This window comes from Panicum virgatum, chromosome 9N, assembly GCF_016808335.1.
Source record: "Panicum virgatum strain AP13 chromosome 9N, P.virgatum_v5, whole genome shotgun sequence".
Lineage (NCBI taxonomy): Eukaryota > Viridiplantae > Streptophyta > Magnoliopsida > Poales > Poaceae > Panicum > Panicum virgatum.
This window is the reverse complement of record NC_053153.1, coordinates 54,840,323-54,959,097: the sequence shown is the minus strand read 5'-3', so window position 1 is coordinate 54,959,097 and position 118,775 is coordinate 54,840,323. Positions and strand designations below refer to the sequence as shown.

Sequence of the window (118,775 nt, the reverse complement as noted above, 5' to 3'; positions counted from 1 at the left end):
TCTTTAAGCACCTGTGGCCTGTGGGAGACAAGCCAGCGCATACCACGAGTTGTGCAGAAAGGATTTGCTTTCATACACCTTTCTCTGCCCAGCAACGAGACAGCAGTACAGCACGTCTCGTTGTATTATGATAACCAGTCCGCATCTGCCCCATTCAAAAAAAGATAACCAGTCCGCATCTGGGCTGGACAGCTCAAACAAGAGACAAGAGCATGTCAGTGGCGGATTTAGAACTTCACGAGTGGCAATGACAGACCTACTCCAAACAATATATTTGAACAAACAAGAAACAAGTAGAATTTTACCGGTAGGTATATGCCACCATAATATAAGATTTACCGAGGAATCCAATAATAACATACAAAGTCTTAAACTTAACAATATTTTACAATAGTTTAAAAATATTGTTAAGTTTATGACTTTGTATGTTATTATTGAATTCTTCGATAAATTTTATATCGTGGGGGCAAACCCACTGGTAAAATTCTAGACCCGCCGTTGTGCATCGCCGGATAATCAAGATTCAAGAAGATTAACCAAGACCGGCAGTAGGACACTCGTGACTTCAAGAAGAACAAAACCGGTCAGACTCTGATCAGATGCTTTTATTTGGTATCAGCACTCACCCTGAAACTACTCCCTCCGTCCCAAAAAATATATATATATCTCATTTCCCGATGAGTCAAACAATTTCAACTTTGACCGAATTTATATAAAATAATACTATTATATATATTACAATATAAATATTTTTAGATTAATCATATAATATATTTCTATACTACATCGATTCGGAGACACAAATGTTATAAATTTTTTGTATAAATATAGTCAAAATTAAAAGTGTTTGACTTCTCGGGAAGCGAGATTTACATTCTTTTTGGGACGGAGGGAGTATGTGCGAGTGGAATCAACGGCACCGCAGTTCAGTAGTGGTTCAGAGAGTCGTTACGTTCCGTGCTTTTTGCTCTACACCTCAGGCGGAGCTACGCTTGCACGTTGGGGTCCGCCGACCCCTATGACTTTCTAAAAACTCAATGAGAATCACTGTACATCACTGTTCTCTAAGGGCGAAGACCCCAATGTGAGATAGTTAATACCCCGTCGCCATTTTCGGCTGGCTTCGCCCCTGCTACACCTAGCTGTTCTTTCTCACCCGACGTGCCCCGCATGAAAACTAAACAATGGTACCTGTCTCAATAGTCTCCGCCATTTTTTAGAATGGAGGGAGTAGCGGGTGCGGTACCCATTCTTTTTTTCCAGCTCCAAATAGCTATTTGCTAGAGTGGGTAACGTGCTCGTCTCTGTAAATGAAATTTCTAGGGCGGGTCACCCCATGACCCACCCCTAAAAATGCTATTTTCATTTCTACCTAGCATTCCAAAAAATGAAAAATTAGAAAAAAATCAAAACAACAAAATAAAAGAATAAAAATATTCATCCAATCGGCCACCACCAGAACCCTAGGTACAATGTTTTCAACGAAATATGCACAGTTGTATTAGCCAGGTTCGAACCGCTTACCTCAAACCTCGCATGTACTCTACTCTCCACCATACAATATAATCACTTATGACTCTATGAAGTATGACATTCTTATGTATGAAATCTGAAATCGATTTCGGAGGGCAGGTCATACCATTACCTGCCCTATAAATACCTTTTCAGGGACAAGTTACACCTCCACCCGCCCTAAAAATATATTTTAGTTTATTCTATTTTTTAAAATATTTAGAATATAGCAAAATAAATAAAAATGTGAAACTTCTACACTACGATTATTGTAAATTATAGATATAAAAAAATATGCCAAGCATATTTATTATATATATAAAGGTTAAAATTACGTAAACCTTAAAGTATGATTTGAGTTGTATGAGATACTAGTGTGGGGGAGTTGATGAGGTTATGGAAAATGTACATCCAACTCTATGCATAATGTTTTGAATCTTATATGATGACGAAAATTCATTTAAAGAATGATGTCATGCCAATTTACGGAAGATTTGGACCTCTTTTATACAATTGCACTATCCATATCCATAATAGTTCTAGATTTCAAAATTAGAGAACTTATAATAATTTTTTTGAACTATAGATGACCTTAAATGAAAAGTTAACAACTACAAAATTTTAGTTCTCATTAATCTCTACAATTTTGGTATGAAGTTTGACTTCATCCGAGGTTATATGAAAAAGTTATAAATTTACTTATGTAGGATCATTTGTAGAGACCAGTGATGCTATCACTCGTCTCCTAAAAATGCATTTCCAGAGACGGTTCGAAAGCTAAAGTAACTCTGCTCATTTTGTAGAAACTGATTACCTTTTGGGCTGCCTCTAAAAAAAGGGAGACTTTCCTAAAAATCATTTTTAGTAGTACACGATCCACCCCATCATAATGTAACATGTTTTAATACTCGTAGAACAAAATTTTATCATTGTGGAATATTATCCTTTTCACATGTAAACACATGGTTTGTCCCGCGTTAATTTAGAAAGTTCCTCCCCCACTTCTTTGATCGTCCTCTTCCTCAACTAATTTAATTATTTTTACTCGTGAAACATTGTTTTATATGTTGGTAAGAAAAATAAAGTTCCACAGGTAAAAATGTTACAGGTAGCAGGATTGCCAATTCTCGAAGTGAACGTAATCTTCTTTCTTTCCATGACCATGAGTCCATGATCACATTTTTTTCCGAACAATATCGCCGGGGGGGTATCCCCACCTACCATTAATTGAAAGGTTCAGTTTACACAAATAAACCCCGGCTTTCCAGGGTGAAATACATGGGAGGATGTAGAGAAACTGGATGTGATAGGAAGACTAAGAGGAGGTACATAGTTGAAGCCACAATCGCCAATCCTGCAGCGCAGACGAGTGTTTCTTGTATCTGCTAGACCATGCATCGAGGTCCCTGATGGCGCGGAGAATAGTGTCGAGTGGGGTCGAGTCAGCTTGATCAAAGATCATGGTGTTCCTGGATTTCCACAAGTGCCAGAGGATCAGGAGGACGATGTCAATACGAATAGCTCCTGGGTGGGGGATGGCGACCCCAATGTCCCAAGGCCGTTGCACCAAATCATCGTGAACTGAGACTCCAAGGCAAGACCAGACGGCGCGCACCCTATGGCAATCAGAGAAGATGTGAGCGTCCGTTTCTAGCGCACTAGTGCAATGCACGCACCACGATTCCTCCAGCGACCTGATGTTCCTATGGTAAAGGTATGCGCGGGTGTTCAGGCGCCCCCTAGTGAGCAGCCATGCAAAAAACTTGATCTTGGTAGGGAGCAGGGTTCCCCAGATTTTCATCTCGTCAGGCGCCAGGATGTCTCCCTGGATGCATCGGTAAGCTCCGTGAGCGCTAAAAGGTTCTTGTTCGGAAGAGTGGAGAAGGTGAGCGTCTGGCTGGTGTGCAAGCTCGACTTGAGACAGGCAGTCACGAAGAATGGTGAGTTCCGCGCTAGCGGCGCTGGTGAGCCAAGGCCTCAGAAGTTGACGAAAGTCAGAGGCCATCGCATCGTGGACAGTGAGGCGAGTTTGGAGGCAGGCGGAGAACAAGGCAGGGAAAGCATCCTGCGGGGGGATGTTAAGGAGCCAACAGTCGTGCCAGAAGGAAGTGTGCGTTCACATGCTCACTCGCACAATCGTTAAACTCCGGTAACGCTGCAGCTCCTTGGAGATTAACTGGCCAAGATAGGAATCGTTAGCCGAGTCTAGGTTCGGATCAGAATGGGAGAGGAACCATTAATTGCTTCCAGGGGAGCAAGCCGGGTTCATGTAGCTTGTGAACAAACTTCAGAAGAAGGCAATGGTTCATATCCTCCATGTTTTTGACACCGAGACCTCCCTGCTCTTTGGTTTTGCACACATCCGCCCACGCCACCAGACATCTGGAACCATGATAGAGTTCTTCGCCAGTCCAGAGGAAGGCTCGTCGTTTGGCCTCGAGACATTCTCGAACATTGTTGGGGAGTAAGATGGAGGCCATATAGTAGATGGGTAGACTGCCAAGCACTGAGTTCACCAGAACAAGGCGGCCGCCTGTGCTCAGCAGCCGTGCTTTCCACCCAGAGAGGTAGCGGTCGAAAGAGTCTAGAAGGGGCTGGTAATCTGCGAATTTGAGTTTGTGTGGCGACAGTGGGAGGCCCAAGTAGGTCTGTGGGAAGGTGGAGATTGCACAACCAAGCACAGATGCCATCTCTATAGCAGTGGCGTCGTCAATGTGCATTGGGACAAAAGTAGATTTGTGGAAGTTGATTGCCAGGCCAGTGGCAGCAGAGAAGTCGTCCAGGATCCGTTTGAGGGCGACCATGGATGGCACATCTCCCTTAGTGAGGATCAGTGTGTCGTCGGCATATTGGAGGACCGGACAAGGCAGCGTGGGGTCGATGGGATGCAGGAGCTCACCATGACTAGCAGCACGTTTGATGAGACGTTGGAGAACATCTGCAACTATGATGAAAAGGTATGGGGAGAGGGGATCTCCCTGACGGAGCCCGCGTCGGCAGTTGATCCAATGCCCCGGTACGCCGTTTAACATGACAGCAGTTTTCCCACTAGAAAGGATTTTGGCGACCCATCCTCTCCAGTGATCATCGAAGCCGCGGGCAGCAAGGATCGCGTCCAAATTGATCCATTCAACAGAGTCAAAGGCCTTCTTGAAATCCAACTTAAGCACGGCGGTGGAAACCTTGCATTTGTGGCAGCAGCTTAGGAGATCGGCCGCATAAACAAAATTCTCTGCATTATTTCGCCCATGAATGAATCCAGTTTGGTCGGCATCGATGAGAACCGGAATGGCTGGCTTTAACCTTTAACCTGTTTACCGTCACCTTGGTAAACAGCTTCATAGGACAGTTCTACAATGAGATTGGACGGAAGGCATCTGCCATGTGGACGCCCTCCTTTTTGGGGAGTAGAACGAGCAAAGCGCGGTTCAGCCCATCGAGATCGAGAGCCCCGGCATGAAAATCGTTGAACAACAAGAGAACGTCGTCGCGGAGCACGTTCTAGAAGTGTTTGTAGAAGGACGGCCCGAACCCATCAGGGCCAGGACTCTAGTGCATGTCCATTGCAAAAAGGGCGGTGGTGAGTTGTCATAGTCCAAGAAAAAAAAAGAAGAGAAATAAATTTTTCCTCGCCGGGCCCACCCGTCAGCCTCTTCTTCTCCTCCTCCTCTATGTTCTGCTCGGCGCGCCGCACGCGTCGCCGCCGCCGGCCATCCTCGCGCTACGCGCCAGCGATCCTCGCTCCGTGTGCGTCCTTATCCGCGGCCTCGCCCTCGGCCTTATCCCCTCCGCCGCGTTCCCCTCCTCTTCTTCCTCCCGTGCAAGAGCTCGAGCAGAGCAGACCCGCCACCACCCTCGAGCTCCGCCGGCCGCCGCGATTCGCCTTCTCCGGTGAGCCGTGGCTCGATTCCTCGCCCTTCCTCTCCCCTACAGGGCCGCCGGCGAGCCCCTTCGCCCGCCGCCCCTCTTCGCCGTTGCGCCGCTGCCTCGCCGCCGTTCCCCGCCGTCCAAGCCCCCGGTGAGGCTCGCCGCCACCTCCTTCACCCCGTGCGCCCTCGCCCCGAGCCCCTCCAGCCTTGCGTCGTCGCGCCGCCGTCCGCCAGTGCCGCCGCGTCGCGAGCGTCGCGCCGCGCACGCACGGGCTGCGCGGTGGCCGCGCGCACCACGCTCCCGGCGTGCCTTGGCCGCGCCCACGCCGGGGTCAAGGCATCCTCCTTGCCTTGACCCGGCCTAGGGTGGGCCGCTGGCCCTGGGCCCCACCTGTCAGCGCCTGCGGGTGTGGGATCCGGGTGGATCTAGCAATTAGCTAGGGTTTTGTGATGCTTATTTTGTCTGCAATCTGGCAAAATCTATAGAAATTCGTGTATAATTCCGAAAAATGTGAAACTTACTTTGTTGGATTCCTCTAGCTTAGATTTACTCAAAAAAATATTTTTTTACATGTTACTTTTCTGTAGATTTATCTATAGTTTTATCTTGCAAAAGTGAGTTTAAAGCTTATTTATTTGTGTATTGCTTTAAAAATTTCAAACTAAATTTTGTTAGACTCCTTGTGAGGTGTAGTTTTCAGTGGTACAACTTGTTCACATGCTTCCTTGCTGTTTATCAAAGTTTTAGCTTGTTTTCTTATGATTTATCTAAAAATGGTTTAATATAGAACTTGTTTCTGGAAAGTGATAAAATAGTAAAACCAGTTTTTTTAGCTTTGTTTTCATTCCTAGTATCTTATATAATTTTCTTGGATTTTTTAGTTAAGTTTGTATGCATTTTCTGATTTACTTTGTTTAGAGTGGCTGAAAACTAATATATTTATGATTAATTATAGGACAATTATTTTGCTGCAAAACCAATTTTCATGAGTTTCTTGCAATGTTCTCGGCATCCTCAAATTATTTCATGATTTATGCTTGTTGTTTAGTTCATTTCTTAATTCTTGCATCGTATTCATGCATTATAGTGACCGAACCGTCGAAGGTCGAACCCGTGGAGCCCACCGAGTTTGTGGAGCCTGAACCCGGAATCCCGTTCGTGGTCGAGTCCGAAGTTAACCAAGACAAGCAGCTAAGCATAATCCCTTGCACCTATTTAATTTGATTAGTTTAGTTATCTCACTTGGGTATTGTTGGGTTATATATATACTATGTACGTATTACATTCTTGTACCTATTTTCATGCATGCTCCTTCCTTGATTCGTTTATTCATATCCTTGGCACCAGTTAGACAGTTAATAACTTAATCTTACTAGATGCTTAGCCCTGCTTAGAATACTCATATTGCTTGCTAGAAAGGAATGGTTTGGAGTATCACACTTATCTGATTATCCTTGATCGTACTTGAGCATCTGGGGCAAGTGGAGTGTAGTATTGAGATTCGAGCGGAATGTTAGGGCCTAGAGAATGAAGTCACATGGGCATAGTCCGCTTGGATCGATTAAGGACCGAGTGGACGACGTTGGTTTTGAGCACCTTTCCGTGCTACCACATATCCAATATAATGGTACAGATAAGCCAATTACCTTCTTTGACTTGATCATTGATGTGCAGTCCTAGATACGTGGCTACGGGCTATGCAGAGAGGCTTAGAGTGTCCCCAGGTGGACCTATGTGTAGGAAAGTTTAGAGATGTCCCTGGTGGAACTAAGTCTCTACTCGTAAGCTAGGTGTGAGGTTCAATGATCGAGCCTTGTTGGGAACGGCTGACGCGAGTATGGTCCTCGCGTCGTGTGGGTAAAGTAGTACACCCTTGCAAGGTTTTAATCAATTCGAATTGCCGCGCTCTCGGTTATGAGCAAGCTCATTATCCCATGAACTCCTCGTAGAAATTCGGTTTTGGTGGAAATGGTTCATGGCACCTCTGTGTCACTTTATATGTTATACTCGTAACTAACTAAAATTTAATGGGGGTTTGGGCAATATTAATCAATTCTGATAGGTGATAGTGTAGAGAGCTAATGCTTATGCAATAATTACTTAACCTTAAAGCTTTTATTTGAGCCAATGCATGATCCTTGCTTATTTAATCGCGTAAGTCTTGCGAGTACCTTTTGTACTCAGGTTGCTTTCTAAACCTAGTTGCAGGTGAACCGGAAGTGGTGTTCGGCCACTTCTACCCCGCGGATCCTAATGCAGGGGAGGAGTAGGTCGTTGTGGCTATGATGATGTCCTTGATCAAGGCATCATTATCTTAGTATGTCTTTATCGTAATCGAGCTTCGTGAGAGCATGTAAATGCAATAAACTTTATGTTTTTGTTTATTATGACTTTCGTGAGCCCAAGGCTTGTAATGGAAGTTAGTTGAACCCTCCTATATCGAACTTGTAATATTAAGTGTGTAAAATTGCTCTTTGTGGATCATCGGCAACGTACGTGCTTATATAACGGTACGTGTGCTTAATCCTGGGCATGTGGCAAACACGTACCGGGACTACCGGGTTTGCTCTCGTTCTAGATGAATTGTGTTGATTAAGTGCCTCTAAGGTGTGGATTAGCACGTGGCGTGTCGAGAGACGGACACGTGCTAGCCCTCATCTTAAAGGATTAATCAATAGTTTCACCTAAACCAAGTGCAAATTGGGCAGTTCTCACAATCTCGCTCATGGTGAAAGAACCCGAGATGATCACATCTTCTAGGAACAAATATGCATGGCATGGTCGGTCATGCATGCACACGATAAAAATGGCATAGATTTGCTTGTAATGCATGCCTTGTGTTATAAGTATACATACAGTACTAACAATCCACCTAGCCAGGCCAGTCCCCTATCATGAAAATGAAAATAACGCTTTTTCAGAAAACAGAGGTCGAAAATGACATGAACTTTAACTTTTTCTTTATTTTTTGAGAAGGAAAAGAAAAGGAGAGGCATGGCAGCTCAGAGCTAGCGTGTGGTATGTCGTGTGTGGCAGTACTGTGGTCGTCCCCCCGGAACCCCCCCCCCCCCCCCCCCCCCCCCAACCGAAAATTTGCACTCCGATCCAACGTTGAAGAGGGTCCACCAATAACACAATATCTTATCATAAAGTTTCCTCCACTTTATGAAGTAAATTTTATTGGTTGCCTTTAAGCTTGAGAACACACACACACAAAAAAACCTTTTTTATTGCCTTTAAGCTTGAGTAACGCGTATGTGCGTCGCGAGGCTTTCCATGCGGTCCTTGTGTACAGTACAGTGTACTCCAAACGTTGACGCGCGAGTAAATGCATGTCATGACGAACACGAATCCCACCCCGAGAATGCATGCACTCTGCCCATTTCCGAATTTAGCCAGATACATCTTTTTTTAAAAAAAAATGCATGCCAAATACATCTTCCACACCTGCAAAACCAGTGATATTTTAAAATTACGAGGTCGAAGATAAATTCGTGTGAAATCGTTCATAACATTCTTTTTTTTCCTCGCAAATATTCTTGAAAACCCACCAGTCGCGCAACCGAATCCAAACACCGATACCTTTCTTTTATTTTCTTGCGGAAAGTAGAGATATCACGCACGTACTCTGATATGGTCACATTTGATCCACTCATGCACACCAAGAGGCGGTTTAGCTTTATCTTTTCCTCGGTTGATCCTAAAGTTTCGCAGCATTAGATGACTAAACTCCTCGGCAAACTGAAACTCTCATGCATCCACAGATTACACTCTCTCATCTCATGTCACCTCAGGACCAAAAATCATCTCACCCCCAGTACAAACGCCGATCCAAAGCCGAGAGGCATCACACGTGCCCAGCCGAATCCATCCAACGGTTCGTGCCACACGACGCCAAGGCGGCACAGCGGACGCCGGGCAGCCCCCACCCGGCCCTACATGGCAGCGACTGGAGCCGGGTTGGCATAAAAGCGGGGGCAGCTCGTTCTCTCCGCCGGCCCACCACTCACTCTCCTCGTCTCCTCCATAGCAGGGGGGGAGGAAGGCGCCGGCGAACGGAAGCGGGGGCTGCTCGGCAGCGCGAACCCCGGGAATTGCGGACAGGTGGTGCGAAAGGGTTGGGGGGCATCTTTCGAGTCTCTCCCATCGGCTCGCCGGAGATGCTGCCCTACGCGACGGCGGCGGAGGCGGAGGCGGCGCTGGGCCGGGCCATGACGCCCGCCGAGGCGCTGTGGTTCCGGTACACCGCGGGGGTATCCGACTACCACCTCTACTGCTTGAACATCCTCTTCCTCTTCGTCGTTTTCACGCTGGCCCCGCTCCCCGTCGCGCTCCTAGAGCTCCGGTCCCCCGCCGCCGTCGCGCCGTACAAGCTGCAGCCCCGGGTGCGGCTCTCCAGGGCGGAGTTTGTCCGCTGCTACAAGGACGTCCTCCGCATCTTCTTCGTCGTCATCGGCCCGCTTCAGCTCGTCTCCTACCCGGCCGTCAAGGTCCGTCATCCTGTCGCTCTCGTCCGGTGAATCTGCGCAATGTGTCTGATTTCTTCATGAGATTTGGGGGCCTGGGGGCGGATTCTGTACATGAGATCGCGTTTCCTTACTGTTCTTGCGCTTAGATTCCCACTCCCCTGTGCCCGCTTGATCGATCTGTTGTTCTGAGATGCAAGAATTTTGATTACATTTGTCTACATGTTTTCTTCTCCTTTGAGGAATTCCTGATCTGGGTTTTGCTCCAAGAACCCTTCTTAGCTGTGTCCTATTTAGAAGATTCCCATGAGCTCACCTACTTTTGGCAAGCAGAAGAAAAATTTCCAACGGTGCTCGTTCCATTTCTTCCATTGTGCTAAAATCATGTATATTCATATAAAAAATGCACTTTAATATCAATGCAGATGGTGGGAATTCACACGCAGCTTCCATTGCCGTCCCTGGGAGAGATGGCTGCGCAGCTGCTGGTATACTTCCTTGTTGAGGACTACCTCAATTACTGGATCCACAGGCTCCTCCACGGGGAGTGGGGGTACCAGAAAATCCACTGCGTCCACCATGAGTTCACGGCGCCCATCGGCTTCGCAGCTCCATACGCACACTGGGCTGAGGTTCTGATACTTGGTATCCCCTCCTTTGTCGGGCCAGCAATCGCTCCAGGCCACATGATCACGTTCTGGCTCTGGATTGTACTCCGCCAGGTGGAGGCTATCGATACACACAGCGGGTACGAAGTTTATATTTTCCCCCCTTCTTTGGAACGGGCATACAACTATTGATTTGGTGAGGCATGCTTTTGTAATGATACTGTAGAGTGATATTGCAATGTTTTGGGTTTTGTTTGGGTGGACATACATGCCACTAACATTGATCTGCTGGTAGGCAACAGCGAACAGAGTTTGTCACTAATTGGAAGCTGAATTGGACTTGTGTTGATGTCTGCATAACCGTCTGAGTTGCCTGAGAGTTCTTAGCCACCTGTTTACCGTTTAAGGTTTTCCTAGCAGTGATTTTTTTCTAGTCATATACTTCTTTGGGATGACCTGGTAATGAAGAAACTATATAGCATGGATAGCATTGGCTGCTACTCTTTTGAGTCTTTGGTGGTTAATAAAAAAATCAAACTTACAGTTACAGAATTTGAAGATGTAGGTTAAAATTTCATAAATGTAATGGCTTGAGAATTAGAATAAAATGTTCAATTTAATATTTGTTACATACTCACTAACAAAAAGGATACGACCTGTGAATCCTTAGCAGAATGTTTTAAATGATCCTTTTTTTCACTACGAAGCTTAGCAGAAAAATCATTTTATATGATGATACACAGCTCTCCTGCATATTCGAGAAAAAAACTACAAGCTTAGCAAAAAGTCTGACTAGTAATGTTTATGCTCGCTTTCTACATATGAAAGGGAACAACACCTAGGCACCTAGGAACAGAAAATTTTAATATGTTGTGGCTTGGCAAATTCAGGATTTGCTGATTCATTGGTGCAGCTTCACTCGAATGACTCGTAGGTCTATCAGTGGGTCATGTAGAAACAATCACGTTGCTTGATTTGTATCTTAGTGGATGGAAATTACTTTTTCTTAGTATTGTGATGTTGCAGTACATTGCATCTAGGTTTTCTTTTTGACAATAAGCGGACACAATTAAGTCATCATGTTTCCTCATATTGCACTGGAGGGTACATTTCTTGTCCGTCATTTTAGGTGGAGACAATGAAAAATTCTAGCTTCTCTATATATGATAGAAATTAACTACCATGTCACCAATTCTAGAGTAATTCCTTGGATCGAGATCTACTAATATCAAACATATCACATGGGTTCTTTTTGTTTGCTCCATCTTTGTATACAATCCATTTGTAACTACAAAATTGTTTTCCCCCCTGTATGAGATCATCTCAGCTAGGATGTACCTCAGTTTGTACCATTTTGCAGCAGGTATTGTTTGTTATATTTTTGCTGCAGGCCTGCGGCCAATAAAACCATCCATGACACTATGGCAGCTACTTTGTATTTGTGACCCTTCCATGAGGAGAAACATAATTAGTTTTATAATTTTGCAGCTTTGATTTCCCATTCACTCTGACGAAGTATATTCCATTCTATGGCGGAGCAGAATACCATGACTATCATCATTATGTAGGAGGCCAGAGCCAAAGCAATTTTGCTTCTGTTTTCACATACTGTGATTATCTGTATGGGACTGATAGAGTAAGTTTCTCTTTTACACAAAGGCCAAAAGGAAGTACTAAGAAGTGATGGAAGTGTCAGAGTTCTGATGTTGAGCACTTTGTTCTTTCAGGGTTACAGATTCCACAAGGCGTACCTAGCAAAGGTATTTTTCTACATTGACAGCTCTGCCAAACATTTTTCTATGGTACCTTAGAAATAACAAGGGATTTTCAAATGTAAGATTACTATATGCTAAATAACTTATTGAGTTGACTAAGTAGCTAACTTTTTCTTTTTTTTTATGTGACCTCCCGGATGTAGCTGAAGGATCTTGGGCAAAATGATGGTGAGAAAGGAGATGGCAATGGATTCAGCTATACAAAATCGGACTAGATTGCTTGATACAGTGCCTCCTTAGTGTCTCCATGATCGATTGAGTTCACTATGGCATCACGAAATGGGAGATCAGCCTGAGTTGGGCATCGAGTTCACTTGGTTTCACGAAATGGGAGATCAGCCTGAATTGGGCTGTGCATGTGTGGTGTGGTGTTCTGATTTCTGAAACTGGCATGCAGCTTTCAGCTGCGTTGCCCTGTGTTTCCCAGTGTTTGTGAACTTATATGGAACTTGTATGCTGACCAATAAACAATGCAACTCTCAGATAGTCTTCTCATCGACGCATGCTTTGATTGTTTTGAATCAGTTGCTGTATAGTTTCCGAGAAACTTTGCCTGGGTGCCCCAGTGTTTCGAGTTGCAACTAGGTATTCAGTCCAGTTCTGAATAATTAACTTCTGATGTACCATGGCAAATTAAAATATTCTAAGTCTGGTTAACATTATCAACACTTCAGAATTTATTCGACAGCCCCTTGTCTCAGATATGTGTTGACAATAGCAAGAAACCATCAGCAGCATAAGATATGTGTTGACAATAGCAAGAAACCATCAGCAGCATACTGACTCGCGTCCGTGTACTGTCGATTTCTGTTCTGATGGACAAAATTTTTCACTCGGGGAGCTCCAGTTACAACTTACAACACTGAAAGGCTAAACGTGCACTGATGTTTCAAGTTCAAATATGATCAAAATCTCACATGATGAATTCGGAATTCATAAGTATTCCCATCTACTAATATTCAGCCCGTTCGGTTGGCTGTTTCCCAGCCCCAGCCATGTGCTGCTGGAGTAACCCTCCTCACATAGCACTGTAGCAACAGTGGGAAAAAGCCAGCCCCAGCCGGCTGATTAGCAATCGAACAGGCGGATTATCCTCAACAGAACATCACAGTTAAATAGCATATCCCAGAATTACAACTAAAGATTGCATCTGACGTAGCTAGAATTCGTTACAGTTTAGAAAGCAAATTAAAAATAAAATGCTTCTTGACGCAGAGGGCCACAAGTAAAGGCATCTGAATTGCCCTTGGACGTCCTTCAGAAACGGCGCTGGGGGAAGCGGTCCATGAGATTCACAGAGGGGCACTCATAAGCCATGTGGCCACGGCCACCACAGTTGTGGCAGATCATGAAGGCACCAGCCATGCAGTCACGGCTCATATGGCCAACCTGGTTGCAGGCCCGACAGATGACGTCACTGAAGCTGCCACGGAAGGGAGCGCCAGCTCCACGGAAGGGAGGTGGCACACCCCGCTCACCCAATGTATCAGACTTGGGGCACTGACGGGCCAAATGACCAGCAACATTGCACAGGTTGCAAACAGGATCATTGGTGCAGTTGCGGGCAAGATGGCCACTCTGCCGACAGTTGTTGCAGGCCTTCTCATTGGTGCATTCCTCACGAAAATGACCTGGTTTGTAGCAGTTGCTGCAAAGGATCACTTCTCCAGGTGGCAATGGCGGAGCAGTGCAGTCTCTTGCAATGTGGCCAGACTTGCCGCAGTTACGGCATAACCCTTCATTTGGGCAGCTGTTAGCCATGTGGCCAGGTTCTTTGCAGTTCCAGCAGATACCTTTGGAAGAACACTCAGCTGCAATGTGCCTGCAACATTAAAAAAATTTAGTCTGAAAAAGCTATATCAGCTCAAAAGATGAAGGTGCATGGCCATAGGGAATGCATTATGTATCACTTAAGCTTCAAGGTTGCCGCAATTAATCATCTCACAAATATAAAAATCAAATAGAATCCGAGATCAGGTCTCATGGAATAAGAGCCAAAGACAACAATGAATTGCTTACAGATGCATTTAACTTCACTAAACAAATGATACTAGAAGTATCTTCCAGGATGACAAGAACATAAAAGATAACATAAGGTAGAACACGGACTTATGCCCCTAGGGGAACACATGCACACCTTGTCCACACTACAGAGCCCGCACAAAATGCCCCTGAATAGTTAAACTTAACCAAACAATACTAACCATAAATCATTAAATTAATTGATAGAGCACCTGTTGAGATGTTATTCTTATAACAGCAGTGCTACTATAACAGACTAGAGGTTCTTAAACATTTTCTGGATTTTCACCAGTAGGCCTATAAACTCTCAACAGTAGGCATTTGAGTCCAGGAAAAGTTTAAGGACCTCAGGTGCACTTTAATTTAAAGCACATAGTATGTACTAGTACTACAAGTAAAATGCACATGCTAGTAAATGAATGATGGAAAAACTCAATACTAGCAACATATAAGAGCATCAATGTAAGCAGAATAACAGAGTTCTTACCCAGGAAGCCCACAGGTATGGCAGACAGCCACGCTAGGACACTCTCTAGCAAAATGCCCAGGACGCTTACAGTTGTTGCACAAATCATTCTGAAACCTGCACAACAGACAGAGAAATAACCATAGGGATACATAAACTTCCAATCTTCCGAATAATTTTATATTACAGCTTCACATAAATTGATTTGTAATTACACCATTCTTGTCATGACTCATGTCCAATTACAACCCTTGCATAGAGGTTGTTTCCTCAAACCATGCAAAAACACGAACTCATTCTTAAACCACTGTTACCATATTGTGTCACACTTCCCTTTACTAGACTTGCAGATAAATTAGAGTATTATCATGACCCAATATCAAGTGCCCTTTACTTATGCTGCACAAAGTGATTATAGTGGGATAACTCAAACCATTTACATGAAATCAAACAAATAATTATGGTTATTCTACCACAAGCACAAACTTAAACTTCGTGTAAAACCTGATCACCTAGCGTTTGGGCCAATATATACATAATAACGAGAGGAAGCAGTAATGCTTGGATGAATAATGTCAAACACTCGTCCTGTTTGACTAGGTAATCTCAAACCTGTTTGGACCACGGCGGCTGTCCCTCCGATACGGCGCATCACGGTATGAAGTGCGTTCGGTACGCATCCTGCGGTCCTTCGGCGGCGGGCTGCGGCTGCTCATCACGAAATCTTTCCTCTAAACTCCAAGCTCCAACCGAACAGCAACTCCACGCCAATCAGCACCTTCAACACTCCAACAAACACCACAACCTCTGCTCTTCTTCCTTCCCTGTCCACAGCAAAACGCCAAAACCAGACTGAGATCCAACCCTATGAGTCCCACAATCACCACCACCTTCACTACAGGATGCTCAAGTTCCAACAGTAGGTCGCACGACTCGCTGGATACCCTACTCCCACGGTCCCACCACCCTCTCTCAAGTCATAGCATCGGGCAAGTGCGTTCTAGTCTTGAGCCTCCTCCAACACACTACAACAAGCCGTCAGATTTTATTATGTTTCTTTCAAAATTCCTCCCAATCCACCATCACCTTAACATGAAGACTCCTTGCCGAACAGTGCTTGATCAATTTCACACCGCTCCCGTCGCAAAAGGATCCCCACTCCAATCCTGTACGCTACAGGCACAAGCGTCCGGGAAAAAAACCTAGGGCCGCGAAGCTACATAGGTAACAAGCGCCAAAGAAGATGCAGCTTGGCATCTAATCCGACAAAGAAAGAGAAAAACAACGGAAACAGATCTAGCAGCAGGATTCAATTCTTGCCGCGCATACCGGAGACGCAATCGAAATCGACCTAGGCTAGGGCTTACCAAAAAGAGGGCTCAGCAGGGCACGACGCAGGAGTTCCAGACGCAACGCAGCGATGTCGCCGTGCAGCTCCGAGGGAGCTCCGGTGCAGGTCGCCGGAGGAGCGCTGCGGCGGCGTCGGAGACGTGTCCGGATTTGGGGAGTGGTCCGAACGGAGCGTGCGACCAGGTCGAGAAGAAGCCGCAGATCCAGGCTATCCAGAGAGCGCACGTGCTTCCCGACCGTCCGATCGGCAATTAACGGTGCAGGAAAAGCGGCCGCTTGTGCGGAGAGCTAACGGGCCCCGAAACATCTAAAAAAAGGGCCCCCGTAAGCAGCAGGATAGCTCTTGGGCTTTGGGCTTGGGCCGAACGGAACAGGGCGTCAGAGATGATGCCTCTCGCCGCGTGCACCGCCGGCGGCGAGGCGGCGACTTGGGCGCCGCCGTTCTGCACCATCGTGGCGCCGACACGTCAGACTTCTCCTATCTCTCCTGCCCGCGCTGCGAGCTCGCGCTTCCGGACGGCGCCGTCTCCTGCTTCGCCTGCGGCGGCGGCGGAGGCGGAGCCGGCCAGTCCGCCCCGGGCCGCGTCTACCGCCTGCTCCTCTCCGTCGCCACGCACGACCGCGTCGTCCCTGTCGTCCTCTTCAACCGCGCCGCGCGCACCCTGATGGGCTGCCCAGCCGAAGACCTCGCGCGCTTCTTCGCCGCGCACCCGGGCTCGGCCCGCGCCGCCGCGGAGGCTCTGCGCGGGGAGATGTGCCGGGTGGTGCTGCGGGCGCCTGCCAGGAACAGAAGGAGCGCCGGCGCCGCAGACGAGCGACTACGCGCCGTCTCCGTCGTCCCGCTTCGCGACGGTTTCCGCCCGGTCGTCGACGCCATCAGGACGCTGTACCCGCGCAGCAGCTGATGCTCCTCGACTTCTCGTTGCCTGGGATATTATGGATATAGAGGTTGGTGCCCCCATTCTGTTCGACGAAATGCTTGGTTTGTAATGGCAATGCAGGAACAGTTGCACAAGGGCACAAGCATTTCAAGTGTGACTGATTATAAGTTGTTGCTTTCAAGTGCATTCTTCTTTCCCTTGTCTGATTAAATCGCCTAGTTTCGCGCCCCTAACTTTGTCCCGGCAATTACCATGTCTTCTTTGGATTTGAGCAAATGTTATATAAGATTATGCGAGCACCTAGACAAGAACGTTTGGAAATCATCGTCGCAAGCATCCTGAACTGTGGAAGTAGTTCAGGTTTGGCCAGGTTTGCACTAAAACTTTGATTCTCCGCAATGACTTTAGTCCATCTCATATATTATATGTATCTGAAGTTGCATTTGCATCCACGACTCGCAATGCTAAGTTCTGCTGTCTTAGCTCGCTGCTGCTCTGTTTTCTTGTCTGTCATTTGCCATTTCGATTAACACCATGAATCCACAAATGGTACAGTTGCGTGAAGTGGCTCTGATAAGATTATCGTGAGATCAAATCATACTTCCATATTGTTCCCTTGTTGCTCTGATAAGATTATCGTCGAAGATCAAATCAAAGTCCCTATTGTCCCAGACATGTAACACCAGAACCGAAATCCAGAACTGACATTACTTTGTTGACTATTCTATGCTCGAGCAGTGTTTACATTACTTTCTTCCCAGGAAGACATCATGTGCTATTTTTCAACATGTGGATGGTTTTTTTTTTTCTCTGCTTCACATTTCTTCATTTGTGTCGGCAAGTGAAGCCAAACTAGGAGGTGGCCGGGTGGGGTGGGGGGCGGCGTCTGGCCCAAGTATTAAAGATGCATATGCCATATAACTAATTGTTGCTCAAGATTATGAATAAGCATGGGTCCACAAAATTTTCATTGGGTTGGTCGTTCATAGGTGCATCTAATTCCGTTCGAGTGTCCACATGGATGCATCTGCAGGAAGCTAGATTCTCAATATCTAGTCCTCGATCATACTGATGATGCAGTTTAACACATTCCAGAAAACTTTCTTCATGTTTTTCAAAAAAAAAGAAAACTTTCTTCACCAGTTACTATCTGCACAAGGGATGATGTTTGACAGTAGAATATAGTAGTGAACCTAAAAAAAAAAAGAGGCTACCAAAAAGCATAATATTTGTTCATCAGTTATCTTGTTAGAGCACTGCAGATTGCAGAATCAAGTGTGATCAGTCCAATTCAATCCAGTTCTACGGACAACTGAACACCAGTGAGAAACTGAAGCTGATCATTCGCCTTTTCAGAATTCAGAAAGGCATTCTGTGCACTTGTGAGTTTGTGACGATGAGCCCTGAATCTCATGATTGGCCCTCCTGTGCTGCCTGTGACGATGAGGACGACACTAAGGACTAGCAGCAGCTGTGCAGATGCATGCTTCGTCAACAGTTGAGCTTCAAGAGTTTGTCCTCGACTTTAAGCTCTGCCGCTTTCAGTACAATCTAACTCAGCATCAGTCCAAGTGCTACACTAGCGAAGATCTAGTTGGTGCGAATCATATCTTTGAAATTTTGCAGTGCTACTGGTGAGCGTACTGATTAGCCAAATGATCCAAGTTATGAGCTAGCACAAAAAGAAAGACCATCATTGAAGCTGAGGCGATCAGTGGTGGATCATTTTTCAGTATCTCTAAAAGACGAAACCTGACCCTGGATCGCGCATATCATTGGGCCACGTCGCCTGCAAACTTCAGCTGTCGGATCATCCATGGATATTATGATTTTTCGCGCATATCATTTTGCACAGTCATCAGCACCCAATGTTCGGTAGTTCTTTAATATCTTAATCTCCATTCAATATTTGCTCAACTTCCAATCCTGTGGATATTATTTGTGATATGCTGCAACTTCACACAAAATAAGCTCGCCAAAGATGTCTCTATAACTCTTTATCCTTGCTGATCCACCATTCTTCAAAGTTTCTACCTCATCACTGCAGTGACAAAGTTACCATTCATTATTGTCATTAATTTGATTGTCATGTCGTTCTTTTATTGTTTCTGCTTCGTTGTGTCAGCAGCAATGGTACCTATTTTTTAGGTCACCAGTCTAGACTTTAGTTGGGTACAATGTTGGGTTAAAATTTCTGTGCACATTGCATTTAAAAATAAAATTTCTCCATTGGCCAAAATATAACTGAAAAAATGTAACGTTTATATATTTTCCTTCCTGTATGTGCTTCTACTGGAAAACAATAGCGTGTTATCAGTAATATTCCTCATGCGTGTACACATTAATGTGGCAGAAATTGGCGCGTGGGAGCATGTTCAACAGCAAAGACATGCTTTCTTTGGTAAAATGCAGGTAAGCAGATAACATGCTTTGACCTATAAACAATTTACATCATAATTTATGCCCATTATTTTCACCTCTGCCTCTTTTGATCAAACACATTTTTGTTGCATTTGCACTTTTGAGCTTTGCTAATAAGATGCCAAGTTGTACTAGGTCAACTAAACAATTGAATCATCTACTGTGTGATTTGCATTATGCTAGCAATACAAATGAGTCAAGCCTAAGGTATCCAAAATGTTGTCCAGCTCAGTTTCCAATTTGAACGTAAAGACATTACTATAACTCTATTATGCTTCTGCTTACTAGCCTATATCAGTTCTGATTACAGATAAAACTGAAGCTTAGGTATTTTTGGAAGATAGCTGGTCTAAAATAGATGGATAGCTGGCCTAAAATAGATGTTCATATTTTCTAGCATGCCAGACTGTTAGTGTATGGTGTATTTTGCAGAAGTACAACTATCACCTAACCATACGAGCATGCATGAGTACTTGCCTTCTTTTTATTTTTTATTTTCCTCTGTTATTTGCTTACAAACACACATTGGCATCATTGCTTCTCTTTAGTAATAACTATGATACTGGATATTTACTTACGAGTTACGGCTGGCAGGTGTGGGATTACACTGGACTTGGATACACGAGGTATAATGCAAGAGATGTGGGTAAAGAATACCTTGGGTATGCTTTAACGAAAGCTGCTGTAATTTGTTAGATACACTTTTTTCAGTGGTGAATCTTTCAGTTTGTTTGCGTTGTTTAGATGCGTGGTGGAGAACAAGGTGCTTTGCAATTCTCTGCTCTTACGTTTACAGGTTTGTCTTTCAGAACCATTTAGCGTCAACACTGGTTTGTATTGCACGTTGCTATTTGTGTTGTACGTTATAGTTATCTTTACACAATACCAATAGAACATCCTTTTCAATGTGTCGTTCTTACAGCTTTGTATTATAATATGATAATCTCAAATATTCAAGAACACAAAGAAGTTGTAATTTGGTGTCGTGCAGCCCAGATTCTGTTAAGATGCCTTTCTTCTTCTTTTGTGAAAACAGTCAACTTAGTCTGATGCTTAGAAATGTTTACCTGGTCAGGAAGAATTGAATGACATGGAAAGTGTGATATATCTTACCAGATTGGTGTCTCTTACTTTCCCGTCGAAGAGCAGACAAGCAAGGATGAAGCCAACATCAAGTGAACCATTATCTGCTGGTCATTCTACCGAGGAGTTATATTGCAGCAATTTAGTTAAACTTGACCTGAGTGATGGAAGGAGTTTATATTCCAAATTGGTGGTAATTGCTTGTTTATATTCTTTTGCATTATTTTGAGTTTTTTTTACTTCATTTTCTTAATATCATGTTTAAACTTTGTTGCAGATAGGAGCTGATGGTTCCAAGTCCAATGTTAGATAGATTGCAGGCATAGAAACAACTGGGTGGAATTATCTGCCAAGTGCAATTATCTGTACAGTGGAGCATGTTATGGAAAATGATTAAATACACTAGTCTTCTCAGTTCTCAGGTAGGCGCGGCAACGGCTGCGCCAGAGTTTCTAGTGTCAAGGAACCGTGTGTCGGTAGTGATGGTGAACACAGTCGTGTGTATGGCTTAAAATTGCACTGAACATGGATTTGATTTTTTTTTCTTTTTCAGATAATTAAGAATTTTTTTTGGGTCTTCGTGCAGATTTGCAGTAACGTACATGAAAGCAAGTCATTTTAATCGAATTTGTGCAATTTGCCGATAATTTGGACCGTCTGGACCCAAATGCCAAGCCTGATTAAGGCAGGAAAGAACTTTTTAACTTGGATCAAAAGGAAGGGGTGACAAAAATTACTAGATAACCAAATCTCAACCCTTTATTCTTTGCTGCTGGCGGGTAATAAACCCAAAGCGCGGTGGCATAGCATACTTGGCTGCCAGTGGGAAGAATAAATCGCAAACCAAATGCTAGTGTTCCAGGTTCAGTTACTCAGTATTCACACGATCAGAGTTTACGAATAACTGAAACCAAAAGTGTAGGATTCACGTAGGAAAGTGCGCAACGCATTTCTTGTGTGGGGGGTGCCAGTATCCGGGTCCTTTGCATTTTCTTTTGGGGCCAAGATCTTGTTCACTCGTTGTACACTTCACTTGTTCATCCTGGGCCCCAATCAATAATCTCCCAAATCTGTCCCCACTCTCTTCTTAAAAATGAATTCTTAACAACATTTTCCAACTCCGTGGGACCGTTATCATACATGCCTGATGTCGCCTATAAAAAAGGCCTCTTGCAAACCGAAAAATTTATCGATTTATCACGCGCAACACACACTAGATCACTAGGCAGCACGTCTCGCAGTATCACCAGATGGCAAGGCCGGTGCAGCAGGCAGCTGCCCTTCTCCTGGCAATGGCATGCACGGTCGCTCTGCTGATGCTGCAGCTGCGGCCCTGCGCCGGCCAGCAGCAGCAGCCGCCTCCCTCCCCCGGCTACTACCCCAGCGCCACGCTCCGGCCGCTGGCCTTCTCCGAGGGCTACCGGACCCTGTGGGGCCCGGAGCACCAGACGGTCTCGCCGGACGGCAGGTCCCTGACGCTGTGGATGGACCGCAGCTCCGGCAGCGGGTTCAAGTCGGCGCGGGCGTACCGGAACGGCTACTTCGGCGCGTCGGTCAGGGTGCAACCGGGCTACACCGCCGGCGTCAACACCGCCTTCTACGTGAGCCCTCTCTCTCTCTCTCCAAATGCAATGGTGAACTCTGCTGGGATTTGGTGCTGATGCCTGAATGCCTGATGAGGAAATGCAATGCGTGGCCGCTGCTGCAGCTGTCGAACAGCGAGGAGTACCCGGGGCACCACGACGAGATCGACATGGAGCTGCTGGGGACGGTCCCCGGGGAGCCGTACACGCTGCAGACCAACGTGTACGTGCGCGGCAGCGGCGACGGCACCATCGTCGGCCGGGAGATGAGGTTCCACCTCTGGTTCGACCCCACCGCCGACTTCCACCACTATACCATCATCTGGAACCCCGACCAGATCCTGTAATCCTCTCTCTCTCTCTCTCTCTCTCTCTGCTCTTTTGTACGGCCCCATGAGCTGCAATGCAAGCCGGACGATTCACGGTTGGTTCGCCTGCAGGTTCCTGGTGGACGACGTGCCGATCCGGCGGTACGAGAGGAAGACGGAGGCCACGTTCCCGGACCGGGAGATGTGGGCGTACGGCTCCATCTGGGACGCCTCCGACTGGGCCACCGACGGCGGCCGCTACCGCGCCGACTACCGGTACCAGCCGTTCGTGTCGCCGTTCGCGGACCTCAAGATCAGCGGGTGCGCCGCGGACGCGCCCGGGGGCTGCCGGCCCGTGCCGGCGTCGCCGTCGGGGTCGTCGGCGGCGATCAGCCCGCAGCAGGAGGCCGCCATGTGGTGGGCGCAGCGGAACTCCATGGTGTACTACTGCCTCGACTCATCCAGGGACCACGCGCTCTACCCCGAGTGCTGACCCCAACGTGAAGTCCTGAACCACCGCACGCGACACACTGCAGAGCTGAGCGTCGCTGCAACTTGCAGCTGCAGCTCCCAACCATATCCAAATCAAACGCGTGTCTAAGCGCGACTTATGCAAATTGCTTCAATCCGAAAGAAGGGTACGAAAAAAATGAATCCTGAACTTGGTCGAAAGAATATCAAGAACAAGTAAATGCCTGACGTTACGTCTTATAAAGATGTGCAATGATGATACTGGTACGATACAGACTGAAAATATCGGCGAGTGAGCATAGCAAGAAGCATATCTAAAGTCGACAAATTGCCACCCATTTGTTCCCTCGATTCATGGCACAATGCCACACCAGTAGAACTCCAGAACATGTAATCCCTGCACTTGCCAGTGATATACTGGACCCTCTGACGAAATTGTACATCTTGGTTTTACACACCTTTTAGCAAAAACTGTACAGAGCAATAGTGGTCTGTTTTTAAAGCGGTAAGGCAAGGCGATCCACCACCGCCTTATCGCCTAGGCGACGCCTAGGCGGGCTAAGGCGAGACCTTAAGCAAGGCGAGCCGCCACCGCCTTGTCGCCTAGGCAACGCCTTGAAAACAGAGATAGTGGTTTGTACTTTTACAACAAAAAGCTAGTCACCAATGTTCATTTGTTAGCATCATGCAAAGCAAAGCCAAAGAATGAAGTCAATGGGTTTTCTCTGTTGGGCTACCTAACTGTGAAAACCTGCAGCTTCTCTACGCTTAAGCACCCAAGGTACCTCCCCCCAGCTGAACTTTCAGCAAACCTTAGATCAAGGATCGGTTGTCTGTGGGGCCTGAGATTGGTGTGTGTCTGAAACGAAGGCAGACGCCATGTCCGGACTCCATACAGCGACTCATCACCATAGGCAAAGAGAAGCTGATTGCCTCCACATGGTATGATTGCAGACTTTGACATTCGCAAGTCGCTTACATTACCGCTGCAGGTTTGGTCCTTGGCAAAGGATGTTGTGGCGGTCCTCCTCAAGAGTGTATGGCGCCCTAGCTTTCCTGAACCAGTGGGTGCCTGTGATTGTGGTGTAATCGCTTGGGGTGTGGCGTTATCATCTGGCTGCTCAACTTTCGGGCGGTAGGAAGCCACCAGGAGATCACTTGATAGAGGGGCGCATGCAAGAGAAATGCAGACCCCTTGGTTTTCCATCCCACTTAGCAAATTTGGCCTGAAAAAAGAGCCCAAAACTTGATCATGGGGGCTACAAATAACCAAATCCGACATTTCACAGACCATGAGAAGCACATCAATTGGGACTGTGTATGAACTTTTCAAACTAAGCATACCTGTCTTCACCACCATCAACATCCCAAATGCAGGGTCCTATAGAAGAAGCAGAGAAAACCTTTCTGGAACCACTGCCATCTACAGCAGAGTGGATTGTATGGACTGGATGTGTCGATAAACCCATCATACAATGCAATGGTGCCGAAGTTTGACGAATATCAAAGACCAATAGCATCCCATTCTGAATTTTTTTATAGAAGAATTTCTATTCAACCATCCAAAAGTGCACAAAAAAGACTTAATAAAACCACAACAGCATACTGAAAAGTCAACCTGTAATCCAGTATAAAGATAAGTCGAACTAGTATGATCCCCTGAACAGGACCAACTAGGAGCCTGAAAGATATTGAAACATAGAATATTAACAGGTCATCATAAACAATTTCACATTTTCGCTGATTCTCTTACTTAGTAAATGCAACACATATTCACTAATTCACTTACTTAAGCAATTCCACATTTTCCATAGTTTTAATTTAAAGAAAAAGTATACATGTCTCTGTCGAAAACAAGTGTTTTGACTGTCAACCACCCTTTTAGTCTTCTGAAGGTTAAATTGTTTGCCGCAAGTGATTTTCTGATATCCAAGACCTAGAGCTACAACAACATGACAAATGGAAACAGAATAGACTTGCAGATACCTAGCCTTAAATAACAGAAAGGACCATCTATTGTATTTAAATATTTTAGGAAGAAATATATGCAGGAACAAACTTTTGGCAGCAGTTTTTGAAACAGCATAAGAGCATAAAAATACTTGCAAGTTTTATGAAATTGCAAAGGTTAAAGAATCACCGGTAGATTGTATTGAAGGACAACATTATTGGTTGCCATGCTGAGATATATAAAACATAAGCACAAAGGTCAGATATCAGAGTAAATGTTAGCAAGACAATAGTGAGATAAAACTGACACTTTCTTTACAGACCTGAAAAGAGACAACTTCCTGCCTAGTGATGCAAAAACAGCATGGCCCCTAGGCAGTATACAGATGTCCCTAATAGCTTTAGTATCAGGAGGGAGGTCGATTTTCTGCATTCCCTGTCTAGCAAACATGCTGATCTGTTGAAATAAAGAATTGAATTGCAAAAGGTCAATAAGCAACCAAAAATTGCAATAAAAAGCAGAACTCATCAGGAGTCGTTAAGCAAAAGCATCTGTTTAGACATGTACCTTTGTAAGGATGTGTTCAGCACCAACTCCAGGACCCCTTCCAGAAGTGAGTATAATCTGACTTGATGCATCTATGCCCATGACCCGAGCTCCATCAACCAAAATCTCATTCTACAAAACATAGCTGTTGATTGTGAGTCAGTGAATGATAAGATCCCTTCATAATCTACTGTTATAGGCTGCAATTGAAGTTGGCATGAAAGTGACTGGCATATGCTTCACAAGTAATAGTACACTGTACACACTACACAGTTATTGGCTGCATAACCAAATGGAACCGGAAAATAAATCTCAACATAGCGAGACCGAGTAAAATAGAAAGTGGTAATCGGATAGCACTAAAGCAGACCTGGAGAACAAAACTGCAGTGATTTCTATGGTCAATGTCTTCCATTGAGGCAATTGGCTCAGCATCTGCCACTCCATCTGATATCCGCTCAGTCATTTTCTTCAAAATCAATCGCAGAAAATGTTAACATGGAAGCTTTTATCACTATGACTAATTATTAAACTTTGAGCATTACTAGTGCTCTACCTGTCTCTTCGAGCTTGTATCAAATATTACATTTTGTTGCAACATAATCTGCCTCTGCAGGTAATATAAGGAAACATAAAAGGATTAATTGGTACTCTACTGCGCGTGTAAAAGGTTTGTGCACAGAAATATTGCCCAATTTAATTTATGAAATACATCAGTAAGGTAACCCTCGGCATTGAGCCTTTATTTATTTGCATTGGTGATGGATGAGGTCACAAGGGACATACAAGGTGATATCTCTTGGTGTATGCTCTTTGCTGATGATGTGGTGCTAGTTGACGAGAGTAGAGCAGGGGTTAATAGGAAGTTAGAGCTGTGGAGACGCATGTTAGAGTCAAAAGGGTTCAGACTTAGTAGGACCAAGACCGAGTACATGATGTGCGATTTCAGCGCATCTAGGCATGAGGGAGGTGACGTTAGTCTCGATGGGCAAGTGGTGGCCCATAAGGACACTTTTCGGTATTTAAGTTCGATGCTACAAAAGGATGGCGACATTGATGAAGATGTTAGGCATAGAATCTCAACTGGCTGGTTGAAATGGCGTCAAGCTTCTAGTGTCCTCTGTGACAGGAGGATACCACAAAAGCTAAAAGGTAAGTTCTATAGGACAGCGATTCGCCCGGCGATGTTATACGGTGCTGAATGTTGGCCTACAAAAAGGCGACATGTCCAGCAACTGAGTGTAGCAGAGATGCGGATGTTGCGGTGGTTTTGCGGGTACACAAGGAGGGATAGAGTCAGGAACGAAGTTATTCGGGAAAGAGTAGGGGTGGCACCAATTGAGGAGAAACTTACCCAACATCGGTTGGGATGGTTTGGACATGTCCAGCGGAGGCCTCCGGAGGCGCCGGTGCGTAGTGGGGTGCTAAAGCGTGTTGATAAGGTAAAGAGGGGTAGAGGTAGAACTAAACTGACTTGGGACGAGTCGGTTAAGAGAGACCTTAAAGATTGGAATATCTTTGAGGAGTTAGCTTTGGATAGGAGCGCTTGGATACTAGCTATCAACATGCCTGAACCATGACCTTTGTGTCTTTTAGGTTTCATCTCTAATCTACCCCAACTCGCTTGGGACAAAAGGCTATGTTGTTGTATCAGTAAGGTAACCCTACTTTTTTCATCAGAAAATCAACTTGGTTAATCAACAAAAATATTTCATCTGTGCACGTACCTTATGCTCTTTTATCTCTTCAAGTAACTTTGCTTGCTGTGTGGAAACATAAAGAACGTATAAGCTTTGGCAAAAGAATATGCAACTTGTGGTAATTGCTATGGGACAGGATACTAATATCAAATTCAAGTAAAAATGAAGATTGCACAAAGAAAAGGGACCTTACTTGCTTCTCAAGAGATTCATTTTTCTCTCTCAATAACAATACTTGCTGCATAAATCAAATAAGCATTACTAGATGATCACATATACCTTCAACGAAAAGTAAAGCATAACTAACCGTTTCAAGATCATTATTGGGAACAGCAATCTCTGGTACATAGAGGTTGATAATGTTGTTTTCTTTGTATCTCTTGCCACATTGGGGACACTGAGTAAGTATAAAAATAACAGATCTAAATCAGTCAGAAGGATTCACCCAAATAACATTATTATTCTGATACAATTAAATGCATACCGGTGCTTTTTTCTTGCCGTACTGTAGCAACCACCTCTCTAGGCAATATCTGCCATAGACATGCCCACAGGGAATGCAACTAGATGTGGGATATAACACAGTTAGCAATTTAAGACCCTCTATTAGTAATGATTTGAAAATATAAGCAGGTACGCACCACCAAATCAGCAGAAGTCAGAAACCTAGCACATAATAAGCGTACTATAGGATCCTTAGCAATTTTCTAAATGCCCAAATGATAAGAAAATAGTAATAAAACCCATGGTCCTTGACATGCTCAATGCCTTTATCAACCATAATTCCCATGCTGGTGGACTAATGGACATAAACTTAAACTTAATGTCCATTAGTCCACCAGCATGGGAATTATGGACTAATGGTATGATTAGTACAGTTACCATTTTCGCATAACAGTTACTAGTACTGAACATAAACTTAATGTTCTTTCTCTTGTCATAATTCCTAGCGTTCAGTTAATTTGCCTATCAGGCAGAGTGATATGCTCAAGTAATCTCCTGAGAGTCAATACACTTATATTCAGAAACAGAGATCTCTAGAACACATAGCAGCTGTACACTCATAGAAATGCACTCATAGTACGCCCAATTACAAAGCTCATGATTCCGAAAATTATGGCTTCGATTTGAGATCTGAAGCATAAATTACAACTGGTCAGAACTCAGAAGCTATAGCAAGCCGATTCCGAAAACTATGGTTTCAGTTAATTCACGGTGAGATGAATTCAGCAAATTACGAGAAGTTCAGGGCCACGCCAGACGCCAAGTTTGTTCACAAATCAACGAAATCAATGTAGCGTTACAATTCGTCCTCACCTCACGCGATGCGCGCCGTCGGCGGTCCACGCGAGCATACAAATGGGGCAGCTGGGAAGGTTCGTCCCATCCGGCTCGCCTCCGCTCGCCGATGCCTTACCCTCCCTCGCCGAAACCCTAGCTTCCCCACCGCCAAGCCTCCTCGGCCCCTCGCTGGATCCCTCGCTCTCCTCCTCCTCGTCCTCGTCCTCCTCCCAACCCCCTTCCTCACCCGAGGCGGACGAGATCACTTGTACCACAGGAGGAGCAGCCTCCACCCCCGCCCGCCGCGGCCGCCTCCTTCGGGAGCCCGACCCCGACGGCATTGGGTAGCGGCAGAGTGAATTTTGGAAGAATGGCGCCGTTCGGTGGTGAGAGAGACCGAAAAGGGAGGTTGGCGGGCGCGCACGAGTCCGAAAATCTTATGGGCTCTCCACATGGGCCGACGAAATAGCCCACGGAGAGAACGAATCGCTCCACCGGTCCACCCCACCTCCCGCGGCAGCAGCAGCGCGGTCAGGGTGAGGCAGGCGCGTCTCGTTTAGTACCACCTCGCTGCCCCTGGAAGGGTGGGACGAGGGAGGGGGCTACATAACCATCGCCCCTGCCATCGTTACAACATACTTACCTGGACGGGGTCGACGGGCAATCAAGAAGGCCCGTGGCCTAGGTCAATGACTCACATGGCACTTGGTGGGTGCGTTGGCTTACCATCTCCCCAAGTGGGAGAGTGGACGTCATAATTTGTGATAAGAGGGGGTACGCGTACGCGCGGCCCCTGCCAATTCCGAAAATTAAATTCTGGTCCCTGGGTTTTTATTTATTATTATTAATTGTGGATCTGTATTGTCGCTGGGTTCAATGTTGTACGCAGGTGAGCCCATGAACAGCTGGAAGAAGTTGTTGGGCCTGGGCCGTCCGAGTTGAGGCGGTACATACCAACGCGGCCTCCTGACTTACCAAGTATACCCCTCAAAAAAAAAACCAAAGTATTCGAGGGCCAGTCTTTTCTGATCCTTCGCCTGAAAAGAACAGCCGCCGCAAACGACGCACGGTGAGGGGAGGCGAGCGGGGATGGCGCGGAGCGTGTCGTACGTGTCGGCGGCGAAGCTGGTGTCTATGGCGCGCGGCAATCCCCGCGTTGCCATCATCGACGTCAGGTACGCCCGCGGCTCGTCCCCTGTGATGTGCTGCCCTACCTTACGCTGCGCCGATTTGGAAATCGGAGCCTGAATTTTGTTTTTTGCCCTCGCCGTGTGATGTTGGGGAACGGATCGGGAACGGAAGGGACGATGAGAGGAGCCACCAGGCGCACATCGCGGGGTCGCACCACTACGCCAGCGGCAGCTTCGCGGCGCGGATGCCGGAGCTGGTGCGGGCCGTTAGCGGCAAGGACACCCTCGTCTTCCACTGCGCCCTCAGCCAGGTACTAGATCCGCCGCCTTCGTTTCTCTATACATTCAGGGGAATCTGATTCACTCGACAATGCTGCTCAAGGAACGTTAGGTTGATTTACTTTTGCAAATGGAGACTTAGAGCAACTCCAACATATTGATTTTTTTCTTTCCCCTTTCTCATCTTATAAGAAAATCTCTCATCACAATTTTAGCTTATTGGGGAAATGTGCTCCAACAGATTGATTTTTCTCTTTCCCCTTTAATTCATAAGTGGCCAGGATTTTTTCATGCATGTGGATCTTGTGGCTAGGAAAGAATGGATAGAAAGGGAGAAGGAAAGGGAGAAGGTGGAATTCCCCTTTAAATAGGGGAGAGGAGGGAAATATAGGGGAAAGGAGAAAGAGGAAAGGGGAAAATCAATCTGTTGGAGCTAAATTTTTTCCCCTAAATTCCCTTTATGGCTAAAAAGTGGAAAGGGAAAAGGAAAAAATCAATCTGTTGGAGTTGCTCTTAGTATATGTGTTGGTTTGAGGCAGAAATGATTATCTGAAGCACAGTAGAGGCGTGGATCTTCCTTGGGAAACTGTTAATTTGCGTATCGTACTACCATTTTACCTTATGTTTAGATGTCCACCAGAGACCAGACTACAGAATTGTTAAGAAGCAACAACTTTTTTTATGCCAAATTGTTGTTGTGCTTGTTCTCCACATATTCCTTCCTCTGATTGAATTAATTGCCCTACTTTTGTAATTTCGTTATCTTGATCAATTAGCCTGCATGGTAGACCTATGTATGCACCGCTCTGGGCTGCTAGTAGACCTCTATATGCACTGCTTTGTTCAGGTTTTCATGTTTGGGTAGTTTGCAACACAAAAGTTTGTGCCCAGCTAGGAATAATAACAATACAAATTCAGCTAAGGGCTTTTCATGATTGACTTGGATTAGGATTGGGAATCTTACATGTGAGAGGTATCTATGAAAATTTGCTATTCAGAGGCATTTCTTCTCTCTCTTTTTTTCATTTGATGGTTGTGCTAAATGCCCTAGTAAATCTTTTCTCTTGAGGAAAAAACTACGTTGCACGGATACGGATACGCGTATCGGTATCGGAAGGATACGGATACGCGGATATGCCAATTTCCCAAAAAAACCCGATACACGGATACATTTAATATTTAAAAAAAATAAAATAAAAAGAAATAATGCAGGTCTAAACTTAAAACTGATAGCAATAAAACCTCACAATTAACTACTTAAGTGTACTATTATTACAGAACAGCAGGTCTGAAGGTCTCAAATATAGTAGTCTCAAATTTAGGAAAAGCAATAAAAGGCATTCAGCCTATTCAGGTTTGCAATTCATGCAGCAGCAAGTTCCTATTCCTCATTTGTCTCATTGTCTTCCACAACATCAACCTCCTGAGCATCCACACCAAAAATCACAGCTTGTAATTCAGGTTCATCAAGGGACAAGTCAGCCACTTCAAGAATGCCAATACCACCAAGTGAATCAAAAGAATCCCCTCCTACATCCCACATCCTTATCTCCTCTGTCCCTAAAATGGTGACATGATCCCAAAGTGGAGCCTTGATGTTTGTTGCCTCTGTGGCTGCAGATCCTACGCTACCAGTTGCACTAGCACCGCTCAAATTGGGAGATGCCATCTACTGCATACAAGCAATCAAGCAACAAAACTCACTAACTCCACTGCTGAAACAGAACAGATCGAGATTGGGGAGAGGGAACAGATCGAGATTGGGGAGAGGAAGACGAAGTGGGTAGCAAGGAAATCAAGCAGCAACTGGCTACGAACTCAAGAAGAAGAGGAGATCGAGATTGGGGAAGGCCGGAAGGGGATAGGATAACTCACCGGAGCTGGATCCACGTTGCAGGGGCGGTACTCGTCGCCGGCGAGCAGGGACGGGTGCTCGTCGCCGGCGGGCGGCGGGCGGCGAGCAGGGACGGCGCGATGCGGGAGTGCGGGAGTGCGGCGCGCTGCTGGCTAGGGCGACGGGGGATATGCGACATGTTATTGGGCTGGGCCGTATCCACAAAATGGTGATACGCCGTATCCATGAACTTGATACGTATCAGGATGCGTATCCATTTTTTTTAATTAATAAAAATCAGATACTTATTGGATACGTATCGGACGCTTATCGGATACGTATCCATATCCGATACACGATACGCGTGTTCAGCCAAGTATCCGTGCAACGTAGGGAAAAAACATAGCGAGTTTTTTCTTTCACAAGGCACACAGGAAGTTAGGATTAACATGAGATATTAAAACAAATTCTTTTTTCCTTGTCAAGAAATGTTTGTGAAATTGAAGATTCATGGCTTGCTTTTGCTTTTAGGATAGACATGCATTCTGTTTTAACACAGAAAAAAACAGTATATAGCTAGAATATAAGGCCTTAGATGTTTTGCTTGCCCTGAATTGCTGATTATTATATACATGGCTTTGCTAAACATCCATTAATGGCCAGAAATTATCTGATGAAATAGGCCTATCTAACTCACTAATCTCATCTTCTAGCTATACTACTGCCTTTAGCAGTTCATACTAGTGCCCATTCTATATTCTCCCTGATTGAGTTAGTTCTGCAGCAGCCGCTATTATCCCACGGCAAGCAAATTCTGTTTTCACTATTTTATCTGTGTACCTTTATCTCAGGCCGTGTTTAGTTCGCCAAAAAAATTGGGTTTTGGTACTGTATCACTTTCGTTGTTATTTGATAATTAATGTCCAATCATGAACTAACTAGGCTTAAAAGATTTATCTCCTATAAAACAATTAAACTGTGTAATTAGTTATTTTTTTAACTGCATTTAATGATCCATGCATGTGTCCGAAGATTCGATGTGACGGGTGCGGTAGGAAATTTTTTGGAAACTAAGCATGGCCTCAGTGTCCATTTCATATCCAAGGCTTATTATGTTTCAGTCCAGTGTATCTGTAAATAACATTTTCCCTTGCTAACACTTGTGTCACTGCACTCTAGGTGCGAGGTCCAACATGTGCTCGGATGTTCTCAGACTATCTATCGGAGACCAAGGAGGATTCAGGGATAAAGAACATCATGGTACTGGAGCGCGGGTTTAACGGATGGGAGGTTTCAGGGCAGCCTGTCTGCCGCTGCACCGACGCTGCTTGCAAAGGGACGTGCCTTTGACCACACGAGTTCCAATCTCTCAGGCCTTCAACGATCGGCATGGCTGTCTCTGTTTCTGCTGTCGCTTACATCGCCTCATTGAAATTGTAAAACACGACACAGCTCGTTGGGTTAGCTGGCAATGCCAATTTGTGGGAACTTCGTTGCATAACTACCACCGTGCTGTCAGATACGACGCAATACAATACAAAAGACTCCACGGTACTGATTCATTTCAGATTGGCTGCATAGTGGAAACTGTTTTTGTTTCTGCCTGTCTGTAGTTCTGTTCTCTCCTATATTACTTCGCTTCGGCTCATTCGGTTTGCTGCGGCTCTAGCCGTTCGGCTGCAGGCCCAAACTCTGCTGCAACAGCCAGCCAGAGCCAGCCGAACGGCAAGTCACATCGTAACTCTCGCTGCATCCTCTGGTCGATTGTCCATTTGTTTTAGGATCCGAAATTCAACACTTTTTTTTTGAAAACCGAAATTCAACACTTCACCAAAGAAATGTTACAAGAATCCTTGCTCCCAAAGGGAATTTAACAAGTGTTTCTGCCAAAGCTCCTCCAGGCCCTCAACCGAACGGAATGCCGAACAAACTTTGACATAAAACTAAACTTTTGGCGTGCAGTACCAAAAGGCACAAAAAAACTATTTGTCCCCCCTGATTACTGAAACAACTGTTTAGTTCCCAAAAATTTTCATCTCGAAATTTGTGACTTTCCCTTTGAACACATGTATGGAGCACTAAATGTAATTAAATAACAAAATTAATTACACAGTTTGGATGTACACGACGAGACGAATCTTTTGAGCCTAATTAGTGCATGATTAGCCATAAGTGCTACAGTAACCCGCATGTGCTAATGATGCGGTCCAAGGCCTCAAAAGATTCGACTCGCGGTTTCCAAGTGAGTTCTAAAATTAGTTTTTTAATTAGTGTTCGAAAAACTCTCCCGACATCTGGTTAAACCATTGACGTGACACCCAAAAATTATTTGTTTGGGAACTAAACGGCCCTTATCTCCAAAAGAAAAAACTGGAATCCAGCACCCTCGTCTCCCCGGAGCGCAGGGAGCGCGTGCTGGGCTCGCTCGAGCCGCTGACCACCACCACACGCCTGCGAGACCGAGCCCCAGCCCGGCGCGGCCCACGCCGGCGTGCGCCGTGCCGTGCGCAACAAGCTGATCGGCAGCCGCCGACCAGCCACCCACGCGGCCGCGCCTTTCCCCTTCCGCTTCCGCCTCCGCACGCTCCAGAATCCAGATCCCACCAGACCCCGACCCGACCCCATGGCCTTCTCGCGCCTCCTCCCCTCCCGCAGCCGCCTCCTCTCCGCCCTCCTCCACAACCCAGGCCCCATCCCCATCCCAACCCCAAGCGGCGGCGCCGCCGCCGGCACCCCCGCCTCGCCCCCGCGCGCGCCCTTCCTCCGCTCCATCGCCTCCGCCACGCGGCGGGCGGGGCCCTCCTCCCGCCCCCGCGCCGTGGACATCGGAGCGCGCGCGCGGCAGCTCCAGACCCGCCGCCTCTGGTCCTACGGGCTCGCCTTCGCCTGCGCCGGCGGGTTCGTGGTCGCCGTGCTCGCCACGTTCCAGGACCAGCTCGTCTTCTACGTCACGCCCACCGACGCGCTCGCCAAGTTCACCGCCGACCCCTCCAAATCCCGGGTCCGCCTCGGCGGGCTCGTCCTCGAGGGCTCCGTCGCGCACCCCTCGCCGTCCTCCCCCGAGATCGAGTTCGTCGTCACGGACCTCATCACCGACGTGCTTGTCCGGTACGACGGCGCCCTGCCGGACCTCTTCCGCGAGGGCCACTCCGTCGTCGTCGAGGGGTTCCTCAAGCCCTTCACCGACGACCTCCGCCGCGACGACGGGAGGAAGGTGGCCCAGAAGGCGCGGGAGTGCGCGTGCTTCTTGCGAGGCACCGAGGTGCTCGCCAAGCACGACGAGAAGTACATGCCCAAGGAGGTCGGCGAGGCGCTCGAGCGAAACAAGAAGCAGCTCGAGGCCGATGCGGCGGCGGCGGCCGCCGCAGCTCATGGGACGAGTGTAGCGGCTGCGGCGGAGGGAGCAAAGGCAAGCTCGTAAGATTTTGTCTGCCTTCCGGTTTGAGATTTACTGGATCTTGAGTTGAATTTTGTCTGCGGCATCAGGCATAGGTAGATTTGAATTCGATTTTACACTGGAGCTGCAGGATATCTGCAGCGCGATTCAATTTGATTCTAAGCTGATGTGATTGTAGTATTGTGAGCCGAGGATCAGGCAAATTTTGTTAGGGGAATAATGACAAATGATGATTGAACACAGCTATACGGATTCGTTTTTGAATTGATGCTTACTCGTTCCACTGAGCAATACTATTGGTTTACTAGAATCTTATGTGTGAGGAACAAGTAGATTTGGATTCAATTTCTTACTGGAACTGGGAGATATCTGCAGCACAATTCAGTTGAAGCTATTGTAATTGTAGTGTTTTTGGCCTGGGCATAAAGCAGTTTTTGTTAGGGAAAGAATGAACTGATGATTGAACATATCTAGATTGATTCCTTTTAAAACAATATTACCAGTATACTCCTTCCATTGAGTAATATATGAATTTTGTTGTGTAATTCCTGAGGTTTTTATAGTGGGAACCAAGTACCCAATTTGTTTGTGTCAATAGGCATGGTTTGGTTTCGATTGAATTCATATTGGCTATATCTCGTTCCATCTCTGGTGTGTTCCTGTTTCACTTAATTAGAGTCAGTTGCTCTCTTGATTTGACTCTATGCAACTATATTTTGATGCCATTTTAGCGCTTGAACAGAAAAGAAAACTAATTTTAGCTCAAACCCCTCATCCAATATATGCGTTGGTAATTTAAGTTGTGACCATGTGATTGATGGAAGTGATGACATCTCTTGGATTTAGTGTATGGTAGCCGAGTTATCTGGGTTAATAGTTTTAGTCAGGGACACACTATGAATGCAGAAAAACTAGTAAAAATTATCAGGTGATAGTTATATACATTTATGGTGACATATTACTCTGTTCCTCACTAAGCATGCTAATTATGTTTCTGAAATTAAATTTTTGGGAAGTAACTGATTAACCTCCAATTTTCAAACAGTTTTTAGTTAAATGTCTTGTATTTGCTTTCCCAGAGCACTATTGCTGCCCAAAGAGGACAATGGATTTGGTTTGCAAAAACAAGTTAAGTTGAAAATTTCAACATCATGAGCTACTGTGAACCTAGTAATTTAAATTATACATCGGCAGTCAAGTTGAGAAAAAAATGGGATCAGTACCTTTTTCACTTGAAATATCGTTTGGATTTAAAGACTTGTGCAGATTCAATTTTAATGATGTGGCAAGATTTTAACTGCCGATCTAGTTGCTAAGGAACAGCAGATGTTTGTGGATATATGGATCAATACTGATTAGAATATACAGGTATCTTTATCTCGGAAAGGCAGTTCAAAAGTTGGCGGACAGTAATATATTTTCAATAATCATGCTTGTGAAGTTTCTCAGTTAAGTTCGTGATTATTACTTTTGGATGTCAATGCCATTTGTTTTGTTTCTGCGCTCAGCATTGCTATGATAGTATCACTGTCCATCACTAGACTGCACTGCTGCCACTGCACATAGTGAAACTATTTGAGGAATTTTCTCTAAAAAAAACTATTTGATGAATGGTTAAAGGAGGATTTGACTTGTATAAAGAAATATTTATGTTATCTTATAGGAAGTGCTACTGAGGACCCAGCTGGGAACGCAACTGCAGAGATCTTGGCAGGTAGTTTCAGAGAAAATGTCTAGTACGTAGTACCCATATGGCGTTGAATTGTGGTTACTGCTACTTATATATACGTTGGTTTTTAGCAGCACCATGCATTGAGTTTCATATTGTTTTCTCACGATATTTCTTAAATTTCATTTTCAGTAGAAAATAGAGCACAATACAGATGGCATAGTGACTGATCTCTCAGGAGAATTAGCTAGCTTCGTAGCGGCGTCCTGTGTTGCTTGCGGTGATGGTCGGTCGCTCATATTGAATCTGTCAAAAACATGCTGATTGAATCGTTTGGTCGTTCCTTGGCTTGCAAAGGAATCAGCAGCCTCCATCTGTAGATCCGCCCTTTGCTATGAACAAAACGGCCCTGGGCAGAGCGTGGCATGACAGTATTACTGGCTTAACCCAACCGGCGGCGATCACCAAACAATTGGAGCGCTTTGCCCGACCCAAAAAGATGGTCCTCCGCGCTCATAAGCTTACAGTACTGCTTTCGAAATTCGCCTGTGGACTGAAGCGGGCCTGAATTCTTTTGCTTCCATCAGTTTTCGCAGTCAAGAGTATGTCACGGTGACTTGTGTAAGCTGCGCTGACATATACTACCATCCACCGTTTCCTGGGACTGGAGCGTATATTTGGACTCTTGCTGGCCTGTTGAGCAATTGATATGCCGACTTTTCTTCACTTTAACGATAATTTTCACGGTTGCTTCCACGACCACATTGTACTGGCATTCCTTTGTTTTTTTGGAAGGTATAATAAAAACGCCCCCGGCATTCATGCAGCCAGGAAAAGGGGTTCTGCCTTTCGTTTTCCTGTGATGCTGCCTCAGGAGAAGCACATGCATGCCTTTCGTTTGTCATTATGAATGGAAAAAACCTAAAATGACTAAGAGTATCTCCAGCAGTCCCCTATTCTCCAATAATATTTTATTGAAAAAAATATGCTTAAGAAGTTTCCCAATACAGTTCTCTTTCCCCAAAAAAACTATTGGGATGTCTTAATATTTCACCCCATCTCCCCTCAAATAAAAGGAGGATTTATGCTCTCCCAATATGTTGTTGTATTGGGACAAAAGTATTGGGAGACTGCAAAAGCAACTTCCTCAATAATTTTAAATCTGCTATTGAGACATCTCCCAATACCAATTATTGGAAAAGGATTATTGGGGAACTACTCGAGATGCTCTAATGCTAATGCTAAGTTATCAACACATGCCATCGTGAAACCAGAACTAAAACACTCTACCGCAACGGAAGAGGAACAAATTTTGTGCCAAGGATGGCCGCACGTATAAAATGAATATCATGAATTTGAGGAAAGCCCAAAAGAAAAAAGATCATCCAAATTTTGGCTCTGTATTAGGACAAACGAGTCTATTAACCCGTGCTCCTGCATGGGCAAATTAGAATTAATATAAGAATGAGGTTAATAATTATAATTATCTATCTTATGTCTTTTTCATCTATTAAATATTCTAATGTATACTCTAAAATATATATTTATCATTACCTAATTAGAGCAACTCCAACCCACCTCCTATTTTTGGCCCTTTATTCCATCTATATGAGAGTCTCTCATCATATTTCTCTCTCCTATTTAACAATGGTCTCCAACAGCTTTCTCTCAAAGAATGAGAGACTCTCATTCTGTTCCTAGAAGTAGGAGGGGAGGCCAACAGATTTGAGAGACTCTCAAAGTTAGAAATGAGATAGGAGTTTGGTTGGAGATGTTTTCCCCCTTTCTCTCTCCTAAATGTAGAGTAGGAGATCAAATAGGATGTGGGTTGGAGTTGCTCTTACAAAAGATTTCATTTTGCATCGCACCTCCATACGTACTCGATATAAATTTAGTTGAACTATTTATTTGTGAATAGATATTCTTTATCTCTTCCATTATACATGAATACATGGTGACATATATCTTGGATAGTGTTTTTCATAAACCATAATATAAATAATATTAACAATGATAGAAATAGTAATTTAGAATTTTATAATGGTGCACTTTAATATTTTATTATCATTATATAATGTAGATTCAGATTAGGAGTAATTTAACTTGTAATAACATAATTGGATAATTTATATGCAAATTTAGGGGTGTCCACCTAGGATTCTAGGTGGCCTCATGTCGAGGCTTTAAAAGAACCTCCAATTAGTAATAGTAAGAAGTAGCTGGGTCGCCAAAGGATGCTAGCACAGTTGGTTAGTCACTCCGGTGACACCCCTCAGGTCATGAGTTCGACTACCCGTGGGAGCGAATTTCAGGCTGAGGGTAAAAAAATCCCCTCGCTGCCCCGTGTGCCAAAGTACTGGTTGTGAGACGGCCCAGATCGGCCTGAGGACCCTTACATGGCCCAGGCACAGTTTCCAGGGGTTACGTCTCCCAGTGTCAGGGCGAAGCCAGGGTTCGGGGATTTTCTCGGTCGGGGAAGCCGATGCTTCTTCTTAAGTTAGTACCGGTGGGGTGGTCTTTCCCCACCCGGCCGAGTAAGAAGTAGCTGGGTCGCAGGTATATGTTCTCCAAATGTTGGTCTACTATTTCCTTATTTGTAACTTTATCAGTACATATACACGAATTTGAGTTCATACAGGAATCTCAACTAAGAGAAAAAAGAACTAGAATTTTTTATCAACGGTGTAAGAAACAAATCTCTTTTTCCCTTAATCTAAAAGGTCTCTAGAAATTTTTGAAGACAATATTTAGGCCTTTAAGTGTTAAGTGGTAGGCACAACAGATTCAACAAAAGCCATCGAATTGTTAATCAGTGCAATGGGTATGTTACTCGATTCCTTAGAAGTATGTACTCAAAAGCTTCATCAAAACCCTCACCAACCCTGCAAAAGAGGGAAGCACATGTTAATTCATCCGCGAGATCTTTATTGCGTATCCTTTTTTTAATGAAGATCACCAACCCTTTTTTAATTGCGCGTACTCCAGGCACCATCCAAATAAAGGTCACATTTAATTTGTGTTGCAGCTACTAGTACTATGTTAAGTACTTGTATCAGAGTACTTCCTCCATATCTGAATTAGTTATCGTTTAGGATATGGTTGTGCTTACCAAGATGTGATTAATTAAGAAATATTTTTCTTCCTTTGCCCTTATTAAATAGGGCTGCGGGTGCCACATTTACAACAATCTTGCGAAGATCAAACGGACCTCTGGGGTTCAAGTCTTGGAAGATTAATCGCTCAAGCTACGCAAGATTGTTGTATACGATTATGCAGAGATAACCTAAAATGTCTCTAAAAGCTAAAAATAATGTCTCTACATGCATGTTTTGTTGTAGTGTCTTCCATGGCCAGAGGCTGGGGTTCTAAGTCTTGGAAGATTAACCGCTCAAGCTACGCAAGATTGTGGTAAAGGTGACACCCGTAGCGCTATTTAATAAGAACAAAGGAGAACACTCCCTAATTAATCATTCATTGGTAAGCACAGTCATATTCTAAACGATAACTAATTCAAGTACAGAGTAAGTATCCGAATAATAAACTGTCACCCAACAAGCTGTGGAGTTACAAGTTGTCTTAGAGTAATTAACAAAGTGTCTTTTTTTAAATAGACACTGAATGTAGTGGCACCTCTACGATATAGTAAAAAATGACTCTACAATTATGTAGAGAAAACCTAAAATGTCTCTAAAAGTTAAAAATAATGTCTCTACATGCATGTTTTGTTGTAGTGAGTCTTTCATAGCCAGAGGCTGGGATAAGTGTTAGGAAGATTAACCGCTCAAGCTACGCAAGATTGTTGTAAAGGTGACACCCGTAGCGCTATTTAATAAGAACAAAGGATGAAATACACTCCCTAATTAATCTTTCATTGGTAAGCACAGTTATGTTCTAAACGATAACTAATTCAGGTACGGAGGGAGTATCCGAATAATAAACTGCCACCCAACAAGCTGTGGAGTGTTTTACTCGCTCTAAAGTTTTTCAATTGTATTGATAATCTGATGACAACCTAAGATAATCCTGGAGTAGTAGAATCCTGGAGTGCTATCCTAGTATATATATATAGAGGGTGTTTGGGAGAGCTCTGTTCCACTAAATTTGGCTCTACTCTATTTTTTTATCCAAACACATCACTTAGCTTCACTCCACTCCACCAAATATCAGCTCCACTCCACCAAAAACCTGGAGCTCCTCAAGAGGTACTCCACCAAAATATGAAATTGGTGGAGTTGATAAATATTACCCACCTGCCACTGATTACACACTCTCCGTACCCTTTCACATCAAGAAATTAGAAAAAGTCAACACCCCACGCCGAGCAGTGCTCCCTGCCGGCCACCGCTACTCGGAGCTCGCCACCGCGGTCCGCCTGCCCCCACCGGGGCTCACCACCGCCACCAACGGGGCTCGCCGCCGCCTCCCCGAGGCTCGCCGCCGCCGCCACCAGTGCTCGCCGCCGCCCCCAGGCCTCGCCGCCCCCGGGGCTCGCCGACCCCGGGCCTCGCCGCCATCCTAGGGCTCGCCGCCGCCACCGCCGGTGCTCGCCGCCGCCTCCCCGAGCTCGCCGCCTCCGCCCCCCGGCTGCTCGGGCTCGCAGCCCCCCATCACGTGGCCGCCCGCCATGGCCCCGCCGGCGGCACCCGCAATGGCCCCGCCGCGCCGCCACCCATGGCCCGGGCATGCTGCTGCCGCCCTGCATTGTCGAGGGCGAGGCAGGGCTGCCAGTTGTGGGTAGAAGAACTAGTGGACCCCGCGTGGAAGTGAGAGGAGGGAAGATGGTCGAGGTGGGCTGTTGCTTGTGTGCTGGGCCAGTGGGGTGAAAAGAACTGGGCTTATGAGATTTATGGGGTGGAGTTCTCCCAAACATAATGAGAAAAAATTGATGGAGTGGTACTGAATGGTGGAGTGGAGCAGATTTTTTTGAAGTGGAGTGCTCTCAAACAAACCCATAGTCAAATAATCTACTAATGGTTTCTCGATCTTTCAGGCTTCGTTTGTTGAGAGAGCCAGGCAACCAATGCAAAGCACATGACCGAGCCAGGCAACCAACGCAATGCAATAGGCAAATGCTACTCGTACTAATCCATGACAGACCACTGATGATTTCACCAATGCGGATATTCTTGAAGTCACTTATCCTGCTGTGGCAAAGAGGCTAAATGGAGATTGGATGGATGGCCCTGCCATTCCCATAGTCACTGGTTTTCTTGGGAAGGTTTTTATTTCCACATGATTTGTGTTGAGGGTTACAAATTTGCTCTGCTTGCTCCTGCGTATTCAGGAGAGAAAAAAGGTTGCTCTGTTTGGATTCATAATCATCTTCATAAATTTCAGGGATGTAAATCATGTGCTGTCACCACATTAGGCAGGGGTGGTTGTGACTTGACTGCTACATCTATTGGCAAAGCTTTGGGATTAAGAGAAGTCCAGGTTTGTTTTCAATGTCACAGATCCTTACATTAATGCATATGGAATGCCTGTGTTTGGTTCGGGTTCATTAAGTTTTTACGATCAATAAGTTGTTCAGGGCTTTAGATCCTCTAATAATATTACTATTAATGTACTTTCATTACCCTAGCTTACTTGGGTCTAACAGGCTCTGTTGTTGTTGCAAGCTGTTCATATGCTTAATAAAAACTACAAGTCCCCTGTAACTGATTTGCTAATTCTTTCTTTTTTATAGGTTTGGAAGGATGTAGATGGTGTGCTGACATGTGATCCTAATATTTATGCAAATGCGATACCCGTCCCCTACTTGACTTATCTTGATCAGAAGTTTTAGTTTACATGATCATTCTGCTTTGCCTTTCTTTTTTTTTTGTTGGTTTAGGAGGTTAGATGTGCAGGCAGAAAATTTTATTAACTGGTAACCTTGTTGTTTAATTTATTTCTGCTATAACTTGTTATACATACCTATCGTTAGGTTTTGCATCCTCAATCAATGCGGCCTGCTAGGGATGGTGATATACCAGTTAGAGTTAAGAACTCATACAATCGTCATTCGCCTGGTACAGTCATCACTAAAGACAGATATGAGCAAGGTCTGTTGTGTTCTCGTGTACTGATATACCAGTTAGCGATGTTGCTGCATGCCAGGCATTCAGTGTTCTGCGAAGAAATGGTGTTAACGTGCAGATGATCTCACAAGGGGCATACAAGGTATTCATCCCTCTTCACCTTAAAACAAAAATCAAGTTTTTATGCACATTCCAAAGAGTGCATAATGCTGAGTTTGCACTCATGCAGGTGAACATTTCCTTGGTAGTCAATGACATTGAGGCAAAACAGTGTGTGCAAGCCCTCCATTCGGCATTCTTTGAGAACGGCTTCATGTCAGAAGTCGAGGGAGCTGATGTTCCCCAGAACGGCGCCTCTCTGAACTCAAACGGTGCTACCTATGGAAACTAGTCGACTCTGCAATTGCATTCTCCCCAATTGTTGTGCCATTAATAGGTTGAGTGGTGATTCGTAGCAATTTATTTAGGTCACCCAAACGAAATCCTTGCTGTTGTAAGAGCTTACCAGGAACAGTTTGCATTGTATGCCATTGTTTACCATGTGATCGGGTGCTACCAAGTAGTAACCAATGTCCAATGGTCTTGGGGATCTGCCCGTTGTTCAAAGCATCCTCATTTCCGAACGGAGGGGTTACCACTTACCACCTGCACCGAGGAATTGGATCAGGAGCAAACATTTAGCTTTTTTCTGTTAGAAGAAGTATCTTTTGACAGCAGCATGCTTTCTTGTTTAGGCTATTTTTGTGTGAGAGCTGATATCTATGATACTCATGTTCCCATCTTTTCTTTTCAGAATCTTCATACTGACGATCAATTATACGTTTCAGGGGTATGTTCAGTGCACATGCAATCTTTATCACAGTTGTCATTATTGCTTCGACAGATCTTTTCTTTGACCGGATCAAGGGACCTAACTATTACATTCCGTAATTCAATCATATCCACTTCTACATTGGGGGTTGCTGAATACCATTTTATCTTCAGTTGAAATAGTTGTGTCTTGAATCTATGCTTTACAGGTTCCTGTCCGTTACTTCACCACAGATCTTGCAATGATCTTTGGGTTGTGATTTGTGAATGGCTGCACAGGAGTGATTTGTGAATGGCTGCACTCATACTATCACATTTTTAAAAATGCCTTCCTTTTCTGTTGATTTTGAAGTCTCAGCAGCGGGTTGCCATACTGGGATGTTTTTCCTTTCACAACATCATTTGCATGCCTAACCATTTCATTCCCTGATATTGAGCTGATGACTCGTGATGATAGCATTTTTTCATATTTCTTTCAGGTGGCAAGGATGTTTTTGTTCATATATGTATTTTATAACATCTAGTTGCACTACAGTCAGGTACAAAGATCTTAACGGGTGTGAAGAAAACAGTGGCAAAATGGCTATGATGGATGACACTAAGCGGGATCCTGGAGTTGCTAACAAGATTTAGCGTTTCTGGCAGCACCGGGTGACCTTGATTTGTAAAGTTATGAATATCAGGTTAACTAGAGAAAGTTAATGTGTAGAGTATTAACAAACAAGTTAGGTTAGATGAAATCACTCTGTTTTCAGCAAAGCTGGAATTTCATAACCAGTTTGGTTTGTACCCAAGTTCTAGCATGATGTTATACTTACATCATCCGTGCCATGTGTATATCCGAAGAGCATTTGAATAGATTGTTTATTCACCAAATACAATCCGAGCTCTATGTACTTTAAATTTGTGATTCAACGGTTCAAGACAAAAGAGCCGACAACACAATTTACCCTTAAATTTAAGGGTTCAATGCAAGAAATTTGGAGATTAACTTACTCTTTAAATGTAACTGTTGTGTGTCCGGAAATTTAATTCCACCGAAGTGTCATATAAACAGGAAACATCAAACATAACAGGGCATGGTAGTATTTTATTCTTGGTTTCTGCAGCAATTATAACTGCGACTGGGTTTACCATATCAAAGACACAGCAGATATAGCATAAGTTAGACCCAACAATTGTGATATATGCAAATCTGATAGGGGTGGGCGCAGTCAAATGATAAGAGCACAATCAACACTTCAGTAACACCGTCCGTGCAGTGATATTCTAGTATTGACATTTACATGACAAACACATGAGAAGAAAAGAAGAGGGAAGCTGGAGCATTATCAGGCTGGAATGCAGCCACACACAGAAAGTCTGGGATACTTTGTTTAACTTCCTCTGGTACATTTCACAATGGCAGTATGAGGTTGAAACTTGAAACACAGATTCAAGAGCAGCATGAAGAACTGCTGACCATTCTCTCATTTGATCTCTGGTTCAGAACCATTCCAGCCTGTGGGCTTTGATCCCATCACCCTTGGAGCAGTCTCTTTGCTGCAAAGGGAGTAGAAGACAATTACTATGTACAATGTTAGAATGTAACGGTATCAGCAATAAAAAAAATGCTAAGCAACTATTTGTACTACATCCATCATTCCAATTAATAAAAAGGGCGGCCTGGTGCAAGTGGTAGTACTTGCCGCCTGTGAACCGAGAGGTCACAGGTTCCAGCGGTGGCCTCTACACATTGCACGGTGTGTGGGAAAGACCTCCCGCTAATAACCTCCTCCAGACCCCGCACAGTGCGGGAGCCTACGGCACTGGATACATCCATCATTCCAATTAATAGTTTATAAAAAATGTAGCCACTCTAGAAAAAAAAACATGCATCATGACCATGTTCCTACTGAGGGAGTTGTGATCCACGAAAGCAATTCAACATGTTGTTGTGCGGTAAGCACCTGTCAGCGCATCTCCATGCGAACAGAAATCAGATTTAATAAAAAGATTTAAATTATATCATTTTGCACAAAATTAATTTCAAACAATAGATAACGAAAAGATGAATATTGTGATCTAACCATTATCTTGTACCCATTAATCAACCATTCCACAGTACCAAATCCATCATAATATATTTGCATTCATTGGATGTATCATGTATGCAATACTTAATAAACTTGAGCAATTTGCAACGTCAAGAGCACAATCACCTGATGAATGCAAGACGCAACAAGGAAGATCGTGCTCACGTCGCCAAACGAGAAGAACCAGTGCTATTGGTCGGGATGATGTCGCCGCCTCCAATGCACAGAAGAACCGCCGGATGGTGGCTGGCCACCGTCGACGACAAATGAAGCAAGGACTGGCGGCGCCCACGATCCCGCGCTCAGTAAGGACTGGCGGCGCCTATACAGGGCCAGGAACCCGATCTTTCAGGCCGGTGCCGAAGAACCCCTGTTCGGTTGGCTGGGCTGGCCAGCTCCAGCCAGCCCCAGCCGCTGGCACTGGAAGCTTTCCCGAGACCTTTTACTGTAGCTACAGGAAACCAGCCGTGGCTGATAAGCCCAGCCGACGGTCGACGCAGGCAGGCACGAGGAGGCAAGCGGCGCCTACCTGCGTGAAGGGCGGATGGGCACGAGGAGGAAGCATGACGGCAGCCGGCGGAGGCACGATGGCAGATGGCGGCCCGGATGGAAGTCTCGCGAGCGCGAGACCAACGAGGGGGCGGCGGACTGGAACAGAGAGGGCCGCACAGAGGGGATGGAGGGCTAAGATGCAAAAAAATCTAAAATTTCTTTTCAGTATATATTCAATTATTAATGACAATTTTACTCTTTCTAATGGATGGTTAGATCTTTCTATACTACATATTACCAAGTGGTAGTATTGTGCACCATAAAAGAACTCGAAATATATACAGTGATGTTACCAACAACAAACATGCAGACCATATACATACATGTCAGTTACAATGTTCTCATCTTCATCTATGCATTGATGTATGTCGTGATATTCGGAACTATCATATACATCCACCGCGTTCGGCAGGCTGGAGCTGGAATGGTGTGAGAGAAAAATACTGTTGGGCTGGCTGGAGCTGGAGCTGGTGGCTGGAGTGTTGTGAGAGGAAATTACTGTAGCACTGGAGGCTACAAGACCAGCCGAACGCAGCAGTTCGATGGACAAAATACTGGTTCTTCCGGAACTGCCTACAATGTCTACAGTCTACTCAAACTTCTGTTGAGTTTGCCTCTCGAGCTTCTGGATTAAAGCATTCTTTTCCTCTTCAGGGAGTGCATTGAACATGAAAATAGATTTGTCGCTAATGTCATCCTTGACGATGAGGAACAGAATGAAACTGTCAGATTTGATTGAGGAAGCAAAGCAGTAGCTCAAAATGATCCTAATACAAATCATTGGAAGATATTTTACCTTGATGGGCTGCTGGAATTTTCTTGCAGCAAAAATGGTGAAAAGAACCATCCACACTCCTAAAAGGCCTGACTTTGTGCTGTTATCCATTAAACCAGACTGCACATGCGAGTATGCGACCACAAATAGTGTAGCATGAGTGCCACATTTTGAGGTGGTGTTCCTTCTCTAAGAAGAAGCAAGACAAGAGCAGCTGCCAACATCGGCACTGCGACGTGAGTGTCCTTCTGAAGCTCCACTGGAATAGGGGGATCGACGATCGTGTGTGTGCGGCTTGAGGGGGATAGTCCCATGGTGGAGGAGTTTGGGCTGCCGCTCAGGCCTGCAGCGGGCCACGACATTTGGCGTGGCACAGCGTTGGTGACGACGACGCAGTTCGCGGGTGGCTTCTTTTGGCTCCTCTCCCAGGTTGTGGCGGTGTAGTGTTTTGTTGTGTGCGTTGTTTGCGTGTGTTGTTTGTGTGGTGGTGGTGTTCGCTTCGACGCATTATGTACGAATGCTTCTTCTTCTTATATGATGTGGCAGTGTTGCTGCCTTTTATTTCAAAAAAAAAAAGAGCTGCTGCCAACAGTTTGATGTGGTGTTCTGATTTACCAGATGTCCGAGAAGAAGCCCGGGGATAACAAAAGTTAGGATTCCAGCTTCCAATTTCCCATAGCAGAGACCTGTTGGTGCATTACCGTCAATATAAATTGGACTAGTCATGACTCATTGGCATGGCAATGGCGGGATCAAGATCAACTGTAAGCTGTAGGCCATGTACTGTACTGACTACCAAAATCAAGAACACCTAGGTCTACATTTCCACCATTGATACACACACCACAACAACACGATTGCGTACCAGTGATACATGCCCGGTTTTCTGAACCATCAGAATAACATCTAAAGGTCATACAGACACATCAGTATTGTACTACACAATTCAAGTTGCAAATGGCAATGCACGGAAATTTAGAGTAAAATAGACATGTTAAAGGGCACAGCAGTATTGCACATATTATATTTCAGAAATAGCTGCCATAGTAGTTTCAGCAACATATATGCAGTTCATATAGAACAATACAGTTATTGGTGCTATAAATTTAGCTCAGGCAAAATATATAGCATCCTCCATCAAAGGAAGCCCTCCGTTTTACTCCTCAGATGAGCTCAGACCCTGGCATGTATCCCGTGGCTTGATCAAATGGCACGAGGCGAACCTTCTTAACATACACAAACGGCGGCTTGTCTTCCCCAGCTAGTCATTTTTATGTATGATCAAATTGGTGAATAGACCATCACCTGCAGAACGTTTTTGAAGGTATCTGACATTTCAGCAATAGATAGTAACCAAGCAAAAACAGCTAAAGTAAAGGAAAATATATGAAATGTTCATGTGTATAAAAAAAAAATACAAGAGGCACATTCATGATGACAGGCATAGCACAAGCGATGAGCATTCATCCTTCCAATCCAAAATAACCGTAGTTGAAAGCTTGTTACACATGATAACATGTGAGAACTTCAAAAATACATGAATTGCTGTTGTCCCAATCAAAGATACTATCCATTGCCATCTAGAAGTAAGATCTGATATGACTGTACTATTGCACAACAATTAACATGATAAAAGAGGAATAGATATAAAGGAGCAATTACACAACAATTAGGTAATGAGAGTTATCCCACACATAAATTACACCAAATATTTCACTGTCAAATTAAATTAACTATTATCTACTATAATTGAGACTAGGAATTGAAATATCAAGCAAAACGTAATGATAAAAGAGGAATAGATATATCTAAATAGATGCCTCAAAGGAAAAAAAGGATATAGTAGAAAGCACTTTAGGAAAATTGAGGTTTGCGCAAAACATTGCAGTCACAAAATAATGCACGGATCTACTTTAAGTTTCATATATATCGAACTTCTCCATAGACTCATAATTCCATGCCAAAGAAAACTAATTATTCTCTAATAATGGGCTTGCATACTGTATTATAATAAATTGAAAAGGTTAATACACATTCATTCTTAAATATTCAGACCAGGGGAAAAAACTTATATGTCATCAGCTACAGTTCAGTAACACACTAACACTTAAATGACAGTGGAATTAACAGTGTCAAATCAATATGAATATATTGTACATCCCATGTTTCATCTATGTGTAGAGTAGTAGAAATCATAGAACTTCAAATCCATGCTGATTGGCATTACAAATTAAGTCAGGAGCAAGTGATCAAAACAAAATACAGTTGAACGAGACTTAAATGACAGTGGTATTATGACTGTCATATAAAGACACATATACTGGACAAATCATGTTTCGTAAAATACATGAAGTAAGAACTGCAGTTCCCAGAATTCACTGCCTTGTAGGGTCAGGTCGTCAGCGATACAAAAAAAAAAAGAAAGACACATGCCAGACGGGTCAGGCGGACAGCGGTATCAGACGGACGAAAACCATCGATCGGCAGTCAGAATTGGGCGTGCTGAGATGCCGAGTCAGAGCTGAGTTCGATCACACGGACACAGATGGCAGACAGAAGCGATCAGACGGACAGAACGAGGATGGAAGAAACACTCGGGTGCTGACGTGACGTGCTGTTTCGCTTTGTTTAGATACCATTCCGTAAACGCAAAAAAACCGTAAACACATTAAAGTGAAAAGGAATCTTACTAATTTAAAGTACTAAATGAAGTCTATATACAAAACTTTTTGCATGGTTGGGCTGTAAATCGCGAGACGCATCTAATGAGCATACTTAATCCATGATTTGCAATAGTGAAACTACAGTAACCATCCGCTAATTATTGATTAATCATGAATTAATTAGCATCATTAGATTCGTCTCGCAATTTACAACCCATCTGTGCAAAAAGTTTTATAAATAGACTTCATTTAGTACTTCAAATTGGGAAAATTCCCACGCAAAATTTTTTTGCGTTTACACCTCCCCTGATCTAAACACGGCCAGAACAGGTCGGCCAGCGCTCCGGAAACTGGTTCTACGGTCGACCGCGCGGTCGACGCAGCTGCTGCCCGTGCACGTGGGGGGCCGGTGGGCCACGCGCGGCAGCTCCCTTCACGCCTCCCAGTTTCACTTTTTTTTTTCCATCTTTCCTTTTCAATTCCGCCTTTTCTATTTCTTTTTTTTTCTTTTTAAATTTTGCTGAATTTTCTTTTGCTAACTTTTGTGTGTTACATTTTTTCTTGAAAAAATTTTTGTTCCAGTTTTTTTGTTTCCTGGATTTTTTTGTCTTGAAATTTTGTGTTCAATCTTTTATCTCCAAGTTTTTCCAAAAAAAACTTTTATCTCCAAGTTCTCTGCTTGAGATTCTTTTGCTCGGATTTTTTAGCTACAGAATTTTTTCATATAGAAAAAATTACAGACGTTTCTTTCAAAAATTTGTCGCAAAATATTCTCATTCAACTTTTTATGGAATTTTTCTCTATCATATTTTTATACAAAACTAATCAATAAAATTTTCATTACATAAAATTGTTATATATTTGTTTGATATATGCTGATATATTGTTTGAGTGGAGTAGGGGAACGAGACGACTAGGCTTAGACTATGTGAGAGGTGACGTGAGGGGCAGTGACATGTCAGCCTGGGCTCTGTGTGCGCTCTTGTGACGTCAATGATTAGGCGGATGGTACGAGCTGGAAAAAGAATGGCTGAGTGGCACGTGGCCTGAAAATCGACTGTGGCACATGGCTTGAAAATCGACTGTACGGAAGTCAAGTTACGGGCGACCGTAAACTAGTCTGGCCCGCCAGCGCTCGGGGCCGTATCTGTTCGCTGGTGGTCAACACGTCGGTTGAGGCCGTGCTCCCGGCCGCGCTGCCTGTGCTCCCGCGCGGCGGCCGTCGGCGTCGCGTGCTCGCGACTAACGGGCGCGGTGCCTGAGACCGCACCACCGGAGCCGACGTGGGTGGCCACCTCCACGTCGGGCGGACGGACGGGTGGCGCCCGAGGCTATCTACCGACCGACCACGACAGAAACTGGTGCGCACGTCGCCGGCCGGCCACATCCATCGTAGAGATTTTTTTTTTGAACTTGGGCTCACGTCGAGCGCCAGGGGTAGCAACTCCTACCGGATAAAGAGCCACGGCCTCAGCTACCGTCCCGGCTCAATCTCGACAACCAAAACGCCCGTCCCATCTTCCACCGCACACGCGAACAACGGTTCGAGGCGAGCGCGGCAGGGATGGCGCGGATCATCAGGAGCACTCGCGCCCTCGCGCTGGTGGCGGCCGCCGCCGTGGTCATCGCGGCGGCGGCGGCGGCGGCGCGGGTGCCGGACTACCACCCCTCGACCTTCACGGTGACGGGCACGGTGCAGTGCCAGGACTGCACCAAGAACTGGAACGCCTACGCCTACAACGCCAGGCCAATCCCAGGTTCGTTCGCCCACCCGCACGGCCACACTGCCTTCCCCGTGTCCAGCAGGACGCGCGCACGCGCCGCCGTTGAGGCGCTGACACGATCCGTTCCCGGCCCGGCTAACCCGTGTGTATTATGCGCAGGCAGCGTGGTGGGCATCACGTGCGTGGACGGCAGGGGCGCGGGTGGTGTACCACGGCTCGGACGCGACGGACGGCCAGGGGGTGTTCAACATCGAGGTGCCCAGCAAGGCGAACGGCGCCGACCTCGCCCCGTCCCTGTGCCTCGTCCGCCTCGCCTCCTCGGGCGACGCCGGCTGCGCCGTCTTCAACGGCGGCAGGACCGGACAGAAGCCGTCGCGCCTCACGCACTTCAGCCCCGACAAGGCCACCTACGCCGTCGGGCCCTACTACTGCACCCTGGCGCGGTGCGACGTCAAGGGGACGACGACGCGTGAGCTACTGATGTCACCCGCCGGCCGCCGGTCGATCGCCGCCGAGCGTGTGTGTACGCGGTGGTTTGTAAAAGCATTTTGCGTTTCAAGACCTTCTTCTTTTCCTTTTTGAGTGGAAGCCACCCCCCTTTGCTACTGTGGAAAAGTGTCTGTAACATGCTCTGTCATCTGCTGATGCAACAACTACTACTACTGCCCACTGGTTGGTTCCTTCTTTATTTTGACTCCGACCCCGCTTTTGTTTTGCCTCAACTTTGTGAGTCCAATCTCTACCTCTTGCAACATGATACTTCGTAAGAATTTGCAGTGTGAAATATCACAATGACATTGAATTTCAATAATTTGGAAGAAAGCAATTAATTGACTATTATATACACGCGCACATAACTTAGCACACAAAAAAATCGACATATTATGAATCTATAATAATGAAACACATCAATTTTGATTTTAGAGTAATGCTATGCTAAGAAGTCATTGGTTTCACCCAACCAAGAAGCTAAGAAGAAAAAGTCATAAATGAAAAATAAATACTATGCACGACAAAAAAACCTTTGAGCTAAGTTATAAAGTATTTTAATTGTCGTCACTATTCATTTGTATAGTGTGTAGTTTGACTACAACTGTCAATTTCTTTAAATACAGTACAGACACAATATACACACATACACATATGCAAAATAGCATCAGTTAAATCTTGGAATGAAATCAGGAAAATGCGAGCATCCCAATCCCGGGTGGGTAGGTTCCACCACAAGGATCAATAGCATTGTCACAATTATTCCTATAGTATTTATTGACACTGGTAAAGTCATAACACACTAAGTCCATCTAAATACGATTTATGTTGTATCCATTTCATTTTAAATAACACACGTAATATTGATCAGAGGGTGAAGTTGGAGAGCTATTATAATAATGATTGGGGGTAGTATATACAAATCTTCACATATAGTAGAGGTCACGATGAAAAGCTGCTCGCTTTGCCGCGTAACCAAGTTTGGCATCTCTCCAATACCGTCACCGTCTCCTATGTAAAGCGATACCATAGACCAAGGCCATTTGTCACGGTACAAAGATATACACCGATACGTATCCACGTCCTGAGGACCTTATACGCTTATACAGTACACTACATTGAGAGGTACTATACAGCATAGGTGTACGGCTGTACGCCTCCGGCTTGAGCTCCGGTATACACCGGTACTCTCGCAGTCTCGCCGCGTCGGATCCCAACCCGACCGACTCGACCGCAGCGCGCCCGCGGCTCGCATCGGGACGCGACCCATGTAACAGCAGCAGCAACGAGCAGCTCCCCACCTCCTCACCCTTTGCCACTCCGATCGCGGCCGCCCCCGCCGCCGGCGGTGTTCCACTCCAATGTGGCGTCGCGGGGCGCACGCCGACGCCGACGCCGCGCACCACCTCCCCACCGCGGGCCCGGGCGCGTCCTCCTCCTCCTCTGCCGCCGCCGCGGGCGCGGCGCGGAGGCGGCGGCGCCCCGGGCTGTCGTGCCGGCCGAGCCACCTCTTCTTCGCGCTCCTCGTCGCGCTATTCACGGCCTCCCTGCTCGTCGTGTGGCAGCTTCTCCCCATCGGCGACGGCGACGGCGACGCGGCGGCGGAGGGGGGCGGGGAGCCGCCGCCGCCGCCGCCGGAGGGAGGCGACGGCGGGGTGATGCGGTTCTCGGCCTCGCGCGTGGCGCTGCGCGCGTTCGACGGCGAGAGCCGGCTCGCGGCCGCGAGATCCGAGCGGCGGCGGTGGGCCGGCCTCGCGCCCGTCAGGGTGGCCCTCGTGAGTGCTCCACTACTTACCTGCGCAGTTTCCAATACTCTGATAAAATCGCTCGGCACCTACCATCTCGCTGCTGTAGTTGTGAATTTCGGTTCCACCAAGAAATGCCTACCTTTTTTTTAATGGTCTGGTAGAGCTCTCCTTGGATTCACTAGTGAAATGTGTACTGGTTATGGTCAGAGTTTAGTACTGGTTATGGTCAGAGTTTAGTATTAGATGGAGGAACAGACATGCTTACCTAGATACGCACGTCATGTATGGTATTGTTTTGCGTGTTTTTCTGTTTCTCTATTAGTCAGGTCTAAAGCTTATTCGTTTTTTATGCTGAACTGCATGTCATGGTCTCATGGAGATTTGACTTGGCTCCGGCTATTTCAGGCTGTTGGAAATTTGAACGTAGATGCACAATCCCTGATGCTTGCAACTGTTGCAAAAGGTCTTGTGGGTCTGGGTTATGAGGTCGAGGTGAGCTTCCATACAACACCATTTCATGTACTCCCTCCGTCCTGAAATATAAGACATTCCAACATTCTTGGAGAGTAAAAGTTTTTCAAGTTTGACCAAGTTTATACAATAAAGTAATAATATTTATGATATCAAATATGTACCATTAGATTCTCCATTAAATATATTTTTTATAATATATATGTTTGGTGCCATAAATTTTTATGATTCTCTCTAAAAATTTAGTCAAACTTGAAAAACTTTGACTCTCCAATAATGTTGGAATGTCTTATATTTTAGGACAGAGGGAGTAGTTCGCAAAAAATCTAGTAGTTTGGTGCAAGGTTCTAAAAAACGCTAGACGCCAGGCGAATGTTTGCCTATGGTTTAGAGTTTTTTGTGATTAAACGTAGATTGAACATGATTAAACGTGTGTTGTGATTAAACGACACTGTGATTAAACGCAACGCTTGGCCACCGTTCAACGTTTAATCAAGATTAAACGACGTTTAAAAACGTTTTTTAGAACACTGGTTTGGTGATTATGCCATTGGGTTGCGCACTTGAACTGCAGCATGTAACTGTTTAGTAATCACTCTTGATTCTTCAATGTTGAGAATACTTCATAACTCATGCTACTCACTGTGTTCCTATGATTTAGGTTTTAGCATTAACGGATGGGAAAGCACGTGATATTTGGGAAATTTTTTGCCTTGTAAATATTGCGAACATCGGGACTTTGAAATATGTTGACTGGTCAAAGTGAGTCACTAATACTTTAAAAGTGGAGTACTTCCACTGCTATTCTTGTGCCATGTCTTATTAATCTATTAAACTTATATTCTCGATTCCTAATTTTGTAGGTACAATGCTGTGTTATTAAGCTCTCTTGAAGGCAAAAGGGTTGTTTCAATGTGAGTATTCTACTACTGCATGTCTTATGTTTCAGGGTTGGCATATAATAAAAACGCACTTTGCTAATAAAAAAAATAGTTAGCTATTATCATTCCAATTGGAGAAAAAAGCAGATGTACTCCTGTCTATTGAGTTGTATGCACCGACCAGTTCAACCCAAAAGCTTAAGCTGATGGGGAGAGGTGGGCAATTCACTTATATTCCAACACTCCCCCTCACGTGGAGGCTCCCTCAGACCTCAGACGTGGAATAGGAGCGAGCATCAATTATTTTATTTAATCGCGCTAACTAGGATTCGAACTCGAGACCTCTGGCTCTGATACCATATTGAGTTGCATGCACCGACAAGTTCAACCCAAAAGGTTAAGCTGATGGGGAGAGGTGGGCAATTCACTTATATTCCAACACTGTCATTTTGAAATTATTTATTCCATTGAATGATCTGTCATTTTGTACATGTAATTTCCGATTCATGGAATTTATTTCACTTTTTCTGTAGCACTTATTTGTTTGGCACTTAGCAAATTCATATTGTATTCAGTCTTATGCAGGAACCTTTTCGACTTATACCAGTTGTATGGCTTATACACGAAGACACTCTTGGACAACATCTTAGAAGTTATGCAGAGTCAAATGAGTCAATTTCAAATGTCGTTGAGGATTGGAGGGCTCATTTTCATGCATGCACTTATGTTGTGTTTCCAGATAGCTACCTTCCTGTATGTACTACCCACAACTTAAGACTTTAGAATAATTGATGAAATGAAGTTTCTGTCTGACCCTTAGATATCTGATTTCAGTTCTTATACTCGCCCCTTGATTCTGGGAACTTTTTAGTGATTTCTGGTTCTCCAGTTGATATCTGGGCTGCTAAAAGATTTGGCTCATCACATTCTGAAGAGACTATAAGAAAGCAGCATGGGATTAAAGAAGATGATGTTGTTATTTTGGTCATTGGAAGCTACTTGTTTTTTGACCACTTACCATCGGATTATGCTACAGTCATGCGTTCATCAGCTCCACATATTTTGGATATAGCAAAATCTAAAAATCTGAGGGTGCAGTTTGTTTTTTTCTGTGGAAATGGCTCTGATGCCTACAACTCTGCTTTCCAGGTAATGAATATTCCACAAGATATACAGTAACCTTTGAGTTGCCTTGCAATCAAAATATTCCTAGAATACCATCCCTATCTCAATGGTGGGTTGTCTTTATTTCGTCTGCTTTGGCTGGTTTGTCCAGCCAATATATGTACCATATTGTGTCCATGGCAACGTCTAAGTCAAAAGAACTGGCAGTTGAGTCAACCAAACCTTCTTATTTTTCCTTTTCTGTTTCACACTTTCTTGGAATTTAGAGTAATTATGCATTGCATTTGTGAACTTCACTAAAGGAAGATCTCAGAATTTCTCAGCCAGTCAGCCTTCAAGCTTGTATGTTTAATTGGACATGCTTTTGATTAGCTATTTATTGCTAATGAGTATCCATCTTCTAGCTAATTACTTTGGTAATTTACTCTCTATTAACCTTGTTAGATGTATGTGTACCTATCTGTACTTTCCCCATTGTCTAAGTGTTTGTGTATATTTCTCGCACCTTTACATGTATATGTTGGGGCCTAGAGCTCTCATATTGAATACAATTGCTATTCATAAGAAACCTTTCATGCTCTTTCTCTCACTCTATCTACTGTTCCTTTCCCTCAAAACATGTTAGAACGGGAACTGGTGTGTCTGTTGAGTAATTCATTGTTCTTGTATTTACAAAGTTATGTGCTGATATCATCCTATTTTTGTTTGTACAGGAACTTGCCTCACACATGGGTTTACCTGATGGCTCCATAAAGCAATTTTCCATGACTCACGATATTAGGAACCTGTTAATGTTCGTGGATGTTGTTGTCTATGGATCTTTAAGACAAGAACCTGGTTTCCCTCCTCTGTTATTGCGGTCCATGTCCTCTGAGATTCCAATTGTTGCACCAAATCTTACTGCTATAACAAAATATGTATGCTACTTCATCCAGTTCATGATATGTTATTCACCTGTAAATCTTTAACACTACTTTTAAAAATGTGTTGTTGTTTCAGGTCACTGATGGTGTCCATGGCTTCCTTTTCGATTCTGCCGACCCAAGCACAGTTTCTTCAGCTTTTGTACAAATTTTAGGAGAAAAAAGACTTTTGGATACTGCCTATTCTGTTGCTTTGGAAGGGAAGCTACTTTCCAAGAACATGTTAGCACATGACTGTATTACAGCTCATATTAAGCTTCTTGAAAGTGTCATTCATTTTCCTTCATACGCAAAATTACCATCTTCTGTTTCTAAAGTTCAAGAAAGAACATGGTTATGGGATCCTTTTGAGATGAAAGCTGCACTAGAAAATAATTTGTTGGAAGGTGAAAGCCATACTAGCACAAAGGCTGTTGATATTCTTAGAGAATTCCCTCAGAGTAACCAAACAACTTATTCTGATACCAATGGTACTTCTTCATATGATTACCCTAGATTATCTGATTGGAATGAGTTAAGTGAAATTGAAATCTTTGAAGACATTGAAAGGAGAGAAATGGAGGAGGCAAGTTTTTCCCCTTGTTTTGGCATGACCTCTCCTATCTTCTTTATATCAAGATTAATTTTCTAAATTGGGAAAAGAAATCAAATATGTTCTTTTTTGCAATGTAGATTGATGAAAGGGTGGAAAGGCCTTTGTTATCATGGGATGAAGTCTACAGAAATGCTCGAAAATCAGAAAGGCTAAAGCCGGAAGGAAATGAACGTGATGAAGGTGAACTCGAAAGGACTGGGCAACCTGTGTGTATATATGAGATTTACAATGGAGAGGGTGCATGGCCATTTTTACACCATGGATCTTTATACCGCGGTGTTACACTTGTAAGTCTTGTTAGATTTACTTAACTGCTCGTGTTATCTGGAGGTTCATATCAGTTTCAACTTTCCATGTGGTGGTCTATAATATTATCCATCAGTTATTTATCATCTCTACCACTATCTATAAAGTTTGGGATATTCAGACTTTGTACTGGGGAAGCATTGGAGTACCTAGTTCAGTCTGTCTGCATTGTTATAAGAATTTTATTTCCAGTAAATTGCCATCACCCTGATCCGGCATGAATTTTATTTGAACTGATATATTAAATGATTGTTATAGTTAGTATCAGATGGAATGCTTTTGCATTTATTAATACATATATAGGAAAGATGGTTTATTACAATTGTTACCTCCCACAGCATATAAATTCTCTGTTTTCATGTATGTTGGTAAACATGTTTTGTCTCAAGTCGAAAGGAGGCAGGCGACCGAGGTCAGATGATGTTGATGCTGTTACCAGGCTTTCAGTTCTAGACAACCCATACTACCGTGATCTTCTTTGTGAATTGGGTGCTATGTTTGCCATTGCAAACAGAGTTGATACTGTACATAAGTTACCATGGATAGGTTTCCAGTCATGGCGGGCTGCTGGAAGAAAGGTACAATTTTCTCATAGATGTCAGATTTGGTCATATTGGTTATGTCAGCTTTCTAAGAATTATACTCCTTGAGTTGAGATAAAGAATATGGTAGATATAACACCGTCGAACTCTTCAAGCTAAGCTCACACTGACTTACCAAACCATCTCTTGACATACCTGAACAATCAAAACCAGAGAGTAACCCCTATGCTGAGCCCACCTCACTTCCAATCTGGTGTTGAATTCTTATAAAAAAAAAAAATCTGGTTTTGAAGTGGTTCGACCACAAGCATTGAGTCACCTTCCGAATTGTCTCTTAGGTGCATTTAACTAGTTGTGATAGCATGCAAATCAGCACCATCTGTCAGCAGTGGCGGAGCTAGGAATTTGCGGCTGGGTATGCCAAGTTTCAAAGCAAATACACAATATAATGGAAGATAAGTTATAATGATCATAACAAATCCATAATAGTAACCAAAATTTAAGTTCTAAACATGAATAATTAAACAATATTACAGAACAGTGGTCCGAGAGGGCCACCGGTCAGAGGAGGGCCTTGGACGTCGTTGTCTTGGCCGCCGGTGCCCGGTGGGCTGGTGGTAGGCACCTTCTATTCTTCGCAACTCGCGCTAGCAGGAGAGGACGCAAGCCACGACCCATGTGGGCGAGGACATGAGGTCGCGAGGCCGTCAGGTCTCCGGTTGCCGATCACCCGAGTGGGGGAGCATCCGAGCGGAGAGCCACCGTCCCGTCGAGCACCGAGCACCGACTGGACGCGACTCGCATAGCAGGACACGAGCGGTACTCCACAGCGTTGAGATCACATGAGGGACATAAGTTTCTGCATTTCTAGGATTGGTTCGTGAGCTTTGGTGTATTGAGCCAATGAACCATATTTGACAGTATAAGAGCAACTCCAAGAGACTCTATATCTTTCCTCTCATTGCTAGGAATAGAAATTTTGATGGAAAAATACCCTACAACAGTTTCTCTAAGTGGTTATCCAAATGTAGCCATCCCCTGTTCTGTATTTCTTGCTAACTAAAGATAGATAACGAAAATGGCTTTCTAGAGTGTACACAAGATATATAAAAGCTGTTGGAGAGTGAAAACATATAGAAAACAACTTTGATGTAGAAGGCTCTTCAAATGATAATTTAGATAGTGTGTTTTAGAAAGACTCTTGGAGATGCATCTATATATCTTTACTAGTATTTCCTTCCAAATCTTGGGTATGCCAAGGAATACAGGGGCATACCCCTAGCTCCGCCCATGTCTGTCAGCTCCCATCTCTTGCTTCCTTTGCTATGTGTTGCTCCCTCTAATAACATCAACAGAGAATTTGCAATGAGGCCCTCCCGTGGTGAAGCTTGTCATCAGCAAGTTGACTGTCTCTAGGACTACCTCTACTCACCTCCCTTTACCATGTTTATGAACTCAGCATCATGTTGACATGAATCCAGCTCCACAAGGCAAGCTCATGGTGCTCTCTCTCCTCCCCAAACTGCTCTGACATTGAGGTGCTTCCTCCAAATCTGGTCAAGCTGGTTATCCGTTGAGTGTTCCCTACTTTGACAGTGTCCTCCACAGTGTTTGGACTGATGCATATCCCAGGTTCAGTGTGTTACGCACCAATGATGACAACCTAACCCAATTGTTCTTGGTGCTGTTGAAGCTCCATCTCATGTGTTGACTTCGGTGATCTTGCCATGCATCCTTGACAGTTCCTAGATCTTTGTCAAGTTTAACTGAAACAATCTATCTAGAGTCCTGATGCTCATCTGGTCATATCAACTATTCGTCCCGCAACCAAGTTAGTAGAATGGTTTCAAAGGCACATATGTTGGCTAAAACCTGTCCACATCACAAAACCAGAACATATAGCAAAACTACCCTCAAAACAGCAATAAGATGTTATTTTCACCTTAATTTTTGATGTGTGAAGGAAGATTTGGATGATCAGACTCGAGATTGTTTTTAAGAATCTAGATTGGGAATATACATCTTTTGAAACTAATTCTTGAATTTGGATTCTGGTTAAATGTGTATGGCAATAATGGTCAGATCTAGATTACTTTGTGCTCAAACATATTGCTACACATGCTCAAATCTCAATATATATGGTATTTCAGTTTACCTCTATTTGGATTATCGATACGAAAAGTTGATCTGTAGATCTATAATTAATTTGACCAGTCAGCCATTTCTTAGGCTAGCACTTAATACAACAATGAGCATAAGAAATGGGATATATTAGCAGTACCACTCATCCTGTAGTCAAATGGCGCATTACCTGAATGTCTGATACTATTGATAGTAAATATGTTGAAAACATCTCACATTTCCCCAAGTGTATTGGATCTGCTAATCCTGGCATGAACAATCAAGTACTTTTTGGTTGAGAAGGATATAGATAAATGCCTTTTTAATATCCTCTTGTCAGGTATCCTTGTCTGAAAGTGCTGAAGAAACCTTAGAGGAAACTACGACTGGAGAGAATAATGGGGATGTCATATACTACTGGTCACCAATGGATATTGACCAGACTTCTGACTTTTGGTCGATGTGCGATTCCCTAAATGCGGGCAATTGCAGGTGCCTTTTAAGTGCTAAGCATGTTCCTTTTTATTTTCTTACTTTGCAATCTTCCTTAAACTATGTGTTTAGGGACTAGCTTAAGGACGACTCAACCACTGTCAAACTCATGTTCTGGACTTTATCAACCACTCTCTGTTGTACTTGCGTAACTCATATGGTGCACTGCGCTAGGCCATTATTCCATCTTGATCTCTTGGAGCATTATCTTAGTATTTTCTTGTCACAGATCTCTTTTTGAAGATGCATTTAGGACAATGTATGGACTGCCCGAGAATGTATCTGCCCTTCCACCAATGCCCAATGATGGCGACCGTTGGTCTACTCTACATAGCTGGTTGATGCCCACCCCATCATTTTTGAAATTCGTCATGTTCTCAAGGTCTTATTAGTTCTCTCACTTTGCTTATCATTTTTATGAGGCAATTCACTTTGTGTTCATTATTTTGATTTAGGTTGCGTTTTGCAGAATATTTGTCGATTCACTTCATAGTTTGAATGTGTACCGTACTGAGCCAGCCTCATGTTTGCTTGGAGCATCAGAACCTGAGGTGACCTTATCTTTTTCGCATTACTATCGATATACTTTGAGATTTTAGCTGAATTTGATACTCCTTTTTTACCTCAGAAAAGGCATTGCTATTGTCGAATCTTGGAAGTCCTTGTAAATGTTTGGGCGTATCACAGTGGAAGGAAGATGGTCTACCTTGACCCTTTTACTGGGGATATCAGAGAGCAGCATCCACTTGATGAAAGAACTGAGATGTGGGTTAAGTTCTTCGATTTCACCCTTCTGAAGAGCATGGATGAGGATCTAGCAGAAGAAGCTGATGACGGCATGCATCCCGGAAATGATCAATGGCTGTGGCCATTAACTGGCCAGGTGTTCTGGTCTGGCATTGCTGACCGGGAAAGGGAGGAAAAATATATAAAAAAGCTGGACAAAAAGCTCAAGAACAAGGTGAAATTGCTCGAAAGGCAGAAGTCTGGGTACAAGCAGAAGCCGCTGGGACAATGACCGTGACTGAAGCTATAACAACCCGATATTTCATTTGATCCACATCGGGTGCACCTTCAATCAGACGGGCTCTTGCTTCCAGTTTTCTGAGGCAGCAATCCGAGATGATCTCGTGAAAGAAGAGGTGCATCACAAAAGGCAAAGTTGTTGTGAATATGCATTGTTTTTACCCCTCCTTGATCTCCCTCTCCGAAGGAGCTTGGTGAAGTTGGAGGATATTGGTAGGATGGGGAATCCGAATCACTGATCAGTTTTTTGTTCCTGTTCGCAGAAATTGTGCCATATGCTTATAATCATTCTTTATTTGTCTTCCCCATCTGCCTTGAAAGGGTAGCCAGATCAGAAGCGAAATTTTGGTAGGATTCAAACTGACCATCGTTGTATATGTACATTCCCAGGAGAGGGAGGCATCACCACGGAAGTAATAATAATCATGTTTCTTGAGAGAGCATGCTGTTCTGCACTGCTGCTGCTGTCGTAAGGTTTCTCTCCTTCGTGGCTTGGTGGCTTTGCTGCTTGCGATGACCCATGACCGTTGGCGTGTGCGAGCGGAGCCGCGTGAGTTGGACAGCGATGTGGGAGTTGTCGAGGTGTAAAAAATATTTGATAAAAACAATCGTGTAACAAAATTTGTTAACCAAAGCTCGATGGGAGGTTGCCTGATGATGAGACGTATGCTTACAAAAGTATGGTTCTTTCATATAAGATACTAGGTGATTTTCCGCGCGTTGCTGTGGGATTCAAGAGAATTTTTCAATAAACTATGAAGAGTTTTTTTTTACAATAATTGTAAAGTATCAATGGGTACTTTCAAGTACTTTTATCTTGTACCTTTTTCTAGCCATTGATATATGAAATGTATTTATAAAAATTAAATTAAATTAGTATTCGGTCCCATTTTTTGATACTTGGTCCCACATTTTGGAAGTATCAGATACTTTATCCTAGGTATTTTCTACCTTCACCACCTTATGATTTTATCAAATGGACGACTTCTATTTTTTCAATCATTGTAAAAATTTCTCAACTATGAATAAAAGATGAAATATTTTTTAGATAAAACACTATGGAGAGCATGTAGTATTACGGGAAAAAAACACTTGGATCAAGTTTATTGAAAAACATGAAATGGTAGATTCTTCGAATAAAGAAAACATATCATGGGGCTAATGAACACATGGAGAAAATTAATACAAAATATGGTATTCACATAAAATAGATAAAGATAGACGCATAGTGGTAGTTTTGGCTTAGAGATATAATCATAATAATGGTAGCTGACACACATGCACTAACATTTATATTATGGAATAAACCATTTAATAATTAAATCAAATAAAAAAATCAATGCGGTTGTATAGTTGCTCGTATAAACAATGCACTTGTGAACAATCTCTTGGGTGAAAATAATAGAATTTTTAGTTACTCTTTGGTTAATTAATGAATAGAGAACCCATCTAATGGATAGAAGATGTGCGCGAAGTTAATGGTACTGTTAGGATAATCAAGGTGATGTGGCTGATTGAGAGAAGAGAGAAATAAAAATAAATGTTTTTTAGTGGGTGTCATCTATATATAATATATAGATCTATATATAATATATAGATAGACTGTGCTGATTGCTTTATCACATGACATCGGCACTAGGAGTTGGCCACTAAACCGGGAGTTAGGAGATACTCTGTTCAGTAAAACAGTAAAAATTACTTAAGACAATTTCATGGTCTCCAAGTTTTAACTTCAACCACTGTTCTTTTTTCTCATTGGAATATAGATATAATCTAGTAAGTGTAAGTAGTGAAAGTACAGTTGAAGAAAAAAGTATGCACATGGATTTTTTGTGTTTCCAAACTAAACTTTTTAAAAGCTACAGATATCAAAGCTTTAAAAGTTCGGCCACATTTTGACTGATATCCAAGGCTTTAAAGTCCAACTATATTTTAATCGAAGTATCAAGTATTTGTGATCGGAGGGGTAATATGATCAAAGTGTTAGTATAAATCACCTAGTCAATAATAACAATATTAAAGTTACACATGAAGTTTGACCAAAGTGTTAGTATAAAGCACCTAGTCAATAATAATAATATTAAAATACACGACATATGAAGATTTCTCTCAAAATAAAGATTTTCGTATGGGCCCAGCCCAACTCCACTTTCAGCCGAGCGGGCACAGCCACCCTTTTCTTTTTCCCTTGACCGGACTGACCCGTGGCCCCCATTCATCAGCCTTCGAAGGCGACTGACACACGGGTCCCACTGGCCGTGGCCCCCCGGCTCGGATCGTTGGACTGGTCAGCGTTGACCTGGTCAATGCTGACGTCAGTAGGGCCCACTGTTGATGTCAGCAGTCATGATCCACCTAGTGACATCATGCTGACGTCAGCATGAAGCCAGCATGCCACGTGGCACGCTCTAGTGCTGCCAGATGTCACCTCGGTATGTTTCTTTTCTGATAATCATGTATCAATTTTAGAAAATGACTTAAACTTAGAAAATTCAAAATATTTTAACCGGACCTTCGAAAACTTCGAAACCAGTTTCATACTTCTAAAATCATGATCTACCCGTTAGAGTAGGTTTTGTCGTGACTTCGGTCTTATTTGAGCAATTTTTGTGCACTTTTGCACTTTGGTCCTTATGTTTATACATAATTATGACTAGGTCCTTATGTGAAGGAGTTGACCGATGTCCTGGATGACCTGAAGACCCGGGAGGACTTCCCCGACGCCCAGGAGATCAAGAAGGACGTCCCGAACTTCCAGAAGCCCTCAAAGACTCAGGAAGTCTACGAAGAACCGCTAGGTTAACGCCCATATCTGATCTTGGATTCCCATAGACATCACATGCTAGTTATGCTACCACTTTACTTACTATTATAATGGAATGAACCTGCATGGCCTACTTTACAGCCTATTCCTTGGTTACCTACTCTACCATTTATGAATGGTTGAGATATCTTGCCTTGCTTTGCATGTGTATTTTTAGGACAACGTGATATATTCTTGGCGTGACTTGAGGTATTTTCTGAGGAGTTGGTGATTAGGGCATTGGCGGGAGCGAGCAACTTAACCCGATTGTTCGATTGGGGGCTTGGGGCATGTGCTGGGCACGTCTTGCGAATACCTATTGCGGGTACTAGACTTTCCTTTGGGGAATGTCGATCCTTCGAGATCTTTAAGGGACTGGAGGAGGTTTCGGAGGGGCGATACCTGTGATGGGTGCCAACTGCAGACTGTTGGGGCGGAGACGCACAAGAGACGATGACGCTTGCTTTAGCAAGTAAGGACCGAGTTAGCTTGACCTGGTGAATGAACTATGTCAAACATGCACACCACTTATCCTATATGCGAAAGGACCCAGTCCAAGCTAGCTACGCGCGGCACCAAGCCTGAAGGAGGATGGGATATTAGTGCAGGGGGAGGGTCCAGTATTGGAGTGAAGGGGTACTGGCCTTCTCGAGCCCTGACACAACAGGGAGAGGCTTCACAGTCCCAAGAGTGACCTCTCACAGTAGGACGCGCGCACACCCGGGAAAGAAGGACGGTGGCCGTAGCCGTTAGTTTCGTGACAGTAGACTAGTGCCTCAGAGTTAGTCGGAGTGGCCCCCAGCTGACCTCAGGGCGAGTGGGTACAGGTGTACAACCCCTGCAGGGTGAAAACTATATGTATAGCCGCGTACTCGGTCATATACAACTCTTGATCTGGCTTCACTAACTGGAGTAGTGTTACTTGATTTCTACCTTCCCCTTCCAGATGTTTTCCCTGCTGGTGCGTAGTTGAGGTGCGAGGAGTGGGAGTCCTCACACCGACTTGGTGGTTTATGGACTTGTAAGGTGTGTGTAGACCGGGAGTCTTGGATGCCGGAATAGCCCGAGTATGGAGGATTGGATGATATACTTATGTTGCTGCATGCACATAGGAAACGACTGCCTTTCCTTGGAATTATTTTTATATCCATAGTACCATCCATTCAAAGCTGCATACGGATGGTGACGTGAACCTATCCCATCCTTGGGGGTAGCTTGGTGTTGGTGTTTAGCCGCTAAGCCTGCTCAGGGATACCCTTAGCAGTAGGATTGTAGGCAAGGGATCGACTAGCTCTGGAACTCGATGGTGAAAGGAACATAAGGATTTAGACAGATTTGGGCCGCGAGGTGCGTAATATCCTACGTCCTGTGTAGTTGCTTGTATTGCCTTAGGTGTTGTTATGGTTGTCTCTGTTTTGAGGGGGTCCCTGCCCACCCTTATATACTCTGGGGGGACAGGGTTACATGGAAAGTCCTAGCTGAATACTGTTGGAGTCCAATTACAACCCGGTCGGGTAGTTTTCTTGTGCTACAACTAGTTCTACGCCTATTCGGGTAGTTTACAAAAGAGGTAAGGTACAACTATGTGCTATCCCTTATTGCCCGGATCTAACAAGCCCCCGAGCTCTTCGTAGCCGAGTCCTGCAGGCATCGAGTACTTGTAGAGGCATCTTCGAGTACTTCAAGTGATCTGAACATTCGTCTGGTGCTTCTAGGCCTTCCTTTGAATGCTTCGAGTAGCCTTCCAAGTACTTCTTGGTTGCTCCGAGGCTATGAGGTGCTCAAGCCTCGAAATCTTGATCATATATGGTGCGTCAAGTACTCACGCTCCATATGGAGTAGCCCCCGAGCCTTAGGTTGAATCGCAGAACTAGACTGAGGGTCACTTCAGTCTTTTTCTTCTTTATTTTCCAAAAAATTTGAAAAAGAAGCCATTGATGCCACATATCCTGCTACCCCCGAGCCTTGAATGTAAATCCAACATTTAGATTTGAGGATCTAGGACTCGTGGCAAAAACCCTTATTCTGATGGTAACAGTGAACCGCTCAGAATTAGTTTTAAATAGAGGATGTCTTTCTGTCTTCCAAAAATTTATCACATTGCCACCCGCAAGGTTATTTAACCATTTGGTGACTCCGTAGGGTTTTTACCCCTTTCACTCCTGGCCGCCGTCATTTTCAGATCTGAAACTTCCACCTTCTCATTCCCTTGTCTTCCGCTCTGCTAAGCCTCTCCTGTAGCCCCCGAGCATCAACCAGAGGGCTAACTCATGACATCAAGGATGGATCCCAAAAAGTCCAAGGCGAAGGCCCAAGTCGAAGAGGTTGCTGATCTTGCAAAGGGCTGGAAGTGATCAAGGATGACAGAATATGAAGTGCTTGAACTAGAGAATAACAAAATCCTGCAGAGCCGAGCTGTTATCCAGCGGCGTGCTGTAGAGGGAGAGGATCGCTCGTATGAAGGTACCCACGAAGTCGTCCTTTTTCGCGATTTTGTGGAGCGCGGTCTTGCTGTTCTCGTTTCCGATTTCTTTCAATCTCTTCTGTGATTTTAGGGGATCCAATTGCATCATCTGACCCCTCAATCCATCATTCATCTTGCTATCTTCACACATTTGTGCGAAGCTTTCGTTGGCGTCGAGCCACATTTCCATCTTTTCCAATATTTCTTCTTCCTTCGTCCTATTCCTAGCGCCAGCAACCCTGCTGAAGTAGGTAGTGCTGAGCTAGTCCTCCATCTTGAGAGCGAGGACGAGTACCTTTTCTATTGACCCTCTGACAAAGGAGTTGAGTGGAAGAGTTACTGGTTCTATGTTGGAAAGTTTGAGTCCCCTCTACCAGAACGTACACCAGGGGCTCCAAAGGCAAAGGGGTGTTGGATGAGCCCCAGTCCTGGCGAAGATCAAGTCCAGAAACTCCGTGTTGCAATCGCCAAGCTGAAGAAGGCAGAAGTTACTGGAGGAACTATGGTGTACTCCTTCAACGGTCATCGAGTACAACCTCTGCAGAAGAGGGCGCATCCTGGATTCAGATATGAAGGCTCGGACGATCCCTCAAGGTTTTCTCCGGAGAAGATAAATGCCTCCGATCTTTTCAAGAGATGTTGCAAAGTACTCGATGACTTTGAAAAGGTCCCAGTCCTCCCCACTTTATTCAGCATTAGGAATCCGCCTGAAGATACTTGGGTAAGTAGTCGACTATGTTGTTCGAGTACTCTTCTTGTTGTTTTCTGTAGACATAGTCATCTGATATGAATTTTGCAGATAAATGTCAAGGCGTGACATTGTCTGCCTCCACCTCCTCTTGAAGTTTCTGCTTCTCCAGATGCTGGATCTGATCAGGATGATCAGACTCTTGCCATTGTTCTTAGCAAGAAACGGAAGGAGAATCCAGGACCCCTTCTTCTGAGGAGAAAAGCCATACGCTCCGATAGTGTCGAGTAAGTGCCTTGTATTTTTCTCAGATTCCCAGATCTGTTTTTGTCCTCTATCTTGGTTTTGCTTCTTCAGAATCCAAAACCTGCCCAAACTTGAAAATGCCCAGATCCAAGATTTCCACAACTGGCACCATACTAGGTCAGAATCATCAAACCAAGCTACTCCTGATTCTCCAATAGTGGGAGTAGTTGAGGATTCATCGAGTGCTGGCATGCAGGGAGCGGGTACTTCTGCGGAAGCAGAGAAATCCGCTCTAGCGTCATCTTATGGTGGAGGGACTGGAGGGTCGGCTAGTACTGGCGGTCCCTTTAGACCCTTTCAGTCTCTTCCTATTTCCGTTCAAGAGAAGTTGGGAGCAAAATTATTGATGATCCTCTGCTTACTCCGAAAAACATAAAGGAGTTGCAGGACATGATGAAGTGGAGCTATAACTTCATGCGAGTAAGTTCTGTATCTTCTTGAGTACTTTCTTGATATCAAGTAGCCTTATTGCTGAGATATATACTTCTTCATGCAGGATGTTGCCAACCATTCATTTTTGAAATCCCATGCTTTGTACCAGATGGTGGACAACCGAAAACTTCTCGCTGAGAAGGATGCTCTTGTTGCCAAATGTTGGGATGAGTTTCTCGATATGCGGAACAAGTTTAATGAAGAAAACCATAAGCATAATCGAGAAGCTTATCTCCTCAAGCAGCAAATCATGACCCTAGAAGAGGAGAAGAAGAAACTCCAAGAACAGCTGCAATCTTCTCAAACCAGCAAGTACTTGAACTTGCCTGATTGTTTTTGCGGGTTGTCCCTAGAGTTGACAGAGTTCTTGCTGTTGTCCAGATCCATCAAGTGAACATGAACGACTGGTGGCTACTGCTCAGCGAGTTGTGGATATGGTAGATCCAGAGGAGGAAGGGACATCGAGTACTAGATCCTTGGTCGAACGCTTGGAAGAAGCTCCCAAGAAGATCCTCGACTACCTTTCATCCACCACCAAGTCTTATGTTGCTCATTTACTTGGCCTGGTAAAATCATGCTGGCCTTATGCTACTTTGGCTCCTTTGGCTTCTGGAATTGACATCGACTGCTCGGAGGAAGACTTCCTCCGATATCAGACCGAGGCGGAGCCATTGGCTGAGGAAATCATCAAGAGCCTTGAAAATTAAATTATTGTAACGCCCTTGGATCTGTGTATAAGAACACATGTTATTAATGTATAAATCAAACTTTGTCCTATTGATGTATTAACAGAAGCTTGTTCTGATATCGTAGGACGTAAAGAACTCAAGAATTAGTAGTCAAATCTGCGTAGGACGTAAAGAATCCTGTAGAGCAGATGATTTGAGGTGTATCAGTGTAAAACTAATGTACCTACACTTGGTCTACGCCTTGTAAAGGGAGAGTAAGTTGTTGATAGGGTGAAAACCCACTAGGTATAGAAACTCACAGCTACTCGGTTCTTCTATGTCCTGTAGAGGAATGAGCTTGCGAGTAGTTTAAGAGAAGTAATTCTCGATTTGGTGCAGAACCATAGTTCTTAGCTAATTGTGTATCCTGTATCTTTGCGGTACAAAGTAGGAATAAGCTTATGACAAGTAGATAGTCCATGAGTGGACAAAGGTGAACCCCAGGGGTTACCAGTAGTAGGCGAGGAGCCTTGAAAACTATTCGGCTCGTCTAGGTCCTACACATAGAGGAATGAGCTGGCGAGTAGGGTGTCCTGTAGGGTTATCCGGTTAGGATGAACCTGTAGGGTTACCCAAGTGGGAAAAATTTTGTGAAGTTTTCTGAGTTAGGCTATAGCCTAATGGCTACTTGAGCTAGCGAGTAGTATAGTTATCCAGTTAGGATGAACCTCGCGAGGTTACCCAAGTGGGAAAAATTGTGTCCTGCTCTAAGGACAAGGATGTGGCCCATATAGTTATCTAGTTAGGATGAACCTCATGAAGTCGCCCCAGTGGGAAAAACTGTGTGGGATTATCCATGTTGGGTTATCCAGGTCGGAGTGAATCTCTTAGGATTACCCTGGTTAGAAAAACCCTTTTGTATTACTCAATGTATCAATGGTTGACACCTGTGGACGGTACTGATTGGCTTTGAAGGAGTTGCAAAAAATCTGGGACCTTAAAGTAGTTGATGTATGCTGGGAAACAAGATTTTATTAAGGAAAACCACTGACACTTTTTTTGATACAATCTGAAATTAGGGATAAAACTTGTGCAAGTGCTCGATATTCCAGGAATTGGGTACTTTATTGCTGTCGGCATCAGTAATTCTGTATGATCCTGGTCTTGTAACCTTGGAAACAATGAAAGACCATTCCCATCCTGATTTGAGCTTGTGCAATCCTGTCTCATCCTGGATATGGCGTAATACCATATCTCCCACATTAAAAGATCGTTGCTGGACTTTGCGATCATGATAGCATCTGACTCCTTGAAGATATCTAGCCGATTGGGTCAAAGCATTGATCCTGGCTTCCTCAACTGAATCCAGTTCAAGTTGCCGAGCTTCATCTGCTTCTCCTTCCTGATAGGCCTCGACTCTTGGGGATTTCGACATTATATCAGCAGGAAATATGGCTTCTGAGGTAGCTCTTGGATCCACTTGCCACCCTTCTTAGAATTAGCATTGTAGATCCTCTTTTTTAAGCCATCGAGTATCAACCCGTTGATGCGTTCCACCTGACCATTGCCCCTTGGATGAGCCACAAAGGCATACTTAACCTTGATGCAAGCATTGTCGCAAAAATCCCAGAAAGATTGCGAGGTGAAATTTGAACCCAAGTCTGTGATGATCGTGTGAGGGAAACCAAACCGGTGTATGATGTAGGAGATGAAGTCCATTGCTCTATCTGATGAGATCTTGATGATTGTTTTGTACTCGAGCCACTTGATAAACTTGTCGACTGCCACCAGTATGTGATTAAATCCTCCTGGCGCTGTAGTTAGAGGTCCGATCATATCCAGACTCCAACATGCAAATGGCCAAGATGGAGGGATTGTGATCAAATTATGGGCTGGATCGGAACATGAGCTTGCTTGCTGAAGAACTAACATCTAGGACACCTCTTAACGAGGTCTTCAGCATCTGATACAGCTGTTGGCCAGAAGAAACCTGATCTGTAGGCTTTTCCAACCAATGTTCTTGATGCGGTGTGGTTGCCACAGACTCCTTCATGGATTTCCCTTAGGATATCCTTGCCTTCCTATAGAGTGACGCACTTCATGAGGATTCCTAAAGCGGAGTGTTTGTACAGGTTGTCACCGACCAAGATGAATCCTTTGCTTCTCCAAATGATGCGGGCAGCTTGAATGCTTTTTGCGTCGACGCCTGGTGGAAGCTTGAACTCCTTGATGAAGTCGATGAAGGGAATCCTCCAGTCTTCCTCAATCATCAGAACCTCACTGACCGTAGCCGTAGCCTCCATGTTGGTGGTTGGGTGATTTTGGATTTTGACTGAAGGATGATGTAATTCTTGTACAAAGACTCCAGGTGGTACATTGGCTCGAGTAGATCCATGTTTGGAAAGGGCTTCATCTCCCACTTTGTCATCGCGATCAACATGGTGGATCTCCAGTCTAGAAAACTTGTTCTCAAGTTTCCTGATTTCCGCAATTTATGCATTCATTGTTTCCTTGTTGATATCCCACTCTTTGTTTACTTGCTGGACGACGAGTAGAGAGTCGCCGAACACAAGTAGTCGCTTGATACCGAGGGAAACCGCTAGGTGACGTCCATGCAAGAGTGCCTCGTATTCTGCTTCGTTGTTGGAGACTTCAAATAGGATCTGGAGTACATATTTGAGCTGTTCTCCCTTGGGGAGATGAATAATACTCTGGCACCACCCCCTTCAAGCTTGAGTGAATGGTCGAAGTACATCACCCAATGCTTGAGAATGTTGGGAGGTGCTGGAACTTGGTTTTCCCGCCATTCGGCTAAACAATTGACTAGAGCATGCGACTTGATAGCTGTTCTGAGCTTGAACTTGATTTTGAGTGCTCCCAGTTCTACTGCCCACTTTGAAATTCTTCTAGTGGCATTCTGATTGTGGAGTATATTCGCCAATGGGAAGTCAGTGACAACTGAGATCTTGTACTCGTCGAAGTAGTGGCGGAGCTTTCTGGAAGTGATGAGGATTCCATAGAGAATTTTCGGAATTGAAGGGTATCTGACCTTTGATTCGGAAAGTACTTCGCTGATGAAGTAGACTGGCCTCTGGATGCCGTAAGAGTGACCTTCGTCCGGCCGTTCAACCAAGTTTGTTGTGCTGACTACGTGAGTAGTCGCTGCTATGTAGAGGAGTAGTCCTCTCCGGGTAGTGGAGCTGTGAGTATTGGCGGTGACTGAAGGTTCTGCTTGAGGTTCTTGAGTGCTTCCACCGCCTCTGGGGTCCACTGAAATTTATCTTGTCGTTTTAGAAGCTTGAAGAAGGGTAAGCCCCATTCACCAAGTCTGTTCAAGAATCTGTTTAAGGCTGCCATGCAGCCTGTATGCTTCTAGACATCCTTGATTGTTGCTGGAGCATCCATAGGCATGATGATCTTCTCAGGGATAGCCTCGATTCCTCGGTGGCTGACGATGAATCCGAGTAGTTTTCCAGAGGGTACGCTAAAGACACACTTGGTTGGGTTGAGTTTCTAGCGGAACTTGCGGAGGCTGTTGAAGGTTTCTTCCAAGTCTGTAATGAACTGACCTTGGGTCTTGTCTTGATGATGACATCATCAAGATAGGCTTCAACATTGCAATGTAGCTAGTCAGCAAAACACAGTTGTATCGCCCGCTGGTAGGTAGCTCCCGCGTTCTTCAACCCAAAGGGCATGGTCTTGTAGGCGTAAGCCCCGTAAGGGGTGATGAATGCCGTCTTGATCTGACCTTCTTCTTTGAGGGTGATCTGGTGGTAATCAGAGTAGCAGTCGAGGAAGAATAGCAGAACGCATCTTGCTGTGGAGTCGATTACTTGATCTATGCGTAGTAGGCCGAAAGGCTCCTATGGACAATGCTTGTTCAGATCTGTGTAGTCGACGCACATCCTCCACTCGTTATTGTTCTTATTTTGGACAAGTACAAGGTTGGCCAGCCACTTAGGGTGATAAACATCCTTGATGAACCTTGCTGCAAGTAGTTTTCCCAGCTCTTTCTTGATGGCTTCTCGCTTGTCTGGGGAGAACCGTCGTAGTCGCTGCTTCTTTGGCGTGGCTTTAGGGTCGACTTTTAGTGCATGCTCGATCAACTCTTTGGGCACCCCTGGCATGTCCGCTGGTTTCCACACGAATACGTCTCGGTTAGCCCTAAGAAAGTTGACGAGCTCGAGTTCCTATTTGTCACCCAGCCTTGTGCCGATGATGGCATTTTTGGACTCATCTGCCTCTTGTAGTTGTATGGTCTTGATGCCCACGTCACCGGCTGGTTTGACCGAAGACTAGATTGGCCTCTTCGAGGGCATCGAGTCCTTGTTGAGGGATAACTCCTTAGCAGCTGTGAGTATCTCGCTTACAGAGCTTGGTACTCGAATGCTGGAGGCATGGGCAATTTCCTCCTTGTCGCATTCAAAGGATTTAAGGAGGTCCCCGCGTAAGGGGAGGACGCCTGTGTTGCCTGGCATCTTGAGGAGTAGGTAGACATAATGAGGCACGTCCATGAACTTGGATAGCGCTGGTCTTCCCAAGATGGCATGGTATGACAATTCGAAGTCGGCTACTTCGAATTTGATATGCTCCATCCGGAAGTTTTGCTCTGTACCGAAAGTGACAGGGTGGGTAACGGAGCCAATTGGTGTAGAGGAGTTTCCTAGGACGATGCCGTAGAAGGGAGCTTTGCTTGGAGTGAGCAAACTCATGTAGTTGAGGCCCATCTTCCTTAGAGTGCTTGTGAAGATCAAGTTGAGCCCGCTTCCACCGTCGATGAGTACTCGAGTGAGCTTGGATCCTTGGACGACCGGTTCGAGTACTAGTGGAAATTTTCCTTGTTCAGAGAAGCTGGTCCATTGATCCTCCCTGGACAAGGTGATGGAGACCTTGCTGTATTTCAAGGTTCTCTGAATTGCAGTCTCAGTTGAAAAATCTCCCGGAATACCAGCTTCTGAGCACGCTTGGAGAAACTTGGATCTCCTCCGAAGATAACATTGACCACATTTTCGGGTTGCCAGAACCCGTCAGGATCTTTCTTGTCATCATCATCGTCCTCCTTGTTCGTCTACTTCCTGGGCGCTTCTGGCAGTGGGGCTTGGAGAGACTTGCGCATGAGTGTACACTCGAACATGGAGTGGTTACTCTTTGGATGGATTGGGCACTTCTTGTTATGCAGGATCTTGTCAAACTAATCTTGAGGCTTTCTTGCCTTTTTGCCACGCAGGTCTAGGATCAAGAACACCGACTAGAGGGGGGGTGAATAGGCGGTTTAAAACTAAAAACACCAACACTAGAGAAATTTAATTAGTAACAAAATACGGCCCTATGTCAAGCTACAACAATCTCTAGTTTGGGTTTGCAACCTACGGTGACAAGATACAATTCAAGCTCTAGTAAAGTAAATTGCTCAAAGTAAATACAAGAATTGAAGTGAGCAAGAGAATTAACCGAGATTGACACAAAAATTTATCCCGTGGTGTCGATGACTTGCCGGTCACCCCTAATCCACGTTAAGGTGGATTCCAAGAATCAACCGCTCCCCTATTAAGAACTCTCTTGATCTTGAGTCGGCTTGAATCAAGGAACCGCTCCACACCTCGATTCCACTAGAGTTGCTCTTCACCACTCCGGTGAGGTGAGCACAAGACCTCTCACAACCGAAATCGGGGCTCCTCAACAATCTCCTTGGAGGTGCTCCATGAAATCCACTTCTTAAAGCCGTTTAGGGAGCGGCAACTCCCAAGAGTAACAAGTCGATGACGCTTGCTTGAAGTTTCCCTAGTGCCACAAAGCTCAAACACTAGATGCAAAACACTAGAATGCTCTCACACTCGCAAAAATGCAATCACTAAGCAAGAATGTGTGAGACAGGGATGGCTCAGCTCTAATGTGTCAAGAAAGTAGTCCAAATGGCCAAGAGATCCTCCCAATGGCCGGGCATTGGGTATATATAGACATCCCCTCAAAAACTAGCCGTTATACTCTTTTCTGCGAAATCGCGGACCATCCGCGGTTCAAAAACCGGACTGTCCGCCCTTATAAACCAGTGAGTCAGAGTGCAATGATTGTGTCAGAACTAGCCGTTGGAGCCCTGGCGGACTATCCGCGCCTTAGGGGCGGTCCGTCTATGGTTCAAAGTTCCACACCACCAGAGACGAAAAACATCTCTGGTACAAATGTTGTGACCGGCGGACCGTCTGCACCCCAGGGGCGGACCGTCCGCCATTCAGACCCTCAGCGCAACCAGAGATGCAACGTCTATGATACAAGACTTAAAATGACCGGCGGACCGTCCGCGCCCCCGGGGCGGACCGTCCGCCGTTTAACCCTCTTTTCCACCAGAGACGAAACATGTCTCTGGTACAATTTTAATTAGTGTGGCGGACCGTCCGCCCGCCTGGGCCGGATTGTCTGCCAGCAAATTTTAACTCCCACCAGAGCCAAACAGCCTCTCTGGTACATTTTCAAAGTGTGTAGTGGACCGTCCGTGCCCTAGGGGCAGACTGTCCGCACTTAGTCAGTCAGTACAAGTTTTGAATCCATATTCAAATCTTTTTGAAGCGTCGTTAGCCCTCATGCATGCATCTAGACATTTTGAGCAAAATGGCACTAAAGACCTGTCAAGCACGAGTACACGACCCCTCTAGATAGTACGGCTGTCTATCCAACAAATCCGGTCATTTCTCATCCACTAATCGCCTTATGACCGGTAAAATACAAAAGTCCTATTTGATACCTTTGCCTTGAGCCTGAGCTTTGCACATCATCTCCAAAACTTCATATGATCACAATCAAATCCTTTTCATCTGTGGATCAACCTATACTCATTATCTCAAATGAAATTGTTAATCCACAAACCGTTGTCATTAATTACCAAAACTCGAATTAGGGGCCTAGATGCTTTCAATCTCCCCCTTTTTGATAATCGATGACAACACTAACTTTGGAGTGATAAAAAGAGTTCAAGTCAACTTTATACACAAGGCATAAGGTAGATTTGGAATTGAACTTTGGAAGAACTTACTCAGTTTTCTTGAAAATTTCAGAATATGATATGAATAAATTCACCTAAGTTCGATGAGTAGAGAGAACTCCCCCTTGATATATGCATTATAATTTTGAATGAATACCAAGAGCACATATATATGAAATTTGAAAATTTTGACAGAGTTTCCCCTACAAGTGGAAATCGAAGCAATACAACATACAAGATATATATGATATGAACTTTAATAAGATTAGCAAGACCTCAACAAGCCACAATGATGAACATAAACCATAAGAGTATTACAAGCCAACATAGTTCATCACACAATACAAACCAATGTTCAAGTCCAAACCACAAATCCATGCAAGATACTAAATAAACGTGCAATGCGCGACAAATAGAGTTCAACACAAATAAAACTCGAGTAGCAAGCGGAAGCAAAGTGAATAATCTCCATGCGAAGATGCGAAGTCCATGAGATCCCCCTAGATCCATGCATCACTCCAAGCATCCTTCTCCCCCTTTGGCATCAATTGCCAAGAAGATCAGTCCATCGGTGGTGGAGGTAGTGGCGGTGGGTAGAAGGGTTGGAGAGGATAAAACTCTAGAGGCAGCACTGGAGCCGGGAAGACCGAGTAGAAGTGGTCAGAAAACCCAGTGAAGGCAGTACTGAAGGTGTCAAACCTCTGCTCAAGCTGCTGCTGCCTGACCTCAAGCTGCCCAAACTGCTCAGAAGAAGGCATGTCCTCAAAGCGAGAGTCCAAGGCTGCTATATCTGAGTGGAGACTCTCTTGAACCCCTTGCATTTGAGCCATCATAGGCTAGAACATGGTCTCCTGAAAGTGCTGTGTCATCTGGTGCTGCATGTTCTGGAAGCCTAAGTTCATCTGACTCTGCATCTGGCTGGCCAAACCCTCAATCTGAGAACTCATCCCCTGCTGCATGGATGCAAAGTATGGATCAAAATATCCAGCGGGAGGAGCCCACTGTGGCTACACTGGAGGTGGTGGAAGTGACACCTCAGGTGTCAGTACACTTAAATACAGATCACTGTACCCCATTTAAAATTAAAAGAATAATGTGGGAAATTAATTCAAAGAGAAGGGGTCAAATAAAAGTCAAAGTATACAAAAGAAATTAAAGAGAAAGAACAAGGAGTGAAAAGCTACTCAATTTTCAATTCAAAAATGTGCACAAAATTTTAGTTGGCTCATGAGAGGTACTTCAATTGACATGTGCTCAATTGAACTTCAGCAAAAAACAAATCAAAAACTGAATAAAACCAAAGCCCTTTTGTGCAAGTTTGAAAATTTATAAATAGTTCAAAATGTGAGTTTCAAATGAAAATTTGCATAACACGAAAGTTGTAGATCTTACAAAGTTATGCAAAATTGGTATTCAACACTTTTTCATTTGAGCCCTCTAAGTAGGAGATATTTTTAGTTTACCGAGAGGTCCCTGAAGTTTCAAAAATCGCAGATATGCCCTCACCTCCATCTCTCTCCTCTCGGCTTGCTCTGTTTCAACGCCGCCCGCCGTACGCCGCCGGTGGACCTCGTCCACGGCGCGTCCATGGCCAAATGGACCCGGGGAACCCCTCCATCGCCACCTGGCCTGCCCCTTGGCACCTCCCCACGATAACACGCGTCCCAGACGCCTTCCCGAGCCGCCACACCGCCATGCCATGCGCAGCGCCGCTGCTCGCTCCGCCCGCTCGCCGTCGAGTCACCCCGGACCAAACCAGCCTCCCTCAGACGCCCCTCCCCTCACCCAGGTGCTCTCTGGCCTATAAGTACCCCCAGAGCCCCGCCTTTGTGCTGCTTCCCCTCCTTCTTCCTCCTCCCGCCGTCCGCCATGGCCGGCGAGATCTAGCTCGCGCGGACCGGCCACCACAGCCCCGCATTGATCCATCCAACCACCCCAAAAGCTTCTCCACCTTCCAGTTAAGCTCCACGCGCGCGGAATCGGACCCAAACCCTTCCCCGTCGCCGTTCCCCTTCTGCGCCGCCGCCGGCGAGCTCGGGCTCATCGCAGACCGGCCAGCCCAGAGGGAGACCGTGCACGAGAGCCACCCCAGGAGCTTCCTCACGCTCTCGCGGTGCTCGTGCACGCGACGTTCCCCTACCCCGAGTCCTCCCTCACCTAAAACGCCGGCGACCCGAACATCTTCTCCGCCATTGACGCCGACAAGCTTGATTCCGTTCACCCTGCCCTCGAACACCGACCTGGGTAGGTGTTCCTCGATCTCCTCTCTCCCACGCGCCTCCCCGTTGCAGCCCCGGTAAGCCCTGCCTAGCAGAACACCACCGGCAAAATGCAACGGCGGAGAAGGCCGGCGAAGGACCCGGTTGTAATTTGTTTTTTTCGTTCAAGGGTGTGTTTGCAAGAATTCCAGTGTATGTCAGTGAACTTCAAAAATGCAAAACAAATCACAAAACAATCGTAAAAATGCAAACTCGATTGATATGGAATCCTTGTAACAAGATCTACAAGTTTTGTAACAGTCAGATCTGCAGAAACTCCACCAAATTTAATCTACAAAAAGGAATAAGAAAATCAACCTATGCATGTTCAGGAAGTTCCACTCAACAAATGACCTTGATTTCTGAATATGTTATCACTGATGGAATATTAAGCTCACAGTAAAAAGATGGCACCCAACCAAAACAGTTGTCATGTTAGAACAATCAAGATTCTCTAATCTGTTGATTGGTTTTCTAGATTTAATACTGGAAAATATATATATGAACTTGCTTTGGAATTTCTACTACATGCATGTGTAACTGAAACCATTTTAATCCATAAATTTCAGATTTATTAGAGTTCATTTTCTAGATACCATGAATTGTTCTTGTTTAACCAACTTATTTCATAATCTATAGTTTTTATGCTCAGAAAAACCTATATTTAATTTTTAAGTCTCACTTTAGTTCTGTGATCCTTCCTGAAAAGTTTGAGCTGCAGATACTTAGTTTTTCTTTAGTTAATAATCATGGTTAGTGTCTCATGGCTAGATTTACCATTTTTGTTCTAAGTAAAATAGGCCGTCTATGATCATGATTTTTGAACATGTTCTTGTTTAGAGTATTTGCTAGCTATAATAAAAACTTCACCTGCAGTACTGATAAAATTGACTTTTAGAAATGTATGCTAACTCATGTAAAGTTAACTGCATAACTAATTTATCTTGATTAGATAACGCTTGATAATTTTTATGGAGTATGTTTAGCTCATTACTAGGCTCTGGTAAAAATTTGAGAACCATATTCCTAGTATAACTCTCTGTAGAATTAATCTTATTTAATGGCTTGCTAAATTTGTTCATTTTGTCACCTCTTCTGTATAAGTGGATAAAATCTGAAAAAATTACATTACTGAGTAGATGCTTTGTAGATGCTTCCATAAAATTTTTAGCACCTAACCCATGAAAAACGTTCTGTGAAAAAAGGTGAAGTAACTAGAGTAATCTACTTACATGTTTTGTTATGGTTAATGGCTTTATGGTTAGATGCTGAAATTTATGCCATATATGCTAGAGTATCTAATCTGTGTTACTTTAATTTTTCATCACTAGCTCATGAGTAGACTTGTTGTTATGAAATAGTAAAAGCATGCTATGTCTAAATGATAACAATGAAAACCAAACCCCACACTCATTCATGATGAAACATAGTTGTGTTTACTACTCCATAAATGACTGCCCATGAAATGAAATGAAATGTTGAGATCATCATTGAATTAACTTTTGTTGAACTACAACTTTATCGTGAAGGAAAGAAATCGTATCTAGGATTAACTCATAATCTTGCATTGCATATAGAAACGGTTAATCTCGCGGACGGTAACTACGAAATGGTGCCCGCGGACTCTCGAGTTGATCAGGAGGTTAATTTGAATTGTGCTAACTTATCTCAAGGCCTGGGCCAAGCCTCAGAGGTTTTTCTGCCTAACATAGCCCAGGAAGGCAAGCCCCGGAGCATAATCCCACTATTTTCTGAATTATTATTCATCTATCTATTTATATATGTTGTAATACTTTTATTTCTGCATTTAAGTTTTCTAGGCATTGATCGAAAACCTTAGATGCATTATCCCTAGATACCTATGTTTGATACCGGATCTTTTTATCGATTAGTGGCCATGCTAATTAGGTACGGTAGAAGTCGACGGGTTTCCTGCCTCTCGCGAGCAAATAGAAATTTTACTAACTTTCATTCCTGCTGAAATATAAATTTTACTAACTTTCATTCCTGCTGAAATATTAGGACAATGAGCGGGGTTGTGTAGTTCTGATACCCCGCTGGGGTAGTCAAAAATGGCTAAGGTCGCGGTGTGTGGCTCATTTCGTTAAGCGTTTGAAAGTACTAGCCACATACCGAGAAATATGGTAATCGGTAAGCTTAAGTACCTGATTGGACCAGCGAGTGGAACGATCTCGCACCCTCCTGGTAGAAGTAGGGTTTATATTTTGTCGCGACGTACGGGTACAGAGTGGTCGGACTCTGTAGTCGGGGAGGGTGTTCCGGATCCACGGACTGGAAAGAAAGGGGAACTGTAGCGTGGGCGGGAGCGAAGTCGATCCCCATGCGTGTGGTCTAGGTTCCCCTGGCCAGGTTGAAATTCGATTCAGAATCGTCCGCCTCTCACGGCATGAGATTGCTTAATGTTTTCGGTCACACAGAGTAACAAGTGCAACATGATGATGTTAATACTGCTGGTTGATTAAATGGTTGCTCTACCATATTTGTGTAGAGTTAGATGCAAACTTAGAATGGTTAATCCAACTGGAAGATGGCTAAATAAAATCTGAAAATAAGGATAAACATTTAGTAGCGTTTTGGCAAAACAAACCCCAACAACCAAAAAGCCTTGCATGTCTAGTTATCAGACTATGTTATATCCGGTGACGGGTCAGTCTTGATGAATATTAGTATACTCAGCCTTGCTTGTGGCACTGTTTTTCAGGTACTAACTTCAAAGATCTGTTTGCAAGTCTTACTTGGCCGTGTACTTTGCCTCTGGGTTGGTCTGTTGAGTGGGATGGCCCTTCAGCTGGTGCTGACCACCCTCCCTCTGAGTGACGCTTTCGTACGGGCTTTATCGATGCGTCACGTATTTCGCTAGTTTTCTTTTAATGCTTCTGCTGAACAATGAGACTTGAATAATTTGAGTAGATGGAACTCTGTAGTACTTTACTATTCTGCAATCACTCTGAGATGTATGAAATATTCTGTGTTGTAATCTCTGGGCTCACCTTCGTATGAGTGTTGTTTGCTGATCCTGGAATAGCGTGGCTTTTATCGATGCTTCACTCGAGGAACTACCGGTGAGTGCCAATTTCAGGTCAGAGTTGCTTAGCAACAAAGATTAGTGCACCCGGGCCCAGTAGTTTTGGGTGGTTCCGCCACAGCTGGCATCAGAGCTCGCAGACAGCCTACCAGAGATGACAGCCTCAGTTTTCAAAACAACAAATTAAAACTTGACTTCAAAACTACTAAATTTTTTGAAAGAGTTTAGGATCTCCAAGGACAAGTCTAGGATGTAAAGCCCTAGGGGATCTTATGGGTATAATCAGGTGGCTTATATTGTATGACGAACTTCCAGCACATTACTTTACAGTATTTAAATTCCGTAATTTAAATTCTGCAACTACATCGTCGCCACGGAGGTATGCTTACTCAGTCAGCTGAGGGAGTCTGACCTTCCCGTCGGTGATGCGAGCCGAATGCTGGAGCTGAAGCAGTGACTTACTTGAGCTGCTGCCCATATACCAACTTCGGTTGATTATATGGGGAGTAATGGTTCGAAATTGGAATTCAATTCCCCGTCAAAGACGGTACTCAATTAATACATTGTTTCGATGACGTATGCTTAACGTTGTCCATACGGCTGTAATTGTATGGATGCCGGTTCTATAGTGATCAGTAATGTATGGGAACACTTTTGTGAGTGCTGGCACGGATGGTTCAATTTATATATTGTCAATTTTCTGCAGGTACGCTAACTCGAAATCGAATCTTAGGCTATCTAGCTATATCGAATAGCTACATAGTGAGAGACGTAATATGTATGCCACCAAAGTCAGTTGCGTAAGACCAAGGTTACTTGGCAATTCTTTTCCTTGGTGAGGACGGATAGGTTCTGCATTCATCCTCAAAATTGTTAACAAAGAAATCTTTGGAAGAAATCGCAATCAAATCGGCTAAAACCCTATCTTAAGGAGCATCTAGATAGTCTGCAAATTCAGGGAAATTGGTTTCCACGAATTTTAACCCTCTATTAAATTACTCAAATCAACTTGGGGGAGTAAGACGAAACAATTTTCCCTAATTTATCAAACTCTTGTAAAAATTTGAGAATTTTTGAAGCCTTCTAGCTTGGTATTTGTGATTTTATATCAATCCTGTGTAAAACTGTCAACTCTGAACAGTCTGTACAACTGAAATTTTTCGACCTTCATAAGTTGTTCAAACGAAAATTCGTTCAACATGAAAGTTGTATACAACTAAGTGATGAAGTAACCATAAAAAATTGAGTTATCTTAGACAACTGGTTTGAGAGTTATGGTCGAAATACACCCTCTCTGGACACCCAGTTTTCCTGGTTGACATCATTCTGAAAACCTGAGCATATCACCCCCGGGAGTCCAAATTGATCTTAGTGTTGACTAGATGAGTTGTTCCTTATTATCATAGGGATCTTGTGTAAATTTTTGAGAATTTTCGGAACATATTATCTATTGTTTTAGCAATTTCTTTCACTGTCCAGAGTCAGCTATTCCTTGTTTACCATCAGCTGATCCATCGGTCTTTTGTTGGGACAGATGGAAGAGCTGCTGGTGGTTGACGCGCAGGGGCACGTACACTCCGTTTGCTTGCACTGGGACGGATTTCCTCGCCGTCTGTGGGAGCTTTTGAGTGCAGCCGATTACCTCCAGCCACCGATTTACGATGGCCACGAGTTTGTGGAGGACGGAGTTCGTCGCTGCAGTGTGACGATGGTAATCCCGCAGCACCCGCTCAATGGGTGGGAGCCGATCGTGACTCAGATGGTCGGTCACAACCTGCTGGACACTTGGGAGCTTACCGCCATGAGGGCGATGACTACTTTTTGCTCTTCGCACCCTCTGGAGGTGGTTCTGACCGCGTTCGGGTTGTTCCCTGCACCTGACCTGACATACCCGCTTTGGCTCGACTGGATGGCACACGTGGACGTGGTCGTGAAAGGACCTTAAGATGCCTAGAGGGGGGGGGGGGGGGGGTGAATAGGCAATCTGCAATTTAAAAACACTTAACAAAAGGGTCAGACACTGATTATCCCGGATACTCCGGGTATATGCCCGGATACTCCGGGTTTGGAGGTCCGGAGTATCCGGAGCTATGACCGGAGTCTCCGGGTTTGAATAACCTGAAACGAAACTGCAAGTAACTCTGCAAGAAAAGTAGATCGAGCTAGATAAAGAGTACCAGGGGTTCCTTAAGGTTGATAACCAACAAACGAAGTTCACTAGAAACTCGTAAATGAGTAGATCGAGCTCAAACCCTAGAAAAGAAGTCTCACAAGCAAATGACAACTAAATCAAGTAAACTAAGACAAAGGAGACAAAGATTTGCTTCCCGAAGTTCACACCCGAAGGTGCTACATCTCCGTTGAGGAAGGATTCGAGAGACGGTGCTCAAGAACCCCTATGCTCCTCTCCCAAGGGCGAGATCACCTCTCAAGCCCAAGGTTACTTACTATGGATTCCTCGGCGAGGAATGAAGATTACAAACTTCTTGTGCAGCTCACAATCTTGGTTGAGCAATCACAAGCACGCCTAGCCGTCTAGGAGCACAAGACTCCAAGAGTAGCAAACTTGAATCCGCGGGCTTGACCAAAACCAAATGCTCAAGAGATGGGAATGAGGCTCACTAGCACTAATCCTTGCTCTTGCTTGCTTCTCACTCAAATCCCTCAAGGGAATCACTCAAGAATGAAGAAGGGAGAGTGAGGGAGCTTTCTTTGGCTTAGGTTTGAGTTCTGTTCGTCCAAAGTGGCAAGAGAGAGGGCTGAAGGGGTATGGAGGGAGTATTTATAGTCTTCAGCCCAAAAATAGCCGTTGGGCGAAAGGGTACCCGGAGACTCCGGGTATATGCCCGGAGACTCCGGGCAGCCCTGATTTTCAGCCCAGAAACAGCACCCGGATACTCCGGGCAATGGGGTCCGGAGTATTCGGCCCTATACCCGGAGTATCCGGGTAAGGCAGGGAACAATCTTCGGTTTATGACTCCTTTGAGTTGTTTTGTGGCTCACAAATATTTGTATAGGTTCTCTTGAGCACACGATCTAAATCAAAACCCTTGAACCAAGTCCCTCTTGATAGTACGGCGTTCCTATACTCAAATTTCAAATTCAAAATCTAATTTCTCGAGTAAACTTGAACTCCTCTTTTTCATTTCCTTTTTGAGGGTCGTATATCGTCACTTGATTCACCTATACAAGTTCACCACCTGCACACATGCTCAATTACACGATTAAACGCACATGTGTTTTGTCATTAACCACCAAAACCCACTTAGGGGCCTAGATCGCTTTCAATCTCCCCCTTTTTGGTGATTGATGACAACCCACATGTAACTCATTTGATAATCATAATGCGATAAACATCTAGCATATAAGAGCTCCCCCTAAAAGTATGCCATGAACTTTGAATTTCAATTTTGACTTGACATGTCAACAATTGGCATATTTATCGAGAGAAACACAAATGCTCTTATAAGATTTACAGTGGGGTGAACAAGTGAGTGCCAGGAGTATGTGTGATGCATATGACATGTTATCCACTCAATAAAATGTGTATCTGACAGCTGGACCCGGAGACTCCGGGTATAAGTCCGGAGACTCCGGTCAAGATATCCGGAGAATCCGGCCTGTAGCCCGGAGTATCCGGCCTTTCTGAACCAGAACACAGAAAAACAGAAAATAGACAATCCACAGCTCAAATATGTCACACACTAGCAGAAATTTCTTAGAAATAACTCAAGTTCGATAGCTAAGCACAGAGTAGCACTCATTACAAAGGATCTCACACCACAAAGTCCTTACAAACGATCAAGAGAGTTTTAAAACGAAATGGAAATGACAGAAGTTTGATACAAAAGCGACACATGCCCAAATGAGTACATATATGGCATTTTCACTCCCCCTTTGTCATCAAGTGCCAAAAAGGGAATGAAAAGAAGCAAGAAGTCCATCTACTAATCATTGTCATCTTGGGCGGCATCCTCGGAGTTATCCTCATCTTCATCAGAGTCGGGGTGCTCACGATAGCCTAAGGGCTCATCTTCTTCGGTCTCCACGTCCTCATCAAAGATTTCTTGGCCACTTGGAGGAGCATGGCGGGAGGAAGAAGTACGGCGACGAGGAGAACGGGGCTGACGACGGGCACGTGGAAGTGGAGCATGAGTAGCGGCAATAGAAGCCTCATCGGCGGCATCCCACTCAGCAAATGGATCATCAAAGTCTGGCAGCTCGCGGTGAGGATCCAAAGGAAGTCCCAAATGACCCCGTATCTCATTGATGGACCTTGAGTTCTCATGCACATCATTTGTAATAGTTCTACACATCCCAAATAAGCTGCGGAGGGCCCTCTTCACAAAGGAGTCATGATGACGATGGCGAGACGATGAAGAGGCACCCACAGAAGATGGAGCAGGATCATGTCTTGGATTCCTTGTTGCACCGGCATGAGCTGGAGGAGGAGGTGGTGCATCACCTGAGCGGGCACGCAAGTGAAGAGGCTCATGCTTGACTGTCTTTGGAAATGTGACCTTGGTCACCCTCTCTATCATATACATGATGTATGGTGCAGCTGGAAGGGACTTCTTGGCCTCAATCATAGTCCTTCTTAGCTCATTCCAAATGAAGTCCATAATGCAAAAAGGTCTACCACTTGGCAAAGTCCGGGCTAGAAGATTCACTGCATAGTATCTAAGTGCCACGGGATCACCATCCTTTGCATCAATGGTTGCTCTGAAGAATTGATTCATTGCATAGTAAACCGGCAAGAGATGGTTTGCTTTTCCTTCTTGAGCACAAATAGGATTGTAGAACAAGGTGGGTACTTGATATGTCTTGAGTTGTTCCTCCACATGAATAGGATCTCTCTTCTCATCCTCAATGTCAAGTCCAAGTAATCTAGAGAAGGTCATGTAATCCACTCCATATTTTACTCCTTCGGTGGTTCAATAAAATGCAATCTCATTTTCATCATAATATAAAGAAGAATGAAATTGACCAAGGATCTCTTCATTCCAATCATAGCGAAAACCCATAATATCATAGAGACCCATCTCCTTGCACTTTGCCATAGCCTCATTAAAGAATGGATCCTTCATATTCTCATAATATTTCCAATCCACGTACTTGCAATGAACTATGGGAGCACGAGACTTACGCATCACAACTGAAGAATAGAAGTCTTCGTGAAGCTTGCACCAAAAGCGCCGCTCAAGACCTTCACTCTTGTCATATCTGTAAACTTTCTCTTTGCGTGCCTCTCTAAGTGCCACATCTTGCTTGTAATAGTTTCTTTCCATCTCAACTGTGAAGCCAGGCACTATCCCAGGTCGATGAAGCCTTGGAATATTGGGATAAGTGCGCTGCCCGGGAGGGTACTCAACTACCAAACGAGGAGGGGTCTTAGGACATATGTCATGAGCAATACCCTTGCTTGTTGGAATTGGACGAGATGGAGGAGCCGCTGCTCGGCTTTGCAAAATGTAAGGAGCTTTCCTTGGCTCCTTAGAACTGCTCCCAGCGGGTTCCTTCCCGGCACGATGACGTGGACGCAACTCCCTTGGAGGATTTCGAGGAGCATCTTCCCTTTGAGAGTGAGGATCATGACGCCTCTTTTGTCTCCGTTGCTCTGCGTCTTCCAAGGACTCACCAGCGCGTGGCCTCACCATGCCTTTGAAACTGTTGAGAGCGCGGGAACTTCAAATCCAATGACTCCCCGGAGTTTCCGGAGGGGAGGAGATTCTTCCTTCAAAGATTTACGAGTTCTTGATGCTTGGAAGAGTGGAATCGCCCCTAGGGCGTGAGTGGGAGAGTGGAGAGGAGAGGGGGCGGCGGCTGTGGTAAAAAGAGTGAATGTAACGGTTTACCCCGACCCCCCGCGGTATATAGTAAAGACCAGATATCCGGAGTATCCGGATAGTCCGGAGTTTCCGGGACCTGGGCCGGAGTCTCCGGCTCCCCCTGAGACTGAGCAGAAAGAAGTTCAAAAGAACTTGATCTAGATGGATTTGACTAAGACAGATTTTGAAGATCTAATGGTGTGAGAGAAATTACTCAACTTGAGATAAGCCAACAATCGAACAATGGAAACAATGATCTCAAGTGAGTAAAGTGAAGAACCAAGCCTTTTAAAAACACAAAATCACCCAAATTTTTGAAAGTTTTTAAGAACTTTTCATTTTAATAATCACTTAATCTATGATCACTCAAGTGTATGCAGTAATTCAAGCTAGGTTACGAGAATCCAAGATGTTAAGTTCACTTCTCAAAGCACAAAACCTTGACTCATCTAGAGGCTTAGTAAAGATATCGGCAAGTTGCCCGTCGGTGCTTACATGTTGTAAAGCAATATCTCCCTTAGCCTCATGATCCCTCAAGAAGTGATGATGAATGTCTATGTGCTTTGTTCGGGAGTGTTGTACCGGGTTGTTTGCTAACTTGATTGCACTCTCATTGTCACAAAATAGAGGAATTGCATCAAAATGACAACCAAAGTCACTCAACGTTTGTCTCATCCATAAAAGTTGTGCACAACACGCACCGGCGGCGACATATTCTGCCTCCGCCGTGGACAAGGCAACCGAGTTTTGCTTCTTGGAGCTCCAAGCTACTAAAGACCGGCCCAGAAATTGACAAGTCCCCGTAGTGCTCTTTCGATCCACTTTGCAACCGGCATAATCCGAATCGGAATAGCCAAGTAAATCGAAAGATGAGCCCTTGGGATACCATAAACCAAGGTTAGGAGTGAAAACCAAATATCTTAGAATTCTCTTAACCGCCATCAAATGACATTCTTTCGGATTAGCTTGAAATCTTGCACACATGCACACACTAAGCATAATATCGGGCCTAGATGCACAAAGGTAAAGAAGGGATCCAATCATGGAGCGATATACCTTTTGATCCACGGCCTTGCCATCTTCATTGAGATCGAGATGCCCATTGGTTGGCATGGGTGTTTTGATGGGCTTGGCATTTTCCATATCAAACTTCTTGAGCATATCCTTGATGTACTTGGTTTGACTAATGAAAGTGCCATCCTTGAGTTGCTTGATTTGAAATCCGAGGAAGAAGGTCAACTCGCCCATCATAGACATCTCAAATCTCTTAGTCATAATCCTACTAAAATCATCGCACCAAGTTTTGTTAGTAGAGCCAAATATAATGTCATCGACATATATTTGGCACACAAATATATCTTTATCAACTTTGCGAGTGAAAAGAGTAGGATCGGCTTTGCCTATTTCAAAGCCTTTCCTTAAGAGAAAGTCCTTAAGGCATTCATACCATGCTCTAGGGGCTTGCTTGAGCCCATAGAGCGCCTTATGGAGCAAGTAGACGTGATTTGGGAATTTTGGATCTTCAAAGCCCGGTGGTTGCTCAACATATACCAATTCGGAGATTGGTCCATTAAGGAAAGCACTCTTCACGTCCATTTGATATAGCTTGAAATCATGGTGAGTAGCATAGGCAAGCAAAATACGAATTGACTCAAGCCTAGCTACGGGTGCATACGTCTCACCAAAATCCAAACCTTCGATTTGTGTGTAGCCTTGAGCAACCAACCTTGCTTTGTTTCTTGTTACCACGCCATGTTCATCTTGTTTGTTTTGAAAGACCCATTTGGTTCCAATGATATTTTGCTTGGGTCTTTCTACTAAGGACCAGACTTCATTCCGAGTGAAGTTGTTCAATTCCTCTTGCATAGCCATCACCCAATCCGGATCATCTAGTGCTTCTTCCACCTTAAGAGGTTCCAAAGAAGAAACAAACGAGTAATGTTCACAAAAAGTAGCCAAACGAGATCGAGTGGTTACCCCTTTACTTATACTTCCAAGAATATTATCCACGGGATGATCCTTTTGAATTATGTGATGAACTCTTGGATGTGGAATGGAGGATTGATATTGGATTGGTTCAGCTTCTCTATCATCTTGAGACTGATCTTGATGTTGAGTTAATGCCTCGACTTGAATAGCCCGGATACTCCGGTCTGGAGTCCGGATACTCCGGTCAAGGTGTCCGGAGTCTCTGGCTTCATATCCGGAGTTTCCGGGTTTTGCAGCGGATGTAGAGGTAGATGGCCCTTCAAACATCAACTCATCATCATCATTGTCCACTTGTTCTTGAGGCTTTATTTCACTAATCGCCAATTTCTTGATAGCATGACTTGATGATTCTTCCATTCCTACAACATTATCAACTTGCTCCATTTGAGAGCCATTAGATTCATCAAATGTCATGTCACACGCTATTTCAACACAACCGGAGGTTTTGTTGAAAACACGATAGCCATGAGCATTTGAGGCATAACCAAGAAGAAAACCTTCATCAACTTTAGGTGCAAACTTAGAGTTCTTGGGCTTCTTGTTAAGAATGAAGCACTTACTTCCAAAAACTCTAAAGTAAGACACATTAGGCTTTTTACCAAGTAGGAGCTCGTATGCCGTCTTGTTCAAGATCTTGTGAAGATATAGGCGGTTGATTGCATGACATGCCGTGTTGATTGCTTCCGCCCAAAATTGATCCGAGATCTTGTACTCATCAATCATTGTTCTTGCGGCCTCGATGAGAGTTCTATTTTTCCTCTCAACAATTCCATTTTGTTGAGGAGTGTATGGAACCGAGAACTCATGACCAATGCCCTCTTCATCTAGAAACTCTTCTACATTAGTGTTCTTGAATTCGGTGCCGTTGTCACTTCTCACTTTCTTGATCTTAGTCTCAAATTCATTTTGAGCTCTTTTTGCAAACTTCTTGAAGGTCTCTTGCACTACACTTTTGTCATGCAAAAAGAATACCCAAGTGAAACGAGAATAATCATCAACAATGACAAGACCATATTTGTTACCACCAATGCTAATGTACGCCACCGGGCCAAAGAGATCCATATGTAGAAGTTCAAATGGCTTGACGGTGGTGACAATGCTTTTTGATGGATGTGGAACACCAACTTGCTTTCCGGCTTGGCATGCACTACATACACGATCTTTCTCAAAAGAAACGTTTGTTAGTCCTAGGATGTGATCCCCCTTTAGAAGTTTGTTGAGATTTCTCATCCCAACATGAGCTAGTCGGCGATGCCATAACCAACCCAAGCTAGACTTTGCTATCAAGCAAGCATCAAGTTGAGCCCTCTCTTGAGAAAAATCCACAAGATAGAGCTTTCCCTTGAGCACCCCCTTGAAAGCAACAGAGTCATCACTTCTTCTAATGACGGTCACACCCTCGTTAGTGAACAAACAATTGAAGCCCGAATCACAAAGTTGTGAGATGGACAACAAATTGTAACCAAGTGACTCAACTAAAAGAACTTTTGAGAGAGTGAACTGAGAGTTTAGATTAATGTTACCGGTACCAAGCACTCTTCCCTTTTGATTTCCCGCAAAAGTAATGAAATGATCTCCACTTGATGCGGTTATTGTTTCAAACATACTCCTTTCTCCGGTCATATGATTTGTGCATCCACTATCAATCACCCAAGTTGATCCACCGGAGGAGTATCCCTACAAAACAAAATTACTCTTTTCTTTTAGGTACCCAACAATACTTGGGTCCTTTAATGTTAGTCACAAGAACTTTGGGCACCCATACATGCTTTTTCACTTTTGTGTTCCACGTACGGTGTCCTACAAACTTGGCAACCACTTTACCATGGTGGTTCCTTGTCAATACATAATCGGCATAAAAGGATATATGAGATGATTCTTGTGCCTTGATCTTAGTTGGGTTAGAGGCCTTGAACTTATCTTCTTTGAATGAGGATGCAACAATCTTGGCACCCTCATCACATGTTGTGCCTCTCTTGATGAAGTTGACATGACCACTTTCTTGAATTACATCATTTTTCTTGTGAATGGGAGTGGTCATGTTCACTAGACCTCCTTGAGCTCCCAAGGCGGTCTTGTTCTTGTTTTTGGTAAATGGAATGGCATGTGGAGTACCTTGCCCATTCCTACCAAGTCCCTTACCCACTTCAAACCCAAACTTGCTCATGTATCTTGACCCAAATCCCTTGGTGTGTTTCTCAAATTCACCTACCCTTGTAAAGGGAATTTTCTTTGGGACTTGAGTATGTGATGGAGCCTCTTCTTGCAACAAGTGAGTGAGTCTAGAGATTTCTTTCTTCATTGCATTTATCTCAACATGGTTAGTAGCACAAGTTTGAATATCAACATTAAAGCACCGTGCACATCCTTGACTTGTAGAAGGACTAGATGAATTAGATGTCTCTTTAGTTTTAGAAGTACTTTCCCAAAGAGTATTAAATTGAACTTCAAGTGCCGTGTGATTAGCTTGTAAGCTTGTCATGCTCTCTTGAAGTTTCTCATTATCCTTCCTTAGGAAAGTGTTAGTGTCATTGACAAAAGAAAATTTTCTAGTCAAATTATCCACTTTTTCTTTTTCACTAGAGAGTGACTCTTTCAACTCAAGAAGAGTGCCATCCTTGACTTTGATTGAGTTCACAAGTATCTTGTTTTCCTCCCTTTCATAGGCGAGGTCCTTTTCAAGAGCCTTGAATTTTTCTCTCTCAAGTCTAAGCAATTCTTCTTGTGTTTCAAGAGTCTCATCCGCTTCATCTAGTTTCATTACTAATTTCATCATTTTAGTTGCGGCCCCTTTACCATATTTCTTGACTAGTTTAGCAACTTCTACTTCATTATCCAATTCATCGTCCGATGAGTTTGGAGATGTTACCTTGGAGTTTTTAGCCATGAGGCACATGATAGGAGATTCATCTTCATCATCAGTGAGATCTTCAAACAAGCTTGGAGGATGTGGAGATGATGCCTTGAAAGCCATGGTTGCAACATCTTCTTTCTCGGACTCACTTTCTTGTTGTGAATCCCATTCTTGACCAAGATGTGCTTCTCCGGCTTGCTTCTTGTATCTTGATCTATCTCTCTTGGATGTGCTCTCTTTGGTGTCTTTGTTCTTCTTCTTCTCTTTCGGGCAATCGGCAATGAAATGCCCAACTTTGTTACACCCAAAACATGGCCTATTAGACCTTCTTCTTGGCTCATACCTCTTATTCTTTCCAAAGTTTCTAAAGTTGCCTTTCCTTAATACTCTTGTGAAGTTCTTGATAAAGAAAGCCATTTGCTCATCATTAAGCTCTTCATCATCATCACTACTAGTGCCTTCATTTTTAGAGGATTGGTTTGCCTTTTCTTTGCCTTTTGATCTAGCTTGAAGTGCCAACCCACTATTCTTGGCCGCTTGTTCTTGAAGCTCGGCTAGATCTTGGTTAATCTTGACTCTCTTTAATTGATCATGGTGAGCCTCAATTCTTCCAAGTACATTTTCGGCGGTGAAATGTTTGAATCCTCTTTCGGCTCTAATCAAGCTAGGTAGAGTAACATCCCTAGCCATATACACGGTCAAGAGCTTGTCCACAATCTCACGGTCACCCCACTTGTCACCACCAAGAGATTTGATTTGATTTGTGATTTTCTTCATGCGGTTGTACATCTCTTTCACACCTTCATCCTTCTTCATGGAGAACAAGCTCAATTCATCTTCTAAAGTTTTGATTCTTGATTCTCGTACTTTCTTTGATCCTTGATGGTTCACTAGGAGAGTGTCCCAAGCATCTTTGGCGGTTGGAGCATCCTCTATCTTGTCAAACTCTTCGGGACTCACGGATGTGTGTAGGATGTTCAATGCTTGGAAATTCCTTTGTAGCACATATGCTTGAACCGGGGTTGGAGTTTCATCTTCATCCGGAATTTCACAACCAACTTCCACAACTTTCCAAAGATCCTTGTGGATTGCATTCATATATCCGAACATCTTAGTCTTCCATTGATTATACCCGGTACCATCAAAGAAAGGTGGTTTGCCCATGTGAATTGATGCATTATGCTCACTAGGTAGAGAAAAAGTGTAATCATGAGCAACTCTTCTATAATCACCTTTGCCTTTTGACTTTGATGAGCTGCCCTTGTTTGAAGAGCGTGAGGCTCTTCTCTTGGAATCGGTGTCGGAGTCATCACTAGAGTCAATGATAACTCGGGAGCTAGTCTTTTTCTTCCTTTGCTCCTTCTTCTTTTTCCTCCATGCCTTCCACTCCTCATAAGACATCTCATCATCGGATGTCTCTTCTTCACTTTCTACTCCACCATTCTTATTCTTTCCCTTCTTGTTGTTGTTGGATGGCTCTACATTCTTGTCTTTGTCTCTTTTCTCACTAGGATCACCTTTTTCACCTTCATTAACCCGAATCTCTTGATTCTTTTCATCATCCGACATCTTGACCTCTCCGGACGGTTAAGCCCTTTGGATGGAGAGCCAAGCTCTGATACCAATTGAAAGGACCTTAAGATGCCTAGAGGGGGGTGAATAGGCAATCTGCAATTTAAAAACACTTAACAAAAGGGTCAGACACTGATTATCCCGGATACTCCGGGTATATGCCCGGATACTCCGGGTTTGGAGGTCCGGAGTATCCGGAGCTATGACCGGAGTCTCCGGGTTTGAATAACCTGAAACGAAACTGCAAGTAACTCTGCAAGAAAAGTAGATCGAGCTAGATAAAGAGTACCAGGGGTTCCTTAAGGTTGATAACCAACAAACGAAGTTCACTAGAAACTCGTAAATGAGTAGATCGAGCTCAAACCCTAGAAAAGAAGTCTCACAAGCAAATGACAACTAAATCAAGTAAACTAAGACAAAGGAGACAAAGATTTGTTTCCCGAAGTTCACACCCGAAGGTGCTACGTCTCCGTTGAGGAAGGATTCGAGAGACGGTGCTCAAGAACCCCTATGCTCCTCTCCCAAGGGCGAGATCACCTCTCAAGCCCAAGGTTACTTACTATGGATTCCTCGGCGAGGAATGAAGATTACAAACTTCTTGTGCAGCTCACAATCTTGGTTGAGCAATCACAAGCACGCCTAGCCGTCTAGGAGCACAAGACTCCAAGAGTAGCAAACTTGAATCCGCGGGCTTGACCAAAACCAAATGCTCAAGAGATGGGAATGAGGCTCACTAGCACTAATCCTTGCTCTTGCTTGCTTCTTACTCAAATCCCTCAAGGGAATCACTCAAGAATGAAGAAGGGAGAGTGAGGGAGCTTTCTTTGGCTTAGGTTTGAGTTCTGTTCGTCCAAAGTGGCAAGAGAGAGGGCTGAAGGGGTATGGAGGGAGTATTTATAGTCTTCAGCCCAAAAATAGCCGTTGGGCGAAAGGGTACCCGGAGACTCCGGGTATATGCCCGGAGACTCCGGGCAGCCCTGATTTTCAGCCCAGAAACAGCACCCGGATACTCCGGGCAATGGGGTCCGGAGTATTCGGCCCTATACCCGGAGTATCCAGGTAAGGCAGGGAACAATCTTCGGTTTATGACTCCTTTGAGTTGTTTTGTGGCTCACAAATATTTGTATAGGTTCTCTTGAGCACAAGATCTAAATCAAAACCCTTGAACCAAGTCCCTCTTGATAGTACGGCGTTCCTATACTCAAATTTCAAATTCAAAATCTAATTTCTCGAGTAAACTTGAACTCCTCTTTTTCATTTCCTTTTTGAGGGTCGTATATCGTCACTTGATTCACCTATACAAGTTCACCACCTGCACACATGCTCAATTACACGATTAAATGCACATGTGTTTTGTCATTAACCACCAAAACCCACTTAGGGGCCTAGGTCGCTTTCAGGTCGCTACCCTCAACCCGGTCGGGGCACTTTGGACGACAACGATGTGCTTGGATGGTCTCTACAGACTTCACACTTACCAGAGTTACGCTGTCGCTCAGTTGGTGGACCAGGCTCAGGCCTTGCACCTGACGGTCCAGCTAAGAGATGAGCAGCTTCAGGAGGCTAGTGCCGAGCTCGAGAGCAGGGCCGCTCATATCACCCAGCTCCACGGCCAGGTTCACGAGCTTCAGGACACGGTGTTGGATCGTGACGCTACGATCAACTTCCTGGAGGACCAGTTTCACGACCTTCAGCTTGACTTGGACGAGGCCCAGGGGCAGCTACACGAGATGCAGCACGCACAGGATGCCCTTCACGCACCACCTGATGAGATGTAGGTGGATGGTGAGGATGAGCCCCAGGAGATCTAGGGCATTTCAGAGATGGACTCTGAGGACCAGGCGCCGCAGCCTGCACCGGTTGAGGTTCACACTCCCGCGGCGAGTGAGGCATCGGTCAATATGTAGACCGAGGCGCAGTTATCTTAGCTTTTGTAGACTCCTCTTAGTGTAGCCTACTTTTGGATCATGGCTACTAGGCTAACTTAGAGTTGAGTAACCCCCTTAGTACTGATGTTAGAAGTAACCAAGTAGAAATGAGAGGATGCTGAATGTAATGAACCTCTAATGTTACTAATGTGAAATATCGGTGATCTGTGAAAAGCTGAATGCAGCAGCTAGTTCGAATTTTTATCCTCTTTTCCTTTCTGAATTAGCTCCTGAGTTGAATACCAAAGTTGTTCCAAATTTCATCATGGAAATACTCGCAAAATTTCAGCTCAAACGGATCAGTATCTCAGGAGATAATCGCAAATTACAGAAGCTCTGTTTTCTGTAAAACAGAAAAACCAGAGGAGTAAATGAATTTTTCGACGGACCTACTCTTGGAATCTGACTTTGTGATGACTACCAAAGTCGTATCTCATGAAGTTATCTATCTCCTGTAAAAGTTTCAAGTTTATATCATGTACAGAACTCCAGTTATGCGTGATTTCGTGTCACTGGTTTTGCTGCACAACATGATTTAAGCGATTTCTATTACTTCCATGTCATTTTGAGTTGTATGTTCCATTTGAAATGATGATAATGTTGAGCCTAATGCAAAAGTACTCACATTTCAGATGGTTGGATCAACTCGAGGCACCCCTAGTGGTTTTGGAGCCGGGGGGAATGGCGATCCACCTCCACCTCCTCCACCAGTGGGTATCGCTGAGGTTCTTGCCGCCCAGACGGAAATTTTGCGGCAGTTGGTTCAAGCTCAGCAACAACCGCGGGGTGGGCATCATGCTCATCAAGCACAAGAAGCGAGCTACCAAGATTTCCTTAGTACTCAGCCTCCGCTGTTTACTAAAGCTGATGAGCCTCTGGACGCAGACGCTTGGATTCGCACAATCGAGTCCAAGTTTTCTCTATTGACTACTCCTTGTTCAGAAGCAAACAAGACTCACTACGCCGCGCAGCAGCTACGCGGATCAGCTCGTATGTGGTGGGATCATTACCACGGGATGCTACCGGCTGATCATGTGGTGAATTGGAATGAGTTCAAAATAGCTTTTCGGGATCATCATATTCCAGATGGACTTCTTGACCGTAAGCTCAACGAGTTATTGGCTTTAACTCAGGGCACTCATACTGTGGTGCAGTATGCCCAAGTATTCAATCAATTATGTCAATATGCTGGACATCACACAGATACCAACGCTAAGAAGCGTGAACACTTCCGTCGAGGCCTTAGCTCCAAGTTACAAGAAAGGCTAAATCTTGTCCGTGCGGACTCTTTCAATGGATTGGTGAATATGGCTATCTCTCAAGAGGATCTTATTTCTGCGCACCGCACTGAAAAGAAGCGCAAGGCACCTGCTGGACCCTCGAGTGCCTCTGCACCGAGGTATCGCATTGTGCAGAATAACCCACCCGCACCCTCTCAGAAGGCCCCTCAGCCAGGGCGTTGGATTATTCGTCCACCTCAGCAGCAGCAGCAGACTCGATTTGGGCAACCTCAGCAAGCTCGATTTGCACCTCAGCAGCAGCAGACCAGCCTTAGCCCGAATACTCAGCAAGCCGCTCGCCCTGACAACAATAACCGCTGTTTCAGATGCAGGAGTCCGGATCACTTTGCCAAGATGTGCCCCCAGGCGGGACAATCTCAAGGGCAGGCTTCTCGCAGAAATGATCAGAACAAGGGCAAGAAACAAACCGTTCAAGTCAGGAAGGGCCGACTTAACTTCACCAACCTTGCTGAACTTCCCGAAGGAGCACCAATTATGTCGGGTACATTCTCCATAAACCATCACCCAGCAGTTATCTTATTCGATTCTGGTGCGTCTCATAGCTTCATTAGTTCTAAATTTGGAGCAAGGGTTGGGTTAGATTTTTGTCACACGAAAGGGTCATTCATGATATCTACTCCGGGTGGTAAAGTCTCATCAAACCAAATCGTTCATAATGCGCCACTTAGTTTGGGTAGTAAAACCGTTCCTACCACTTTAATCTTATTGCCACTAGAAGGTATGGATATTATTCTGGGAATGGATTGGATGAAAAGACATGGGGTGTTGTTAGATATCTCTTCCCGAGCCGTTGAAATAAATTCCCCAACTCATGGTCATTCGGTCCTATATTTACCTCATCACCAATGCAACAACTCTTGCGCCTATGCCATGAGAGATATTCATCTTGAAGATATTCCTGTAGTCCGTGAATATGCAGATGTTTTTCCAGACGACTTGCCTGGTATGCCGCCAGACCGGGATATCGAATTTGTCATTGAACTTCAGCCTGGTACAGCTCCTATTTCAAAAATACCGTACCGAATGCCGCCTAAAGAATTAGCTGAACTAAAAGTCCAGCTGCAAGAACTTCTGGACAAGGGTTTTATCTGCCTAAGTGCATCACCTTGGGGCTGTCCAGCATTGTTCGTAAAGAAGAAGGATGACAGTCTGAGGTTGTGTGTTGACTACCGGCCTCTCAATGCGGTGACCATCAAAAATAAATATCCACTTCCCCGCATTGATGTACTGTTTGATCAGTTGGGTGGAGCAAAGATCTTCTCCAAGATTGATATTCGTTCGGGGTATCATCAAATTAAAATCCGGCCTTGTGATATTCCCAAGACCGCTTTCTCAACCAGATATGGTCTCTATGAATATTTGGTTATGTCTTTCGGTCTCACCAATGCTCTAGCTTATTTCATGTATCTCATGAACTCGGTATTCATGCCGCAACTTGACAAGTTTGTCGTGGTTTTTATTGACGACATTCTGATCTATTCCAAGAACGAGGCGGAGCATGAACAACACCTGCGTATTGTTCTTCAACGTCTCAGAGATCATAAGTTGTACGCAAAATTCTCCAAGTGTGAATTCTGGCTGGACACAGTCAAATTTCTGGGTCACACTATATCCAGTGAAGGCATCTCAGTTGACCCTAGCAAAGTACAAGAAGTGATGGACTGGAAACCTCCTACTTCGGTTCATCAGATTCGCAGTTTTCTCGGATTGGCGGGGTATTACCGCAGATTTATTCCGGATTTCTCCAGAATTGCAAAACCCATGACCGAACTACTAAGGAAGGACGTTAAGTTTAAATGGGATGCAAAGTGCGATGAAGCATTCCATACATTGAGAGCCCATCTAACCACAGCACCAGTCTTGGCTCAACCTGACAACAATAAACCCTACGATGTTTATTGTGATACTTCAGGTACTGGTCTTGGTTGTGTTCTAATGCAAGACAAAAAGGTTATAGCATATGCTTCCCGAGCTCTTCGGCCACACGAGCTAAATTATCCCACTCATGATCTTGAGCTAGCCGCAGTTATTCATGCTCTTAATATTTGGAGACATTATCTTATGGGCACTCATTGCAATATCTATACCGACCATAAGAGTCTCAAATACATTTTCACACAGAGTGAGCTGAATATGAGGCAACGAAGATGGCTGGAATTAATCAAAGATTATGACCTGGAAGTTCATTATCATCCGGGTAAAGCTAATGTCGTAGCCGATGCGCTCAGTCGCAAGGTTCACTGCAATTGCCTTTCAGTGGAGTCGTATAATGACGCATTGTGTGCTGAAAAGCAAAAACTGAAATTGGAGATCATCCCTCAGGGTTCTCTGACTCATATTTCTGTGGAACCAACACTGTATGACAAGGTCATCATGGCACAATTACATGACAAAAGTGTTGGTATCATCAAACAGAAAGTAGTAGAAGGCGAAAATAAATACAAGTGTTTTCGTGTGGACCATAAATGAATCTTGTGGTTCGAGGATCGCCTAGTCGTTCCCAAAAATCATGAGCTGCGGAAACAAAACCTGGACGAAGCACATCTCTCTAAATTTTCCATTCATCCGGGTAGCACCAAGATGTACCAAGATCTCAGACAAAATTTCTGGTGGGCTCGCATGAAGAGAGAGATTGCTAAGTATGTCGCAGAGTGTGACACATGTCAGAGAGTGAAAGCTAGTCACTTGAAGGTTGCTGGAACTCTCCAACCTCTGCCAATTATGTCTTGGAAATGGGATGATATCAGTATGGATTTCATCGTGGGCTTACCAAATACCTCTCAACATCATGATTCCATTTGGGTCATTGTCGACAGGCTCACAAAGACCGCTCATTTTATTCCAGTGCATACGGAATATCGAGCCAAGAAATATGCCGAAATCTATATCGATCGAATTGTCTGTCTACACGGTGTACCCAAAACGATTATCTCGGATCGTGGTCCTCAGTTTGTGGCTAGGTTTTGGGAGCAGCTCCAAGAGGCTCTCGGAACTAAATTAATTCAAAGCTCAGCTTACCATCCACAGACTGACGGACAGACCGAAAGGGTGAATCAAATTCTTGAGGATATGCTTCAAGCATGTGTCATCCATTATGACAAGAACTGGGACAAATGTCTATCCTTGGCTGAGTTTTCTTATAACAACAGCTATCAGGCCAGTCTGAAGATGGCACCATTCGAGGCCTTGTATGGTCGACGGTGTCGAACTCCTTTGAGTTGGTCTCAGACTGGAGAACGCAAAATATTCGGACCCGAATTAGTGGTCGAGGCTGAAGAAAAAGTAAAAATAGTACAAGCAAATCTCCGAGAAGCCCAATCTTGGCAAAAGAGTTATTTTGATAAAATAAGGGATCCTTTGAAGTTTATGGTTGGTGACCATGTTTATTTACGAGTATCACCAACTCGAGGCATTCAACGTTTCGGAGTCAAGGGTAAGCTAGCACCTCGCTATGTCGGGCCATATGAAATCATTGAAGAATGTGGACCCGTGGCTTATCGTTTGCGACTTCCTTCACGACTCGCCGCCATCCATAATGTTTTCCACATATCCCAACTCAAGAAATGTATTCGAGTTCCTACAGAAATCATCGATCAACAAGAAATTTTAGTGGAGCCCGATCTCTCTTATACTGAATATCCACTCAGAATTTTGGATAAAAAAGAGAGAGGTACTCGTCGAAAGGTGGTAAAAATGTATAAAATCCAGTGGTCTCATCACACTGAAGAAGAAGCCACCTGGGAGACGGAAGATTACCTTAATCGACATTATCCGGGTTTTCTTAGCTCCACCTCAGGTATATCATTTTCCCCACCTAAATTCAGTCATCCAATCTCGGGGCAAGATTCTTTTTAAGGGGGGTAGGTTGTGACACCTCAGGTGTTAGTACACTTATATACAGATCACTGTACCCCATTTAAACTTAAAAGAAAAATGTGGGAAATTAATTCAAAGAGAAGGGGTCAAATAAAAGTCAAAGTATACAAAAGAAATTAAAGAGAAAGAACAAGGAGTGAAAAGCTACTCAATTTTCAATTAAAAAAATGTGCACAAAATTTTAGTTGGCTCATGAGAGGTACTTCAATTGACATGTGCTCAATTGAACTTCAGCCAAAAACAAATCAAAAACTGAATAAAACCAAAGCCCTTTTGTGCAAGTTTGAAAATTTACAAATAGTTCAAAATGTGAGTTTCAACTGAAAATTTTCATAACACGAAAGTTGTAGATATTACAAAGTTATGCAAAATTGGTATTCAACACATTTTCATTTGAGCCCTCTAAGTAGGAGATATTTTTAGTTTACCGAGAGGTCCCTGAGGTTTCAAAAATCGCAGATATGCTCTCACCTCCATCTCTCTCCTCTCGGCTTGCTCTGTTTCACCGCCGCCCGCCGTACGCCGCTGGTGGAACTCGTCCACGGCGCGTCCGCGGCCAAATGGACCCGGGGAACCCCTCTATCGCCACCTGGCCTGCCCCTTGGCACCTCCCCACGCTAACACGCGTCCCAGACGCCTTCCCGAGCCGCCACACCGCCCCGCCATGCGCAGCGCCGCTGCTCGCTCCGCCCGCTCGCCGTCGAGTCGCCCCGGACCAAACCAGCCTCCCCCAGACGCCCCTCCCCTCACCCAGGTGGTCTCTGGCCTATAAGTACCCCCAGAGCCCCGCCGTAGCGCGGCTTCCCCTCCTTCTTCCTCCTTCCGCCGTCCGCCATGGCCGGCGAGATCTAGCTCGCGCGGATCGGCCACCACAGCCCCGCATTGATCCATCCAACCACCCCAGAAGCTTCTCCACCTTCCAGTTAAGCTCCACGCACGCGGAATCGAACCCAAACCCTTCCCTGTCGCCGTTCCCCTTCTGCGCCGCCGGCGGCGAGCTCGGGCTCACCGCGGACCGGCCAGCCCAGAGGGAGACCGTGCACGAGAGCCACCCCAGGAGCTTCCTCACGCTCTCGCGGTGCTCGTGCGCACGACGTTCCCCTACCCTGAGCCCTCCCTCACCTACAACGCCGGCGACCCGAACATCTTCTCCGCCATTGACGCCAACGAGCTTGATTCCGTTCACCCTGCCCTCGAACGCCGACCTGGGTAGGTGTTCCTCGATCTCCTCTCTCCCACGCCTCCCCGTTGCAGCCCCGGTAAGCCCTGCCTAGCAGAACACCACCGGCATGATGCAACGGCGGAGAAGGCCGGCGAAGGACCCGGTTGTAATTTGTTTTTTTCGTTCAAGGGTGTGTTTGCAAGAATTCTAGTGTATGTCAGTGAACTTTAAAAATGCAAAACAAATCATAGAAAAATCATAAAAATGCAAACTCAACTGATCTGGAATCCTTGTAACAAGATCTACAAGTTTTGTAACAGTCAGATCTGCAGAAACTCCACCAAATTTAATCTACAAAAAGGAATAAGAAAATCAACCTATGCATGTTCAGGAAGTTCCACTCAACAAATGACCTTGATTTTTGAATATGTTATCACTGATGGAATATTAAGCTCACAGTAAAAAGATGGAACCCAACCAAAACAGTTGATTGGCTTTCTAGATTTAATACTGGAAAATATATACATGAACTTGCTCTAGAATTTCTACTACATGCATGTGTAACTGAAACCATTTTAATCCATAAATTTCAGATTTATTAGAGTTCATTTGCTATATACCATGAATTATTCTTGTTTAACCAACTTATTTCATAATATATAGTTGTTTTGCTCAGAAAAATCAATATTTAATTTTTGAGTCTCACTTTAGTTCTGTGATCCTGCCTGAAAAGTTTGAGCTGCAGTTACTGAGTTTTTTTAGTTAATAATCATGGTTAGTGTCTCATGGCTAGATTTACCATTTTTGTTCTGAGTAAAATAGGCCATCTCTGATCATGATTTTTGAACATGTTCTTTTTTAGAGTATGTGCTAGCTATAATAAAAACTTCACCTGCAGTACTGATAAAATTGACTTTTAGAAATGTATGCTAACTCATGTTAAGTTAACTGCATAACTAATTTATCTTGATGAGATAAAGCTTGATAATTTTTTTTGGAGTATGTTTAGCTCATGACTAGGCTCTGGTAAAAATTTGAGAACCATATTCCTAGTATAACTCTCTGTAGAATTAATCTTAGTTAATGGCTTGCTAAATTTGTTCATTTTGTCACCTCTTCTGTATAAGTGAATAAAATCTGGAAAAATTACATTACTGAGTAGATGCTTTGTAGATGCTCCCATAAAATTTGTAGCACCATAACCCATGACAAACGTTCTGTGCAAAAAGGTGAAGTAACTAGAGTAATCTACTTACATGTTTTGTTATGGTTAATTGCTTTATGGTTAGATGCTGAAATTTATGCCATATATGCTAGAGTATCTAATCTGTGTTACTTTAATTTTTCATCACTAGCTCATGAATAGACTTTTTGTTATGAAATAGTAAAAGCATGCTATGTCTAAATGATAACAATGAAAACCAAACCCCACACTCATTCATGATGAAACATAGTTGTGTTTACTACTCCATAAATGACTACCCATGAAATCAAATGTTGAGATCATCATTGAATTAACTTTTGTTGAACTACAACTTTATCGTGAAGGAAAGAAAACGTATCCAGGAGTAACTCATAATCTTGCATTGCATATAGAAACGGTTAATCTCGCGGACGGTGACTATGAACTGGTGCCCGCGGACTCTCGAGTTGATCAGGAGGTTAATTTGAATTGTGCTAACTTATCTCAAGGACTGGGCCAAGCCCCATAGGTTTTTCTGCCTGACAGTGCCCAGGAAGGCAAGCCCCGGAGCATAATCCCACTATTTTCCGAATTATTATTCATCTATCTATTTATATGTGTTGTAATACTTTTCTTTCTGCATTTAAGTTTTCTAGGCGTTGATCGAAAACCTTAGATGAATTATCCCTAGATACCTATGTTTGATACCGGATCTTTTTATCGATTAGTGGCCATGCTAATTAGGTACGGTAGAAGTTGAGGGGTTTCCTGCCTCTCGCGAGCAAATAGGAATTTTACTGACTTTCATTCCTGCTGAAATATAATGACAACAGGTGGGGTTGTGTAGTTGTGATACCCCGCTGGTGTAGTCAAAAATGGCTAAGGTCGCGGTGTGTGGCTCATTTCGTTAAGCGTTTGAAAGTACTAGCCACATACCGAGAAATATGGTAATCGGTAAGCTTAAGTACCTGATTGGACCAGCGAGTGGAACGATCTCAAACCCTCCTGGTAGAAGTAGTGTTTATATTTTGTCGCGACGTACGGGTACAGAGTGGTCGGACTCTGTAGTCGGGGAGGGTGTTCCGGATCCACAGACTGGAAAGAAAGGGGAACTGTAGCGTGGGCGGGAGCGAAGTCGATCCCCTTGCGCGTGGTCTAGGTTCCCCTGGCCAGGTTGAAATTCGATTCAGAATCGTCCGCCTCTCACGGCATGAGATTGCTTAATGTTTTCGGTCACATAGAGTAACAAGTGGAACATGATGATGTTAATACTGCTGGTTGATTAAATGGTTGCTCTACCATGTTTGTGTAGAGTTAGATGCAAACTTAGAATGGTTAATCCAACTGGAAGATGGCTAAATAAAATCAGAAAATAAGGATCAACATTTAGTAGCATTTTGGCAAAACAAACCCCAACAACCAAAAAGCCTTGCATGTCTAGTTATCGGACTATGTTATATCCGGTGACGGGTCAGTCTTGCTGAGTATTAGTATACTCAGCCTTGCTTGTGGCACTGTTTTTCAAGTACTAACTTCGAAGATCTGTTTGCAAGTCTTACTTGGCCGTGTACTTTGCCTCCGGGTTGGTCTGTTGAGTGGGATGGCCCTTCAGCTGGTGCTGACCACCCTCCCTCTGAGTGAAGCTTTCGTACGGGCTTTATTGATGCGTCACGTATTTTGCTAGTTACCTTTTAATGCTTCCGCTGAACAATGAGACTTGAATAATTTGAGTAGATGGAACTCTGTAGTACTTTACTATTCTGAATCTGGTTTGTAATAAATTTCCTTTCCGCTGCAATCATTCTGAGATGTATGAAATGTTCTGTATTGTAATCTCTGTGCTCACCTTCTTGTGAGTGTTGTCTGCTGATCCTGGAATAGCGTGGCTTTTATCGAGGCTTCACTCGAGGAACTACCGGTGAATGCCAATTTCGGGTCAGAGTTGCTTAGCAACAAAGATCAGTGCACCCGGGCCCAGTAGTTTTGGGTGGTTCCGCCACAGTGGATGTGGCATGGCATGCTGTGCTGCCTCTGCTCACATGTGACCCTCATCATCACTATCATTATCAGCAACATTCTGATCAAGCTCCTCCTCCTCCATAGCATCTCTAGGGAAAGGAGTCAATGGCCTCAAGAGAAAAGTAGTGTCATTCTTGAACGGCCTGAATGGAGTGTGCTTGCACTCACAGATCCCTCTGAAACTTATATTGGCCTTGATAATAGACATGATATATGGAGCAAAATACAAATTCATCTCAAGGTTAAGTCTCAGATCTGCCAGTTGATCCATGATAAGAGCAATGATATTTATCCTATTTCCGTTCATCACATGAGAGATCACATTCCAGTAGAGACTTCTGATCTTGTCCTTATTTCCACTCTTAGGCATAAAAGTTACTCTTGCAATTTTGTTTATAACAGCTGGATGATGTCTAAGGCCTTGAATGCCTCCAAACATTCTAGCTATCCCCACATTTGCAGGCTCATAGTAGATAGGATAATCATTCTCATCTAGTGGGTTCTCCAACACAATGTTGATACTTTGCTCATTTGTGATAAAATCATAGTCCAACTGATTTGCAGCAGCAAACTGAGCAAAGCTAGCATAGTATGTTCTCTTGCCCATTGTCCTCCAAATTCTTTCTTCTTCCATGCTAATCTCTAGAGTGGCATAAAACTGACGAATGACAGTCTCATTCCAATCACATCTATGCTGAAGGAAATTGGCTAGACCCATGTGCTCAAATCTATCAACAAGTGCAGACATGACTGACTGTGATCTCATATATGCTAGGTCTATGGTCTGATGTTTGAATACAGTTTTCTTAACTAGATGACCAAAATAAGCATCTTGTTGTACCTCAGTTCTGAAGTAGAGAATGTTGGTGTCACGAGGCACGTTGAGCTGGTTCACTGATCTTGCATTGGAATATGACTCAGTAGTCCACTGCCTGCTTAGAAGGTCTAGTCCCATAAGATCAGTGATGTCATCTTCTTCACCCTCAGCATCCTCTTCGGAAGATTCATCTCCAACACCCCCAATAGACGATGCAGCAGCCATGTCACTTGGGTTAGGAGCATAGTCCTCATCATCAGAGTCATCACCATCTCTTTGCCTCTTGGAGGACACAGCCTTCTTGATCTTAGAAGTAGTGGCTTTGAGAACCTTCCGGGGTGGCCTGAGATCAAGAATCAATAATAGGAAATAATTATTCAAGTGTAATATCCCAACTAAGCAAGATTATTTCAACTCAGCATAGTTTTGAAAAATCTGATACTGGCGGACCGTCCACTCTCTGAACGCGGACCATCCGCGGTTCACAGAACCACCAATGCGGACCGTCCGCGGTCAGCAGGCGGACTGTCCACGACTCATCTGTTCTGCACAATAACTTGAAATCGCCCAAAATTTGATTCATCCACACTTTGAGTTCTAGATCAAATCCACTAACCAAATTTTAACCATAGTATCTCCTCATCACTAGGAACAAGATCCCCCAAGTATTTTCATGAATCCATGGCCCAAAAACAGATCGGAGCACCCCAAATCCTAGCCTCTTTCATGATGAAATCCAAGAACATAAGGAGAGGAATCAATGATATACCGAGAGGACATGATGGAGAGTTGCAAGAAGAGTCCGGGGAAGTACTCGGACCGTCCGGGAATCATGCCAAACATCCTTGACCTTGAAGTCTCCCCTACGTGCTTGAGAGAGAAAGAGAGAGCTTTTGGATGTCTGTGGTCGGTTTGGTGGAGAGGGAAAGGGACTTGGGCATATAAGTCCACTGGTGGCCGGTCCCACCATTCTGGGCTGGTGCGGACTGTCCGCGATATCCAGGCGGACCGTTCACCTTTAAGATTTCTGACAAAACACCCCACGGGAATGGCCACTAGAACAATCCTTCTTAACACGGGTGGACCATCCGCGAGACCTTGGCAGACTGTCCGCGATTTACTCAGTGGATACACCACCGGTGTATCCGAAGCTGACCGGTGCACCTAGCGGACCATCCGCGGTCCATAGGCGGACCGTTTGCTGTATATTTTTGCGGCTGAAACATCTTTTTGCAGAGCCTCTGGTGACGAATCTCATGAGCAGCGGACCGTCTGCCTCTTACCCGCGGACCGTCCGCGCTACCAAATTTCTGACAGCTCTGAATTTTGCAATCTTTTACAATTCCAACTTCAATTTGGGATGATTGCTCATATAAAAATCCAAAAATCTCAAAACTAGCATGAATACCTTCCAAAGACTCATATGAGCAAGTTTCAACAAGAAATCAAAAATAAATCGAGTAAAATCAAGAAAACTCATAAATGGCTCAAAAATTCTATAAAAATTCAGAAAAATGCAACACAAGATGCATTGAAGAACCACATGCCATATGTACAAGTTTTCAAGCCACATTTGAGAAGTAAATGATATTTAGCTCATTTCTCAACTTGCAAAACTGAGATTCATCTAAAGGCTTGGTGAATATATCTGCTAATTGATCATTCGTGCCAATTCCATCAATCTTGATATCACCCTTGTTCACATGATCTCTAAGAAAATGATGACGGATATCAATATGCTTAGTTCTTGAGTGTTGCACCAGATTAGTTGCAATTTTCACGGCTCTTTCATTATCACACAATAAGAGAATTTCATCAAACTTTATACCAAAATCATGAACAGTTTGCTTCATCCATAACACTTGTGCACAACAACTTCTGGCCGAAATATATTCCGCTTTGGTGGTTGAAAGAGCCATGGAATTTTGCTTCTTTGAAGACCAAGATACAAGAGATCTTCCAAGAAATTGACAACCACCGGAAGTGCTTTTCATATCAACTTTGCACCCCGCATAATCCGAATCCGAAAACCCAACTAAATCAAAATGAGCACTCTTGGGATACCATAAACTAATATTAGGAGTATATTTCAAGTATCTCAATATCCGTTTGACGGCGGTCAAATGACATTCTCTAGATGCGGCTTGAAATCGTGCACACATGCAAACACTAAACATGATGTCGGGCCTAGATGTGGTCAAATAAAGTAAACTACCAATCATAGAATGATAAAACTTTTTGTCAACCGGGTTACCTCCCTCATCTAGGTCGAGATGCCCATTGGTAGCCATAGGAGTCTTGATTGGTTTTGCATCTTCCATACCAAATTTCTTCAAGATATCCTTCACATATTTAGATTGACACACAAAGGTGCCTTCCTTGAGTTGCTTGATTTGAAGTCCAAGAAAGAAACTCAATTCACCAATCATGGACATCTCAAACTCTCTAGACATCATTTCATCAAATTCCTCATAAAAACTTAGGTTAGTTGAAACAAAGATAATATCATCAATATAAATTTGACAAACAAACAAATCCTTACCAATTGCTTTAGTGAACAAAGTGGTGTCAACCTTACCAATTTTGAAGTCCTTAGAAATGAGAAAATCTCTCAATCTTTCATACCTAGCCCGTGGAGCTTGTTTAAGACCATAGAGAGCTTTAGAGAGCTTGTATACATGATTTGGCTTCTTAGGATCTTCAAAACCAGGAGGTTGCTCAACAAATACAAGTTCACTAATTTTGCCATTGAAGAAAGCACTTTTCACATCCATTTGATAAAGTTTTATGTTGTGAGAGCAAGCATAAGCCAATAAAATTCTAATAGCTTCTAATCTAGCAACGGGAGCAAAAGTTTCACCGAAATCCAAACCTTCGACTTGAGTGAAGCCTTGAGCCACCAATCTTGCCTTGTTTCTCACAATAATTCCATCTTCATTTTGCTTGTTTCTAAAGACCCATTTAGTACCAATGACATTGTAACTCTTGGGCCTTTCCAATAAATCCCAAACTTGGTTTCGGGTGAAATTATTCAATTCTTCATGCATAGCATTCACCCAATTCGAATCTCTCAAAGCTTCATCTACACGGGTAGGTTCAAGAAAAGATACAAAAGAATAGTGTTCACAAAATGAAGCAATGCGAGATAGAGTTTGGACACCCTTACTAATATCAAGCATGATTTGATCCATGGGGTGATCCTTTGCAAGAACAGGATGAATTCTTTGAGGAACAATGGGCTCTTGAGTTGATGTAAAAGGTGAAGTAGTAGAACCCAATTGATCTTGTAGTTGAGAATTATTGTTGCTTGAATCTTGTACAATTGGTTGTGCTTGATCATTTGAGATAGAAGTTGAAGGATTAACTCTAAAAGAGATAGAAGAACCATCTTCATCTTCATCTTCATCTTCTTCTCTTGGTCTAACATCACCAATTGACATAGTTTTTATTGCATTTCTCAAGCCATCACTTCTCACATCATCAAGATTTTCTTGTTCATTATGAGACCCATTGGTTTCATTAAACTCCACATCATATATTTCTTCAACAATGCCATGAGTTTTGTTGGAGACCCGATAAGCCTTGCTACAAGATGAATATCCAAGAAAAAAACCTTCATCACATTTGCTTTGGAACTTTGATAACCGAGTTCCCTTCTTGAGAATATAACATTTGCAACTAAACACTCTAAAATATGAGATATTTGACTTCCTTCCTATAAGCAATTCATATGGGGTCTTGTTATGAAATCTATGGCAATATAATTTATTAGAAGCATGACAAGCCGTGTTGATTGCTTCGGCCCAAAAACTATCCGAAACATTGTATTCGGAGAGCATTGATCTTGCCATATCAATCAAAGTTCTATCCTTCCTCTCTACAAGACCATTTTGTTCCGGAGTGTATTTGGTTGAGAATTCATGCTTGATTCCTTTTTCATCACACCATTCCTCAACTCGTGTGTTTCTAAATTCACTTTCATTGTCACTCATCACTTTCCTCACCTTGGGGTCAAATTCATTCTCGGCCCTTGTTATGAATTTCTTGAATATATCATATGTATCGGTCTTGTCATGAAGAAAGAAAACACATGTATATCTTAAATAATCATCCACTACCACAAGACAATAGCAATTTCCTCCAATGCTTCTATATGTTGTAGGACCAAATAAATCCATATGCAATAATTTCAATGGTCTCTCGGTTGACATAATACTTTTGGTGGGATGAGAATTTGCAACTTACTTTTCGGCTTGATATGCACTACACAACTTATCTTTTTCAAATTTCACATTCTTCAAGCCAACTACTAAATCATGCTTTAAGAGTCAATTGAGTTGTTTCATGCCAACATGACCAAGTTTTCTATGCCATAACCAACCCAAAGATGATTGAGAAAACAAGCAAGTAGACAAATTTGCCTCTCTAGTAGCAAAATCCACAAGATATATATCTTTACATCTAAATCCCGTGAAGATATGATCATTTCCATCCAAACTAGTCACTACAATATCATCTTTAGTAAAACTACACTTATAACCAAAATCACAAAGTTGAGTGACCGACAAGAGATTGAACTTGAGAAAATCAACTAGCAATACTTTTGAAAGAGAATGATCACTTGAGATAGCAATTGTACCAATTCCTTTGACCTTGCCTCGGCTATTGTCACCAAAGATAATATCACTATAGCCAACCACATTGTTATCAAGGGAGGAAAACATCATTGGATCTCCGGTCATGTGTTGAGTGCAACCACTATCAAGCACCCAATGTCTTCCTCCGGCCTTATAATTCACCTACAAAAGAGAAGTAAGTACCCAAATTTTCTTGGGTCCTTGGATGTTAGTGACCAAGATTTTAGGCACCCAAATGGCATTCTTTTTAGCACCATATATAGGTAACCCAACATATTTAGAACTACCACAACTCTTAGAATTTTTCATAAGAACATAGCTAGAATCAAAGGATACAACTTTGTTGTTGGTGCAATTCTTCTCATTATGGCCTTTTTTTTTGCACTTTTCACAATATGGCCGTCCATCTTTCTTCACAAATACGGTCTTGGTTTCATAAAAGACCTTCTTGTCCTTCTTAGGAATATATCCAAGACCTTGCCTATTCAAGGTGAACTTTTGGTTTGACCAACAATGGTTGAATTTGGCTCTACTATCATAGCACTTGCTCAAGTCATTGGTCAAACATATCACCTCCTTCTTCAATTTTTCATTCTTCAAGACAAGTGACTCATCACAAGAAGACATATCACTTGTGCTATATGATGGGTTAATAGAGCTAGATACACAACATGATTTGTAAATTTCACTACTAGCCCCCATGCTCAACTTAGCCTCGTCCTTATGATCAAGCAAGTGTTGTGAGCTTCCTTAAACTTCTCATGAGTTTCTTTAAGATTCTCATGAGAGGTCTTTAGCTCCTCGTAGGAAGCTTGGAGTGAACCATACTTCAACTCCAAGTCCTTCAACTTTTTCTTTTCCTTGATCACAAGTTCACCGCGTCGGTGAGCATGTCTATAAGATCATCATATGAAAAATTTTCAAGTTCATCATCTTGTAATACCTTTGCACCACCTTTTTCCATAAGACAATGTGGTGTGTAGAAGAGTGATGGAGTCTCCTTGAAGGCGATCCCGGCAACTCCCTTGGATGGCTTGTCATCATCATCATCATCATCAGCATCATCATCATCATCGGAGCTTGCATCGGAATCCCACTCAACAAAATAGGCTTGTCCATTTTTCTTCTTCTTGATGAACTTCTTCTTTTTCTTCTCATCATTTTTCTTGTCATTTTTGTTCTTGTCATTCTTCTTGTTTGGATAATTTATGATGATATAACCCACTTCACCACATTGGAAGCATGTCTTGTCAACAAAAGGATTTTTTTCTTGATGATTGTCCTCTCTTGCCAAAGTTCTTCTTGCTCATCATTCTATTGAACCTTTTGACAAAGAGAGCCATCTCCTCATCCGATTCTTCATCTTGGCAACCATTTTCTTCTTCATTCTTGCCATCTTGAGCCTTGAAAGCCACACTTTTCTTTTTCTCATCAATTTCTTCACCATGAGCCACATCTTGAGATTTCTTGAACATGTCATGAGTAAGCACTTCTCCCAATATTTGTGTGGGAGTGGCGGTCTTCACATTTGACCTCACAAGCAAGGTCACAATGGTGTCATATCTTTCCTGAAGACTTCTAAGAAACTTGTGATTGAAATCCGCATTCGGCACTTCAAATCCAAGACCCTTGAGCTCATTCACAATATCATTTAGCCGGTTGAACATTTCAGCTACACTTTCATCCTTCTTCATGGCAAATTTGCTAAATTTTCCCTTGAGCACATACAACTTGGCCTCTTTAACACTTGATATGCCCTCATGAATTTTCATGAGCTTTTTCCATATCTCGTTTGCATTTGTGAGACTTTTAACTCTATTGAATTCACTCACATCAAGAGCACTAAAGAGCACATTTACCCCTAGATCATTTAGTACTTTATTTTCCTCATCTAGGGGGGGTCAAATTCTTTGTGTCTAAAATGACATATCCATCATTCACAACTCTCCATAACTTTCTACTCATAGCCTTGAGATGAGACAACATCCTAGTTTTCCAATAATCATAATTGTTTCCATCAAAGAAGGGTGGCTTCCCCACATGAATACCATTATCACTAGTCATTGTTCTACTCCAAGATGATTAAATCCGCAATTTAAGGAGTACTTAGCTCTGGTTCCACTTGTAGGATCAAGAACACCGACTAGAGAGGGAGGGGGGTGAATAGGCGGTTTAAAACTAAAAAAACCAGCACTAGAGAAATTTAATTAGTAACAAAATATGGCCCTATGTCAAGCTACTACAATCTCTAGTTTGGGTTTGCAACCTAGGGTGACAAGGTACAATTCAAGCTCTAGTAAAGTAAATTGCTCAAAGTAAATACAAGAATTGAAGTGAGCAAGAGAATTAACCGAGCTTGACACAAGAATTTATCCCGTGGTGTCGATAACTTGCCGGTTACTCCTAATCCACGTTGAGGTGGATTCCAAGAATCAATCGCTCCTCTATCAAGAACTCTCTTGATCTTAAGACGGCTTGAATCAAGAAACCGCTCCACACCTCGATTCCACTAGAGTTGCTCTTCACCACTCCGGTGAGGTGAGCACAAGACTTCTCACAACCGAAATCAGGGCTCCTCAACAATCTCCTTGGAGGTGCTCCACGAAATCCACTTCTTCAAGCCATCTAGGGAGTGGCAACTCCCAAGAGTAACAAGACGATGACGCTTGCTTGAAGTTTCCCTAGTGCCACAAAGCTCAAACACAAGATGCAAAACACTAGGATGCTCTCACACTCTCAAAAATGCAATCACCAAGCAAGAATGTGTGAGAGAGGGATGGCTCAGCTCTAATATGTCAAGAAAGTAGTCCAAATGGCCAAGAGATCCTCCCAATGGCCGGGCATTGGGTATATATAGACATCCCCTAAAAAACTAGCCATTACACTCTTTTCTGCGAAATCACAGACCGTCCGCGGTTCAAAAACCGGACTGTCCGCCCTTACAAACCAGTGAGTCAGAGTGCAATGATTGTGTGTCAGAACTAGCCGTTGGAGCCCTGGCGGACTGTCCGCGCCTTAGGGGCGGACCATCCGTGATTCAATGTTCCACACCACCAAAGACAAAAAAAACATCTCTAGTACAAATGTTAAGTGACCGGCGGACCGTCCGCGCCCTAGGGACGGACCGTCCGTCGTTCAGACCCTTAGCGCAACCAGAGATGCAACGTCTCTAGTACAAGACTTAAAATGACCGGCGGACTGTCCGTGCCCCAGGGGCGGACCATCCGCCATTTAACCCTCTTTTCTACTAGAGACGAAACATGTCTCTGGTACAATTTTAATTAGTGTGGCGGACTGTCCGCCCGCCTGGGCCGGACTGTCCGCCAGCCAATTTTAACTCCCACCAGAGCCAAACAACCTCTATGGTATATTTTCAAAGTGTGTGGCAGACCATCCGCGCCCTAGGGGCGGACTGTCCGCACTTAGTCAGTCAACACAAGTTTTGAATTCATTTTCAAATCTTTTCGAAGCGTCGTTAGCCCTCATGCATGCATCTATACATTTTGAGCAAAATGGCACTAATGACCCGTCAAGCATGAGTACACGACCCCTCTAGATAGTACGGCTATCTATCCAACAAATCCGGTCATTTCTCATCTACTAATCGCCTTATGACCGATAAAATGCAAAAGCCCTATTTGATACCTTTGCCTTGAGCCCGAGCTTTGCACATCATCTCCAAAACTTCATACGATCACAATTAAATCATTTTCATCCGTGGATCAACATATACTCATTATCTCAAATGAAATTGTTAATCCACGAACCATTGTTATTAATTACCAAAACTCGAATTATAGGCCTAGATGCTTTCAGCAGGCTGCGGTCGATAGCCCCGATGACATCATCTAGTTTGCGCTTGCGCATAGAGTCCCGCTGGCTGCTGCTGCCCCCACGATCATTGTTACGCTTTCCGTTGTTGTCATTGTTGCGATATGGAAAGCGACTGCGTTCTTGTTCTTCCTAGTGCGCCCAACGCAAATTCAAATTATATTAACTAAATCGCTTCCATACCGTGTTTAATTAAATTTGATTGAATGTAGTGTAAATACCTTACAAAGTTACTCATCAATTCATGTTTAATGATTCTATGAAAAAATCCATATTTAATGCAGTTATAGCTTAATTTATTTGAAAAAAATAAATTATCAAATGGCTCCAAAAAATAACAAAAATTTGGCATGAAACAATCTAAGTTGTCTATTGCATATACAAAAATTTTTGTTTTCAAAACCCAATTCGACCATCACTTTCACTTGAAATCTGAACGACTACTTCTCAACTCTATGGATCTTCTACGAAGATTCTTTGATTTGTATGGAGCATATGTGATAACTTATGTGACACCTTCTCAATTTTTTACCTTAGCCTCCGCGTATGAAATCATGATATCATGACAAATATTATGATTTTAAAACGATTCGGTCAACACGTTTGTGGTCATGGTTCATAAGAAAGATCTTCGAAATTTCCTTCATTTTATGGATACATCCTCACATTAGACTCCATAGCGTGAATATCATTTTTTGATTCATTATGTAGCATTATTTAAAACACTTGCAAGTCAAATTTCACTTATCCCAAGAAATACTTTTAATGAAATAAAATAATTATATATAGCAAAAAATCAAGAAATATACCAAAACTTAACATGGAGTACCATGTACAGTATGTGCATAGCAAAAAAACTGGAAGGGTAAAATCAACAGTTTTCAAAAAAAAATTGTCATGTGCTTGAAATCGGTCCCATGACAAATAAAAAGTACACACGGTAAACTTTTTGGTTTGCCGAGTGGCGGACTTGTCACACGGCAAACGTTGACGGCCGACCAATGACCGTTAGTAGCGCTTATTTTTGCCGTGTGTTGCTGTCAGGCACACAACAAACAGAGTGTTTTGCCGTGTGCCTGATCTTTGTTGTGGGTCTTCTGGATCAGCACACGACAAATAGCTTCTTTGTTGTGTGTTTTGTTTTTGTCGTGTGCTTCACCGGCAGCACACGGCAAACAGCCTCTCTGCCGTGTGCTCGATATTGTGCTCACGGTAAACAATCTGGCATATGGCAAACGTGTTGTTTTCGGTAGTGACACCTCCCCTGATTTGTCTAGGAAATCTTAGGATGTAATTCGACAAGTATAAATCAACTTCTAGGCCATTTTTTACAAAAAAAATGTCTAGTGGAGAAATTACCTCAAAGCCCCTTATTTATACCATATTCCTTATTCAAAGCTATTGTTATCAATGCTAACTGTTTGATGGCCCGAGACACATCCAATTGTTAATCACCCTAAATTATGCGAGTTGAAGAGGATTGGATGAATCTGGAGCCTTTCCGAGGACGAACTGAGCCCATTTTGAGTGAAGTAATGCATGAACTTTGTAGGAATGGGACTCCCATATTGCCCCGTTTGATTTGCCTGCCTGGTCCAACTAGTGAGCATTAGAACGTCAAGCTCAAAAACATATTAGAACATCGTTCTTGTTGTCTGCATAAAAAAACAACGGCCCTGTCCTGTCCCGTCCCATCAGGCCAAACGGTATAAATAGTGGCGGCGCTCGGCCCCCTATCCCCTGCTCATCTAGTTCCTTGCTCGTATAGTTCCTTGCCCATCTTCTTCTCCTCTAGTTCCTTGCTCGTCTTGTTCGGAAGGTGCTAGCGGCGCGTGCTCGAGACGATGGATGAACTTGCGCTTCAACACCTCATCAGCACCGACTGGGGATGGGCTGCACGGCCAGCCGGTTCTGCTTTATCTGCCCCTCAGTCCTAACCGATTTGCACCCATTGCTACGGGGGGCACCACCAGCTATACCATGGGTAGGAGAGACTGGAGGCTGTGCAGTTGTGCAGTTCGTTTCGTGAAGTTCTTGATTCGTTTCGCCCAGTTCATCATTGGTTGTTCTTCCATCCAGTTTCTCGGCTCGGGTGACAGGATGTCATAGAGATTCCTGTGCCAGGTTCTTGATTTGTTTCTTCCGTCGAGTTTCTTGTCTTCTTCATTCTGCTGTTTGTTGTGCACCGCGATTCTTGATTCATTTCACGAAATTCTTAATTCGTTTTCCCCAGTTCTTGCTGGAGGTCGTACAGGCAGGGCACCGCGCCTCTAGCGGCGGTTCTTGATTCGTTTCGCGAAGTTCTTGACCCGTTTCCCCCAGTTCTTGCTGGAGGTCGTATAGGTAGGGCGTCGTGCCTCTAGCGGCAGTTCTTGATTCGTTTCGTGAAGTTCTTGATTCGTTTCGCCCCAATTCTTGATTGGTTGTTCTTCCATTCAGTTTCCCGGCTCGGGTGACAAGATTTTCTTGCTCGTAGAGATTCCGTGTTTCTGTCAGTTATTGATTGGTTTATTCCATCGGGTTTCTTGTCTGTAAGGTTTTCTTCTTCTTCGTTCTGCAGTTTGATTCTGATTACGTCAATTTATAATAATTTGTGTCATCTTAAGTTCAATAATCTTTTGATAGTGATGCAGGTTGTTCGTTATGTCAGTGGCGCGCCGGCTCTCCTCGCCGAGGGCGTTGGGGGGTGTGGCTACGACCTGACTAGGATCTCTCCGGCGGGCGCAAGTACATTTTGGTGTGCCCGGTGAACGGGATGACCTATGCCTCCGCAACCACTGCCAGACATGCCACCACACCACGGGATTAAGAGTGGCGCACGTTGGTGTAGCCTTGGATGAAAGGTGAGTACTTGTTGGTTTCCTATTACTTGTTGTTTCTGTTAGAATTCGGAATCGTGCTTGGCCTTGATTTGCACTGATCTTTGTAATGTGGCTCGCAGACGGCGGTTGTCTTGGGAGGACAACGTCGTGAAGAAGCTTGGCGGCTGGTGGAGTTGGCGGAGGACGACTAGTTCGGTCCAGCAGTGCACTTCAAGGACCGATTCTGTATCTTATGCCGGCTTGCCTACTGCAGCTCCTCTTGCCCCACCCATGACCACATCCACCATCCAGCGGTGGACAAAGGCCCAGGCTCGGTCAAGACAGTCTTCCGAGTCGACGGCTGGGCCGCCGTGCTGGTGGGACAGCTCCCGGTTGCGATTGTGGAGAATGTTCAGGTATTAACTTCCTACTACTCTAAAAATTAACTTGGCTACTCCGGTCTGAACATGTCCCGCGGATGGACTAAGAATGGTTTATTTGCAGGCTTTGCACAGGCCTGACGGCCAGTGCTGGCCCTAGGATTTTGAAGGCCCTCTAGCGAACTCATCGTGACGCCCACTCTAGAATCTAGACCTTATATAAAATTTTATAATATATATACGCTATTTCCTTGTAAAGTGAAAACAAATATACTTTTTAATTTAATATTGGGAACTGAGATGGTCATAATACCCACTAAGTTGAGGACCTACACCTAACACACCAACTCACTCTAGAGTTCAATTTCTATCTACTTAGTGTATAAGGTCCTTTCGACGGCAAAGCCGATTTCTTGCTTCCGGGTGGCAGAGCCTACCAACAGATGAAGTTGTCTTTCGGAAGACAGAGCCTTCATACGATGAAACCCAGACTCTTTGTGATCTCAGGTGGCAGAGTCAGCCTTATACACTAAGTACTTAAAAAATGGGAGACTAACACTTACAAAATATTTGCTTTATTACAACACAATAGTATTACACAAGAATACACAACACACTCTCTATTTGTGGCTATCCTAGCACTCACCCTTCTCATCTACCATGTTTTTAGATAGATGGCATGGCAAGGAGGGGGGGTCCTCTATTTATAGGCCAAATCAGATCATAGGGTGGTGACATGTGTCCCCCTTTTAGAGAATTCCTAAATATTACAAAATTTTCTAATTTATTTATTACTAATTCTAAAATATTTCATAAAAATATCTTCTCATTGCCTTGTGGAGAATACTCTAAAAAGTTGTCTTGCATTCTTCCAATATTTAACATATTTGATAATTATCGGGGAATATTGTAGACTAAAACAATAGTTCATTTGTACTTCTAGAAGTAATTTGATTACCATATATTTGCACTCCATAATATCTATTGTCTCACAAAAAGATACTTTTTTCTGACG

The 118,775-nt window shown here is 44.1% G+C and overlaps 9 protein-coding genes, 1 long non-coding RNA gene, 1 other non-coding gene and 3 pseudogenes across 18 annotated transcripts; 9 read left to right on the top strand and 5 right to left on the bottom strand.

Moving 5' to 3' along the window:
* Positions 1-9,370: 9,370 nt before the first annotated feature.
* Positions 9,371-12,755, top strand: LOC120688009 (very-long-chain aldehyde decarbonylase GL1-10). The gene is made up of 5 exons (XM_039970132.1): positions 9,371-9,872; positions 10,274-10,596; positions 11,945-12,092; positions 12,184-12,216; positions 12,375-12,755. Exons 1-5 carry the CDS (start codon positions 9,543-9,545, stop codon positions 12,444-12,446), a joined length of 906 nt encoding a protein of 301 aa, XP_039826066.1. The 5' UTR covers positions 9,371-9,542; the 3' UTR covers positions 12,447-12,755.
* A 378-nt stretch (positions 12,756-13,133) lies between these two features.
* LOC120688011 (zinc finger protein GIS2-like) lies at positions 13,134-16,279 on the bottom strand. Of its 3 annotated transcripts, XM_039970134.1 has the most exons (4): positions 16,087-16,279; positions 15,332-15,543; positions 14,741-14,836; positions 13,134-14,053 (listed from the first exon to the last, which is right to left on the bottom strand). In XM_039970134.1, the coding sequence occupies exons 2-4, from the start codon at positions 15,433-15,435 to the stop codon at positions 13,489-13,491; spliced, it is 765 nt and encodes a 254-aa protein (XP_039826068.1). In that variant the 5' UTR covers positions 15,436-15,543; positions 16,087-16,279; the 3' UTR covers positions 13,134-13,488. The 3 variants fall into 3 exon arrangements, with proteins under 3 accessions (XP_039826068.1, XP_039826070.1, XP_039826069.1); XM_039970136.1 differs by lacking the exon at positions 15,332-15,543 and having other exon boundaries at positions 16,087-16,271; XM_039970135.1 differs by lacking the exon at positions 16,087-16,279 and having other exon boundaries at positions 15,332-15,921.
* Positions 16,280-16,430: 151 nt separating this feature from the next.
* On the top strand, positions 16,431-21,029 carry LOC120688012 (annotated as a pseudogene). Its single transcript, XR_005680942.1, has 4 exons — positions 16,431-19,362; positions 19,966-20,167; positions 20,447-20,647; positions 20,732-21,029. The product of XR_005680942.1 is annotated as an uncharacterized LOC120688012 (transcript).
* A 600-nt stretch (positions 21,030-21,629) lies between these two features.
* On the top strand, positions 21,630-23,044 carry LOC120688007 (xyloglucan endotransglucosylase/hydrolase protein 31-like). Its single transcript, XM_039970131.1, has 3 exons — positions 21,630-22,055; positions 22,163-22,380; positions 22,478-23,044. Exons 1-3 carry the CDS (start codon positions 21,705-21,707, stop codon positions 22,836-22,838), a joined length of 930 nt encoding a protein of 309 aa, XP_039826065.1. The 5' UTR covers positions 21,630-21,704; the 3' UTR covers positions 22,839-23,044.
* Positions 23,014-28,673, bottom strand: LOC120688006 (E3 ubiquitin-protein ligase RFWD3-like). Its single transcript, XM_039970129.1, has 13 exons — positions 28,331-28,673; positions 27,498-27,576; positions 27,321-27,410; positions 27,207-27,251; positions 27,041-27,076; positions 25,870-25,923; positions 25,684-25,782; positions 25,335-25,445; positions 25,090-25,223; positions 24,957-24,996; positions 24,435-24,497; positions 24,161-24,342; positions 23,014-24,042 (listed from the first exon to the last, which is right to left on the bottom strand). The coding sequence occupies exons 1-13, from the start codon at positions 28,633-28,635 to the stop codon at positions 23,550-23,552; spliced, it is 1,731 nt and encodes a 576-aa protein (XP_039826063.1). The 5' UTR covers positions 28,636-28,673; the 3' UTR covers positions 23,014-23,549.
* Positions 28,674-28,929: 256 nt separating this feature from the next.
* Positions 28,930-29,091, top strand: LOC120693677. Its single transcript, XR_005683133.1, has one exon. It is a non-coding gene; the product is annotated as a U1 spliceosomal RNA (small nuclear RNA).
* Positions 29,092-29,269: 178 nt separating this feature from the next.
* On the top strand, positions 29,270-33,137 carry LOC120688013 (arsenate reductase 2.1-like). Its single transcript, XM_039970137.1, has 3 exons — positions 29,270-29,469; positions 29,597-29,735; positions 32,717-33,137. Exons 1-3 carry the CDS (start codon positions 29,384-29,386, stop codon positions 32,885-32,887), a joined length of 396 nt encoding a protein of 131 aa, XP_039826071.1. The 5' UTR covers positions 29,270-29,383; the 3' UTR covers positions 32,888-33,137.
* Positions 33,138-33,925: 788 nt separating this feature from the next.
* Positions 33,926-35,241, top strand: LOC120688010 (cytochrome c-type biogenesis protein CcmE homolog, mitochondrial-like). The gene has a single exon (XM_039970133.1). The coding sequence runs from the start codon at positions 34,161-34,163 to the stop codon at positions 34,956-34,958; it is 798 nt and encodes a 265-aa protein (XP_039826067.1). The 5' UTR covers positions 33,926-34,160; the 3' UTR covers positions 34,959-35,241.
* Positions 35,242-41,210: 5,969 nt separating this feature from the next.
* On the top strand, positions 41,211-43,214 carry LOC120688015. Of its 4 annotated transcripts, none has more exons than XR_005680945.1 (4): positions 41,211-41,390; positions 41,594-41,821; positions 41,941-42,765; positions 42,853-43,214. It is a non-coding gene; the product is annotated as an uncharacterized LOC120688015 (long non-coding RNA). The 4 variants fall into 4 exon arrangements; XR_005680944.1 differs by having other exon boundaries at positions 41,211-41,496; XR_005680946.1 differs by having other exon boundaries at positions 41,214-41,821; positions 41,941-42,036; positions 42,290-42,765.
* Positions 43,215-46,645: 3,431 nt separating this feature from the next.
* LOC120688014 lies at positions 46,646-47,576 on the bottom strand. Its single transcript, XM_039970138.1, has 3 exons — positions 47,451-47,576; positions 46,857-46,955; positions 46,646-46,757 (listed from the first exon to the last, which is right to left on the bottom strand). Exons 1-3 carry the CDS (start codon positions 47,559-47,561, stop codon positions 46,650-46,652), a joined length of 318 nt encoding a protein of 105 aa, XP_039826072.1. The 5' UTR covers positions 47,562-47,576; the 3' UTR covers positions 46,646-46,649.
* A 3,438-nt stretch (positions 47,577-51,014) lies between these two features.
* Positions 51,015-51,807, top strand: LOC120688317 (annotated as a pseudogene).
* A 1,150-nt stretch (positions 51,808-52,957) lies between these two features.
* LOC120690398 lies at positions 52,958-62,596 on the top strand (annotated as a pseudogene). The gene is made up of 14 exons (XR_005681739.1): positions 52,958-53,486; positions 53,865-53,951; positions 54,592-54,692; positions 54,794-54,844; positions 55,387-55,564; positions 55,646-55,960; positions 56,650-56,853; positions 56,936-57,424; positions 57,532-57,741; positions 58,150-58,338; positions 60,764-60,915; positions 61,145-61,297; positions 61,385-61,466; positions 61,544-62,596. The product of XR_005681739.1 is annotated as an uncharacterized LOC120690398 (transcript).
* An 8,140-nt stretch (positions 62,597-70,736) lies between these two features.
* Positions 70,737-71,605, bottom strand: LOC120689127 (uncharacterized protein K02A2.6-like). The gene is made up of 3 exons (XM_039971461.1): positions 71,447-71,605; positions 71,233-71,383; positions 70,737-71,116 (listed from the first exon to the last, which is right to left on the bottom strand). Exons 1-3 carry the CDS (start codon positions 71,603-71,605, stop codon positions 70,737-70,739), a joined length of 690 nt encoding a protein of 229 aa, XP_039827395.1.
* A 1,992-nt stretch (positions 71,606-73,597) lies between these two features.
* LOC120689125 lies at positions 73,598-74,029 on the bottom strand. The gene has a single exon (XM_039971460.1). It carries the CDS (start codon positions 74,027-74,029, stop codon positions 73,598-73,600), a length of 432 nt encoding a protein of 143 aa, XP_039827394.1.
* Positions 74,030-118,775: the final 44,746 nt, after the last annotated feature.

Excerpts from the sequence above, each read along its gene's own strand:
- LOC120688009 (XM_039970132.1), top strand. The coding sequence starts at position 9,543 with ATGCTGCCCTACGCGACGGCGGCGGAGGCGGAGGCGGCGCTGGGCCGG. Across the intron at positions 9,873-10,273 it reads TCTCCTACCCGGCCGTCAAG|ATGGTGGGAATTCACACGCA; the intron begins GTCCGTCATCCT and ends ATATCAATGCAG. Across the intron at positions 12,093-12,183 it reads ATCTGTATGGGACTGATAGA|GGTTACAGATTCCACAAGGC; the intron begins GTAAGTTTCTCT and ends TTGTTCTTTCAG.
- LOC120688011 (XM_039970134.1), bottom strand. The coding sequence starts at position 15,435 with ATGAGCAGCCGCAGCCCGCCGCCGAAGGACCGCAGGATGCGTACCGAA. Across the intron at positions 14,837-15,331 it reads AGCCGCCGTGGTCCAAACAG|GTTTCAGAATGATTTGTGCA; the intron begins GTTTGAGATTAC and ends TCTGTTGTGCAG. Across the intron at positions 14,054-14,740 it reads CATACCTGTGGGCTTCCTGG|GCACATTGCAGCTGAGTGTT; the intron begins GTAAGAACTCTG and ends TTAATGTTGCAG.
- LOC120688007 (XM_039970131.1), top strand. The coding sequence starts at position 21,705 with ATGGCAAGGCCGGTGCAGCAGGCAGCTGCCCTTCTCCTGGCAATGGCA. Across the intron at positions 22,056-22,162 it reads GCGTCAACACCGCCTTCTAC|CTGTCGAACAGCGAGGAGTA; the intron begins GTGAGCCCTCTC and ends CCGCTGCTGCAG. Across the intron at positions 22,381-22,477 it reads TGGAACCCCGACCAGATCCT|GTTCCTGGTGGACGACGTGC; the intron begins GTAATCCTCTCT and ends GTTCGCCTGCAG.
- LOC120688006 (XM_039970129.1), bottom strand. The coding sequence starts at position 28,635 with ATGCCGTCGGGGTCGGGCTCCCGAAGGAGGCGGCCGCGGCGGGCGGGG. Across the intron at positions 27,077-27,206 it reads ATGAATCTCTTGAGAAGCAA|CAAGCAAAGTTACTTGAAGA; the intron begins GTAAGGTCCCTT and ends GTTTCCACACAG. Across the intron at positions 24,997-25,089 it reads AGGAAGTTGTCTCTTTTCAG|CATGGCAACCAATAATGTTG; the intron begins GTCTGTAAAGAA and ends TATATATCTCAG.
- LOC120688013 (XM_039970137.1), top strand. The coding sequence starts at position 29,384 with ATGGCGCGGAGCGTGTCGTACGTGTCGGCGGCGAAGCTGGTGTCTATG. Across the intron at positions 29,470-29,596 it reads GTTGCCATCATCGACGTCAG|GGACGATGAGAGGAGCCACC; the intron begins GTACGCCCGCGG and ends CGGGAACGGAAG. Across the intron at positions 29,736-32,716 it reads TCCACTGCGCCCTCAGCCAG|GTGCGAGGTCCAACATGTGC; the intron begins GTACTAGATCCG and ends ACTGCACTCTAG.
- LOC120688010 (XM_039970133.1), top strand. The coding sequence starts at position 34,161 with ATGGCCTTCTCGCGCCTCCTCCCCTCCCGCAGCCGCCTCCTCTCCGCC.
- LOC120688014 (XM_039970138.1), bottom strand. The coding sequence starts at position 47,561 with ATGACTAGTCCAATTTATATTGACGGTAATGCACCAACAGGTCTCTGC. Across the intron at positions 46,956-47,450 it reads GGCTTCTTCTCGGACATCTG|TCTGGTTTAATGGATAACAG; the intron begins GTAAATCAGAAC and ends TCGCATGTGCAG. Across the intron at positions 46,758-46,856 it reads AATTCCAGCAGCCCATCAAG|GATGACATTAGCGACAAATC; the intron begins GTAAAATATCTT and ends CTCATCGTCAAG.
- LOC120689127 (XM_039971461.1), bottom strand. The coding sequence starts at position 71,605 with ATGGAGGCTACGGCTACGGTCAGTGAGGTTCTGATGATTGAGGAAGAC. Across the intron at positions 71,384-71,446 it reads GAAGCAAAGGATTCATCTTG|GAAGGCAAGGATATCCTAAG; the intron begins GTCGGTGACAAC and ends GTCACTCTATAG. Across the intron at positions 71,117-71,232 it reads CGTTAAGAGGTGTCCTAGAT|CGCCAGGAGGATTTAATCAC; the intron begins GTTAGTTCTTCA and ends CTCTAACTACAG.
- LOC120689125 (XM_039971460.1), bottom strand. The coding sequence starts at position 74,029 with ATGGGCCTCAACTACATGAGTTTGCTCACTCCAAGCAAAGCTCCCTTC.